Genomic DNA, 129,530 nt, shown 5'->3' on the forward strand with positions numbered 1-129,530 from the left:
TCGCTGGCCTGGGAGCCGCCCACACTCACTGCCTCCGCTGCTCCTTCTAGACTCCCTTCCCCCTCACCTAGCACCTCGGATCCAGACCCGCAGCCTCGGGGGTCTGAGCCTCAGGGCCCCAGGCCCTTCTTGGTCCAGAGGGGCTGCCTGCCAGCGAAGTCGGGGAGAGGGAGTATCAGAGGTGCCTGGGTGAGCACCGGGTGCAGACGGACTCCTCCCTGCCCCACCGGGGACAGCGGCCCTGCCTCTTCCTGACGGTCAGGGTCACCACCCCCTCCAGGGGGAAGCTCTTGCAGCCCAGGCAGCAGCCCTGGTTCGGTGGGACACAGCTGTGCTCTCTGCCAAGTAGGGTGTCTAGGTCCACGAGGCCAAGGTCCTGGGCGCCGGAATCACAGGTTCCCCATGTGGGTCACTGGGAGGAAGGCGGGGCGGGAGGGTTGTGTGGAGTGAGGACCAGTCCACACAGAGGTGACCACGACTGGGAAGAAGCCCCTGCGAAGGGGACAGGGCACACTGAAGCCAGGGCCTCTTCCCTTTGCAGCCAGAACCCTCGTCACAACAGGTGTCTTCCACTGGGGAACTGTCTGCCACTGTCACTCCTCTCTGCTGCTAACCTGGCGGCGGGAACTTCATCAAGGGGGAGAGTAAAAGCGTGGTCTTAGGTGTGACCTTCAGCACTCACGATGCAGGTTGCTTACAGCCCCAAACCTCCATAGCACCCGGTGGTCACAAAACTGCTCTGTCAATATTTACTCAGTCAATTAAAAGGTGAGACGGGGGAGGGGGGCTATAGTTTACAGTAAGCACTTAGCATGCACAAGGTCCTAGGTTCAATCCCCAGTACCTCCGTTTAAAATAAACAAATCAACCTAACTACTTGTTCCCAAAAGAGAAAAACACACAGGCCCCAAAAAGGGTGAAACAAAACCAAAGGGAGCAATTTATACTAGGAATCTGCATGCTTTCCCAGAATTGACTAGCCCAGGGCTCTGGTCCAGAGTCTGGCCAAGTGCTCGGTGATGTGAGCCACAAAGGCTCATGGGAGGCGGGGTGAGGTGGGGCTACCTGCATCTCCCAGCTCTCTGTCCCTAAAGGGAGTTAAGCCGATCAGGTACCCACTCCAGCAGGTCACTTCTGGCTCCTGAGACTTCTTCTCCTGGGGCTGTGTGATGTTCGGGATCTTTCACATCTTTAAAAAAAAATTACTCTTAAAAACTGCCAAAATATAAACCCTAATGAGTACTGCCTTTTAAAATCAACCTGGAAAATAAAACCCGAATTCCAATTTTGCTTCAATTCAAAACATATTCTGAACAATGGCAACGCCTTTGGAGTCAACTTACAAGTTTGGATCTGAGTTTTTTGGGCAAGAAAAAAAAAAGCCAACATTGATTAACTATCATTGAAGATTTTTTTTTTTAAGCACCACAAATTTCGAGAAGTTCCAGACACTCCCAGCCAGGGCAGTATTAAAAAACATATGTATGTCTGCCCAGGGTGATGACTCTGAAGGAGATAACACGGCTTAAATGTAGGTGCGAGAATATGAGTAAAACTCAGCTGTGCTGTTATTCACTAGGGACCATCACAGTTACCACAAAAGTTGTATTTTATTTACACAACTTCTTACAAAGGAGCTTTTACACGCTTTAGGTAGGCTCAACGTTGAAACTGCTTTTCTTCCTGCGAAACAACTGACAAATTTTCACATTCTTGGTCCTTTCACAATTTAGTGACACTAAATCACTTTTTAGAAAATTAAGAAGCAATTTAAGCTAATGATTAGCATCTAAAAGTCAGTGAAAGTGTGAAATACCTGTAAGTAAACGCACAAAACACGAGTGCAAGGGCACCAGAGCGTGCCCCGCTGGAGAACTGCGCACGTTCTCTGTGGCCGTTTTACTCTGTGTTTGCACTGTGCTCGGCCCGACGTGGCCGCCACCAAAAATCAGACACTTCAGCGGCTGGAAATCCTGCTGTTTCGATCTGATTTTTTTCCCCCAAAGAATACAAAAGCAGTCTATGAAATGTAAAATAAACAGGAGTACTCGGGCAGGCACGTGGCGGGCCGGCTGCAGCGCGCTGGCACTTTCCCATCTCTCTCTGTGCATGGAGTGCTTCACCGAGCCACTCGGGAAGAATTTATTTTCTTGATATCAACTTGGCTCAGAATCAACGTCCCATTTTTGAATCTTCCAACCTGTCCAATCCGTCCACTTGACAAAATACTGGGAGCTGACTTCTTCTTTTTGGATTTCCTACATTTAAGTGCGAGAAAGGTGTATAATTAAGCTTATAAAGAAGGATTTCAGCACCACCATCCAGGCCACCAAGGTCTGCTCCTGCACACTCCTGGTCCTCTCCCGCGCATGGCCGCCTGCCCCACCGCGGCCCCGCTGGCCTTCCCTGAAATGTGCCAACTGCCTTCCTGCCTCAGGGCCTTTGCACTGGTTTCTTCTACGTTGAATATTATGGTACCAGATCTCTTCTGCAGGCTGTCAAAGAGAATCTTTACTCTTTACTCACTTCTCAACTCAGATGTCCCCTCCTTAGAACGACATGCCAGCCCACCCAGTGATTTTTCTCTCACAATGCCTTGATTTCAACCTCTTCACAAAACATGCCACTACCTGAACCCCCTTCTATATCTGTCTGTGTGTTTTGGTGTTTCCCTCACTGCAACCTAAGCTCCCCCAGGGCAGAAGGGAGCCTCAGTGTGATCACACCCCCTCAATGTGATCATGGCTGAACCCCCAACACCTAAGACACCTGTGTGCCCGGCACACAGCGGGCCCCCCACAGACATACACAGCCAGACCAAATGAGCGCACTCCGCCCCACGCACGCTCGCAAGCGGTCCAAGAAAAAGGTTAAGACTAAGGGAGTTGATTCTGAAGCAGTAATTCGAGGACAGAGAAGAAGGTGCTTGAACAAAAGCTAAGAAACAGGCAAAGAGCCGCAGAATCAATGTCCCATTATTCAAATGATGGTGCCCGACCTCACGTGGGACGTCAGAGCCCCACACTGTGCTGTCCCAGCAGCAGGCTCTCCCAGGAGGGGACAGAAGTCACATCATTGGAAAATCGATCTGACTTCTCCTCTAGTCACCGCGCGCCTCTGGTCTTTGACAATGGGCGACTGGAGGAGGTTCCCGACTCAGTCCTCAGGGAGTTGTCTGACGTCGGGCAATTTGCAAAAGCCCATCTTCCCTTCCAGGGCTTGATTAGGACACAGGCTGATGCCACACACAGTCAAGGCCTTACTTTCAGGGCCCGTCGACAGGCCTGTCCCAATCATCCCATCCCGGTACCTGACAGGATCACTCACCCGTCGTCTCGCCCTTTCCTCTTCTTTTTCTTGAAAATATCTGTCTCCCGGGCCTGATTTCAGAATTAAAGAAAACATACGTGTCAGTAATGGATAATGGAGACTAGGAAAAAAGGCAAGAGGGGTGACCAAAAGCCACAGAGATACCATTTATTTTCAGCATTTTTTTGAGGAGGCATGTTAAACACAGCAGACTCAAAGTTTCATCCTAAAACCCTTCCAGGAATGTGAAAGGCAATTCGGAGAAAACGGACAGTAGAAATGTCAAATCTTCCATTTTAGGTGAAAGGAAGACTACAAAATCTACTGGCCTTGTGGTTTTTCATAAACCCTTGAGTCCTGTACAACGTAAAAAGCCAAAAAATGACCAAATACAAGAAAAAGATCAGAGCAGCTCCCAGCAGCTGAACAGGAGTTTGCTATTTCAAAGCAAAACTTTCATGTAAATAAGCCAGACTAGGTGGCTGGTATTACGAAATTGACTTAAAGAGGTGGAGAGCATGGTCATTTAACTTCCGATTTGCTGTTGTCTACACTGCTTTCCAAGCACCAGGAATTCCGCTGTGGCAAACTGCAACCAGCTTTCTGCTCTGGTTAAACAGAGTACAGGAAAGGCCACCACACCCACCATTCTCTTTTCTTCTTCCTTTGCTGCCTTTTTTTCTTTGATCTGTTCCTGCAAAACCTTGTAATTCACGTAACTGTTTTTGGGAGGCTGAAATGAAAAAGGACACGTATTATCACTTTGTTATTTTGCGGAAACTCCCGGCGCCCCCTGCCCCGCCTTGCCCGGGGCTCCCCGCTGTCCTGCACCGTGTCTTGCAGGAGGCAGGAGCCCTCACCTTAGCGCCCAGCATGATGGCGCGTTCCTGCTCCAGGACTCTCTCCTTGCCTTTTCCGTAACCCGTGATCCCAAGCCGGTGCACTTCCAAACGAGCCTGCAGACACAAAGCAGAGTCACACCGGGGGCCTTCTGAAAGCTCCACAGAGGAAGTCCAGCCCCAGGAGAACTGCACGCCAAGCACTCTGATGTGTCCTCATGACCTGCAGCGTCTACGACTCGCAAGCATTCTGCCGTGGGCGGTTTCAGAGCTTTGCGGAGGTTTCCTATAAAGTTCCTTAACCTCACAACACCGTCCTCCCAAGCTTGTGGACCATGTGGCCAGCTGAAGCAAAGACTTATCTCTGCACAAATGAGTAACGAAACTAGGATTACATGCAGAGCTCTGGAGTACTTTAGGATGCACCTAAGACAAGCTATTATTCGTAAAGGCAATAATTAGAAGCACCTCTGCTGACACACCTACTCACACTTGGAGACCCGTTTCCACAGCAGCTTCAAACACAGATCTAAGTTCCTTCTTTAAAATGTTATTGTAGGGGGAGGGTATAGCTCAACTGGCAGAGCGCGTGCTTAGCATGCACAAGGTCCTGGGTTCAATCCCCAGTGGCCTCCTCCAAATAGAAAAAAATAAATAAACCTAATTACCTCCCCTTCATCGAACAGACAAACAAAAACAAAACAAAAAACCCCACAATATTGTAGAAGAGAAAACATCGCCAACACCCACTGCTGGCAGTTGAGTTACTTCCTTTTTTCGCACACGTTTTTAAGACCTAGTTACAACCACAGCACACACACACCCCTGCTTTTCTTATTTACATCATATCACAGACGCTGTGGTCACAAACTGGCGTGTTGTAAATGACTGCACAATATTCAATCAGGTAAGCATAGTGTGATTTGCTTAACCATTTCCCCGACCGCTGGACATGTGAACATACTCATTTTTGGCATTATAAAGCTGAAAAAAATTAATAATTTCAAAACACATACCTTTTCTAAGTTAAATTCTTGTATATCCACATCTTTCTCAAGGATACTAGTTTTGGTCTGAAAAGAAAAAAAATTCTTATTAAGGTCATCTGTTTCTGTTCCTACATCAATACAGGAACCAATAGAGTAATTATGTTTTTAAAAGCCTTCAAACTGGCCCAGATGCCTAAACACCAAACAATAATACGTGCTCATCACTCAAAACCCTGGGTAACAGCTAACGGAAGAAAAATAGAGAAGATAAATTCAAGGTTTTAAAGCTTAAGAAAGGACTGATAAGAAACTAAGAAAAAAGAAAAGCCAGTTAAGAGAAAGACCACTGTCTGTGTCTCATGCACTGTGTGTGGAAAATTCTGTCTGGTGGGGGATTTAGAAAAGGCTAACTATCTCAGCAGGGATTTTAGAGGGTAAAAAATCGTATTTAAATAATTCTTCCTCTTTTCTTCCCTCCCATCCAGCCATTAGAATAATGGCTAACAAACTCTTGAGCTGAAAATTTTTCAGGAACATCAGGTTTCTACAAACGGTGGCGTTTGGGTTTATAATTTCCAATAGAAAATAATGAAACTGCAAAAGTCTTCAAAATATGTGACTTTTTACATCAATATATCCCCCGGCTGTGGTTAGCAACACACAGATTTAACCAGAAGTTTGGGACGTGAAGGAAAACTGTACTGTTAAATCCGGCCGAGGACAGCGGTCACTCAGCAGCAGCCCCCAAATCTGGACGACAGGAAGCGGGCGGTCCGGCTGTGCAGGGTCCCACAAGCAGCCCCGGCCTCCGGCTCCGCAGGGCGGGGGCTGGGGGGGGGCGCGCCCTGCAGTCTGCTGCCCCGGGCTCCTCTCCACACGGGAGCTCACGCTGGCTTCCCGCGTCGCTGAGTCGTGGGTGTGTGGCTCAGCCACTGACTGTCCCCTAGACGACGGCTTCGGTCTCCAGGAGGAGCCTGCACTACCCTCTCGGGGCGGGGCTGCTGCGATGAAACGGGTCAGGCGCAACAGGTCGACGCGGGACACTGGGGGGAACAGAGGCCAGGGTTCAGAGGCTGACTGTCCTGATACCGAAGGAGTGTAAAGCAAACCAACAGGCCACCCTCCCCGATGCTAAAACTGTTGGTTGATTCATTCTTCACTGAGAATGACTTTAACCCAGAGGCTATGCTCCAAGAAGGAGAAAACAGGCTAACAATCTCAGAAGAAGGGACAGACCCTCAGAGTTCCTCCTGAAGATTCACTGAGGTCAAGAGGACTGTCGCCCTGTAAAATGCCCTGACTGTCAGCACCTTTGCTGTCCACCTCAAGGCAGACTCACGGTCTTTAAGACACCCACCTGCTGCGACTCCCTCTGTCTGGCAAAGCAGTAAAGCTGTTCTTTTCTTTGCTCCCAAAACTCTGTCTCCGACTCTCAATTTGGCTATCAGGGCACAGAGGCCAGTTTTTTGGCAACATTACTTTATCGAGATCCCTGGCTTTTGTTATGCTTGTGATTTTCTTCAGACAACCACGAATTACACAGAATCAAACGCCTTCATTAAGACACAGAGCTTCAGCGAAAAATGAAAAATTAAAAAAAAAAAAAAGACATGGGGGACACTGTGTGAAGTACTTCCATATACCTACCCTAGAAAGTCTTATTTCCTTGTTCATGACCGGAAAAAATTCTACTCTATTTTGAAGTTAGGGTATTTTTCCCAATGGCAGGCGCATGGACTGACTGCACCTGATAAACAGTAGTATCACTTTTGCAGAACAAACAGATTAAGTCTTAATGATGTCAGGATCATATCCAAATCCTCCAATACAAATTCTGTATTTAAAAAACTATATGCCTTTCACAGATCTCCAAAATCCCATGGTAACACCGACTTCCTTTTCTAAATATTTAAAAAGTTCTTCCTCTCTTTTCTTCCCTCTCACCCATCCAGTGAAGTAATGGTAATTAAGCTCCTCTGAGTGGAAATTCTTTAGGTCTCTTGCAATACTGGTGATATCAGATGCCCTAGGCAAACCTGTAGCTAGAATATCGACCAGCATGAAAAATAACAATCTAAAGAGGACTTACACACTGCAATTCCGGGCCAACTGGGTGAGGCCCAAAGCCCTGGGTCCTGGGGACAAACTGGCACATGGAGGGGAGGCACGTGGCCTCTGACATCCTGACCGTCCCGGCACGGGCCCCACAGAACAGCCAGTCCTTGCTCACAGGCCTCCGCTCAGCCTGGCTATGGGGACGCCCGGGCTGAGGGGCTGTGGAGCCCCCGGGGGCACCTGGTTGTGTTCCCAAGCCCCGTGAGAACATTTCAGCAGAACTGTGTTAGCTCTGCAGCTGTTGATGTGGTTCTGAGAAAGGCCCTGGGTTCTGATCTGAAACCATGCCCCCGGGGTGACCAGACGTGATGGCTAACAGGAATTCCTGAGCTCGTCCTGCAGGGCAACGACAGGGGACCGGCTTGTCAGAGCCCCTCTGCTGGCTCGGGACCTGCCTTCCCTGATGCAGCTCGCTCTAAGTTTTCTTGTTTTTCTTTCTCTTTTCCTCACTTTAACTTCATCCCTGCCCAGCGTCCTGCAGCCCAACTGTTTCACAGGAACTGGGAGCCAGCTCCTGCCCAGTGCAGCCTGCTCACGCAGGCTGGGATCAGCAACCCCAAAACTGGACCCGCACAGGCAGCCAATGAATGGCCTGCAGGGGTCTGAGGGCTGGAACACCTCCCTCAGACCACGCTCTGTGCCTCCACTTGTGAACCTGCAGAAGCCTGTATCCCAGATGTGCCTGCGCAGAACACCGATGGCCTCACCTAGTCCCCCACCTCCGATCAGCTCTCCCCATGCCTAAGACCACCCTGAGCATCCCAGAAAGACCCCAACCTCCTTGCCTTCAGGGAGGCGGATCTGGGACTTGTTCCCCCATCTCCTCGCTCGGCTGCCTTGTGAATAAACTTTCTCCGCTGTAAACCGCGGCGTCTTGGCGTCTGGCTTGCCGAGCATGGAGCAAGCAACCTGGTCTAGCAACAGAGCCTCCTTTACGATCAAAGCAAACACCTGGGAAAAACTCCTTGCTAGTTATTTCATGATCCTGAGTCTATTAGCAAACCCGACTGCTACCTAACTTAATTTCTATTTTTAGCTTTATTTTTCTTTTTATTGAAAAATAGTCAGTTTACAATGTTGTGTTAGTTTCTGGTATACAACATAATGTTTCAGTTAGACATATATATATATTCCCCATACTTTTTTCACTATAGTTTATTACAAGGTATTGAATGTAGTCCCCTGTGCTGTACAGTAGGACCTTGTTGTTTATTTTATATATAGTGGTGTGTATCTGTTAATCCCAAACTCCCAATTTATCCCTCCATCCCACCCCTTCCCCTCCGGCAACATGTTTGTTTTCTCTGTCTGTGAGTCTGCTTCTGTTAACAAGTATTTTTAGCCCTAAAACCACTTCAGTACGTTACTCATAATGCATCCCCTGATTTAGAAACAATCGGTGGCCCCCTGTCTTCTTCCCCCGTCCTCGCTGGGGCAGCAGGCACTACTGCCTACAGGCCACGCGGGGTCCTCCTCTACTTCCAGGCACACAGAACTGGGCTTTGCTGCCCACCTGAAGTCAGGCACGGCCACGTGACTCTGGCCGAAGAAATATGAGCAGAGGGAAGTATGGCCCTTGCACGTGGGACCTTTAGGAGCCACTCATCAAGCCCCCTCCTTCCCCAAAGCAACTAAGAACCTTCCAAATGGTGGAGCCCTTATCACCCCGGGTCCCTAGATCAGGCTGGTGTGGACCACAGCATCCTGCCCCCGCCAATCCCGACCAACACGTCACATGAAGGGGAAGAGAGTTAACTTGCCTTTAAACCACTGAGGTACAGGGACCACTTGTTATCAAACCGCCGAATCACCCACCATGAAGCCTGACTGTCCCATACATCAGAGAGAGAAATGTCTGGGGATTTTGAGAGCTTGCCTGTTAGGCAACAAGGAAGAAAGCAAGCTACAAAAAGAAGGAACAGCTGGGGAGAAAGGTGTGGGGTGAGGGGGACGCAGGCGGCCAGTCCACAGGCTCACGCAGTGAACTTTGGGACGCGCTGACTTGCTGACCAGAAGTATTTTCTCCTGTGCTGATTAGAGTTTTGATAAGATTTTTATTCTATTAGTTACACCGTCCAGTCTTAGTCTAATTAGAGAGAAGCTAAGTAAATAAACACCCTCTTTTGAAAATGCCAGCACTTCTAGGAATAGAAAGAAATTTTTTCATGTCTTATCCAACTAGACTCCTGTCTCCTGAATACTTATCTGACACTGGATCTACTGAAGAGCAGAGGGTGCAGGATAATTAAAGGGCAACGCCGAAGCCTGGAGGATTTCAGGGCAGCCCTGGGGAGCGATTTGGATCCTGCGGAGACTATGAAGGCAGTGAGAACCTGGGGCAATAACCCGGAACAATGTCTTTGTGTTGGGGAAGGTTCCCGCGCAGTGCACTTGCCACTCCAAGGGCAAAGAGGCGACCTAGCCTACGCTCCCTCTTGCTAGTGCAGACGTAAGGCGCACAGCTTTGCAGCCAGAAAGCCTGGGGTCTGCACCCGAGTTCCAGCACTTACTCCACAACCACAATCCTTTATCTGGAATCCTGAGAAAATCCAGAAGCGTCTACATTTTGGAAAGGTAATACTGGGAATATACGGAATATACTGAGTAACGTGTACCACTTCCAGCTGGGTCCAAGACCACAAGCCGTAATTAAGCACGCTCCTGTTTCTGCAGCAACACCTATGAATATTCACATCAAATGCAACCAACAAAAATAACTCCGAAGCCTCCTATCAGTTCAGGTCAGGTTTTGCTGCCAAATAAATTGGCACCAAACTTAAAAAACTAGCTAACTTGTGCTTTCCAAAGCTCTGGGGCTTTGGAATTCCAGGTATGGGACAGCGGGGTGACTGTTTAAATGCAGGCAAATAGTTGAACCTCTCTAGGCATCAATCTTTGCAAATTGAAGACGGCACAGGCACTGTGAGGATTCAATAAGACACGGAATTCATTAATGAATGGAAATAATCACTTTTAGAACACAGGAAGCACCCAGGAGATACCGGTGAAGATTTATTTAGCAATTCGTTATCTGCTCAGAAGCAGTCAGTCTACGTGGCCCCTCTGACCTATGGTACGCTATTCTGGGATTTCTACTCTGCCCTCCTCATCTCTTCTCTATGTAGGCCACAGAAGAAGCTAAGGTTCACGAGGTGGACCATCGCTCACAGTGGACAAATCACACTGACAAGACATACTCTAACGGCCAAATAATACTTAGATCATTTTAACCTGCACTGGACTCTCTTAAGAGCACAGGAATTTTCTTCCTCGTGGGCAGCCCTGCACTCATTCAAGAGTGGGTTCCTCCACTCAGTCCTCAAATCACAAGTCTGGGCCGCTCCACTTTGAACCCGGACCCCTGCAGTAAACTCCTCACTCAGCTCACCTCTGATCCACTTCGTGCCCTTGCTTACAATTCTAAGGTGGCGTCCCATGAACTTTCAACTGAAGTCCAAAGGCCCCGCCTATTGTCCCCAGAAGCTGGTGGGGGCTGGCCTCCTCTCCCGGCAGCTGTCACCAGTCTCCCCTCTGCCCTCCGCCCACCGGCCTCCCAGCTCCTCCAACACCTCGGGCCTCTCGGGGCCTCCGGGCACCTGCAGTGCGCTCCTCCCTGCCAGCACGACTCCTCTCCCTCCTTTGACAGAGCGCTACCCAAAGTCACCTCCCCGAGACTTCCCAACCACTGGCTCTGAAGGAGACTCTCCCTGTTTCTCTCTTTCCTTCAGGGCGTTTTTAACTATACTAGTAATTTAGCCAGGCTCTGCCTGACTCCACTAATGAAGGGTGCTGGGCCCACTGACGTCCTTCAAAGTCCACCGACCTCCATTCCTGGACTCTCAGACGTCTGCCTGCGATCCCTCAGCAGATACAGTGCATTCTCTACTGGGCGCGCTTGCCCTAACAAACTAATACCCTAGGCCATGCCTGATCTCACAGTAGCTCGGGCTGGCTCCTTTCAGCCCACCTTTCCACCTTCACAGTCATAAACCCCACCACCCCTTCACGGGCCCTAAACTTCTTACCTCATCTACAACCAGTCAGACTTGCCCACAAGGCGATCAGGCACCTTGTGACCCCACCTTATAAAACACAACAACCAGCCCTTGGGGCTCACACAGGCACCCCTTGCCTGTGTGGCCCCCTGGGGTCTATGGCAGCGTACCCCGAATAAACTCCTTTTCTACTCTCATATTTTATCTCTGGTAAATTCTTTTACCAACCTGACCATGCGTCACCATGTCCCCATTCAGGCCACCTCTCTGTGTCCCACAACAGACGACACACTCTGTGAGGACTGTATCTTGTTTACTGTGGGATCTTGTGGGTCTGGCAAATAGTAGGCACCCAATTATTCATGGGATAAACGAGTAAGTGGCCTCTTACCTACTATTTCTTGTCAAACTACTTACTTCTCTGGTCACAGCTTTACAAATGGGACCTGAGCAGGAAGTTCACGTATAGGTTAGATATTTGTAACGGGTAAAATATTATATAAATGGTGGCCAAGTCCCCAGATAAGTCCATTCAACAGGATTCTGGGCACCGACTTCGGAGCAGCGTGGAGGGTTTCCCCACACATCCAGCAGGCAATGTTCCCACACCAGCTGGGTGTTCCATGATTCAATTCTGACACCGTCCACAGAGACCGCATCAGATTCCACAGGTTAGGGGCTCAGTCCTGCAATACTTCAGGGGTGAAGCAAGCCCTGGCTGTTACCTGTTGTGCTTCTGACCGACCGCCTACAGACTGGAAGCGCCCATGACCCCCTCCTTGGGTTCAACAAATTTGCCAGAGTGGCTCACAGAACTCAAGAAACCCGTTTACTTCCTAGATCACCAGTTTATGATAAAAGGACGAGACTGGGATACAGCCAGACGGAAGACAGGCAGAGGGCGAGGTGTGTGGGCAGGGGCGGGGGGCTTCCACGCCCCATCCGCGCGCCACTCTCCCGGCAGCCGCACGCACTCACCAGCCTGGAAGCTCCCAAAGAGCAGGAAACTAACCAACCAATGGTCTCCCCGCTGCTAAAGCTCTTAGCTGATTCATTCTGACCTAAAAGTGTTGCAGCTTGTTTTTCTCTTTTCTCTGACAAACCCCCGTCTCTGCTTCACTTGCTCGACTATTTTTGTGCTAAACAGCCCCCAACCTTCCCATGACGCTCTCCCCTCCCTGTACATTATTTACCCAGAATAGTTTAGCCTTTAACCCAGAAGCTGTGCTCCAGGAAGGTGGTCACGGGCTGACAGCCTCCGAAGAATGAACAGACCCTCCAGAGTTTCTCCAGGACACCAGGTGGATTCATCAAGATTACGAATACAGCGCCCCAGAAAAACATCTTGATTATTGTAGCCTTTCTGCTGCGTCTGGTTTTCCTATAAAACCCTAGGATGCCAACTCCAAGATGGGTTCACCATCTCTGAGGCACTAGTCTGCTGTGACTCCCCTTTGCTGGCAAAGCAGTAAAGATGACCTTTCTTAATTCTCCCAAAACTCTGCCTCCGAGTCTCAATTTGGCTCTCGGGGTAGAAGCTGGTTTTTCAACAACACTCCCCAAACCAAACCCTGTCCTTTAAGGGTTTCAGAGGTTTCAGGACACAGGCATGATTGGTAAAATCACTGGCCACTGGTGATTGGTTTAACCTCTGGCCCTTTCCCCTCCCTAGAGGTCAGGGGGTAGGACCGTGAGTTCCAACCCTCTAATCACAAGGGTGGCTCTCCTTGTACCGGCCCTCATTGAAGGATGCTTTCCAAGTTCCTCCACTAACACAACACCTTTACCGTGCTCCTCTCTTTTGCAAGCCCAAGGGTTTTAGAAGCTCAGTGCCAGAAACAGAGACAAAGACCAAATATCTATTTCTTATTCTAAATCACCATATCACACCCCCGGAAATCTGTCTCAATACACAATGCAGTTTAATCATTATTTGCGGCACAAGCCTAAATTCTGGGAAAAGAAGGTCATTTACTCAGTACCTCTTGTGTTCTCAAGAATACTTCGAAGATGACCGACCAGCTGATTCCAGGATCCATCAATGGAGACTATCACTATTTTATCACAGATTTCTTGCTGATTCTGCGTCTGTTTGAAATGTCCTATGATGACTTGTAAGCTCGCAGAGAGCAGAGGCCACAGCATGTATATTTCCCCATGTCACACAGAGTCTTCGCACAGCACTGTATGTGGGGCCAACTGGCACCCTTCAGAGTCCAACGACCCCTACTCTTGGGCTTGCAGATGTCTGCCTGCGATCCCTGAACAGATAAAGTACATTCCTTTCTGGGCGTGTTCACCCTAACAAATTAATACCCTAGGCCGTGCCTGATCTCACGATAGCTCGGGCTGGTTTGTTTCAACTCACATCTCCACCTTATCACAGTCATACATCCCTCCACCCCTTCACGGACCCTAAACCTCTTACCTCACCTACAACCAAGCAAAGACTTGTGTACAAGCCGATCAGGCACCCTGTGACCCCACCTTATAGAAGACCCCCAACAACTGGCCTGTGGGGCTCACACGGGCACCTCTCGTCTGGTGGCCTGCTGTTGCCTATGGCAGCGTCATCTAATGAACTCCTTTACTGTTCTCCTCGTCCATCTCTGCTAAATTCATTTACCACCCATGTCACCATGTCACCAGCCCACATGTGTCCCACAACACTAAGTGACCTAGTTACTCCCCGCTGATTAGTCTTTGTCCAGCATACCTGCCATTAATAACTAGCTTTATATTAATTTGTAGTTACTTACATGTTGCAATGTCAACATTCTAAAGTCTCTTTATGGGCGAATGGGTTTTTATTGTGTCTGCATTCTGTCTCCTTAGCCAGATACATTAACGTTTTCAAAAGACACATCTGAAGAGGGGAAGAGGGGGTATAGCTCAGGGGTAGAGCGCGTGCTTAGCATGCACAAGGTCCTGGGTTCAATCAACAGTCCCTCCATTAAAAAATTATAATTTTAAATAAATAAATAAACCTAATTGCCTCCTCCCTCCCTCGGCCAAAAGACACACTGTAAAAAGGAGAAAAGGGCAGAATGCCTAGGACAGCTAATAACTTTCGCTAAGGTGAGAAGTCCAGACTGGAGAAAGAGCTGAGGGTCCTGAGAAAAGCCAACTACAACAGAAAAGGGGGCCTTTGGAGCAGGAAGAAAAGGAATTCAACAGCCTGCTGCGCGTGTTCTGTTATTAAGGGGCGGGGAGACGTGGACTCACTCAATGCCAACTGTTTTGTCCTTTCTACTAGGAAGAAGATGCTCCATTCTAGAAAGAGGGGCACGAGCGAGTCTAAGAGGAACCTGAAGACAGAGACCTTTGAGGAAACAAGGGAGGGTGCCGAGATGCTCCATGTCAGTTCGGTTCTCCCGATGCAGAACTGTGCTGCACAGCAGTGCTTTCCAACTTTCCTCAGCACGGCCCACGCAGAAAACAGGGACATCTGTCTAGCTCGCTGTGGCTCACCACGGTAACACCAGTCCCCGCAAGCTCCCTAGCCGGCCAGCTTGCGGGCTCTGGCTACAAGGGCCGAGGAAATCCAGGTCTGCTGTAACAGCTCCCAGTGCTCAGTATTTGCAGTACTGTAAGAGCTGGAAATCTGATCTAGAATCCTAAAATAAAGGTAGATAAAAGATGCTGGAGAGCTTGACAGGAAGTGCTACTTAATTTCTAGAAAAGATGTGGTAAACACTGGGCACTAGCCTGGGTTCACCTGCTCATAAAGAACCTGCAAGCCTGTCTTTGTGGTGGGTTGAACTGTGGACTCCAAAAAGATATGTCCGTGCTCTCATCCCAGGAATCTGTGAATGTGATCTTACTTGGAAAAAGTGTCCTTTAAGTGTAAGTAAGTGGAGGATCTCATGATGAGACCCATCTGAGGTTTGGGGTGGCCCTAAATCCAGGGACAGGTATCCTTGAAAGAGAAAGGTGGGAGATGTGAGACTCAGACACAGAGGGGACAAGGCCATGCAAAGACAGAGGAAGAGTTCAGACTTATGCAGCCACCAGAAGCTGGGAGAAGCAAGGAGGAATTCTTCCCTTTCAGAGGGGAGCATGGCCCAGCCAACACCACGGTTTTGGACTTCTGGCCTTCAGAACCGGAAAAGAAAAACTTACTGTACAGGAGCCCAGGGAACTAATACAATCTACTTTTCTTTTTACGAGATAAAAACTTTATAGGGCATGGGGAATTCAACAGAGATGCAGTGTCTGGGTTTTTGCAGTGAATTTGACAAAAACTTGTGAAAAAAGCCTGAATGAGCCTCCACCCTCTCTCGTGGACGGAATTCTAGTGAGACTTACAAGGTCAGTCTGAGATTGCTGCTCGGCAAAATCAAGCTGCTTTCCATCAGAATGGAAAGCACTTTTTGCCTGCTTTGTTCCACACTATATCCCAGTGTCTAGAACAGTGGCAGGAAGTAGCTGAATGATGGGGTTTTCTTGCTCTGAGCGTGAAAAGGTTAACTCCGCAGGCCTGGGTTGATCAAACCCCACACACACACCCCAGAAGGTCTTGTTTCCATGACTGGCCCTTGGCTGGCTCCTGGGAACTGAGCGCTTAGAACGCAGCCCGGTCAGAGTGTTTCTGCACAGCTAAGGCCTCAGCTACGCTCCACCAAGTGTGTCCAGATTGTTTATACTAATGGTGGGGGGGCTGGATTTATGGTGAACACCTGTTTTTCCTCTGGGATCTAGCGCTCAAGTGACTAAGGTCAGTCTGCGTGCTTACAGGAGGGACTCTCAGTCAAAACTCGGACATACAGGCTGGAGCGAGCTTCCCTGGCTGGTAACACTTCGCCGGTGCCGCATACATCACTGCTGGGGAAATTAGGCACATCCCATGTCCCTCTACTGGGAGGGGACAGCTGGCTCCTCTCAGACACTGTCCCATGCACCTCTTCCCTTTGAGGATGGATTTTACTCCGTATCCTGTGGCTGTAATGAATCGTCACGGTAGATATTCACCTGATACCACAATATCAGGGTTTATACACCGATTTCTTACCTTTGGGTTCTCATCTTGATCTGGCTTCTGTTTTCTTTTTTTATTTCTGCTGTGAAATTCCACCACTTCTACTTGCCCCTCGTTGTTCTTCAGGGGCGAGGGAGCTACCACAGCCCGAGAGGCTCCAGGTCCTGGAGGCACACCACCGGGGGTCACGGCGGGAGCACACTGCAGCTCTTCCCTGAGCTCCTGGAAGAAGCTGGAAGCGCTCCTCCTTTGGCCTCTCACCGCGGGTCCAGGTGGCAGAGCTGGCTCTGCAGCCGAGGCCACCAGGGCCCCCACGTCACTCTTCTTATTTTCTCTTTTCTTCCGGACCCTACTCTGTTTGGCCTCATCTTCTGTCTCTCCTGGGTGTTCAAACACAAAAAGGAAAAACAAGTATTTTGCATTTTGGGTATCAAGGATGTCAAATCACAGGAATGCATGTGTACCTAATGTCCCAGCCATAAACACCCAGAAATACACACAGAGGGAAAAAAAAAAACATTTTTTTTCTTCAAATATGGGTGTATTTGCACAATGTGTAGAATTCAAAATGCATCTTTTCCCGGGTAACGATATTTATATCTTGGACTCTTAGCACAATTACTTTAGTCCTCACCTTGGTCCTACTAAAAGTATCATCATGGCAATATCCCAGGAACTGGGAATCCGGACACTGCAGCCAGTGTTTCTTTTGAACACTTCCTAGGGTTACAGGAAGGTACCACAGTCTTCCTATTTCCTTTCAGTTATGAATTAAGATGAACCTAAGACAAGTGGCTTAATTTGAATGTCTTTATTTTCTACTAAATCTCTGTCCCTCTCTTTAGCTGTTCAAACTCTGACCAGTCACCTGAGAAGGTTCTGAAGACAAGAATTCTAGGCTTCATCACTCAGTGTGAATATCACAGAGCTTTCTAAATATTAGCTGATCATTTCTGTTTGCTTCTATTTGCTTAGTCTTTTATTCAATAAATACGTACAACAGTCGACTGAACTTTGACATTAGGGATACAAAAGGAGTAGATACAGCCCATGCCCTCAGAGGTCCCGGCATAATTTCCAGCCTGTGCTGACATAAACTCTATTGAGGATTTTGTAGGATAGCCCCTTCCTTTAGGACTTTTTGACATGAGAGACTAAGTCTCTGTCTTCCAATATTCCCAAAGACACAGAGATGCTCTGTCCACAGTACAAGTCAATACAAGTGCAGGGAATGCAGCTAGACAGTCTGGGGCTTTGAACCCACACACTGTAAATTACTAGCTGAGTGAACTCCAGCAAGTTTTTTAACCTCTAGTGCATATTTTTACAGTAATGGGATTTGTCTTGTAATAATGGTATTAATGACCATCTATTTCATAGAACTGTTGTGAACACTGAATGAGTACATGAAAAGCATGCATTATATGATAAATTCTCAATTTTTTTTTGCCTACTACTTTTATTCTTCAATAAGCTTAGAATTTTGTGCAGTTGTCTCCAAAATAAACTAGCAACATCATGCTACAAATTTAAGAAATATGTTTGGCCTTTAAAGGCACTAATGCCTACTGACATCTTTGGTGCATGAACAAGGGATGTCACTTTCCTGAAGCAAGTTCATCAGAGTGCGTAGGGCTGCCTCCCTACTGAAGTGCCAGGTGGCTGCCAATTTTATTGGGGGAGAGGGACAGGAGGATTAGGTTTTTTTTTTTTAAGGAAGGTACTGGGAACCCAGGACCTCATGCATGCTAAGCATGCACTCTACCACTGAGACATACCACCCCCGCCATCAATACTTAAGGGTAAGCTTTCTTAATTCTCCTCTTCCCCAATCAAGATAAAGGGCGTAAGGCATATTAAGTTGGTCAACCTATGGATAAAAGGTCGTGGAAAGCTTCATGTAAAAACGTTCTCTGGAGTCCTTGGCAGGGGACACACTGAAGGATGAGGCCCCAACGAGACAAGGTGGCCCCAATGCCACAGGGTCGGATGGGTCTGGGGACTGGCGTGGGGAAAGGGAACTTTTCAAAGGTTCGGAATGAGTGAAAAGGGGTTGCTGTACCTTTCGAGAGCCCGAGGCCCCGCGTACACCTCCCCATTAAGTCTGAAAGCCTTGGTGCTTCTGACAAGGAAGCAGGCTGGTTCCCACATTCAGGGACGAGTTAGGAGGTTTGATTCATGAAGAGAAACATAACAGAGTCCAGTCGTGGGGAAGAGAGAAGGGTGATCTCAGACGGGAGTGTGTGCCGGACCCAGTGTCGGAACCAGGTCGGACGAGCGGAGGGGTGCTCGACGTTCAAGAACCTTTAGCCTGAGGGCGGAGGCCGGCCCAGTTCGGGGCGCACGGCGGACCCTCGGTTCCTCACGTCTGCTCTGCACGTGGGCGCCGAGGCCCTGCACTCACCAAAGTCGTAGAGGTTCTGGAGCAGATCGTCCAGAAGGGTCTGAGAAGCGGGCAGCGCGGAGGAGGCGGGCCCCGGCTCCTGCGCCATCGTGGGGCCGGCCGCGAGCCCGGCGGGACGGCGGCCGCGCGGCGCCCCGCTTCCGGGTTCCGACGGGCCGCGCGTGCGCCGCAGGTCCCCGCGCGGCTTCCGTCCCGGGCAAGATGGCGGCGCCCGAGGTCCGGCGGAGCGGCCGCAGAGGGTGCTGCCGCCCTAGGCGAGGTCGGGCCGCCCCGCGCGGAAGAACCGCCCCCAGCAGCAGCACCACCGCCACCGCTTAGCGAAGAATGCCAGGCCACGCCCGGGGCCGTAGCCGCAGCATGGATTCTTCCAGTTCATCCAACTCTTGTTTTTCCGTCGGCTCCACCAGTCCCGGCTCCGTCGTGCTCCTCTACTCGGTAGGCGCCCAGGGGAGCGAGGCCCGCGAGAGAGGACCCCCTTCTCCCGGTCCCGGCTTCCTTCAAGCTACGACCCCTGGCCCGACAGAGTGGGTCCCGAGGCCCCCCAGGAGGGGTTGGGTGGTTGACTTGGTTTCCAAGGCAACGGTGTATCTCCGTGTGCGTGAATGAATGTCTGGATGCTTTTAGAAGTTTCCACTGATGACGGTTTCCCCGCTTCCTTTCGGCTCGTCCCTTCCCTTTCCCACCACCAGACCCTGGGCCTTTAGAAAGCCCCTGACGTTGAAATGAGAAGGGAGAGTGGGGCTCTCCGTCTTTAGCGACGGCGAGTCGGGCTACGTTTTGGGCAAACCTGAGAACCTGCGGGTCTGAATCAGCCTGAAATAATCCAGTGGCTCTCCACCCCGCTCTTTTGCCCCCGTGATAATCCCGGGAGAGAGTGTATTTGGCTTGTATGTGAGCATAGAGTTTTTAAGACGTTATGTTTTTCATCTAGGAAGATTTGGGACTTCTGGAAATTTTTATTGTACGTTTTGTCTTTCATCCACCGTTGTACTTTTTTCCACAAGTCATTTTGGAAGACAACCAATGCCACCCAGCCTCTACAATTTGCCCTTTCAACCCACACCCCAATCCGCTCTCCGGGTTTTAATTGGTCTTTTTTGCCGACGGAATACTAGTTACAATTTTCCTGAAGAAATTATGAAGTGGAAGTCTTGTAGCTCTCAGGGTTGCACAACCCTGAGGCAGCAGACTTTTTTTAAACCACTAAATTAATTTTTATCTACCTTAGGAGGAAATAAGAGAATGCATGTTACCATGGCCTGGCTTAAATATAATGTCAATTTATGGAGGAAGATCGTAACACGGAAACACGAAAGAACGAGATAAACCAAAAACCCAGTTTCAAAAGAGTGTATATATGTATATATGGCCACCTTCGAATGGGGAAAGTAGTATTCTTTGAAACATGGAAACTTCTGTTCCTTTGCTGTCAAGAGCTGTGGGCTTCTAATTGCTAACTGTCCACTTCCCTGTGGTTTATCACTTGAACCTTTTTCTTCATTGACCTCGCACATATAGTGGTGAAATATTTCAACCTCATTTTCTGCCTACTACTCCAGAGCAGGAATGTAGGGAAGAGGATTACCGGGTAGCTCTGACTCCCCATCAGTAGCTTTTTCAGCCCTAAATGGGTTTGTGAATTGACTGACATCTTCCACATGTGTATTAAAAAAAAAGAGTTGATTTTGTATTTTTCCATTCACCAACGCTAAGGCTGGTCAGCTTTTTCACGTGGAAGACTAAAGCAATTGCATGTAAGCAGTGACCCTTGCTAGTCTTTTTTTTTTTTTTTTTTTTGAGATTTTTTGGGGGTTAGGTAATTTGGTTTATTTATTTACTTATGGAGGTGGTCCTGAGGATTGAACCCTAGACACCACGCATGCTAGGCATCTGTTCTGCCACTTGAGCTACACCCTCCCCCCAACCCTCACTACCCTGTGAAAGTAAAGCAATCTTTACTTTCCTGTGAACCTGTACTTTTTCTGACTGTTTCAGTCCTTATTTATTTCCTCTGCAACACTCTTGATTGTGCAATACTCTGATCTAATATTAGAGTTATTTGAGATATTTAAGGTACTGCTGATTGCAGAAAAACTGCAGCAGTGGGAACTTTAAGTGTCCTAGTCAGTATTCTCAATGTCTGAGATACAGAAGTTAAAAAGCCCAACCCTGGCCTTTAAGGATTTGGAAGGAAGTCTTGAAAATAAACAAATAATGACAATTAAGTAAGAGCCTTGGTGGAAGCCCGCGCAGCATCTTGTGAGAGTGCTAAGGTGGAGCACCTGGCCTCTTTGGAGCCTTGGGAAAGGCTTCTTAGAGAATGTGACACCTGAGCTAAGTTTTTGAGGAATAAATGGGAGGTAGGGGGGAGGAAGGCAGTCCTGGGCATCCACATAAGGAAACCACATGTTTGGGGCATGTTTGGGGGACCAAGTCAGGGGAGGGTGGAATAAGGGAACACGAGAAGTGAAACTAAAGGAAGTAGGCAGAATATGTTTCCTAAAGGAATTTCACACGTATGTTTAAGGATAAAATCTCAACTTTACCGGGCACCATTTGAGGATGATCAAATTTGTATTTTGGAAAGTCTAAGAAGACTTTCTAGGTTTTGGGCATGATTGTGTGGATAACCTCCTTTGCTTGAGTAGGGTCTGTAGAAAGGGAATCTGGTTGGCGAAGGAATCTGATAGCAGAAGCATGGAGCTCAGTTAGGACACTTGTTCCAGGGAAGGAGTGGAAGCCTGAAGTCAGACAGTGGCCGTGAGTCTGGGGAGAAGGGAGGCGGCCGAGTTTATGTCATGATCAGGACAGCTGAGTGTGGTGACTAAGATAGAGGCCACAGTCTGAAGTTGACTCCTGGTTTCTGTGATTTGGCAGTTGGGTGAACCATGATGCCTTTCACTGATAAGACAGAGGAAAAGGAGCAGGTTTAGTCCGGGTAATACAGTAATTTTAGTCTGGGATGTGTTGAGCTTGAGCTGTGAGAGGCATCATGAATGATTTTTTAACTTGTAGACTATCATGTTATGGACCAGCGACATCACAAAGTGTCGGGGAAACATCCAAGTAGAGTTACAAATATGGTACCAGAGCAAGAGAGGAAGGACTGCCCTAAATATGTAGATGTGGCAGCCATCAACAGGTAGGTTGTATCCGAAGCCATAGGTGTGCTGGAAATCTTTCAGTGAGACCACAGATGAAGACTGGGGCTGGATAATCACCGGGGTACCCATTACCCAAACTACGGCTTCCTGTTAGAGTCAAAATGGAAATTCTAGACTCTTTACAGCGTCCTGCAAGACTCTGTAATTGAGCAAGTGCTCCCCCTTTCGTTTCCAGCTCTTGCTCGCTGGGCTTCAGCCACGCTGGCCTTCTGTTTCTCAGACAGTGAGCATGCTTCCTCTTCAGGGAGCTTGTAGTCCCCCCCATGGGGCAGGCTGTGTCTTCCCAGACTTTGCACTGCTGGCTTTTTTAAATCATTGGGTTCTCAGCTCAGTTATCAGCTCCTCTGAGCGGCCTTTCGCAACCACTCGATCTAGAGCAGCTCTCCAATCACTCTTCCCCACAAGTTACTCTCTTTTCCTCAGATTCTCTTTCCAGTGCTGGGCTCCAGCAGTCTTATACTGGTGCTCAAAGCTGACCATTAAATTTTTATGAAGTTTGCAAGCCTATTGTTAAAACACAGCTGTTATTAAAAATTAATTATTAATGATTAAAGATTAAGTTATACAAACAGGCAACTAGATAAATTCTGGTGAAAGTAACAAATATTCAAAACAGCACTTCCTAATTATTTTTTTTACTAAATTTTACTGTTTTCTACACCCTTCGTGTTATTTATGTCTGTCACACTGTCAGGTGGAAATCCTCTAGAACAGTGGCTACTTAAAGCTCTCCCCGACTCCATGGTCGGTGAGGTCATACTGGCAGCTTGAAGTCTGCCAGGGTGGGAGTATGTATACCACAGAAACTGGCAAATGCTGTAGGTCAGAGCTCTCCCATAGGCAGACATTTACCAGCGTGCTCTTGGCAGGATCCCTAAGTGAACTTACCTGGTTTGTGTGTTTGTCTGTCTTTCCTTGAGGGAACATAAGCTCCCTCAGCACACGTTCCTGGTCCACCTCGTCCATGCTGCATGCTTAGCCTGTAGACCAGTGCCTGGTACGTCAGGGGCTCTCAGTAACTGTCTGTTGAATGAGTGCGTCCACCAGAGCAGTTGAAAGGGAGGCTGCAGGAGAGGCCTGTGTAACTAGCAATAAGAAGAGGCCTGCTGTGCAAAGTCAGACAGGGAGAACAAGCAGCGGGGGAAGAGCTCTTCCCTGAATCTTCTTCCTGGGACTTCTCTTTGTATTGTGCCTGGGTGAGTAGCCGTGTACATACATTTACTTTATGCTGGTGAATACTCCAGCATGGCATAGGAAATGCCACTTACGAGCAGTAACACTCCACCCTGGCTGCGTGCAGGCATCACTTAGAGTACTTCCCGTAACACTTCTGATACCAGGTACCACTCACAGACCAAATTAATTAAGAATCTTTAGAGGGGGCCTGGGCATCAGTTTTTTTTTAAACAGTGCAACCTAGGTTAAAACCCACTGGATTAGACGTTGGGTTAGACCAGACTGGGCGAAGTTTGAGCTCTCGCCTGTGCGTGTTGGAGAGCTGTTATCAGCAGGGCTGTGCAAGTGGCTTCCTTCTGTCGTTTATTTTTCCTTCTACAAACAATGATGAGTACAAAATGAAAACACAAAAATGTGTGAGACACCTTACCGACCCAGGCAAGAAGCTCACAGTTTTGTAGGGGAGACACCAAATGCAAGTTTAATGATGTATTCTAGATGAAAATGTATTGAGGGTTCCCTAAAGACTCACAGGAGATGGCCAGTTCCCTCTGGTTCAGGGGAGGCCCTGGAAAGGGTCCACGGGGGAGTGAACAGCAGCTGTGGTTGATGGCTAAGTGTTTTCCAGGGCAGCCGTGGGGAAGGGCCATTTGTAAGTGCCCTGTCTCAGTAACTGGTACCACTGTGCCCCTGGTCCCTCGCACATATCCCCACCCGCACCACAGTGCCAAGTGTATAAGGTGCTCAGATGTTTGATAATGCAAGCTGTTCTTAGAGGTGACTTGAGCAAAGATGTGGGAGCCGTGCAATGCCATGGCTTGTTTGGGGAACTGCAGGCCTCCACAGAGCTGAGCCATACGCTAAGAAGTGTGCGCTCGATCCTACAGTTAACAGAGGACCGTGGAAGGGCGGACGATGATCGTGTCTGGCAGGCTTTTCAAACTTTATGTACCTGCTGCTCTCCCTTACAGGTTCTTGTTCCTAGGAGTTCCTCTCCCCTCCCTTTCTTCTTTTCTCCCCTTCCTCTCTTTCTCTCCCCACCACAGCCCTCCACACAGCCTCCCCAACTGGTTCTCATCCTTTTCTCTTCCCACAAATCGGAAGCCTCTAACAGCTCTTTTGTCCCTAAAATTACATCACTTATAATGGCAGTTTGTGGCATTCTGCCAAGTATATTCTGAGCCTGTATATCTTATGCTGTCACTTTATTATTGAGAAATGTGGAATTCAAGGTTCTTCAGCCTTAAAAGCAAGAGTATGTGATATGTTACAATGACTGCAGTTTTACACCAGAATTGCAACAGTTTGAAGATTTTTTCCCAGTATATTTATGTGTGTGGGAATAAAAAGGTTCATGTTTGCAGATTTCCCATGTTTTACATGTTACCCTTTTAAACTCTTCGTAAGTGCTCTTTGCTTCTGTTTCTGTTCTCATTTGCCTAATGGTCTCAGTTTAACATCCTGTATTTTATTACCTTAACGTTCATTCATTCAGTTATTGATCAATTATGCTATATTCCAAACACAGCTAGATGTTGGAAATACAAAGAGGACATGAACTGTCCTATCCCCAAGGTAACTGCATTTTGGTAGGGAGACAGGCATGCAAACGATTTCGTGTTACAGGATACACATGGTAACGGTGGACATAGAAGGTCAAGAAATCCTAATGAGGAAGGCAGAGTAATTCCATCCAGGGACTCGGAGCGCTTTCACAGAAGAGTAATGCCTAAGCAAGGACGCTAGAGGGACAGAAGGGCTTCCAGGCAGAGACAGACATGTGCAAAGGCCCAGTGGACTGTGTTGGGGAAACGCAGATCACTGTCTGTGGAGTGGACCGTGAGTGTGGTGGGAAGGAAAGGCCAGGTCATAGAGGTTCTCACAGGACGCCGGAAGTCACTGAAGTCTTATTCTTAAGCAGAGAACAATTTGGTCAGAATTGTTTTGGAAAGAGCACGTGGTGGCATGGAAGACTGATTCAGAGGGGCAAAGCATAGGCAAGGAGACCGGTGACAGGCTGCTGTGACAAAGAGCAGAGGCTGGATGTGTGCATGGGGAGTAGGCGGGGTGGACTCTTAGCTGCCGTGTTAGCAGTCTTGAATCGATTGGATGTGCAGGGTGAGGGCTAGAAGTCTAGAATGATGTAAATAAATAGGGATGTAGATGGCATGGAGGTTACGGGTTGAGATTTCAGGAAAATAATCAGGTTGTAGGATTGTGCAGCGGGGAAGTGAGTTCAGTTTTGGAAGGGGCCAAATGGGAGAAGAGAACAGGGCAAGAGATTCAGAAGCGTATCTATTTGAAACCAGTTGAGTAGGTGAGCGTGGGTTAAAAACAAAGTAGGAAACTGTCAGATAGTTGTAGGCGGGGAGAGGAGGCATGCCTGACAATGATGTCACACTGCGGGAGGCCTGGGAGGATGAGGACCAGAAAGAGGCGGAGTTAATGATTAAATTTGAAAAAAATAGTAGTGTTTGTTCTGCTTTGTTATAATATCAATGAATGAAAAATAGTCCAAACGTCCAACATGAAAAATAATATCGTGGTGGAAACTTAAATAACACGGATGAACATCGGGTGAAGAAAGCCAGCTGGCAAATCAGAATGTACCAGTGGTGGGGGAGGGGACATGGCCACGGGCAGAGAAAAAGACAGTCCCTGACATGGGCTCTGGCTCACTGGGTGACAGGTGGTTTTAATTTTGTTCTTTGTGCTTTACTGCATCTTCTGAACTTTTATAATGAACATGTATCACTTTGGTAATTCAAAAAAAAATATATTAAGAAATTAGGGAACATACAGGTGATTGTATGCAGCCCCTAAAATATTTTAAAACAATATTAAATATAGGGAAGTACTCATAATACAGTTGAAAAAGCAAGATAAACTATATTTGGTATGGTCCATGTTTTAAATTTTAAAATATGTATTTTTATATCTATGAAGCAGAGAAAATAAGGAAGCTAGTAAGTGTTAAGAGGAGTTAATCCTGGGGTGTAAAATTGTGGGCAGTTTATCTTTGCTTGTACGTTTCCACGTTTCCAGATCTTCCATAACTGACACGCTGGGTCCTATAGATAGGGTGGTGGCTGCAACAGGGTCTGTGAAACGAGAAGTCTTGAGCTTGAGCCATGTCTCTGCCCTTTGCGAGCCGCGGGACCTTGGCTGAGTCATTTCACTTCTCTGCCTGGGTTTCCCCAGTGTGAAACAGGGTAGCGAGGACAACTACCTCATTGGCTTGTTGTGAGGATTGTCCTTTTAAGAAGTAACAATTCAGAGGTCATTGGTAGCCTGATGACTAGCAGTGCCAGGGTCTGGCTGGGTAGAAGCTGAGGGCTGAAAGGAGACGAGAAAGTAATAGGGCAAACGCAGACTGCTCCTGGTGGCTTACACGGGAGCCCTTCTGTTCGAGTTGGCAGCCGCGTACTTTTATGTGATTTGACGTAATTTTGAGTTTCTAGTATATGCTTTGGTTTAATTTTTCAAGCTAAGCAAAAGAGGCAGAAGAAACAAGTTTATCAGTATGATTGAGGAGACTGTAAAATTGGTTGGGTTACCCTAGAGCTTAATGTCGCGCTTCTGCTGTCTCTGTTAACTCTCCCAAAGCAGCCCTGGATTTATGAAGATAACAATCAGAAACATAATAATCAAATATTATGATAATTCAGTATCAATTCACTGATCCTAATAAGAGCTACATTTCTTTTTCTTACTGTGTGAAAATCTAACATCCGAACACTGCGCCTGTTCATGTCATAGAATAACAATTTTGGCCCAGATGAAAACCTTACCAGTGTAATCCCTGATCTGTCCTAACTTATTTTACAGTGTGTGCATGACTTTCTTTCCTTTGTCTTATCCACAGAAGGAGCTCAAAAAGTGGGATGAGTTTGAAGATATTTTGGAGGAGAGGAGGCATGTCAGTGACTTGAAATTTGCAATGAAATGCTACACGCCTCTCGTCTATAAGGGGATTACTCCCTGCAAGCCGAGTGATATTAAACGTAGTGTTCTCAATTCTGAAGAGGTTCGTTATGTCATTAAACAGGTAAGTGGCTCCCTCTTCATTTGTTCAATGTCAGCAAGTTCTTTGTCTTCTTGATTCTGTGAACTTGTTCTGCCATTTTTAATGTATCTTGTTAGATTTTGCTGTATGTGCACATTCATCAAATGTTTACTGTTCCCGTAATGTGTGTCAGCCTCTTTGCTAGACATTGTGTCTCACAGTGAGCGAGCTGAACCGAGCTCTTGACCTCTGAAGTATATAGTCTAATAGAGAATGGCAGGTGTGCAGTTACGGTGAAACCTGATACAAGACGTGCTAGTGGGAGGCCAGGGTACAAGGGGCACTAATTAGTTACAAGGGTGACTGTTTTGTCAGAGAAGTGCTTTTTAAAATAAGGCCTGAAAGATGTGTAGGGCTGTTCCAGGGGAAGTGGGTGAAGAGTGTTCCCAGCAGAGCAAATAACTTCTTCCCTGCGGTTTTCAAACCTCAGTGCACGTTAAAATTATTCAAGGAGCTTTTCAGAATCCCTGTGCCTGGGTCTCACCCTCATACCAATTCAATCAGAGCGTCAGGGGGAGGAGCCAGGGATCAGGAGTTTTTTTAAAAGCCCAGGAAGTTCCAAAGTATAGCTTGGGAAGCACCAGCTCATTTTAAGGAGTCAAGAGCATGTATGTTCATGGTACTGAAGGTGGTTCAGTGGGACCAGACTGCAGAGAGCAAAGAAGGGTTGATGACAAGAACTGAGACCGGAGGGTCGGCAGGGGCCGCATTGTGAAGGGCTCTGTGAACCACGTAAAGGAGGGAGTTCATCCTCCGTGCAGTGCAGAGCCACTGAAAGGTTCCAGTTGGAGTGTGGTGTGATCAGTTTATGTTTTAGAAGCGCCGTTCTGCTGGAAGTGGGGCAGGAAACCTGTGTCTGACACTCTTGCAGTAAGTCCCTTTGTGGGATCATAGCTGCCAGGACCCGTAAGTGGTTACAGCAACAGAAATAGATGTAAGAAATAACCAGTTGGGGGAATGAAGCGAACGGGAGAGAGAGTCAAGGCTGGTAGAGCCAGTCACTGAGATAGGGACTGGGACGAGGGCTTGGGGAGAAGCTGGGTTCTGTTTTGGACATCATCATTTGAAGTCATCAACATAGAATTGTTTGCTGGGCATAATCAGAGCTTCCTTTCCTGATGGCGGGCTCTCCGTGTCGCATGGTCCGGCTGCTCCCAGGCCGTGAGGGTTACCTGTGGAGATTCTGCTGCTTTGACTTTTACCTGGAGATCAGGTTCATGGCCTTGAGGAAATTCTTTATTGTCTTTATTATTTGCTGTCTGTTTGCTTCTGATTCAGAATATGACCTATGCTCTTAACCCTTCTGTTTTGATCTCCCTTAGAGAAACTATTTGTCTTCTCTCTCGGGCCTATTGCGTAAGTGAACCTTCCTTATCAGTAAGGAGCTAAAGACGGTGGTCCTCAGTCCTGGCTCCTTGTTCGAATCACCTGGAGAACTTTTCAAAACGTTGACTGTTGTTATTGTTATTATTATTATGACAATGTAAACGCTGTAAAGGCGAGAATTTTTACCTGCTTATATTCCTGGTGCACATAGTATGTATTCAATAAATAGTTCTTGAATTAATGAATGAAAAAAGATACTTTGGTCCTGTCCACGGAGATTCTGATTTAATTGGTCTGCATTAGGACCCAGGCAGTTCTCTCTCTCTTTCTTTTTTTTTCCTAAGTTCCCCAGGTAATTCTAATGCACTCCCAGGTTAAGTATGACTGACTTAAGCCGGTGTTTTTCAAACTTAGCTGTGCTGCTGAGGAAAATTAAACAATCTAGGCAGATTGGAATTGTTATGAATTCTTGATTATACAACACAATCGGGCCCTGTGTGTGACCCAGTAATCCTTTGTTTCCCTGCTGAACGCTCTCCTTTTCTCCAGGACAGCAGTTTTAGTTGCCCCATTCTCCTTGAACCTCCTCCCCTTTCTCTCAACAGATGGCTTTCCGTCCTGCTCCACGGAGCAAATTCAAACCATCATGTGAGAGCTCTCTCAGCCTCCGGTGGTCAGGCCCCTAACTTACCTGCATCCACTAGCCCTCATTTTCTTCTGCCCTCCTGTTAAAGTGGAAGAGGGATCCTCTTCTGTCCTGGCTTAATCCCACCCTGCTCCTTTGCCCTGAGTTCCGCCTCCTTCCTCCTCCTCAGGGACTTGGCTCCATTGTCCGTCCCCTCAGAGGTCTCGGCGTCTTCCTCTCCACTGGCTCTCTGCCCTCGGCATTTAACACACTTACTTCTCTTCCAGCTTAAGTAGACGTGGACCACATTCCTTCCGTACTTACCACCCATCTCTTCCTTTCCCGCTTGTACTCTGCCCTTTGAAGAAGATGGCTGTGTTCTCTGTTCTCTAAGTAGGCTTGTCACCCTACTTTCTCACCCTCCGTGGACCACTCAGCTCGCCGGAATCGGATTTCCAACCCGCTGGAACAGTGCTTCCCAAGGTTGTGAACGACTTCCTTCCTTCCGGCTGAGTCGCCCTCGTTCAGACCCTGGACAGCTTGGGGCTCTCTCTCTCCTTTCTTTCCGTGACCCCGCGCGCCCGCTGACCCACCGCACCTTTCTGATTATTCCTCAGTTGTCTCAATGGGCTTCTCCTCCTCAGCCTGTCTCTTTAGATGCTGCCGCTCCTCAAGGTTTTGTTCCAGCCCCGTCCTCCGCTCACTCACTGGGCAGTTTTGTTTATTGCCAGGATTTTAAGTACCTTCCTTATGCTGATAACTCTGCCTTATAATATTATTCTATAATAATGATGTATTATTATAAATTAATAATCGGTAATAATGTAGTAAATAATACAGATGATTAGTATCCATGGCTTCAGCCCAGGTCTCTTCTGAGTTTCACACGTATATTTTTTATATGTCTACCTGCATATCCACTTGGAAATTCCAAAAGCACCTCATTTTCAGGATGTCGAGGTCCACCTCTTTAATCCTTCCACCCCAGCCTGTACCGTGTGCACCCCCCCACCCAGATTTCCGTGTCTCCAGGAATGCTCCCCCATAGAATCCGGATCCCATCTTCAGCTTCTTGCTTCCCTTTCATGCGCCGTCCGTCACCCAGAGTGCTCATCTGTTCTCCTAAAATAGCTCTGGTCTGTTTCTTTCCATCTCTGCTGCCACTTCTCTGACTCAGGCTGTCTTTATCTCACAGAATGGGACAGCAGCCATCCAAGTGGCCCAGGAAAGATATGATTACTTCTGCATTTAAGACACCACTCAGGTTTGTAATGTGGAGACTAGACTGAAGGGGGACCAGATCGGGGACAAGGAGTTAGAACACCGTTGCTTATCTGAGGTTTCCAGGAGGATGGGTCGGCGGGGACACACATATCTGCTGGACAAATGAGAAGCCCAGTTGCACAGAATAAGCGGTCAGGTCATTCTCCGCCTCCCTGCTTTCCTTCAGCGCCTTGGAGAAGGCCTGGCTTCTGATCAGAGCCCCCTTCTCACCGGTGTTCTTCGTCTGTCCCGTTCCCTCCAGGCCCCAGGGGTCTCGTCTTTCCTGCTCCTCCACTTTCGCCCCCGGCTCACGTTGGCACAGACACTTCCTACCTGGAGGAAGGTCCCCTCTTGGCCGCATTTCTTTCTTTGTAACACCCCCCTTCTCTCTTCCCCTCTTGATCCCGGCTCCTCAGAGGCCTAGGCTGCCCTCTTCACATCCCAGTTTCAGAAGACTGCTGAAGCCCACCCAGTCAGGGTCCCTGTGGCCCTGCAAGCGAGCCAGTCCCAAGGAGCCTTGATCAGCCATTGCTGTGTCACTGCTGCTGGACACACTCCTTCTTCAGGCTCCCTCTTACCTTGACGTCTGTGGCGTCGCACGCACACTTCTCCTCCGCAGCTTCCTGTCGGTCTCTGTTACAGGTTCCTCCATCTGCCGTGTGAGTGTTTCTCACGACGGACTCTGCAGCCTTTTCATCTTCCTCTCTGCGCTCCCCTGGCCGCTGTGTCTGGTCTCATCGTTCCCATTTTCATCTCCACGGCGATGACACCCAAACAGTGTGTCTCACCGTGGCCAGATTGTTGGGGTTCAGACTTTCACCTCCAACAGTCCTGCTCCTTGCTGGACATCTGTTTTATGTGTCTCACAAACACGTGAACATCAGTGTATCTGCCTTCTCAGCCCCCACACTGTACCGCCTTCTGTCCCTGGTCTGAATTCCCTGTCTCAGAGGATGGCCCCACCAGCCATTGTCTCCTAAAACAAAACTGAGCATCACTCAGCCCTTTCCCTTCTCTTCAGCACCTGTGACTCCCTTTGTTTGGGTCTTTTCCATCTCTGGCCTGAACTTTTTTTCCCCCAAATAATAAATAATGTTTTTTTTAATTGAAGTATAGTTGATTTACAATATTGTGTTAGTTTCAGGTGTACAGCACAGTGATTATACATACATACATAGACACGTGTATATATACATATATATATGTTTGTGCAAAGTGGTCATACATACATGTCTATCTATATCCTTTTTTTTCTATTCTTTTCCATTATAGGTTCTTAGAATAAATAATGTTTTGTTTGAATTCTCCAATTTCCCTACAAGGTATATGTATTACTTTTATTTTTTTATTACTTTTATAATCAGGGGAAAAAATCAATTTTTTAAAAAATTGAAGTATAATTAATTTACAATGTTGTGTTAGTTTTTGGTGCACAGCACAGTGATTCTGTTTATTATTCTATATATGTGTGTGTCTGTGTATGTGTATGATTTTAAAGGTAGTTCCCTGTATTGTACAGTAGGACTTTGTTTGGCCTGAACTATTTTGATAGTTTTCAAATAGCAGCCCCTTTCCTAGCCCTGTTTCCTGAATCCGGCCTCCCACCAGTCCCTTGACTCCTCTGTTTTCCCTTTGTCTGCTCCTGCCCTGTCTTCCTACCTCGTCTTTGTTTAGATTATCTGCGTGACTGTCTCACCAGCATCCTTAGTTCTCTTGCCCCCTAGTCTGCCTTCCAGACAGCCCAGAGGAAAAAGCCCAGGATCTGTGCCAGGGCGCCTCTGTGTTCTCATCTCCAGGGTCCCGACAGCTCCTGGGAGGACTGGCAGAGGTGTGCAGACCGGTGGTCTCCAGGCTCGGGGTCCCTCCTTACATCAGTCCCTTCCCTTCCCCTCAGCTCTGCCAGACCTTCATGCTGCCTAAGCTCTTACTAGACTCTACCCTTCTTGCCACTAGCAAAGCATCATTTATTTTCCAATGGGATAATGAAAAATATTAGAAATTATCTTCCTCAAATTCCCGTTCCGTATCTTCAGATGTACCTGTATCTACACCCATCTCCACGTGTGCTTTTTCGTCCAGGCTCAGGGAGGAGGTGTCTGTTCTGTTGGTCAAGACGAATCACACGGCTGTGACTTGACGCCAGCCACCCTTCCCAGCCTCTCCTGAGACCTCTGGCAGGAAACCTCTCCCTGTCTCTGTCACCAGCCTTTCTTTCTCTGGCTTCTTCTTCCCTTTAGTCTATAAACAGGTCCAAGGCCACTGAACTGCACACTTGAAAATTGTTAAAATGGTAGATTTTATTTTATGCATATTTATCTTAATTTTAAAAAAACAAGACGATGATAAAAAGACAAAAAACAGGCCCAAGGCTTCTCCAACTCGGAAAAGCATTTTTGCTTTTACTGTTGTATCCTCCCTCTTCTCAGACTGCTCAGGTATCCGTTCTACAGCTGTGGCCTTTACCTCCGCGTCTCCTGTTCCTTCCATCTTCAGTCTGTTTATATTCGAATGGGCCTTCTTCTGACCGTATCACTGACTTTTCTTGCGACATCGCTGTTTCAGATGACCTCTGAGTGAGGTAAGGGAGCACAGGTGAAGAGGAAGTTCTTAATCCTAGTCCCATACTCTGGGGCCTGTGGAAGGGACCCTCAAAAGATAAGATGCGGAGTTAGGAGAGTACAGTCATGCAGCCTGTGTGAAGGAGCCAAATGCCACTGAATTGTTTACTTTGAAGTGTCAGTTTTCATGTTATTAGAAAAGAGAAGATACTTCTTCACTACCTGTAATTGGGGAGGTTGGGGCTGCAGTGTCCATCCTCATCGCAAAGCAGAGGTCCCTCCTTTGGGGAGGAGTGTTGTTTGTCACTCGATGCCACTCTTTCTCAGGGTGCTTGTGTGGGGGAAGTTACAAGGGCCAAATTAGGCTTCCTTGCGGACAGAAGCCGTGCCTTGTTCACCTCCAGGCGCTGGGCGGTCCCGGCACGCAGCCCGCACCCTGTTCTCTGTGCAGAGAGACATGCCATGTGAATAAAGACCGTTCCGTTGTGAGATCACTGATTTGATAGCTGGGGGATTTCTGTACCAGCGTCTTGTATATTTGTTGGCGTCTGAATGGCTATTTCAGGAGAACCTTGTATTTTTACCTTGTATGTTACCGTGCGATAGCACTGAGCAAGCAGGCGAAGTGCTGGAAGAACCCAGTGACAGGGAGCCCTGAATACATACCCTCGGACCCTAGGTTGTGAGCAGCAACTTACTTTGGGGAATTTGGATGTTAATGTACCAGCACATCACATGGGAAGGTGAGGTGGTTTCTTTCGTTTCAGCTGCCATCCAGGAAAGCAAATTCTCTTTGAATTTCTAGTCTTTCAACTTGTCTAAATAGGATCATTGACCCACTTTTGTTATTTTTGAAAATAAATCATACCAATTTAAATTTAGAAAGATCATTTTTGAGCTACATAATTTGGAACTGGTTATACTGGCTCGGGTAGAAAGAATCCTGACTTCTTTTTTTCAGACATTTATCCCTGCTCTCCCTCTTCCTTTTAGCTTTCCAGGGAATCCCTTCAGTCTGTCGACGTCCTCCGAGAGGAAGCCTGTGAGATCTTGGATGAAATGAGCCACAAACTGCGTCTGGGAGCCATTCGGTTTTTCGCCTTTGCCCTGAGCAAAATATTTAAACAAATTTTCTCGAAAGTGTGCGTAAATGAGGAAGGTATTCAGAAAGTGAGTATTGCTCGTCAAAAAACAACGGCTTCTTCAGTCCCTCCCAGTTCAGTCAACGCACTTTGCCCTGGGGGAGCAGCCCTCACCGTCAGGCGCGGCTGGCCCCTCTGTGCAGGGTTTTCTGTCACCCTCAGACCCGCAGACTTCCGCCGAACTCGCTTCGTCAGTTATTTACAGACTGTATAGACTTCACAGACTAGCTGATGTCAGATGTCACAGAGTTACAGAAGCAACACAGAGTTTCTGCATATGCTTCCCTGAGATTCCCCTACGTTTTCTTTTTCCTCTCCTCACACATCTTTTGGGAGTGTTTTTAAACAAGGACATTCTCTTATGGCGTAACTGTCAGAATAAGCAACTTAACACTGCTCCAGTGCTGGTGATACAGATCTCTCTCACGTCTCACCGGGGGCCCAGCTGTGGCTGGTGCAGCAGAAGAAAACCCTGCACTGTGCGTTCGTTCAGCATCCCTCTCTCTCCAGACCCTCTTAATCTAGAACAATTCCTTAGTCTTGGCTTGTGTCTCCTGATACGACTTTTGAAGAAAACAGACCAGTTATTTTCCAGTGCCCACTGATTGGCATTTGAGGGATGTTTTCTCAGTTAGGCTCAGGGTGTGTCCTTCTCTGTGCGTCAGACCAGGAGCACGTGGCATCTGTCTGTCCGTTCGGTGACGGTGCTGTTCGCCAGGTGTCTCCGCTGTAGAGTTCCTCTCTGTCCCTTTGTGATGAATAAGGACCTGGGAAGAGGGGCTTTAGGAATGCTCAGTGTCTTGTTTTTCATCCAACCTTCTCCCACTAGTTTTTACACCCACTGGTGATTTTCGCTTGAAGCCGTTATCACTCTAACGATTGCCAAGTGGTGATTTTTCTTATTCCATCCCTCCTGTCATCTAATAGTTTACTTTTTTCTGAAAGGAGGCGCTTTCCCTATGGAGGTTATTTTTATTCATTTATGGTTTTTATACCTTTTTCCTCTTCGTAGGAAGCTCTTTCCTTCATTGGCCTTCTTCCTCCTGCTTTTTAATGCTTTGGGGTTTTTTTGGTTTTTTTTTTTTATTTTTGGGGGGTGGGGAAGTAATTAGGTTTGTTTGTTAATTTATTTATTTAATGTTTTTTGATGGAGGTGCGGAGAACTGAACCCAGGACCTTGGGCTTGCTAGGCCCACAGCCTACCACTGGGCCATACCCTCCCCTCTCACTGCTTTGTGTCCAGTCAGCCATTTACTTTACTCGCAAGGCCACCTTCTTTGTCCTCCTGTGATTGGATCGCTGACCCCCTGTCTGGATCCCTGTCAGAGAATGTGTGGCACCGTGCTGAGGCCAGGGAGTGTTGCTGGCCATGTCTTCGCGGGTCACAGACTGTTGCCTCAGTTGGTTACCTATTTAGATTTCAGAAAAACAGAGCACATCGATACAGGGAGTACTCGTGAGGCTGAGAGCCTGAGGAACGCATTGGGAAGCTCAGACGCATCTTCCCAGCTCCGTGGCGCCCGCTGCCCGGCAGTCAGTCCAGGGCATCAACAGCGAAATAGTGCACCTTTCATTCGTCCTCACAATTCCTAGTTTCTCTCTCCAGAAGTTTCATTCTCTCTTCCTACAAACAGCCAGTCCAGGGCAGCGGTTAACAGTTGACCTTTTAACTCAGACTGACTTGAGATCCATGCCCAGCTCCACCATTTATTAGAGACATGCCCTTGTCACAGACGAGGGAGCTAAGGCCTCGGCCTAACGTACAGATACGTGGCATTAAACAGCACTTGTGAGATGTTTAACGGGGCTCAGTGATCATGGCCATTATTACTGTGGCCTGTAGAACGGATGGTTTTGCTGTCCTTGCACAGTGGGAGACTGTTAAACTAGAACTCTGAAATAAGTTCTGCGTACGGGTTGGGGGAGCAGACACATTAGTGTTCCCTCTACCTGTACACATGCTTCTGTTTTCTGATGTAAGACACAATGTTAATAATATGAAAGCTGAAGTTGCTCGATGTGTGATGTCTGTTTTAAAGCTGCAGCGAGCCATCCAGGAGCACCCCGTGGTTCTGCTGCCCAGTCATCGAAGTTACATTGACTTTCTGATGCTGTCTTTCCTTTTATACAACTATGACTTACCGGTGCCGGTCATAGCAGCGGGAATGGGTATGCATTTGTTTTCTTTCCTTTTTTTGTTTTTTTTTTTTTAATTATAAAAATCAAAGTGTTCACTGGAATGATTTTAACAATACCAGGTATTGGAAGAAAGTGATGAAAATGGCCTCCCCCTTCTTCCTTGCCATAGCAGCGATTAGTAGTTTGGGTTAAGTCCCCCCGTAACGTGCCTTACCGTGCACGCCCAGACACAGGCGAGCGTGGATGCACAGAGGTGTTTGGTTTAGGCTGAAAGATGAGATTATTCGACCTATACATATTGCTTGTTTTTTTTTAACTTGATAGAATGTTGGTGGCTATCTATAGATAGTAAATAATAAATAGATAATAAATAGACCTAACATTCTTTTTACGTATTTTTTAATTGCAGTAAAATACACAAACATAAAATTTATCATCTTAACCATTTTAAGTGCACAATTCAGTGGCATTTCCATCTGTGTAGACTGTGAGGAAGTTATTTGAAAGTTAGGGAAAATGGGAAGGGGGACTGTTTGAAGCTGACGGCGGAGCTGTGGGGGTGCCCAAGGCTGCCCCCCAGTGGGCACCTGCCCACAGAGCCCCTTCTCTTCCATAATTCCGTTCGATGTCTCTTCTCAAGATCAGGGGTGTCTCACAGACGTGAAATCAGTCTTAATAGAATTTGAGTTGAGATATTCATGGAAAGTTTCAAGATCTGCAAATAAATGTTAACCGTTCTTTCCTGCGTAGACTTCCTGGGGATGAAGATGGTGGGCGAGCTGCTGCGGATGTCGGGCGCCTTTTTCATGCGGCGCACGTTTGGTGGCAACAAACTCTACTGGGCTGTGTTCTCCGAATATGTAAAAACTATGTTACGGGTAAATGCAAATAATTACCAAGTACTTTCAAACTGTATTTTCTTTCCATTGAAGTTTGCTCTGAGATCTTGTTCAAATCCTTGACTTCTGGACGGACGGCCTCGCTGTTTTCCCTCCCCCTCCAGGAATGTGCGTCCCCTCAGCAGTCTGTTGACTCTGTGTGGCTCTCTTGTTTAAGTTCCCCCGGGAGCAGTGTTTGGGCAGAGGGCTGGGAGGGGGCTCGGGAAGAGGAATCAAAAGAAGCGATTCTCACTCTGAGAGTAGGCAACGGGTTTTGTGTTTTGTTTTGTCTGTTTGTGTTTTCTCTTTGAAGAATGGTTATGCTCCTGTTGAATTTTTCCTCGAAGGGACAAGAAGCCGCTCCGCCAAGACACTGACCCCTAAATTCGGTAGGTGCCCCACGGGCTGAAGGGAAACTGCAAACCCAGAGGCTCCGAGTGTGGTGTCATCCTAGCTGCTAAGTAGAACTTGACACCCTTTTCTGTAAGACACGCTTTTCCTTCTAAGCGTAACTGTTTACTTAAGTTTATGGGTTTGGTATATAACGTGCGTGTTTAGGATCTTCCCATTTATGTGCCCTTGTTTGCCCTACTTCTCAATATATGTGAAAACCCATTTCTCTCTCTGTTTGCAGGCCTTCTGAATATTGTGATGGAACCGTTTTTTAAAAGAGAAGTTTTTGATACCTACCTGGTCCCAATCAGCATCAGTTACGATAGGATACTGGAAGAAACTCTGTATGCGTACGAGCTTCTTGGGGTTCCTAAGCCAAAGGAATCCACAGCTGTACGTAAAGGAGAGCCAAACTTGATTTTATTGAAATTTAGAGAAGATGCTAGCTTATACATCAACTGATGTAAGAATTCATTCCTCTTTTCTCTTCCCTTGTTGCGATGCTGTCAGGGGTTGTTGAAAGCCAGGAGGATTCTCTCTGAAAAGTTTGGAAACATCCACGTATACTTTGGAGACCCTGTGTCACTTCGCTCGCTGGCGGCTGGCAGGATGGGCCGGAGCCCATACAACTTGGTTCCCAGGTGCAAGGCCCGTGTTTTCCTAACTGACAGAGAACCAGGGAAAAGTCTAAACTGGGATTCTTGAATTGACCACTTCTAGAACTGAGCCTGGTTATGTGAGCTCAGAGAAGGAGAAAGCTTCGATTAAATAATGTTGGCCAAAAAGGCAGCTAGCCGTGGGAATGTATGGGTCCGACATGCAGAGTCAGACGGTGCTCAGACAAACAGAACAGAACACAGAGCCCCTGGCCTGCCCTCAAAGTCATAAGTGCTGTTTTTGATTCCCTTTCCCAAGCTAATTCCCCAGTACCCTGCCACTTAAAAGCAAGGAGAAGAAAGTCCTTGTTAACAGGCACGTGTGGGATGGCTGAACACTGACAGTGGGCCAGCCAGAGTATGTCCTAAGTGCTATTTTTGATCCTAGAAAGGACTGTGTAATCATATTGAATGGGAGTGAGTCCTCTTCTCAGGCAGGTTATAGTTTTATGGTCGAGGAACTGTGTTAGGTTCTTTCAGGATGCAGGTACAGATACACATTTCTAATGTTTTTTTTCATTTAGAGAAAGACCTGGGGAGGTAAGGGAGACAGACCATCTTGCCCGGCTAGGCATCGCATGACCGCAGCATCATTCATAGCCATCTGGAGCGCCAGTGGTCCCATGGCAGTCTGCTGCCTCCCTCCCGGCTTTGTTAGCTAGCAGAGCAGGTGTTGCCTTTAGCTGCCACAGGCTCTCACTCTGTAGATCACAAATTGGGTTGACCAGTTGCTACCTGTCACGGGAATCCTCGCTGGCTAACACTTTCACATTAAGCCACCTTATTATCTGGCTGTTATTAGATCATATGTATATCCCTGCTCCAGCCAGCTCTGTGTAGGCCCCTGACATCGTCCAGCTCAATGTTCTGTGACCCGTGCCTGAGGAATGCGTCAGGCGAGGACCGTGGCAGGACTTGGCTGGTGCCCTGAAGCTTCTCGGAAGGACAGTGTAGCCGTCAGGGAACTGAGCAGCCTGTCCAGGACGGACACGAGCAGTTGTCACACGGAAGATAGCATCACAACCCGATATGTGTGCTCTGCAGGACACACAGTCAAAGTGCTGTGGATTCCAAGCAGACAGAGTCCTTCCGTCTCCTGGGAGAGGCGTTGGTTTTCACAGAAGAAGTGATATATCCCATTTACCAAGCAGTAAAAGTTGTTTTAGGGGGTTTTTTGTTTTGTTTTGTTTTGGGGTTTTTTTGGCCCAGAACCAGAAATGATAGAACCCTGCTACCCTGCATATTTTTAATCACCTCTTGAGCATCCTAGAGATGAATGGACCGATCCTCTAGTAAAATGAAGGCGCATCCTTGCATTGTGACCCGGGAGAGCGCAGTCGGCAGAGCATATGAGCCTCCCCCATCCCTCTCTCCACTCGCGTGTCGGAGTAGCAGGGCTGTAATCTGTTGCCCATATCCTTCCTTTTAGATATATTCCTCAGAAGCAGTCTGAGGACATGCACGCCTTTGTCACTGAAGTTGCCTACAAAATACAGCTTCTGCAAATTCAAAACCTGGTTCTGAACGCGTGGTCGCTCATCGTTGCCGTCCTGCTGCAGAACCGACCATCCATGGACTTCGACACCCTGGTGGAGAAGACTTTATGGCTGAGAGGCTTAGCCCAGGCCTTCGGGGGCTTCCTCACCTGGCCTGGTAGGTACCGAGGACGTATGTGATGAGAGCATCTGCTGTTTTTATTTTTCAGTTTGGAAAACTTGTCGCCTCTGAAGAACCTATGTAGGACTTTGAGCAGAGCGTTGCTCAGAGAAGGAAAACCTAGTCTGTTTTTATCACAATAGGACATTGAACACAACGTGTTTATCAGTTGAGAATAATTGTTTATATGTCACTTCCCCCTGGGAGGCTCTGAATAAACAGAGGACTGGAGTGGCCTCCCCTTGGTACCTGGCAGAGTGGAGAATAAATAATGAATCTTTTTGTACCCCACATGGTCTTCCCTCTACACCCACCTCTTTTTACCACCTCATATTGCAAGCCATTTGCCTCACTGGATGATAAGGATTTAAGGGCTGGGCTTTAGAATGGTGTACAATCCTCTGATAATAACAGCTTTGTAAAACCTCATTGGAGTTGTGAATACTACGCCGGGAGTTTGGGATGTACGTGACAACAGTTAGCTTAAGTTGTCTTCCATCTCTGGTTTATAATTGCAGAGACTGTAGTTGGAAAGGCAGTCTTTCTAAGACTGGGTTATTATTTATAGTCACGTGCCTCCTGTCCACTCATTAGCCTATACTGAGGCCCTCAGCTGTGCCGGGACCTGCCCGGGACACAAAGATGAACAAGATGCAGCCCCTGCTCTGGAGGTCCCACTGGTCTGCGGGGGGTAGAGGTGGAGGGGGACGTGGAAACTTGCAGAGAGGGTTCATTTGAAGTAAAGACAGAGAGCTGTGGACAGACCGCAGAGGGTTCCTGAGGCTGCTGTGTGGGAAGGTGCCTGTGTGCAGGGGAGCTTTCATGGAAGCGACTTCGGAGTCGATCTTAACGGGAAAATGGAAGCTCTGTAGGAGACAGCTGGAGAGGAGGCTGCTGCTGGAGGGATTAGGAGCTGTGAGGTGGTGCGACAGCACCAGACAGCCCTCGCCCTGCCAGTGGTTGTTGGCTGTGGGTGAGGGAGCGATGGAAGACAGAGACGCGGGCAGCGGCAGGGTCGTGGGGGCCTGCTGCCCTGGGGAGCCGGGCTGCAGTCTAGGTCACGGGGAGCAGTCGCAGATTTTCAGCAGGGACGCGTGATGGATTGGCCTGTAGAAAGCAGCCTGCTGTCCGTTTAAGAGGTGGACCACAGCGGGGAGAGACTGGAGGCAGGGAGACGAGCTGGAATGAAGCTGGGCCAGGCAGTGGCAGAGGAAGAATCACTAACAGGAGTGCCCGTCAGCTGAGCATGGTCACCAACAGGGACATTAGATGAATCAGACATCTGTTTCCAGTGTTGAAATGGTCCGACAGGATGCAAAGGCAGAAAGTCACAAAAGAGGAATAGGCAAAGGATGGACTCATAACCATTTGTCCCAGGAACGTATGAACCTATAGGCGCCTGTCTTTCGAAGGTGTTTTGCTTTTTCAAGATGGGATAAATATGTGGCCAGTCCAGAGTTAAAAGTGTCTGCACAGCCACTAGACAACTCCAGTTAGAGTGACTCAGTCCCATGGGTGCTGTATCGTGATTAAACACAGTTCCTAATCTGGAAGGTGTTGTATGTATTCAGTTCCTTTTTTCTTTTTTCCCCGGATTATCCCATATTCCTAAGCATTCTCACATCCAGGCCTTTTTATGGTATACATATTATACTATATGTGAAGTAAACCCTACTGTGTCACATACATAGTATCACCATACACACCATCATGACCTCGAGCAGGCTGAGACAGGCAGGTTAGTCCAGGGCGAGCGCGATGAGTCCCGAAGGAGGCCCACACATCCCCCGCCCCTCCCTGGAGCACGTGCAGAACCTGTCACCCAGCTGGCCCCGTGTGCCTGCTTTGCATACCATCAACCAGCTCTTTGGCTCAGGGTAACGGTAAAATGATTTCCCTTGCCAAGAATGTTTGTTAAATCTCACCATCTCTTTATTGTGCCTCTGTAATTCTAACTCCTCGGCCATCTCCAGGCCAGTGTGGTGTCAGGTGATGACTTACCGGGAGCCGTCAGGGGCCCACTGCTGCAGTCACCTGTGGTGTAGGAGCACCAGGAAGTCTCCCCCCGTCCCTCTGTGCTCAGGGAGACCTGGTGCTGAGTGTGCCTCTTTGGGCTGCCCTTTGGTTTACCTGCAAAGTTGCAAAGCGATACACTTGCCATCTTGGAATTGGTCTCAGCAAGTGTGTGTGTGTGTGTGTGTGTGTGTGTGTGTGTGTAGCATGCCTTCTTGCTTAGTATTGTTAGATTCGCATAGATGTGATTTTTTTGTCATGTGACTTGCTGTTACAAAACTGTGGATGCCCTTGGTTCCTGAGGAAGCATTGGCTTTCAGAGTGGGAACGGGTGTGCATTTCAGGATGGCCGACAGATTTGGGGTGGATAAGAAAAGGATGCTTGTTACATGTCCGTACAGAGAGTCAATTCATGAACTAGCACTTTTAAAATATCCTTCACGTGTGACATTATTACCTCAGTTGGCGGAGCCTAAAACCAGTAGCCGGCACTTGAAGATAAACGTGTCAGGTCACTCGCGTTGAGGCCCGCTGGGCCCCAGTCCCCCGGCGGTGGCCCACCCGGGTCTTTGCCGTCGGCCCGATCGTGCTGTCTGTATGTGTAGATAGTGAAGCTGCTGAGGACGTCATCCAGTCCAGCCTCCTCCTGCACTCCAACATCGTCAGTCTCGCCACGGACCGGGTGGCTCTGAAGGTGGACGCCGGGGACTCGGACGTGGTGGATGGACTCGTCTTCCAGCACATCACCCTCCTCATGTGTTCGGCGTACAGGAACCAGCTGCTCAACACTTTTGTCCGCCCTTCCTTCGTGGCCTTGGCGTTGCAGATGACACCTGGGTTCAGGAAAGGTAACTCTCGGGAATATGGTCCTGAATTTTGGAAGAGAGCTGGCCGTTCAGTTCCGTAGAGGGGGCAGCGTTTGAAGCCTGACAGCGCAGCCCACCCACCAGCAAGGGATGGGGCCTGCCCTCAGAAGCAGTTAGGTTTTTTTCCCCCTAAATACATGGCTGTCCGCTTAGAATTTAGGAATTGAAAGGGACCTAAGACATCGTCTCATCTAAGCTTCTCCCTTTATTAGTACAGAAGATACAGCCTAGAGACTCCTGCTTCCCCCGGGAGGGTCGGGGCTGGAGCTCAGTCCTTCCCGGTCCGATGCTCTTCGCACTGGGACAGCGCCTGCCTCCGACAGCAGCAGGCAGGGAGGGCGGCCAGCCCAGCGGGACGCCAGGGCTCAGACACAGGAGCTCTCTGGTTGCAGTGAGCAGACCAGTCTTCTCAGGAAGCTGTAGTCAAGGCCGGGGGTTTTCTACCCGGCTGTCCTTAGAATTATTGGAGGCCCACCCCAGAGGTTTCTGATGCAGTCGGCCTGGGGTTTGGGCCAGAAATTGGCGTTTCTGTTTTTGTTACTCGAAGCTCTGTAGGTAACGCTAAGAAGCCCGAGCTAAGAAGCACTGGGCTCAGCCACCAACCTTTAGCCTCGGAAGGAACCTCCAGGGTCCTGCGTTCGTGCTCTCATTTTGTGAATGAGGAAGCGGGCCCAGAGAGGTCCGCCAGCCTGGGTCAGGGCACGGAAAACTCGATTGTTGACCGTGGTTCTGTCTGAGGCGTCTCACCCTGAGAGTTGTCCACAGCCCAGGGGCGTGTGTGTGGTCTTCGGGAGCACGGTGGACACCCTGCAACTGCAGGCAGTCATTTGTGCCCACGTGTAGGTATGTCTTCCTACTGAGAAGACTCATAGCATCCATCAGAAAGATGGAGGGCTCTCTAGCTGATGGGCGGGTAGACCCACATGTCCGAGGGCTAAGCCAGTACTTTCCGTTACTGAGAGCCCGTGTGTTCCAGCGCTGTGGGTGTGCTAAAGACGTCAGCAGGTGAGCATGGAAGGGACTGACACTCTGTTCCTTCCCTTCCCTGCTGGGGATTGGTTATAGCTTCCTCTGGGGGCCTCAATTCTTGCCTCTGGTATATAAATAATATGCCTTTAAAATACTACGTTTTGGAGTACCATGGACTTCTTGGTACTACCTAAACGTTGCAAAAGCAATGTTGTAATTGTACGTAATGAATTTATTTCCAGAGGATGTCTACAGTTGCTTTCGCTTCCTGTGCAGTGTTTTTTCAGATGAGTTCATCTTCCTTCCAGGAAATGCACTAAAGGTAAATCCTTACTGCCGAAGCAGGTGTGTTTGCGGTGTGAGTTCCGGAAATGTTAGGCTTGGCTTCACAGTGTCTCCCCTTCCTTCAGGGCTACATGCAGCAGAACTAAAGAGAAACGTGGGCACTCACAGTTCAGCAGTTGTTTTAATTCTCTGTCAAATTTAGTCAGTAATTTAGGGATTATTCAACCACACCTTTGAACCAGTAGTGCAAATGTTGTAAACCAACTCTATTTTGTTAAAAATTTACCAGCCAGTACGCTTTTTCCAACACAACCTTTTGGAGTGAGCAGGGCCTTCTGCTTTGAGGTTAGAGAACAGAGGCCTTGCCTGGTCGTGTAGGCCGCTGGTGAAGGACTGGGCTCCCGGAGCTGGACTGCTGGCTTGGGGTGAGGGGCAGTGCCAGGACCAACAGCAGGGGGCTGGGTTTCTGTCCGTCATGCCGAGGGCACAGGTTCTGTTTGGTAGGAAGTAAGGATGGCGGTTTTTAAGCACAGCGTGATTCTCAGGGTGTTTCCGACTTGCTGCGCGCACTTCTGCTTACACATGAGGAGTGTGGCCGTGCAAAGATCGTGATCACCGAGGCTCATCAGCTTTTTGTGTGTTTGCTGTATTCAAGGTTCAACATTTTCTAACAACCAGAACCATCTGGGAAGGGTTGTGGAATCAGCTGGTGCTTTTCTCGTCCCAGGTGCACAGAATGGGGCCCCGCGGCAGATCGTTGACCTGAATTAGTGGACACATTCTGTCTTCTCCCCTCCCCTTCCAGGACTTCGAAGAAGGCTGTTATCTGCTTTGTAAAAGTGAGGCCATACAAGTGACGACAAGGGACATCCTCGTTACAGAAAAAGGAAACACCGTGTTAGAATTTTTAGTAGGACTCTTTAAACCTTTTGTGGAATCTTACCAGGTGTGTGAGTTTTTCTCAAGTTCGCCTTCATCCTCCCATGTCTGGCATACCTGAGACTTTCCCAGTCTGTACTTATCACTGGTCTGAAGGGCCAGTGTCTTCCCCAGGTGAATGGCAGAACTAGAGAGATTAACAGGATGAGTGAGCTCGCCTCTCAGGTGAGACCTTGCTCCCTCACAGTGGACCTTGGTCCATTTCAGCCCGAGAGGATAACAGCTTCCTGATGCCACAAGCAGTTACACCCCAGCAGTGTCCCACTGTGTCTGTGGCTTTTGTTCGTAGCATGTAGCAGGGCGTGTGATCCATAGTAGGCCCCTAATAAACGAAGGATTTGAGTGATAAAGTCAGTTATTATTCATATTACTAAATGCTAAGGTTGGAAAGGAAGGAAAAAGTTCAAGGATCTGAAATAGTTTGAGCTCAAAGGAGTGGTTACAGAGAGGGGATGGTATTTGTGCCCAGCGGGAATTGTGCCGCGATTCAGGGGGACTCAGGGCACATGAGAGGGGAGCGAGCCTTGAGGGGGCCCTATGCACCTTCATCAAGAAGAGGACCCTGTGGCTCTCAGCTGTGTGTGATGGTTAGAGGCACCCGGGACCACCTTCCCGGCAGAGGATGCTGTGGTCAGGGAGAGAACCCCGCGTCAGCCTCCAGGCGTGAAGTCTGACCCCAGGGACTGGATGAGTGCTCCTTCTGCCTCTAAGCACCTGTCTGCAGTACAGATCGTCAAGAATTTGGGGGCCTAGCATGTTACTGGGTGTTTTTAGAGAAGAAAAAGTTACAAAACATCTGGCCCCTCTCTTCCTAGGCAGCATCAGGTATAATGAGACAAGACTAATTTACTTAACTTGCAATCCCTTAAAGTGGGAAATTATATTTTAATAAATGTCAATGTTATTTCAAACTCTTTTTTTTTTCCTAATTCTACAAAGTGATGTAAGCTCAAGAAAGACCTAAAACTCGGGCAGGTTTTCTGTACCCACACCTTTGGCGAGGGTGGCCCATCTTCTGCTCTAATGTGATGTATCTGTCATTCGGATAAGAGGGGGCAGTGAGAGGTTATTGACTGTCCTGTCGTATTTGGCCGCGCCTCTCACTTTCTCTTCCTCTCACCCTCCCTCCTAAAATCAGATAATTTGCAAATACCTCTTGAACGAAGAAGAAGACCACTTCACTGAGAAGCAGTACTTGGTGAGAGTTAGAAAGTTCACGAGCCAGCTTCTCGATCAAGGTCAGTCGCGGCTCCGTGGGCGGTTTCTTAGCGGAGGAGGAGGAGCCGCTCAGGAACGCTCCCTCTCCCTCTCCCTCTGCCCCAGGTGCCTCGCAGTGTTACGATGTGTTATCTTCCGACGTACAGAAGAATGCCTTGGCCACTTTCGTGAGGCTGGGCGTGGTGGAGAAGAGGAAGGTGTAAGTACCCGCACGGCCCGGCGGCTGCTCGAGGGGCCGCCGCGGCTGGTAGCGGTGCGCGCGGGACCCAGGGAGGGGCTGACGGGGGATCCGCAGTGATCTAGCGAACACACGTGTGCGCCACCTGTCCGTGTCCCGACGAGCTGAGTCACCATGCACATTTCATGTGGTTATGAATAGAAATGTGGAAGCAAAGAAAGAAGGTGCTTCAGGCCAGCATTTTGGCTTTGACCTAATATTGAAATTCATAGATTAATTGTAAGAAACGTCTCGGGGCACGCAGTGTGCATGCGTGTGTATTCTTTCATGTATATACACACACCTCTCAGCTATTTACAACTGGCCTTGAGGAAGACTATTTCAGAGTCGTCCTCTGTATAAAAACGCTACAGCTGTCTTTTCCTCCTAGCTTATACAATAAGAAAGCTTGTTACTTTTTCTCCTAGAAATAATGACTATGTATTTAATGTGAATGAGCCTGCTACAACAAGGTTAGAAGAAATGCTTGGTAAGTACAATTTAATAAAATATAGTGGGTTTTTACATTGTATTTATCAACACACCAGAAAGGATGGCACCAAATAATTTATCAACAGCAGAAGAGTTTTAATATACACAGAGAACTATTTCTATCATCTATAATTTTCTCAGGGAAACTAAGGAGAAAATTAACAGGGAAAACACAACAAGCATAAGACAGGCAGTAGTAAATACAGCATAAAGTATCAGCCAGCACGGCTAATCCGGGTCCAGGGTCTCGGCCCTTTATATCTAGTCGCGGTGAACATCAAGAGAACACCTCTCGTCTTAGTCCTTGGGTTCACTCAGTCCCTGTCCACTCTCAGTTCTCTTCTTTCCCAGGTACGGGGCTGGGTCAGTGTCCACATCAGATAGACTTTCTGAACTCAGAATTGGGGGCTGGTAGCACACCCTTGGGTGTTAATCCAACCCACTCTCTTCCCTAGATCCTATCAGCTGATAAAGAAATGGTCCAGCCCCAAAAGACAGGGCCATGTGTGTATGGTATACAGTAAGAGTCAAGACCGCGGGTATAAACAGATACAGGAGGTCAGGGGAGGTAGAGAACCCTTCCTGTAAGAGTGATGGGGTGACTTTAGAAGGGGAGGGCGCCAGCATTTGAGAAGAACAGTTGCCTGCTGAGCACATGCAGTAAGCGCTAACTCACCGAGTGGCGTCTCTGCGGCTTTGCGCCTTGGCCTAACCCAGCGCATCGTGAAGGCTGCAGAGACGAGCTGTAGACAGACGTCTGTTGGGACCAGGGGAAAACCAGCTCAGGTCAAAGGAGAATCACTGAAGAAAAAGGACAGAAGGGCAAAGGTAAAGCTGACACGGAAGGTGAAACACTAATTTCTTATTGAAGAAAATACATAGATTGAAATCCCAGTCTCCTGTTTATTCTGAGCTCTCAGAATATGTCACCTGGAAACTGGATTTTGAATTTGGTAAGAGAGTCATGAGGCTGAAACAAACCCCCGAACCCTCACTCTGAGGACGATGGCGTTGACTTCTTAACCTCGGAAGGCAAATACACGGGCGTGAACGTACTCAAACATACTGGGCTTGAAGTTCAGAAAACATGACTGGGTTTGACTCCCGGCTCCGCCCCTGGCTGGGGGGCGCTGGCCCTGCCTGTCTCCCCTTTGAGACACTGCTGCTCCTGCGAAGGAGGCTGGTGTCTCCACTGGTGGTTTGTCAGCCTGTAGAACTCTGCGTAGGTGTCCGGGTTTCTCTTTGGCCAGTGCCTAAACAGCTGTACCAGGAAGGGCAGCCTCAGTGTCACCTCAAGAGCCGTCTCTCTCTCCCTCTCTTTTTACCTTAGGTTGTAAGACACCAGTAGGAAAACCAGTAACTGCAAAGCTTTAACGATTGCCAAACAGTTAGGGGAAAACTGGTCACACAGTCACCGTCACGCAAGGACGCATGTTACAACAAACCGGAACAGAAGGAGGAGCCCACCTCCTCGTACGTCATGAGGCTTCAAGCACGGGGGCCCTGGAGAGGAAGAAATGATCAGTTCAAGCAACCAGTGACGTCTTCTCCACCCTGTTTAGAAAGGCATTTGTATCTAGCTCTGTGTGTGTTGTAAAATAAACAGCTTTTTGGAAACACGTTTGGAAAAACAAAGCCCAGCTCCTAGTTGACTAGCACTTTCCAGCTGATTACATGCATGAAACGTTCACGTTGACGTCTGAATTAAAGAGCAGCATCTCTGAAGGCTCCTGCTGTCAGAACTCCCGGAAGGGGTGTAGCTTACGTTTCTCGTGGCTTTTTTTAATTGAAGCTGCCTCACGTTTGATAGATGTATGATAGCACAGCAGCTAGCTTACGTTACATTTCTCCACCCAAGGGCCTTAATCGGTGTAACTGAATTAGAGAAAGTTCGTGCAACCAAGCGAAGTGAGGAGGGAGATAGGTCATGAAAAAGCTCAGCAGTTCAAGGGAGGGAGAGTTTGCAATAAGATGGGTGAACAGCCAGCACCTTGACAGCTCGCCACCTCTGACAGTGACATTCAAGCCGAGAATTAAGAAGAGCCAGCCCTCGAAGTGTGGGGGTTGAGGTGACAGAGGAGAGGACAGAGGGTGGAGCGTGCAGAGAGAACAGTGATCAAAATGTCCTGGGGCTGGTTCTCAAGGACCTGAAAGACCAGCGTGGCTGAGACGCGTCATGGCAAGTGAAATTAGAAGGAAAGGCAGGTGTATTCGTCTGCTTGGGCCGCAATAATGAAATACCACAGAGCGGGCAGTGTAACCAAATTTGTTCTCTCACAGTGCTGGAGGCTGGGAGTCCAAGATCAACGTGCCAACGAGGTAGATTTCATTCCGAAGCCCCTTGTGGGCTTGTACGAGGCCACCATCTTGCCACACACTGATTACCTCTTTTTTGTGCACGTGGAGAGCGCTCCATCTCTCTCTGGTCTCTTCCTGTAAGGACCCTAATCCTACCAGACTAGGGCCCCACCCCGTTACCCCAACTAGCCCTAAGTACTTCCCAAAGGCTGCACCTCCAGATACAGCCACACTGGGGCTTAGGTCTTCCATATCTGAATTTGGGGGCCACAATTCAATCCATAGCAGCACGGCTCAACACGTACTGTGGCTTACAGACCTTTGTAAAACATTTGAATTAGAGTATGAGTGCCACGGGAAGTGCTGACATTTCTCAACATGTGGTTGTAGGACTTCTTGGGTCCAAGTTCCCGAATGTGCGTTTGTTCCCCAGAGGCCAGGCTGTTCCCGCTGCGCGCTCAGGTTGGAGAGCCACTGCACTAGTCCGCACGCCGCCGGCGGACGGGCCCTCCGTGTGGCTGTGCTTGTCTGGGAAGCCAGAGAGGATGCACCCAGAGCCGGTGGAGGTTGACCCAGAGCTGAGGAGTCAGGTGAACGGTTCCTGCCCGAGGACTGGATGGCATACCGGCTAAACAGGGCGCTAGGCTGCTGCCCCCGGGAGAGGCGGGGCGAGTCCCGAGCAACGGGGAGGCAGGGACCGTGGCCAGTGCTTGCTGGGTGGGTGCGCCTTGGGAGGAATCCCCCAACACCCAGGTGGGGCACTTGTCGTCTCATGCTCTGCGCATGTGTCGGGGATGGAGCAAGGCAGCTTCTGTTTACTTCCAGGCCTGCGGTAACACTTTTCAGGTTTGAGGACAGACACTTTGGAGCTTGGGGTGCAAGTGGCTGTAGGCTTGTCTCCTGGCCAGCCCTGACATGAGAGCCAGGCAGGGAGGCAGATGGAGGGACAGGGAAATGGGTGCAGCCCAAACCAATGAGGCCTCGCAGCAGAGGCGCTGTGGGAGGGGGCGGGGCTTTCCCCTCAGTCTCCCCGAGCCCTCCCACGTCACACAGGTATCCAGAGCGCACATCCTGCCTGACATGCGCCCCCATCCAAACCCAAGCTAATGTAGCAGCTAAGAACGCAGGGTCTGGAGCCCGACTGGGCATGCAATCCAGCTCTACCGTCCACTAGCCTTGTGTTCATGTGTGATTTGCTTAAACTCTCAAAGCCTCAGTTTCCTTATCCATAAAATGGGGATGATGATCATACCTCCTGGGTTGTGAGAAATATAAATGCCAGTAAAATGTTTGAAAGTCTTTGGCAATAAGTGTCACCTGTCATTACTACTTCTGCTGACGGGGACAAACCTGACTCGACCTCTCAGAGAAAACAAGCTTGGATGCTGCTTCCAGAGTGGCCAGTCCAGCCGCGGGTGCTTGCATCCCTGACCGACAACCTTAAGAGCTGGCCTCCGCCCAGCTGTTAAGCCCGTCTCTCTCTCTCTCTCTCACAGACACCTGCCGTCTTCCACGGTCAGCTGAGCTTTTCCCAGCAACTCTTCTTCCTCCCATCAATAGGATGGAATCATTCACTGTGGGGTGGAAAACAGATTTTGATGCCTTCTTTGACTTTGTTCATAGCCTTACTCTTTTTTTTCCAGATGAAAATTGTCAACTCTGACAGTATGAATCTCCCAGCAGTGGATTCAAACACATCACTTTTCTAGAGCCCACTCTGGGCTGGTTGCTCTCCAGGCCTGCTGTAAGCTGTCAGCCTGGAGCTTCCCTTCACTGTCATCTTGACAATTCCCTCACTGTCCTGTGTGGGATCCTCTTCTTGCTTGGATCCCATGTCTTTGTTTGTTTGTTCATTTTGGTGAAGCCCATCTTACAGGGGTGTGAGGGGTTAATGTTTTAGACCTCGCCTGTTTAAAAGTGTCTTTGTCCACTCGGAGAGTTGTCTGACGGTTTAGCTGTATAGAACTCCAGGTTAGAAACCATTTCCCTTCAGAATTTTGAAAAGCATTTCTTCATTATCTTCCGTTTTCTAAAGTTGATTAGAATCATTCTGATTCCTGAACATAAACTCTTTGCTTTCTCAGAAAGGCTTTAGAATCACTTTTCTGAAGTTTATGAAGTTTCAGGTGTCTGTGGCTTCAACAAATTTAGTATTTTACTGCTTAGGAGGTCGGAAGTCTGAAAGGAACCTCAGTGGGCAGAAATCAGGGCACAGGCCTTCTGGAGACTCCGCTGGGTGTATTTTTATTTTGCCTTTTCCAGCCTCTGGAGGCCACTCAGGTCCCGTGGCTCCTGGTTCCCCTCAAAGCCACGGTGTTGTGCTGAGTCCTTCTCACGCTGCCTCTTCCTCATTCTCCTTCTGGCTCCCTCTTCCACTTTTTTCTTACTTGAGGTATAAATAACATACACATCCTTACTAAAAATTATTCATTGTGAAGTTCAAATGGAACGGTGTTGTACTTTATCTGGTAGGCCTGTCTGTCACAGCGGGCCACCGGCATCACTGGGGGAAGCAAGGGGAGGGGACAGGTAGGTGGGGGAGGACTCAGGACACAGCCTGGAAGATGAGCTGAGAACCCAGAAATAAGCAATGGGGTCCCAGGTGAGGGTGAGGGCGGCAGGCGGGGCAGGGCTGGGTGCGCCGGCATGGAGAACACAGCCCTGGGGCGAGCCCGAGGGACACCTTCATAGTCACAACAAAACTGGACATTCTTAACACCCTCAGTGAGATAAAAGATCCTCTGTAAAGGAGATAGTCAGACAAAAAGACTCAATTGAAGGTTGGGAGATGAAGACATTTCTCACAAATTAGGGCCAAAATAAAAAGATGAAAACAGGAAAATAATACTCTTTTCCTTCTGAGGGTCTAATTATCTGCATTCCAGATGCCTTTGATGCTCTTTTTAGGTTTCCTTTGTGTCTTAGTCTGAATGTTTTCTTTCTTTCTTTCCTTCCTTTTCTTTTCTTTCCTTTTCTTTTCCTTCCTTTTTTCTTTCCTTTCCTTTTTCTTTCTTTTCTTTCCTTCCGATTCTTTTCTTTTCTTTCCTCCCAGAAGCAAGTTTACTTAGAGCGCTACACATTCCACAGGCAGACTTCAGTCCACCTCAGAAGTCGCGTATGACCTGGATGTTTACATTTAACCTCTCCTCTGGGTCATTAATGCCAGGTCTGCCTGACTCTTAAATCAATCTACTGAATTCTCAGTTTCCATTGTTGAATTTTACAGCTTGTGTTCCCCATTTCATTATTTTGTTTGTTCACTTTTTAGTTTCCTGTTCCCTGAGAAATTCTCAAAATTCGCCATTATTCCTGTGAACATATGAAAGTCTGTGCCCGACAACTCTTTTTATCTGGGTCTCCTGTTAGTCTGTTTCTATTGTCTATTGTTTCTCTTGGGTTTTCATCAAATGGTCTCTTTTCCTCAAAGATTTCAGTATTTTTATTTGAGTGCTGAACACTGTACATAAAAGAAAAAGAAACAAGCAAACAAACAAAACTAGGCTATCTGAGGCCTAGGAGAGTTTTCCCATCCTCAGTGAAAGTTTTTGTATTTGTCCCGGCAGACCACTGGAGAACTCAGCAACCTCAAGTCCCCTTCATCCAATTAGGGTAAATTTAAGATGGGTCCACCTTTAGCTTCAGTTCCCTTGATGGCCTCTTTTTTTCTGGTTGCCTTTACACATAGGGAACAGATTTTAAGGATTTCAACCCAAAGCTTGGAAGGGATTTTACCAGGGTCACCCCTCCTGGCACACCCTGAAGTCCAATTTTCGCCCCCCTACACTTGTGAATCTGCTGACAGCCTGTTTCAACTTCTCAGCCACTTCTTGGGACGCAGCAGGCGGCCAGGGAAAAATACTTTCGGGCGCTGGGCCCACCTCGCTGGGTTTCCTTCTGGATTTCTGCCCCATGGTCTTTCACTCCCTTGTGAGCACTAAGACGCGGCATGCTCCCGCACCGGCTCTCCGGCCCCAGCTGAGCATTCTGCGATTCAGCCTGCTCTTGCCACTGACGTCCTGACTTGGCGGAGACCCCGAAGTCCAAGGCGCTCAGACCCCCAGGACCGCCTGCACTTCAGATGAGCTGCGAGTCCTGGGTGTCCCCACGTGACTCTCACGTCTGCCATCTGGCTGTAAACTTGGGGTGTCCCAGGCCCCCCCGCCCCAAGATTTGATAATTGAACAACTCACAGAGCTCAGGAAAGTGCTTTATTTACAATTACAGTTTTATTATAAAAGATGCAACTCAGGAACAGCCAAATGGAAGACACACATAGAGCAAGGTCTGGAGAGGGACAGAGGGACACAGAGCCGCTGTCCCTGTGGGGTCCGATGCGTTGCCTCCCAGCACCTCCTTGTGTTCACCACCCAGGAAGCTCCACGCACCACCCGCTGAGTTTTACCCAGGTTTCATCACATGAGCACTGCTGACCTCAATCTCCAGCTTCCCCCACCTCCCCAGAGGATGAAAGTTCCAGTCCTCTGACCATGCAGTTGGTTTTTCTGGTGACCAGTCCCCATCCTGAAGCTCTCTAGGGTCCCCGCTAAGAGTAACCTTAGTAACATAACAAAGACACTCCTGTCACTCAGGAAACTCCAAAGGTTGTGACGCTTTGCACCAGGAACCAGGGAGAAACACCAGAAAGATATTTTTACTATTCTACAGCCTTCTAATGTATTCTTTGCATATACATTTTTTATACAGTAGTTCCAATTGTTCAGGGAAGGATTGGTTAGAAATACCTAGTCCATTATAACTGGAAGCAACATTTTCTTAAGAGTCAAATAATAATTAGTTTTAAAAAAACAAGCAAGAGAAAGGAGAGAACCAGGGCATAGAAGGCTGGAATAATACCGAGTGAATAAAGCAGTAGGTAAAAAGGAAGTAAAGATGAAGAGAGAAATGATTCTTTAAAAGGAGAACACGGCGATGGAAGGAAGGTATATTTGAGGTAAAGATTAAAACTTTCAAGTTTTTTTTTTTAGTTCTGCATCTTACAGACTTGACTTTCCACTTCCCTGATGTCCCGTCCTCCCCACTTCCACCCCCTAGATCAGACCTGTCCAGAATTTTCTGGAATGATGGAAATGTTCCATATCCGCATAGCCCAGCATGGTAGCCACTAGCTCTCTGTGGCTACTTAGCACTTGAGGTGTGGCCAGTGTCACTGAGGAACTGAAGTTTTATTTTAATTGATAATGAATTTAAACAGCCATGTGTGGTTAAGTGACGACCATATTGGACAGTCCAACCTTCTGTTTCATTTCTTGGAGAAAGATTAGAATCATTGCTCCACTCAAATTCCCCCAGCCCCCTTCCCCACTTAACCCAGCATTGCTAGGACAGAGGTACACACATCACCACCTGGAGAGATGAAAATGTGCCACAGTTTTATTGGGCTGTTGCTAATCTGAGTAGATGTGCTCTTCAAAAAGTTAAAGCTAAAATTTACGCATCTCAGTGGATGTAGTTTATTTCCAGAAAAACTGGAAGAAAAAAAAACAGTGGAAACTGTGGGGAGGGAGTGATTCATTAGAATCAGGCAGTATATTAAAAGACGTTGCAACCAAATAGAATTAATTCATGGAGTGTTGGTGTGGTTCGGTATTAGGAAATCTATCTTAAAAACTTAGCAAATTCATATGATAAAGGAGAAAAATCAGCTTGATAGGTGCTGAGATTCATTTGGTAATTCAACATGCATTCCTGACCTAAAAAGATAAAAACCATAACTCTTGTGGGGAGGGTACAGCTCAAGTGGTAGGGCACATGCTTAGCATGCTTGAGGTCCTGGGTTCAATCCCCAGTACCTCCTCTTAAAAAAATAAATAAAACCGAATTACCTCCCCCTGCCAATTAGAAGTTTTTTTATAATGATACAATAAAAAATAAATTTTTAAACATTTTTAGGGAGGGTATATAGCTCAACTGGTAGAGTGCATGCTTTGCATGCACAAGGTCCTGGGTTCAATTCCCAATACCTCCTCTAAAAAAAAAAAAAAAAAAAAAAAAAGAAGGAAACTAAATTAGCTCCCCTCCCTGCCAAAATAAATAAATAAATAAATAATATTAAAAAAATGTTTTTAAACCACAACTCTTAGTTAGCTGGAACAGATCATCACTTCCTTAATGCAATGACCAAAAGCCAACATTAGGCTTCAAAGAAAAAATAGGAAAAACATTTCCACTAGATAAATATCTAACATAATTCCTAATTCCTTGATACTAATATCAAGCAAAAAATATGATTTGACATAGTTTTGGATGTTCAACTTAATACAGACTATTAAGAGAATTACATAAGATGTATAAAAACGTAAGAGGCAAAATTATCTTTATTTGGGTGATATGATTATACACTTGAAAGCTCTAAAAAACCCCAGAAAATTATTAAAATTCATAAAATAATTAAATAAGGCATTGGTTACAATGTCTGTAATTAAAAATCAGCACACTCCTACATATAGTCAGAAGCCATAGTGGAAGTTAAGAGATTGTTCACAACAGCAATAACCGATGAAGTACCTGCGAATAAACTCACCAGGAAATGTACGAGGTCTCCCTGCAGAAAACTGGGAACTGCTACTGAAATATGAGAGAACACTTACAAAAGTAAATAGGAAGATTCAAAATTATAAAGATGTTGATTCTCCCCAAATTAACCTATATTCGATCTGATGCCACTCGAAACGTCAACTCTCTTGGGGGATGGTAGGAATGTCACAAAATTATTCAAAATGCAACTTGAATAATAAATATGTAAGAATACTCAGGAAAATCTGAAATAGCAGAAGAAGGAGACGAGTCCTACCAGTTATTAAATTAGTAATCTACAATTAAGACAACTTGATAATGGCACAGAAATAGAAATATCAGTTAAATAGAACACAGAGCCTTAAAATGTACCCAGACACACATCTAGTATAAATGTAATATATTAGTAAAATGGTAATTCAAGTCAGTGGGGGAAAAGAAGGATAATTCAAGGTTACTGCAACAACTTGCTAATTATTGGTGGGAAAATGGGATTCTCATATTCTTCTTTAAAAGAAGTTACAAGAGGAGAGAGTATAGCTCAGTGGTAGAGCACGTGCCTGGCATGCATGAGGTCCTGGCTTCAATCCCCAGTACCTCCACCTAAAGATAAATAAATAAACCTAACTTCCTCCCCTCCCCAAATAATAAAAAATAAAACAAATTACAGATGGAGTACAAATATTAAAATGTAATAAAGTACTAGAAGAAAAAAAATGTTTTTGGAGTCTGAAATGGGTAAGGAGTTTCTAAGAAAAATACTCAGATATCTGTCCTCGTAACAGATTAACATTTACTGTCCTACAAAAAATAAATGAATAAACAGATAAAGAAAATGAATGACACACTGGGCGGGGGGAAGTATAACATTACTACATACGAAGAATTAATTTCCCAGATATACTATAAACTCCTACGAAATCATAATACAAAGATCATCTAAGAAAAGAATGGCCAAGGACATAATAGGTAGCCTAATTAAAAAAAAAAAAAGAAATACAGAGTTGCTCAACCTCACTCATAAAAATTGCAAACAAAACTAGATATCTTCACAGATGAGTAAAAGTGAATAAATTTTATCCCTAGTAAGAATAATTTTATTATTAAAAAGTGAGTGAATAAATGTTGAGAAGCATTTGGGGAAACAGGTATTCTCCTATGCCCCTGGGCAGAAGGGAAAATGGTGCAGCCTGGCTGGTGAGCAATGTGACAACGTTTCCCTAAGCAATTTCTAGAAACGTGTCCTAGAGATAAGTCACATATATATGAACAAAGACACCTGCAAAGATACAGGCACTGGGAACTTTTTTCAGGATTTCTGGTAATCACTAAAAGCGGAAGACAACAAAGTAACTGGAAAATGCCCACTCCTGACACAGCCATATGTTGTGACTTGACGACTATGTGATTACAGGAGAAAACCAAGCCAGCGACAAACAGCTGCAGGGACTGATGTGAGTGAGGAGAGTTTGAAAAATAATGAATTGGCAATACTTCAATAAATCCAAGATACTCAACAGTACGTATGGTATGATCCAATTTTGGGGAGGGGAGGAATGTACAAGAAACTTACCAGTGGTCACCTCTACTGAGGGGGGCGGTCACAGGGGCTCAGGTGGGATGGCTTTGACTTTTTGCTTCATAGCCTCTGCATGACTGAAGCTTTCTCTTAAGGATGAGTTAAACATGGCTGTCCTTTCCTCTAACCTTTACCCGTCTGCAAATGGCCCCGTGACAGTGACATTTCTTCACAAAACCATCTGTTGCGGTGTTACAGCTCAGCTGTGATATCAACCTGGATCCGGGCAAGAGACTAAGCGGCACTCAGAGAGTTGGAGAACTCAGGTTTATTACACTAGCAAGCCCAGAGGAGTCTCTGGACCCCGTCTGTAGGGTTACACAGGCCTTTATAGGCTGCCAGTTTACACTTTGCAACATCATATGCAAATAAAGTATAACAAAAGTTGACCAACTAGGAACAAGCTTTGTAGAAATAGACCAATCAGGAGGGAAAAAATAACCAATCAGGAGTGAGGGAGAAGGACCAATCAGGAGTGAGAGAAATAACCAATCAGGAGTGAAGGAAATAACCAATCAGAAGTGAGTTCAAGGAACCAATAGAATTTTAGGGGTAAGTAAGCAGTTTCAGAGGCAAAAAGTGAGATAGAGCTTCTGGGCCAGGTAACTGGATGGTGCTGGCGGGAGAGTAGTGGCCCTGCTTAGGGGTCCTTTTTATGGGGCTTCCCGCCTCACATCTACCAGGAGCAGGTCTCCACCAGTGCCTCCATGTCTCTGCTCACGCTCCCTGTCCCACCTTCCTAGCACATCTAACTTGCACATCTAGCCTCCGTCCAGGACCAGCTCCAAGACCAACAATTTCACAAAGACGTTCAGAACTCCTCAAAATAACACCATCTGTCCCTGCTCAGCACCCCCCACAGCACTCAAACTGCAACACACACGTTTTTGGGGTTTTGCTTTTTGCAGAGTTTACAATTATTCAATTATTTAAATTTTGTTTAATTTGCAACACATTGTTTTGCCTTTAATTTGTTAATTTACTTTTCCTAAGTTTTTAGTCTCTTTTTTTCTCCAATCTTTAGGCATATTAAGAGAGAGCATGCTTAACTTTATTTTGTCCTCCCCACCCCACCTTTTAGTTAATGTGAGAAATGGCATTTGATAAACACTGTTTAATCAATTTTATGTGACAGTTCCCTCAATATCCACATATTACTTTTTTTCTAAGAAGAAATCCCCTGTTATTTATGGTCCTAGTTCCTAGGTCATATGGCCACATGGTATTTTCTTCATTTAAAGATGATATAAAACCCACTTTTTAGAGTAAATTCACATTTTGTGTACCTGGAATTTCCCATACGGGGCAATCCTAAAAAGTTGTGATCTGACTTAATTCACAATTCTGACAGTAGCAGAACACTTATCTAAAATACAGTTTCATACTTATCCTCATATAGAAAAACAAAAAACCAACATAATCTCTGAAAACAATTCAGTAGCATGAACGTAAGAATATTAAATCCTGATTAAAGAAGAGAAATAGATATAATGCTGTAATACCAATCAGTTTTATCCAGTGTAAGAAAAAATTTAAGCTTTATTTTGGTAAAACATCTCAGATTCCCTCAGATCACAGCATGTCAATAAGCAAAATGTACACAAACTGAATTTACACTATGTGTCAAGTCCCGAATTCCCAGTCTTATGTAAGCATATTGCAAAATACAAGTGCCAATGACTTAACTATAGGTAGTATTTTAAACAAAAATAAGTGAGTTTTCAGCACTTAAGTGAAATGAGGCTTTAATCAAAAAAGACTTAATTCCACAGGGTGTATTTTTTCAGAACAGCAATTAATTCAGTCAAGTCTGTGATTCCACGTTCAAGTGACAGTGTTATGTTGGAAGCAACTGAGAAAAGGCAATCAACGTGTAAGTGGTGGAATACAGTATGTACTATATTTGGGGACGATCTCTAACCGCATCCAACTTTCAGACCTTGTGTTGGAGTCTAATGAAACACAAAGCTAGAGAGAAGAACTCTGACCCCACTTGGAGGAATGCAGCGAAATTGCTCTGTCTGGGCACAGACATACTTCGTAACTTTGAAGGTCTAATCCACTCCCCACACTAACTGATTCACCCAGAGCATACTTCTTCAGCCACAACTTTAAGGAACACGCAGCCTTTGACAGAAGAGAATTCTGTACTTCCAGTTTTAAAGCAGACAGTTCTACGAAGAGGCAACCATTTAAGCATCCGAGTACACACACTGAGGTTTTTACAACTTCATGCCTTAAGAGAAGTTTTGATTTCAGAAGTATTTCAGGCGCCCCACATCAAATATTTACACACTACGGGTTTCATACAATATAATTATAGAAACTGTAAGTGGCACAAAATAATCACAAAATTTTCAAATTCAAGTTTCCAGCGATCCTTAAAAAAAAAAAAAAGACAGATTATAACTGTTTTGTCCAACTGAGATATCCAGGTTTGGTTATTATCTAGAAAACGCTAAAGCTGTGTGAAAAAAAAAATCAAAGAGAATCTGTAACTTTGATCATTTCAACCTTTTAAATATGCACACCGAGAAAGAAAAGAAAAGGTTCGTCTGGCATATGAGTAATGAAGTCAAGGAGCTTTTATAACCCTAAGCTGCAAATGGAAGCTGTTTTAGGTTTTACACAATTTCCACAGTCTTAATACCCGTGTTTATATTCAGATAAAAGAAGTGACCTTTTGAAGTCATCCGGCATCAGAAATACCACTTATGGACAAGAGCCACAACTAGAAGCCTGGGGAAAGGCGGGTCTCCAAGTATGAGGAATGCTATATAATCAATTTACAATAAAAGTTACAGTTTAGAAACCTTGGGAAGCTCAAATTTCTTTAGTTATTTTTGTTTTACTAAACAATACGAAGTAAGCATTATACTTATTTTGAAACACAAATTAAAAACAAAACAAAACAAAACAAAAAACAAGAAAAAGGCAGCATGGAGCATGTCAGTAGGAATCACCAAAGGTTTTTCTTTTCCCCTCTTTGTGCACACTGTCTCACTTTTCTGTTCTCCACTTGGCTGCCAAAAAGAAAAGAAAAGAAAAGAAAAGAAAAGAAAAGAAAAGAAAAGAAAAGAAAAGAAAAGAAAAGAAAAGAAAAACAAATCTCAAAAAAAAAAAAAATTAAAAAGAAAACAAATCTCTGCTCAAAGCAGTCATACTTGAGAACATGACAGGGTTTGCACATGATTTTTCCTAACTTCCCGCCCACCCAGGCCCTGAAATCTAAATAAACATGTCAGTGAAGACTTTTCTCCCATTTGCAAGACGTCTGAGCCGCTATATGTGACCCACAATGAAAGTGGGCGAGGACAGCTAACATCACTGGCTGCTGCCAGGTTCCCGGATGTGTCCTGTTTGCTATGTTTATTTCTTTAAGACGATAAAGACAAAAGCTCCAGCTGGAACTTCAGACTCAGAAATCTGTAAAAAAAAAAAAAAAACAAAACAAAACAAAAAAAAAACATACTTATCATAGTCCTTAAGATTTCCCAGTAAATGCTCTGAAATCAAGTACTATAAGGCTGCTAATCAGCAGCTGAAACTAATTAGCCATTTAAATTACACCGGCAACATGGGCCGAACCGTCTGACAGCTTCCTCTTGTATTCAACCAGAATCCGAGTATTCGAGTCCACACGCCAGCTACACCAACTAGAAGGCATTCTTCTGATCAAAATTTACCCTAAAATCAATTTTCTCAACTCCTTTCTTTTCTCCAAATCGTTCAATCACATTTTAAGGTGCAGAAGTATGTGAAACAGCGTGCTTTACTGTGCTCTTTAAGAAACCTAACATCTTAGTGAACTGGGAAACTTTCACAGCATATTTAAACTCTAGGCATGTATAGATATTGTTTATCTGTGCTGCATAATATATACTGTGAGAAAGTGTGTTTTGACTCAAAGGGTAAGCTGAAATGCTACAGTGTGGCAATATACTCGTTAGAGAGTTAGCATCGCTGAAAAGGAAAGCATATATTTTAATAATTCCAATGTTTTTTGTTACATGGGCTTAATTTAACATTTTTTCCTTCCCCCTTTTGACTTTGCATTTCTATATGAGAAAGCATCTTTTACTTTGAGGCTGTGTTTGAGACTACAAAGAATATGCTAGTACACCTTAATATAAATATAAATAATATATAAGCAATATGTAGACACGTAAACAGGTCCAGACATCAGACCACCGACGTTGTGCTTTCTGGATTCACACGGATCAGTCTGGAGGCGTTTCTCAGGTCCTGGAGCTGCTTGGCAGGTTTCCCCACACCTTCTTCAAACCTCTTCTCCACCACAGGGAGGACCGTTTCATACAGAAAGGATGCATTCTGTCTGATAAAGGCCTTCTTCTCTGGATCTTGCTCACACCGAAGACTGTAATCCACGTGCTGGACAGCGACCAAAATGATCTCCACCAGGCTCTCCAAGAGCACCATGTGCAGCTCCGGGAAATACAGCTTCAGTGCCTCTTCCAGGAAGCCCATGGTCTGTTTCGTGAAAGCAACCACCGTGTAACTCAGATTCACCCAGCAGTCATCCCCGGTGTACTGCTCAAAGGTACTCACCCCGCAACTCTTCATCTCCTCTTTGAGCTTCCCCAGGGCCTCCGGAGTCATCAGGTTCATCCTCCTCCACATCTCCTCGGAGTTGCGATGCTTGGTGGCTTCGATGATGATTTCTTTGTAACTGTGCAAGGCCCCTTGGATGTCTTTCACCAGAAGGGCGTGGATGATGAAGGTGAGGTCCAGTCCGATGTCACCCAGTTGCTGACAGTGCTCCTTCGCCACTTTGACACACTCGGCTGCTGTGGAGAGGCTCTCCTTACTGTCAAACACCTGTTTGCTAAAAGCATCCACAAACATGCCCATGGCTGACCTCGCCCAGACCACAAAGGCAGAGTAGCAGCCACTGTCAGTGCCTGCAAAGTCTGTCTCAAATTCCCTTGCCGTCTCAAGAAGGCTGGTGAAGAAAACATGGCACAGCTTATGGATGTAGAGTAAAGTGGCGCCTTCAATGCGAAGCTGGCGGATGGCCGTGTGCACCGCCGCTGCTCTGTTTCTCAAAAACAGCTCACAAGCCTTCGTGCACTGGCCCAGCCGGATGAGCTGGGAGACAGCCCTCCGGGTAGCCTTGGGACCACCTCTCAGGGACCGATCCGGGGAGAGTTCAAAAACCAGCACCTCGGTGAGCTGGCGGACCCGCTCATCCACCTTGGCCCGCAGTTCTTTTACCGGAGGCGGACTGGGCTTATCTTCTAGGTAATGGTTCAATTTATCCAGCAGGTCCACGGCCCCTTCGAAGTCCCTCTGGGCGATACAAACGTCCAGGTCTTCAGGCAACTCCTGGATCCATTCCATCGAGAGGTCTACCTTCTCTTCTTCTACCTCTGGAGCAGCTGGTTCGTCGTCGTCCTCATCCTCAAATGGGTTGCTGGCCTTGGATGTCACCTGCGGTGGCCCTCGAGGGGCCGCTGCCTCCTCCTGCTCCCTGCGTCTTTTTTCACTGAGGGCCCTCTTGGTTTCCTCCAGCACTTCCAGCCACTCTCGTTTGATTTTTGCGTTTTCTGCCTGAAAAATGCGACTCTCGGGAAACATGAGCAGCTTGAACATGTCCTTCATGGGCGGGTTGTCCTTGACATTGACCACGGCCAAACCATCCAGGGGATAGAGGGCGTTGTAGCGATACATGCCCCGCCGCTGGGGCAGCCAGGTGGCCACCAGCAAACAGTCGTTCATGAGAAAGCCGTGCACCCGCTGCAGCTGGGCCATGTGGTCCGCCTCGTACTCCACCAGGTCCCCGTTGTATACCAGGTACTGTCCCGGCGTCTCCAGCAGGTGCCTGCAGCCTTCCACCTTCTCGAGCAGGGTGGTGAGAGTGCGTTGCTTTCCCTCCTCGCCTGGACCGGAACTGTCGCGGGAGGCGCCCCCAGGGCTGGGGAAAAAGCCAGCCTGGCCCCGGAGGTGGTCGCGGCCCCCGGCGCCACCTCCCCCCTCCTCCCCTCCGGAGGCGGCGGCGGCCCCCGCGGCGGCGGCGGCGGCGGCCGGCAGCAGGGTTAGAGGGATGCTCTCCAGGCTGCTCTTCTGCTCGGTCAGCAGGTGGCTGAGCTGATACATCTCGCTCTCCAGGTAGGAGATCTCGCGGGCCGTCTCTATGAACTGCCGGTAGTTCTGGTAGACGTTGCGCTTCAGGTTCTGCGCCGTCTCCTCCGCCAGAGCCTGGATGCGCTGCCGGTGCTCCTGCAGGTCCCGGTCCCCGTCCGACTGTTGCGAGAGCTGTTTCACGTACAGCCGCGGATCGAAGCCTCCCGACTCCAGCTGTCGCCTCAGGCGGCTCGCCGCGCTATCTGACATCGCCATCACCATTTCCGTCCGGCTCTCACGCAGTCGCTGTCACTATTGCCGCCCCCGGTACCGCTGCTGTCGAGGCCCACCCGTGCCGGCCCGAGCTCCAGGGCTCAGGAAGCAGGATGGAAGGGAGACGAGTACGCCTGCGCCCAGGTCTGAGCCTCAGACACTGCGCCTGCGCAAGGGGCCGAGTGCAGACAGTGCGGCTGCGCGGGAACGCCAGCCGCCTAGAGCGCATGCGTCGAGAGCTATCGCGGAAACGAGTGCAGGGCGAGGCAGAGAGACGTGAGTAGTGCGCATGGGCCGAGCGTGACGTAGGTGTTTGACGTTACCCGCGAAGCGTAGAGACGGTTACTAGCTTCCAGAAAACTTCCTCAGGCTCAGACGCTGAGAACCCAAGTTTCGAGCCCGCTTGGACGTGTCGGGCTGAGTTCTATATTTTAAACCCCAGAATCTTGAGTTCGGCGTTCGGGGAAAGGCTCATTCTTGTCGAGCCAGTTTTCCTAGAGTCTCGCGAGACCGGCGGGCTGACCCGAGAGTAGCCCGAGAGCCGGTATCGCCTAGGAGTTCGACCCGGCCCTGTGAGGCTCGGGGACCTGGAGTCGCGGCCGCGTCCGGCAGCGAGCCTGGCTGCGATGGATGAGGACCTGGTGTTGGCGCTGCAGCTTCAGGAGGAGTGGGACCTGCAGGTCTCGAGGCACGACCAGGCCCGGGAGCCGCTGTCGCTGGTGGACGCGTCCTGGGAGTTGGTGGACCCCACCCCGGATTTGCGGGCCCTGTTTGTGCAGTTCAACGATCGTTTCTTCTGGGGCAAGCTGGAGGCCGTCGAGGTGAAGTGGAGCATGCGAATGACGCTGTGAGTCCCGAGCGCCGCTGGGGAAGGAGGCGGCCGGCGGCCCTTCCGCAGCCCCGGCCCCGGGGGCGTTAAGCTGCCTGGTTTGGGGGCAGGCAGCTCCTCTCGGTGTATCTCTCCCTCCCCACCCTTCTCTCTCCCTCTCAGACAACTTGAAGAAAGCCGTGTGGCCCACCCCGCGACGGTTTGACTTATATAAGGGACAAAATGGGAGAAAAGGATGTTTCTTTGAATCTTCACCCCTTCACTAGGAGATAAATTAATACATTTCTGATTTGTCTGACGGTAGTACTTTAGGACCCAGGAGGGGGAAATAGCTAGCGTCTGCCCATAAGAAAGAACGCGGACACGCGGTGAATCCTTCCAAGGAAGCCTGCCGTTCTGGTCTCTGCTCATTAGGCTGTCACGACCTAGCAGTGAGCTCTCGCGTTAGAGTAGGGAAAGGGTTGATGTTTTCCTATTTCTGGGCCCAAGGGATCATCATCAGGGATGCCTCCGAAAGGATCCCTTTCCGACCGCCAAGCTTGAGAACCACAGACTGATGATAGCTGGTAGGAGGAGAGGGAGCAGCAGAATAGGATAATCTTTAAGCAGCTGCAGCCTGGCTCGGGTAAGGGAAGCCACCACTGTTCACGTGTCTGTCTCCCTAAGTGGGGTGAAACGCAAGCATCTCCTAACAGAGAGGGTGAACTTTCGAGAAAGCCATCTGCCATTGCGTCCTCTCAGTCTGAACTGCCCAGGAATGTATACAGATCTCTCTCTTTCCTGTTTCCCTTTTGTATATGTTTGGTAAATGACAGTTTTGTGCTGGTTGTTTTCCAGGTGTGCTGGGATATGCAGCTATGAAGGGAGAGGTGGCATGTGTTCCATCCGACTCAGCGAACCCCTCTTAAAGTTGAGACCAAGAAAGGATCTCGTTGAGGTACTCTCTGCATAACCCTGATTAGCTCAGTCATTTAAATGCTTACAAATTTAGACTGCTGTCAATTACCCTGTACATGTAAAAAAAATTTTTCAGTTTTCAGTCATTGCAAACTTTTATTGTGGGGCAAATAATAATGGTTACCTAATATTTTTATAGTGTTTCAAAGCTAGAATCTTTCAGGTATATTATCAGATTTGATCTTTACAACAGTTCTGTTCAATGTTTGTTATAAACGAGGAAATTAAGGTTCAGGTAGGTTGAGTCACGGATTTAGAAGCAGAGGAAAACTTAGGCTCCAATTGGGACACGTGAATTTTGATTCTCTGTTCAGCCACCAAGGTGCCCTCCTAGGACATTGAGCTGAGCTGGCAGAACAAACCAGCATGAGGGCACACTTCAGATCTAGAGCTGATGGTCACTCCTGCTAGCAAAAACTCTTGAGACTGCATCTAGTTGAGTCTAGTATATGCCTGTAAGTACCCAAGATGCACCCAGTGTGACTTGTATTGCCCCAGTTGTATCACTTGAAATGTATGGACAAAAGAACATAGGTGACAGAGGTTGGATGGGAAGTAAGTTAAAACATGCTTAGAAATACGAAGGATGCTGTTTTTAAGGATAATAAAAGGTAATGGATTCCACAACAGTGTGAATGTACTTAGCGCTACTGAACTGTACACTGAAAAACAGTTAAGATGGTAAATTTTGGAGGAGTAGGTATAGCTCAGTGGCAGAGTGCATCCTTAGCATGCATGAAGTCCTGGGTTCAATCCCTGGTATCTCCATTGGGAAAAAAAGAGGAAAAAAAAAAGATGGTAAATTTTATATTACATATTTTTTACCACAACTTAAAAGGAAATAGCTACTAGATGTAAACTGTTACACCAGAAATACTTAATTAATAAAGAAGAAAGGAAAAAAGGAACAGAGCCCAGATAAAATAAAGGTAGACATAAACACAATATCAGTTATTATAGTAAATGTAAATGGACTAAACCCTCCAGTTAAAGACATGCCAAAACTTAACAACAGAAAGCTGCTGGGGCTACATTAATGTTAGACTAAAGATTTTAAGGGAAGAGGTTTTCCTAGAAAAAAAGGGGGACATTTTATGATGATAAAACATCTATTAAATAAAAACACATAAAATCCTAAAAGTAATAACATAGCTTTAAAGGACATGAAGCATAAATTAGCAGAAGCAAAAAAGAGAAATAATCAATCCACAGTCGTAGTCGCAAATACTAACGCAACTCTCTTGGTAACTCAATGAATAAGCAGAAAAAAAAAATAGACAAAACAAGTTGAACATGATTAACCAAAGCAACCCTACTAGGAGCCCTAATTGGAATAGTAGTTGCTTAATGAATGTTTACTGTGTAAGTGATTAAATAAACATGAACCATGTTTTAAAGCAGCTACCTAATTTATAATGTATAGGATTCAGAGTAGGAAAAGACTAACTTAACTAACTCAATTCCTTCTTGAGGAGTTCAGGAAGGATTTCAGAGATGTAGATTTGATGACTGCTAACATCACCCCCCCCCCCCAGCACTCACTGAGCGCCTGCCGTGTCCTGGACTAAGCTAGTTACTCTCCTGTGTGCCGTTACCCCAGCCCTGCGAATTAGGACAGCTCCACTGTAAGGACAGCCAGCCAGCCGTAACTTGTCCAGGGTCTCGTGTATAATGAATAGCAGCTCCTTGGTTTAGGCTCTAGCTTCCCTGGCTCTAAAGCTGCACCGCTTGGCCTCATCACTGCTGCCTTAGAGCTATTACTTCCACGAATGGAAACATGGAGGCAAGCCCGACAAGACAGATGGAATTCTGACAGGTAGTTAGCAGCGGGGCCGCTCCCGGCAGAAGGAATGGGAGGGCCGGGAACAAAAGGGAGGCCGCTAACCCTCTGGCATATTTAGGAGCAGAGGCAGTGGCTTTGGGCCAGATACAGAACAGCAGTGGGAAATAGAGGTGTTTGGGCACCGTTGTGTCGGGCCTTGCTTGAATCTAGCCCAAATGTGGAGGATGGTAAGACACATAAAAACAGAGATGTTCAGTAGGCTACCTGGCACCGTTTTCAGGATGTGTTTAAATTGAACCAAACATCAGGAAGGTAAATTGCTTCTCTTTTATAATAGTTATTTATCATTATTTAAGAATGTTGAGAAACATCTGAAACATAGAATGGCCTTCGAATTTGAGTCTCGTAGAGTGACATTTACTTGAAAAGATAAAGTTCATTTTTATTTATTTTTTTTAACATTTTTTATTGATTTATAATCATTTTACAATGTCGTGTCAAATTCCAGTGTTCAGCACAATTTTTCAGTTATTCATGGACATATACACACTCATTGTCACATTTTTTTCTCTGTGAGTTATCATAACATTTTGTGTATATTTCCCTGTGCTATACAGTGTAGTCTGTTCTACCATTTTGAAATCCCAGTCTATCCCTTCCCACCCTCCACCCCCCTGGTAACCACAAGTCTGTATTCTCTGTCTGTGAGTCTATTTCTGTCCTTTATTTATGCTTTGTTTTTGTTTGTTTGTTTGTTTTTGTTTTTGTTTTTTAGATTCCACATATGAGCGATCTCATATGGTATTTTTCTTTGTCTTTCTGGCTTACTTCACTTAGAATGACATTCTCCAGGAGCATCCATGTTGCTGCAAATGGCATTATGTTGTCGGTTTTTATGTCTGAGTAGTATTCCATTGTATAAATATACCACATCTTCTTTATCCAGTCACCTGTTGATGGACATTTAGGCTGTTTCCATGTTTTGGCTATTGTAAATAGTGCTGCTATGAACATTGGGGTGCAGGTGTCATCCTGAAGTAGATTTCCTTCCGGATATAAGCCCAGGAGTGGGATTCCTGGGTCATATGGTAAGTCTATTCCTAGTCATTTGAGTAGTCTCCATACTGTTTTCCACAGTGGCTGCACCAAACTGCATTCCCACCAGCAGTGTAGGAGGGTTCCCCTTTCTCCACAGCCTCTCCAGCATTTGTCATTTGTGGATTTTTGAATGACGGCCATTCTGACTGGTGTGAGGTGATACCTCATTGTAGTTTTGATTTGCATTTCTCTGATAATTAGTGATATTGAGCATTTTTTCATGTGCTTTTTGATCGATAAAGTTCATTTTTAGAGATGGAGTTGATTACTCTAAAAGGGAAGTCTTCAAAATGACCGAGTTAAAATGTTTGGTTCCATTTTTTTGTTCAGCATAATTTCATAAGCCTGTAGTTCATTATTGCCAGTTTAGTTCTTCCGATGGAAATTCTTTTTTAAAAAAATTATGGAGGATTATGAAAAAGGTATGATCTTTGAAGACCTTTATGATTTTCATTTTTTGGTTTGTTTGTTTGTTTATTTTGGCGGGGGGGAGGTAACTAGGTTTATTTATTTATTTTTAGAGTCGGGACTGGGGATTGAACCCAGGACCTCGTGCGTGCTAAGCAGGCACTCAACCATTTGAGCTATACCCTCCCCCCATAATATTCGTTTCTTAAAAAAATGTATTAATATTTTTTAGAACTAATTATGAAAAAGCAGCCTTAAATGCTTTTGTTAACTTTGTACCTAAACTAACGCTTCCTTGGTATGGAACGAGCAGTCGGTTTTATCATTTGTGTTAAAAGTTTACGTGATTCAGAAATCCCCAATGTACAGAAAGCTCGGCCCAGAGAAATTTCCGTCTCCCGCAGCCCTCTGTCCTCACCTGTCTGCCTGCTAAAGGACACTGTCATCACCGGTATTTTTTCTTTCATTGCTCTGTTTTGCCCATGTTTACAGCCACTCTTAGCCCCTCTCCGCCACAGAGCACACGTCTTACAAATACCATAGACACTCTACTTTGCCTTTTTCATTAAAAGAACGCTCTCTGTAGCTTTCTCCTGATATTTCGTAGAGATGGTTTTTATTCTTTTTTATGGCTGCATAGAATTCCATTATGCGGATGTGCCGTTGCTCACTTAACCAGGCGCCTGCTGCCAAGCACTGCTGCCAGTCTCGCCATTGTGGGCAGTGCCACAGTGAAAACCCCGTGTACATGCAACCGTTCCCATTAGTGTAGTAAACTGCTGGGTCCCGGGATAAGCGTGGTTGGAGTTTTGGCTAAGTGTTACCAGATTCTCCTCCACAGGGACTGTGCCGTTCTATGCCCCTCCCAGTGACAGACGGGCACGCTTCCTTTCCTGTAGCTTTACTAACGGTCAGACCTTAGGGATTTTACCCATCTTGATAAGCAAAAGGTGATACACCAGTGTAGTGTTAATTTGCATTTCTGTTCTTAGAAATGAAGTTGAACATTTTTTCCTAAGTTTATGTGTCTATGGGTCCTTTATGTTTCATTTTCTGTGAACTGTCCGTGACCTTTGTGCATTTTAAAACTGGATTGTTGGTCATTTTCCTGTTGACTGTAGGAGCCCTTTATATTTGAGGAATTAATAGCTGTGGGATAGTTGCACATACATTTTTCTGAGTTGGCCTTTGCACTTGACTCAGGGAATTTCTTTCCTGTACAGAATTTTAAAGTTTTTCTGTGGGTGAATTCATTGACCTTTTCTGAATTTTTATTAATAGTAAAAAAGGCTTTCCTAGAAGAGGTTGTTCTTTATTTTTTTTGCCATTTTATTTTATTTTATTTAGGAAGAGGTGGTTCTTGACCTGGGTTCTACAGAGCTTTGGATATTATATGCAGTTTTGTGAACATGTGCTTATATAAATTTTTCTAGAAAGACAGTTCATGACTTTGATCCATTCCTGAAAGGAGCCTGTGATCTAAAGAAGGTTAAGACCCGGGTAGAGTAAGAAAACGCATTTTTATTTTCAAAAGCGTCCTAACAAATTAATTTGTTTTCTGTTTCAGACCCTCTTGCATGAAATGATACATGCCTATTTATTTGTCACTAATAATGACAAAGACCGGGAGGGACACGGTCCAGAGTTCTGTAAACACATGCATCGCATCAATCGCCTGACTGGAGCCAACATAACGGTAGGGAATGCCACACACGGGTGTGACATTTCGTTATTTATTTGGGGTTTTCTGGGACTTAATTAATAGTTGAGAACTGGGTAGAAACAGAGGCTGTCTCTGAGGATTTTGCACAGCAAGCGAGAGGCCCAGAGCAGCGGACTGGCTTGTCCGGGACCACCCGTAGGAGGCAGCAAGAGCCAGCGATGCCCCTGAGACCTCTGACCACGTCCAGGGTGACACGTTGTCCGTGGTCACCCCCAGCCTCCACAAGCTCCCTCCTGGACCGTACCAGTTACCTGTTAATTTCCTCTCAGGGCCCACACTCTGCCTTCACCCATCCTGTGTTCTGCTCCCGTGTCACGTGTCCCTCCCTTCATCAGAGCCTCTGACTCCTATGTCCGCATGTCACAGTGGAGGTGACAGCACCTGCCATCAGTAAAGCAGTAGGAGCCAGGCCCTGGCGTCCACGTGCCAGCCCACTGGGCGTGCACTGTAGGGCTACTTCGTCCCCCACGGCTCCGTTCCCTGGTGGGTGAAATGAGGATGGAAACCATCCCAACTCTTGCATCCTCGTGAGGATGAAAGGAGAAAATGCATGCAGAACATTTGAGCACAGTTTAAGTACTAATGAAACGTTCATTGTTTTTTTGTTATTACTGATTCATTTTATCAAATAGCCTGCCTGTTCCTTTACTCCTCACTTCCCACAGCTCCCCTGCCCGCGGCTGTGTTTCTGCCTAAACTTTTCACCTCCTGCCTTCTGCATACGTCCCCTCCCTAAAATATGCCGCCTCTTCTACTTTTTCTCAAAATGCTCCTCGTCCTTCCAGTGGGATTATAACTTCTCCCTCCCTGGAACCTCTCAGCAGACACGTAACTTGTCAGAGTATTCCGTCCCACGCCTCTGAACAGAAGGGGGCTCCATCCGCTCTGTATGCATCTGTGTGAGACGCACAGTGAAGGTCCCCTGCAGGGGCTTAGCAAGAGTGAACTGCATCCAGCAAGAGACTGTCCCTACGGAGATTCAATTCTTTGGTCTGTTTGGGTATTTCCTTCTTTTAAAAGGCAGGAAAGGCCAGTGTGGTGGAAAATGAAAAGTGCTCACCCCCGCTTACTTGTAGCTGTCAAGTCTTACTTTTCTAAGGAGCTCATTTAATTATCAGATAGAGTTACTTCAACATCAGCAGAGTGGCTCGCATTAAACACCGTCACATAAAATCCAGATTGGCAAGAGACTATGGAGTTGCCAGGATAAAAGGCTTTTAATTTCTTCACTAGCATGTACACTTGAAGCGAAGTCCTAGTGTACTTCCTGTTGTTCGGCCAGAAGAGGAAGTACTCTTTTATCTTGGATGTCTGTGTGTTTTTGTTGAGGTTTTACCGCCTGGACACCCCTTGCTGGTACAGGTCACATCCTGTTACAGCGGGACGCCACAGGGCGCCCGGCTTCACGGTGTGGGACAGTTAGTGACCACGCTGTTCACAAGCCACATCCCCAGACTGCAGGAATTGCAGGCGTTGGAAGCGAAACAGATCCAGTTTGCTGTCTTTGTTGCCACTGAATTGCTAAGTGAGACGTTCTCAATGAGAGAGAAGGCAGGGTCTTCCACACCTCCTCACCCCCGGACCTCTGTCCTCCGCGCTCCCCTGCACCTAATATAACTTGCGTTGTCTGTGGGCTTGCTGAATTACAGAATTTGTTCCCTTATGATGGAAAGTTAGTGAGTATAAATCTGTTTATCCACAGAGTTATAGAAAGCGTAGCATTCTTTCCCACAAGGGGAATTTATTAGAGTTGAATGCCTTGATTTAAAACAAAGAAAATCTCTACTTCAATAAAAATGTATTTTAAAAAATTGACACAACATTGTAAACTGACTATACGTCAACAGAAATATATATTAAGGAAAAAAAAAGAGAATCTCATGTACCGATGCCCTTATCTTACACAGTAGTCCTGTTCCACTGAGAGGTCAGAGGGGCACCCGCGTCACTCAGGAGCCTCAGTTTCCCGGTGGTGCCCCGGCCCCCGCGCCGCCTGGGCAGGAGGGCTGGCCTTCCCTTCAGTCAGAGCCCTCGTCTGCCCGTCTTCTGCTTACGTTCTAAGTGAGATCCATCTGGAGGGTGAAACCTAAAGAATCCTGTTTAAGGACTGACGCACATTTACTGCGGATTTTCTTTGACTCAGTGAGTGAAGCTCTTGGCTCCCTCAGTCGGCGGACACTCCTGAGCGCCTTCACTGGGCCACCTGGAACAGCCCCGAGGGACGCAAGGGTGCGAACCCTCGGCCCCTGGAGTGCTCTTCGCCCGGGAGCGGAAATGAGAGCCCAGCAGGCTCACCACGAGGCAGAGCGTGCGGCCAGGAGACAGCCCGTCAGCCCTCCTTCCGGGCCCCCTGGGGAGGTGCCAGCTCAGCAGCGGGACAGTTCTTAGTATCGGAGCTTTCTTGTCTTTATCCTAATTTTGGATCATTTAAAAATCTGGCTTCTAAAATGTGTAGCATTTACAGAGGCTTTTTGTTTTAATTTTTTTGTCTTCTAATCTCAAATTTTGCACTGCACAGTTTAGGAAGTACTAAATTAACTGCCCATTAAAATGAACTTTTGAACAGAAGCTAAGTATAGTTGCTGTCTTTCCCCAAACATCATAATAACTTCAGAGGGCTCCAGGAAAGGGAGAGTTTTAAAAATAGAAAAAAAAAAGGCTGCTTATATATTTTCTTAAAATCAGTCGTTGACTTGCCTGCTTGACGCTGAAACGTCGTCTCACCCCAGGTGTACCACACTTTCCACGACGAGGTGGACGAGTACCGGCGACACTGGTGGCGCTGCGACGGGCCGTGCCAGCACCGGGGGCCCTACTACGGCTTCGTCAGGCGCGCCACCAACAGGGCGCCGTCCGCCCATGACTACTGGTGGGCCGAGCACCAGCAGACCTGCGGGGGCGCGTTCGTGAAGATCAAGGAGCCGGAGAACTACTCCAGAAAAGGCCAAGGGAGAGCACGGCTCAGCAGGCAGCCAGCCCCCACGGCGGAGGAAAGAGGTCAGGTGGCTCGCGTTCCCCCGGCCTGAGTCGGGCTTCAGGGTTGTTTGTGGTGGACGGGTTTTCAGGCGTGGGCTTAAGCAAACACATCCCATTGTCCGTGAAATGGTGGTAGAAAAATACACTTTATACAGACGTGAGTAAAAGAAGCAACAGTTTCCACTGCTCACATTTGAGGGCAAAGTCCCCTTCCCTATCCTGAGTCATTAGGAAACAGAAGGCAAAAAGATTGTCAAAATAAAAACAGTAATTCAAGTAACAATGCCCGGAACGTCAGTCCGCGCTACACCCCTTCCTATCGGTTGGAGTCCATCCAGCTGACTTCTGTACGTATGTATCTGCCCTGGGAGAAGCTTGGGGAAAGGACGTGACATGAATATGCCAGCACTTCATCTTCCTGTGAAGTTCAGAGCTGCTGCCATTTGCAGAGGTACCCAGGTGGCTGAAGTCAATGCTTCCTCCCTGGGGAAGCGGGGTCCTGGGTGTGAGGGGCCTGCGAGCATCAGCTGTAGTTCTCAGGTCTGAAACACCCAGTACGTTGAGAAGCTATAGAAGGATTTATGTGGGGAGGTTACATCCTCAGTTTTGTGAGTTGGAGGGAAGAATGCAGTGTCAGATTTTTCCCTTCTGGAACTGAACTGAATACTAAGCAGTTTTCAAGGTCAAGTCACTTTGCTGGTGGTCTTTGCACGGTAGCACTCCTCATCTAAACGTGAGAGGAGGGTTTCTGTCCTTTGTGTTCTCAGTACCAGAGCTCCCTGACTACTGGAGACGGCCCTTCTCCCATTAATAGATTATTATTACAGGGGTCTAAGGTAGATAAAAGAGTACTTCTTTGTTTTGAAAAAACTGTCTGGTAGCTTAATATTTGCTACAGTATTCATTTTGAGTCAGGGAAAAATATTTGTTTCTTTTGCAGATAAACCCAACAGAGGTGAGAGACAGCTGTTCATCCCTTTTAGTGGAAAAGGCTATGTTTTAGGAGAAACGAGCAACTTGCCTTCATCTGGGAAATTTGTCACCTCACATGCTGTTAATAAAACCCAAGATCTTTTACATCAGGACCATTCTGCACATGCTCTAAGACCTAATTCTAAAATTGAGGTGAAATCTGAACAGAATGGTTCAAGTGAAAAAACTTCTCTGGTTGCCCCTGTTCTCAGTACCAGTCACCAAACTGTTGTAAGCAACTACTTCCCTAGAGTGTCAGCTGCCAGCCAGAAGGCTTCCCGAAGTGCGCGCGGGTCTCCAGCAGAAGGCGCAACAGCCCGTGACATCGCGAAGAACCCGGCCCCTTCCGGCGCTCAGAGAAGGGTTGCGTCTCCTACGAAAGCCCTAAGAAAGTCTTTACAAGCCATGGAGGCGACACCTGTGACTGCACCCCGGGGTGCAAGCAGGCCTGGAGATAAATTCCCAAGTAAACGGCCCAGGCTAGAAGACAAGACTGTTTTTGACAACTTTTTTATCAAGAAAGAGCAAATACAGAGCGGTGGTAACGACGCACAGTGCCGCCCACACCCGCCAGCTGCAGCGCCGAGCCCCGGCGGCGCGGGGCTCAGCAGACTGGTCCCCTGCCCCGTGTGTCAGAGTGCCGTTCCGGAGGCTCAGATTAACGAGCACTTGGACTGGTGCCTTGAAGGCGACAGCATCAAAGGCAGAAGCTCAACAAATCTTTGAAAACCGAATTGGGTCTCAACGTGCCACCTGAATTACCTCACGAGCACAGTGTCCGCCGCTCAGGGGTTTCCGGTTAATACCGAGATTTGCAGGTTGTAATGGTTCACCAGTACTGAGTATCTGTTTTACATACACATAAATGAGATGGTAATTTAAAATGTTTTATGTCTGAAGGTGCTGTAATTCACTCTTGCCTTGTGTATACTGTGGCCCAGAGTTTGTTCTGGATGTATACATGTCTAGTTTTCAGATACTTTTAAATACTTTGAAAAGCAAAGGAGAACAAATCTATTAATCTTTTTCTCTATTTTCCTTAAAATACTCAGGAATCCTGTCAGGTATTTGGTTAAATTGAATCTTTTTTAATATTAAAACTTATTCCCAGAAGTGATGTTAATATTCATAGTGTCAGACATACCGACCAAAAATACAGTCTAAAGTATATAATTGTTTTAGGGTACTCAAGCTTTTGGAGTTTTTTTCAAAATCTTAACCGAAAATACATTTCCTATATTATAAAGATTTTTATGTGTCTGTTAGGCTAAAAGGTGGCAATAGATTTTAAGTTAAAGTAGATAAATATGGGGAGGAGGGTGTAGCTCAGTGGCAGAGCACATGCTTTAGCATGCACGAGGTCCTGGGTTCAATCCCCAGTACCTCCAGTAAATAAATAAACCTAATTGCCTTTCACCCCCCCAAAAAATTTTAAAAATAATAAAGTAGATAAATATAGTAAAATAAATTTCTTTCAGAATATTATAGTAATTCTGTAGGCCAGAGTTTAGCTGTTTTCTCAATTTAGCAAAATGAGTGGTTTTGTGCAAGTGGAACATTATCTGGATGCAGTATTACGAACTTTAAGCCATAGTTGAAACCACTTAGGAATACCATGTGTGCATTTTAAAAAGTGTTTCTTTTAAAAATCATTATTTTCCACGTGACAGCAAAAGGACAAAGATGGTTTGATCACTTGACTTTCTGTCTCATGGCTGTACCACCAGCGTGTGGGCATATTTCCAAGGCCTTAGCTTACAGATTTCCTTTTTCCTCAACTTTACTGCAGAATGACGTGTCCACACATGCCCCGCAGCCGGGTGTTCCTGGGGCCCACCACTGGGTGGAGGTAGAGGGTGTTTCGGTTACTTCTCAGGCAATACGCGCAGCCCCCCCCCCCCCCCCCCGAGTAACCCGTTTTCATCTGTCACCACAGGTTCGCCTAGCTTGGCTTTGAAGTTCATAAAGTAGCAGCTTCCTTGCTCTGGGTAGCGGGAGTTCGTTGTTTCCATTGCTGTGTAGTATTTGTACGAATATGCCAAGTCTGCTTGTCATCCCAGTACTAATGGACACGGGAATTACCTCCAGTTGGAGGCTGGCTGTTGTGAATAATGCTGCTGAGAACATCCGGACTCATTCCTGTTGGGCGCACACCCAGGACCAGAAGGCCGCGCCCCCCGCGTCCTGACGTTTAGCTTCGGTGAACAGCGCCGGCCTGCACGCGCACCAGGACAGCCTCGCTTGTTCCACAGCCTTAACACTGGCACCAGTCCTTTCCATGTTAGCCTGCCTGGTTGTTCGTTCACAAATTTTGATACTTCTTAAGCATGAAGTTGGACCATAGTATTTAATAAATGTTTACAGATAAATGACTTAAAATGTGTATTATGTTGAATATATGCATATATACTTTCATAGAAGATCATTTTCTCTGATTCAGTTTAACAAACTGTGCAGTTAAACATTTGTTGGTGCCCAAACCATGCAGGGTTCCAAGGCTATGCGGTAAGACAGCCCGTGACCTCACGGAGCTTTGCAGCCTGGCTGGGGAGCGGGCCGAACGCGGATTCCGGGCAGTATGGTACGTGCTGTGACAGGTTTCTCCCGGTCACTGGGGGAACTTAAAGGACAAGCAACACAGCCTGGGGCTTCAGGTGATGGAGGAGAAAATCCTACATCTGAGCTGAGTCTTACAGGGCGAGTCAGCTGAGCCTGGGGGAGGCAGAGAGAAGGGGCCTTGCAAAGAGAAGGAACACAAAAAAAGACATGGACACAGACCAGCGCATTCTGCTGGGAGAAGTCGGCTGTTCCAGATGAACAGAGTGTGCAAAGCTTGGGGGAAACAGCAGGAGAAAGACACAGACACGTCAGACCTAGAACCTGAGGGCCGGGACCCTCTGCTGTGTCCCCTCCCCTTGATGTCCGGTTTGGGTGGTCCCTGGTAACACCTATCAGGCCGGGGCACTGCAGTGGGGGCTAGAGAGCTTTGTAAGGCAGCCAGGAACATGTGAGAAGTGTTCCGCTGGATTCTCTGGGGACGACAGATGGGAGGAAGAAGGGCTGTGGCAGGGATGGAGAGAAGGGGTGGGTTTGAGAAGTATTTAGGGGGTAAAATCAAGATCTGGTCAGTTTTCAGGGATGATGGAAATACTGTAGCTGGCAAGGAAATTGGAGTTAATTTTAAAATTGGAATTAAATAAGCATTCCCTTCAATCTATAAGAATTCTGTTACACCGAAACCTGAGTCATTTACATTGTAAAAAGGATTCTGTTCTAGTGGCTTCAGTTTTTCCCTTTAAAGAGAATTTCATATCCTAATAACAGCTGGCAGTTTTGGGTCAATCTTTAAATGCCCATTTTGGGGAGACGGGGTAGAAAAAGGGGATAGACTTTATTTCTAAGATTATACAATTATCTAGCAAATACAACTTTCAATTGATAAAGCTTCGTTTTGCTTTTGTAGATTATAAATGCGTGCCCTACCTGGAAGTTCTAAGATGGGTGGCAAAATACAACGAAAGCTTCCATACCGTCCTGAGCTGAGACTGTGGTTTGTTGTTTTGGTTTTTCCCCAAACCTTACAGGACCTTTAAGGAAACAAGAAGGTCAGAGCGCAGCCGCTGGAGGACAAAGCTAAGCTCTTCGCAGTCCGTTAGTCCTCGCCGAGGACGATGCTTTCCTGTTGCTCATTTGAGTTTTGTCCTCGAGGCTGTGGTAGCCTTTTTAGCGACCTGTATTTGTGTTGACTCGCAGCACATCCACCAGATGAAGTGAAACTCGAAGACGACAATTATTACAGTTCAGTCACCCTGGGAGTTGAAGTGAATGGATGCTCTGTGGAGCTGAGCTCCGGCTCTTTTAGTTTCTCACATTCCACTAGAAAGTCTCATGTTACATGTTTACATGCTTCAGCATCACATCATTTGAAACGAAAAGTAAAAGACCTGAGCTTCTTAAGTGACTCAGGGATCGTGCCATTAGTAAAGTTTATGATGTTGTCTGCTGTATTCAGATACAAGCTGGTGTTGAACCTACCGAAAGATCTACCCCCGTTCACTGAACACCAGGTGGCGCTCTTGGTCAGTGAAATTTCTCTGAAAAACTGAAGGCAAAGCAAACCCACAAAGGTCAGAGAGAAACTTGCCAACAGCAGGAACAGTAATTGCCAGCTCTGAGTCGCCCGTCTCACCTACCTGTGGTCCCGGGAGAGGCCGCAGCAGGCCAGGAGCGTGTGCTTGTTTACACAAACAAGGACTAACCCACGGGCCACACCGTCATCTCCCTTTCCCTCTGAACACCAACATGACACTCGGTCTTCTGGAAGAAACCAGTGCCTACATATGGCCAAGCCGGGTACACGCCGGCAGGGATTCTCCCAGACAAGGCGAGCCCTGTGCCTGTCTACTGTTTCTAAACGCACAGCACTCTTCCTTTGCAGAAGTCCAGCGCTCACCATCTCGCTCTGCATCACCCTCCTAGCACACAGGGTTCTCTCCCTACATTGTTCCTGGTGTTGAGTGAGTGAAACGACCAGGCATTTCTCAAGTTCCATGCTACCTGCTTCCGCAAAGGCATCTTAACGAACTCTGACTTCTCCCTATTTCTCTGAAGAATCAAAATCTGTGTATTTTCAAGACAGGATATTCTTCAGACCCAAATCATTCCAGGTTATAAGCATTCCTTGCAAACTAAATATATGAGAACCTCCATCTACATTTAAGAAACTGGGAGGAGGTAAATGTATTTTTTACAGGATTCCTCACAGGATTCTTGTGTGTATCTGTATACATTTAAAATAATAAATATAAACGTGTGCATATACGCACACACAGACATAAATGGCCAGTAACGTTTATAAGGTAAATGCAGCCAGGCTTAACTTTTTCAGTTGTGTGGTTAACACCAGATCCTCCAACAGCCACATCCAGGGCGAGGGTGGGGTCTGGCGTCCCACCGCGCTGAGGGTCATGCATCTTGTTCCTTGGAGACCACTCCCACCGCTGTATTTCGTCACGTAAGCACACGACAGTGTGTGTGTGTGTGTCCATCCTGCTTGCTAACTGTGTGGCTCTTTTGTACTCTTGGCTGCTTTCCTGCTTTCTTTTAATGACCTTCATTGTATTTTCAGTGGAGTCTATTCTTCTTGGGGTACCTTATAATTTAAACTTGGTATGAGCTAGTTGTGTCATTTGCAACGTCTTTGCTGATTTACACCAGCTTTTGTTTCATTTTTTCCTTTGCTCCATTTCTGGTCTGGGACTTTGAATTTCTCATTTCAGGTGTTAACTTTTACTCCTGCAATGTCCTGTTTAAGAATGTTGAATTCGCACGGGATACTGTTACAGTTTCCTTCTGCCTCAGGGTCAAGGAATTTTCATCAGCTGTCTGTAATTCTTGTTTTCTTCTTACAGTAGTGTAAGAGATGTTTTCTCCCCTTTTCTGCTCATCTTGAAAGGTATTCCTTTCCTTGACTTGCAAGAACAGTTGGTTCCGTGCAGGCAGGGATGGGGACTTCACACTGGAGTGCCCTCTTCCGCTGGGCCAGAGAAACGCAGCAGTCCACAGACGTGGCGCTGTTCTTTGTGAGGTGGGAAGGGTTGGAGTCTTGTTTGAGTCCATCATTTTTTTTTAAAGACCCTTGCTTCCTTCTTTCACTTTCCCAGCAGGCCTCCGGGAGACATCTCCCCTCTCCGGACCCGGTCCCTTGCCCAAACAGCCTCCTTCGGTCTCCTCTACCGGCGACAAGGAATTGTTCCGTGAGCTTCCACAGAGGAAAAAAAGCAGGTTACGGACAGAGAATTAGGAACAGGAATGGCCTCAGGTTTCCCAGCATTCACACCGGGACCAGAACCAGTGAGGCCATGCCTTCAAAATCCAGAAGGATGCTGATTTCCAAGCTGTTTCTCTGCCCAGCAAGGTACCAGGGGAAGGGAAAACAGAGACACTGGTCTCAGAAAATCTACCCCCCAGCAGGTGCTTTCCCCAGAAGTGCTGGCGGACGGATGGCGCCACCAGACTGAGGGGGTAGATGAGGACAGAGGAGGCACCTGCAGAACGACAGGGGCGGATGGAGGGTGGCTGCTCCAGGCGCCGCAGGTTAGACGCCACAGGGAAAGAACGAAAAGTCAAGGCATTAAGGGAAAAAGGAAGCTGTGGAAGAAAAGTCATCGTGGTTTATTCTATGTCTCAGCTTTGAACAGCAGTCTAGCCACGAACCTGATCTAAGTTACAACACAGTTACGCAGGAGGTGGGGTGCGGACGTGTGCTTGTTTGTAGGTGTGTGGTGGGGACGGGGGGCGGGAGAGCCGCGGGCGCTGGCCTTCCGCGCGGGGATGCCGAACACTGAGGAATCACGATGTAGCCACATAGCTGCGTTGTTTGGAACCAGTCGGGCACGTACTTTTAAGAATCACTTAAAAGAGTTAAAATCTTTCCTCGGGGGAAGGCCATGCAGGGCTTACAGAACAAGCTGATTTAGCCACATGTGCGTGTGTAACTTGGACTTCAAAAAGTGCAGAGATACTTGACAGAGCACCACAGCCACGCGGCAGTCAAGCCAAAGGCCTACTCTCCTGACGCCTCGCCCGGCAGCCCTCCGCGGGAACCCGTGTGACGCTGCGCTCACCCTGCGCGACTCACCGCTCGCCCAGCAGAGCCCGAGCTGCCTGCGGACGGTCGGCGCCTCCCCCGTCTTACGAGCTGGCTGGCGCGCCAGCGCTTTCTACTTAGAAAACCCTTCCCAGCTCCGGAGGCCACGCCCTTCGCGCAGGACCCGGTCCACGGCCCATCCTGGGCCTGTGCCGGGCCCTGCCGGGTTCGGGTGGGGTTTATTCGCCGGCGACCAGGGAGACCCTGTGAGGACCGACGGCAAGATCTGGGGAAGGCACGCCTCACGCGCGGATGTCCCAGCACCTGTCCCTGAAGCCGTGGAGACGGGGTGTTCGCTTCTGACTGCTTATAAACTAACTGAAGAAGATCCGTGTACACGGACGTTAAGAATCTGGGATAGTTATAAATATGTATTTATATGTAAATGTAGAAAACAGCAGTCCGCAGTCAAGATGCAGCTCTCACTCATCCTCGGACCCTGGGCACCTGGGGAGTAATCTACACTCTGTTTCGGTCACACACGACTCTGAGTTTGGGGCTACTATGCTTATTTTCAGGCAAAAAGGGCTCCAAAGGTCACATAATGAAGTGGCTGAGCCGGAACTAACCAGATCTGTCAAGCCCACCTGTGCCCTTTAACTACACTACCAAATGGACTCACTCGCCCTCTCCTTTCATCCACCCAGCTATACTTCAGCACGATCTCCCAACGGCCCGAGATAGACTGGAAAAGAACAAAAACCCATACAGAAAATACTTTAAACACGAGATAAACAAACACGTACACTGTCCTCACGCTGTCAGAACGCCTACAGTTCAGTCTGAGAGCACACCAATTAAACCTGCCTGCGTGCACACGCAGGACACCGGGGACAAGAAGAGATAACCCTAATGCCCTTCCTTTCTGCGGCAGAGGGTGACACGGAACAGATACGCTCAACAGTGTGAGGTTTGGAGCAGTGTTTAAAATCCTAGTAAAAGCGAAAAGAATCCAAATGTCGAGGATCCAGACTCAAAGCTCGCGGGTCCCACAGGGTCCAGCTACCCCCCCCAGATGTTTCGAAAACTGTCTGACTCCCGTGTTTATTTACCATTTTCTCTCTCTCCTTTGTTATCATTTATAAAAAGTAATTCCAAACATTATGCACTCAGCCAGAGGCGCGTGACAGAAAAGCACATTATCTGATGGAAGCACCTGTTAAGAAAGTCAGTGTATGATAAAGGATTAAGAAACGAACAAAAAGACAGCTGGAAATAACCACCATAATATTTTTCAAGAACATTTTATACATCTTTTTAATTAGGTTAGCTTTACAAGCAACTTGAGAGCTCTTTCATAATGAAACACCGCTTTTCAAATTACATGACTTCATAGTCTATCTGTATATAAATTCCGAACTTCTCTGCCTGCTGTTGATAAAGGTCTGGGTTTTACAGCTGGTTAATGTGTTGAATAAAAACAGCATTAGAAGCTCTACCTTCAACCAGATTAAACACATATAGGCCACAAATAGTTTTAAATTTTGCTTTATATAGAGTCCTGCTTGGTGACAAGTTAACGGTCCCACTAGCATGAAATAAACAGACTTTAAACGGACAGTAAAGAAACGGCTCTCCTGATTCCTGGATCCTTTCACAACCACCTCCAAGAAATTATATAAACTTTTCCCAAAAAATATGACAGTTAAGACCTGTCCGGCAAGCACAACCCACAGAGAGCAGAATCTGACACTTCGCACGACTGCAGATACACGTGTGAATGACACAGGGGCTCCCAGATCAAAAGGCTGGTGCTGTGACAATCAAACAAACCTCTCATCAACACCACACAGCTTCTACTAGACCTAAAAGTAACAGCTTTTGAGCTGTGGTCCAACAGGGTGCCCCGCACCGAGACCAGACGGCAAAGAGCCTGTGCTCCCGGGGAGGGGCGGGGGCGGCCGGGGTGGAGAGGCACTTACTGTAGAAACGTTACGTGGTACCACCGGGAACGAGATGACGTGGAACAGAACTGAACGTGGGCAAGGAAAACAAGTCAGCTGTAGCTTCCTCCTGCAGGTTTCTCCTAGGCGAGATCACAGCACTGAATGGTTTACTCCCAAAGTCCACACTGTCAGCTCATCCAACAACTGGTTTTCATGTTTTACATGAACAATAGCAATCTTTTAATAAAGATTACTGAGCTTTCCATAGAAAAGGTCTCTAATTGAATACAAACTATACGGATGCTAAAACTGTCATAAACTGAAACATACAGAAAGATTCCTGTACACTCACATTATTTTGGCAAAGGAGATCAAGGACAGAGACAGAAAGCCGAAGTGGGCAAGGTCTCACACCCTAATTCATGCAAACTGTGGGGACCACCCTTCGGGCTTTCCCAAAGAACCCAGGAGACGGACGTGGGAGGCACTCGTCCCAGTTCAAATGTTAAGTAACAGGAGTCTTAGAGGCCTGGTGGGATTCTTCTAATAGTCCCTCTTGCTCTGAAAAGTAATAAAGAAGACTCCTAAAAACATAAAAATTAAATCTTCCGGTTTGTCGCTTCTGGTTTTTTCAAGGGAAACATACAACTCTCAGGACTGATAAGGAGACCAGCATCGCGCGTGGGGGGCGGCGGCCCGAGGAGGCCCCGACGCCACGTGTGCGGTGACGCAGTCCGGCCGCGACACACGCACCATCTCCCCACCTCCGGGACGGGGTTCCGACCTGCACGTCAGACGGGTGAGGAGGAAGGGAACGAAACAGCACAACTGAAAGGATGACCACCTTGACGGGAAGCACAGGGAAGAGGCTCAGGAGCGAGGGCAGGATCGTCTAGTCTACAGGATCTGCCTGAAAGCGAAAGCAAGCCCTTTCTCTTGGGAACTTGACGCTGAGGACAACCTCAAGTTCACTGAGTGCCAGCCACTTTAGTTGTTGTTTTTTAATGTAACTTAAAAGATAAAACCTTTTTACTGTGCATTTTTCCTTATAAAACATGAACTGAAAGTTATTGGTAGTAAATGGTGATGGTTTTACTGTTACGTTTCATGATTAACAATGTCCAAAACGGCAGCAGCAATTTCTAAGAGTTCAGATTAGTGCAGGACGGGCTACAAAACAGTCTGATTTTTCAGTTGCTGATTAAAGTGCTCCTTTTCTTATTTTAAGTAAAAAGGAAATTAAAGGAATCATCAGTCACTGGCAACAATCATTAGAAGAGGTCTTTTAGGGCAAAATTTAATAGTATGAAGAGGTTTACAAAAATAGATCGATGCTATTTTGGGGAATAATACTGTAATTTTTTTTCTCAATTCAGTTTTGATAAATTGTACCTGATCATACAAAAATTACTTCAAATTCAAACTTGACTATATAAAAAAGGGAGAGATGACGTGAACTCAGCTAGATGACAGATCTGGCAAAATATAAGAATGAAAAAACTCTACCCAGGGCACTTATGTCGCGTCCAGATGTAAATACCACTGTCAGCTGATAACTTATATCCGCCCATAAGCAGTCCCAGGTGTGGAGGCCGTCATGCAGTACAGGCCCACACAGTCAAAATCTTCATTTTGATGCGATACAAAAAAGTTGTTTCTGTTTCCTTATGAAAATGTCCACTGGTGGGCTGTTCTCCTTTATCCCGTTTACTGGTGCTCACGAGTTCACAGCGGCGACACCTGCTGTAGGTGAGGTGGGGCATCGCTGGCTCGAAGGCTTTACAAGACATCTTTACTGAGTGAATCTGAAGGTTTATCGAGCTCAACCCTCACACCTTTTTCACCTGCAAGGTTAAAAAAAAAATCTTTCATTTATTAAGCACCAGAGAGCCTCTGTTACTGCCTCTCACTGAGTTCCCACAGTCTGCACAGTGTTTCAATTCTGCAAACACATATCATGTGAGAATGATCACACTTGAACTATCTAAAAGCCGCCTTCAGCATCGTTTTATGACGAATGCACAGGCTCTGAGCTAGTAAATCTTCAAAGGGAAAAACTGTTCTCTACACAGAGACGATGATTCTGTTTCCTTTTTAGTTTGAAAGCCATTCACATTGCTATTAAACAGCAGTATGTTCGGTGTCACTGGGAGCACACTACTAGGCTTCTGCAAAAAATGACTTTAAAAATACACAGAAAATGAACGAATGGCCAATTTTTATAGTTTTCTAAAAGGTCGCTGTGGGATTATCAGTGGCTCTTGAAAATACAGCAAGTTAATCAGTAATGTGAACACTGAGCAGATTTGTGGCGTTAACAAGGCAGGGTTAAAAAAAAAAGGTAAGTGGCCCATCTGCTAGGAAACCGAGAGCCACCGCCCTGGGGGGCAGCCCCTCCCGCCCACCGCCCCTGTGCGTCCCGCGCACGGCCACGTGTCACGTGGGAGCCCTGGCGGGTTCTACAGGGCGTGTGCGTCTAGAAAGGAAAAGCCACCGCCTCTCCCCTCGGGAGAACGACGGGGAGCCAGGTGGCCGCTCCTAGGACCTCAGCAGTCTGCGACTGAGAAGGATAACCGCACAGCAACTCAGCCTGGGCTGGAATCATTCTCTCAGACTCCTTTGCCTCAAACTTTCCTCACGTTTGGACAATTCTGTTGGTTAAAAGATAACAATGAAGACGACTCGGGAGACGTCGTCTCTTAAATAAGGGAAATAAGAATTGGACCAAAACAAGGAGCGAGCCTTCCTGGCTCGGGCAGGCGCCGCCTCCTGCCAGCGCGCCCTGGCCCCGGTGTTTACCTGTTAGGTATTTTACTTTAGCTCGCGCTCTCTCATCTGCATCAAAATACCAAACAGTTATTGCGTACCTAAAAGAAAATTTAGAATAGGGTAAGAATGATCACACTGGGAAAAAGAGGGTATGGTGTTGCAAAGGTCTACTGAAACTGGTAATGCCAAAAGGACGGCCGACCGGACGAGCGCCGCACCCGTAACCCACTTACCCCGCGGCCCCCGCCGGGAGCAGGGCGGAGACCCAGCCCGCTCACACTCCTGCCCCAGAGCCGGCGCGCCTTTATGACTCTCTGAATGTCTCCTTAACCTACTTGATCACCTGTTTTCAGCCCACAGCAGATCAGAAACAGACAATAAGGAGGGAAAAGAGTAGCTGTGACGGAAAAGGCAAACTGTCAGCAGCGTAAGTTCTAAGAGAGACTCAGGAGGCCTTGGGCCAGGGGTCCGGCAGAGACAGGCAGGGCTGAGCGTCTCAGCACTTCCGGGGGCGTCGCCCTACTTACAGCAGCAAGAAATCACTGGATATTTACAATCCTATAAACTGGAGCCATCAAGAAAGTTAATTTTTGCCAAGAGTGGGGTTTTTTTTCTTTTTGGATTTTTATCAAAACAATTATACTACGTTTTGCTTCATTTTTCTGAAAATTTCACTCACTTGGAATATCTCATTCCACAAATGAATGAAGACTCTCTGGCTCGTCAAACACCACAAAGCACTCAGGTATACCTTTTGGTACCGATAATGTGGAAGATGTACACACACCACTGGAAGTGACACCCGTTCCGGTGATCAGCTCCTTGGCAGGAAGAGCAGTGAGTGACAGCATCTTACAGACTCTGGCCACTGCTCGCTGGGGGCAGAACAACCCTGATCAAAAGAAGAGCTGGCAAATGGGCCAGAACTAAACCCGGCAGCACAGCCGAGGGAAAGGTCGAAGGCAGAGTCTGGACAACGGGGGAAACGGAGGCCCGCAGCTCGCTCAGCTTTCCAGAGCTCCAGCGCGGCGACCCTCAGACGGCCGCTCCTATTTTCTCAGGTGGCCTTGGTTACGGGGAAGGTGCAGGGATAAACACCTTCAAGCCTCTTCCGCCCTTGCCCCAAACTGAGTTACTCAGTGATCAGAGTTCTAACATCTGGATCGAGTCCTGCCTAGAAAACAGCTGTAACTGCCCCACAGATGTAACTACCCCACGGATCTGCTGGGACAAGCCCCCTCCCCATACCCAGCTCCGTGCTAGGACCTGCCCGGCCTCAGCCCCGCCAGCACCGTGGTTCTCCGTGCTTGTGGTCACTCCAGGCCCAGCTGAGCCCTCTCCTCATGGCGACAGCAGACCCACTGCTAATTTAACCCTACTCTCTCCCTCCAAACTCTTGCAGCACACCGCAGTCATTTGACATTTACTTGCTACCTAAACATGTCTGTCGGCTCTTCATCTGGAAGGGCGACACCAGAGCATACTCAAGATCCCATAGAAAGGAAGGTGTACGAAGCAGGGTCTAGGTCAGCAGTGGGGGCACAGGTGGGGCCCCGGGACGGCACAGCACGTGCTGGGACGGTATCCCCCACCCTTTCCCCCCAGGTGCCACGCACAGCTTCCCCTGACCTCTGGCCACACACTGCTCAGCGTGCTACTCACTATATGAATTCAGGGCGAGGAAGCAAGAAAACAGGGGAAGGTGGTGACGACAGAGTCTTCAGAATGTGGGCCTCATCACAGGCTGGCCCACCTCTAACATTACCAAGAGCCAGCTCCTCTCTCCGGGAACCTAAGGGCATCTCGCCAGCTCTAAGCAACTGCACGCCAGTAACTCACCACCATAATGTCCAAAGTCCTTCTATAACGAAAAACAGGGACTTAAAAAACAGCACTTTCTTTTCCCTATAAATTTTTTTTTTATAATGGGGTCTGTGACATCCTCCATTATAACAGTCTTAACGTTTTATTTGGGTCATGGTAAATGGTTAAAAAAATTTTTTAAGAATACATTAAATATAACTGGTTTATATTTGAACTTTGTAGAAAAAGTATAAAGTAGAAAATGTAGAAAAGAATATACAATAAGCCTACCAGAGGCTCACTGTGAGAGCTGAAGGCTGATTTTTCCAACGCTACCTCACACACGGCAACCTTTTCTCTACTTTTCTTTCTTCTTCTACTCTTCTTTTCTCTCCACTTCTACTCTCTGGTTGCCTCTTATTTTCCTCCATCCCCCCTGTCTCCCCAGCCTGCCCAGCCATCTTCTAAACACCTGCCCTTTCCCTCCTCTGTCTAATCCTCAGCCCCCTGGTGAAGACTCTCACCAGGTCCTAGAATGGACAGCAGTTAAGAGATAGAAAACAAGGAGACAGAACTGGAAAGACGGGAGGGCCTGGGCCTCCGTGTCTTCCCCCCAGACACGGAGCGGCTGTGCAAGGAAAGCCACAAACACTCAGCACTAACGGTGAGTAAACCTTATAAAATTATTCAAATTAAAATAGTTAACGACCAAAGCCTTATGATACTGTAACTGAAAACAGGAAGATACTCGTTAGAAAGCTTCCAAGTTTATCCTGTCCCCTCCAAGCCTACTATACTTTTAGCCAGTTTTTTCTTTCACTTTATTTTTTAACACCTTCGTTGTGGTCTGGTTCCTGTACAGTAAACTACACATACTTCAGATGTACAATTTGATGAATTTTGATGGATGTCTACACCCATGAAACCACCACCACAATCACGTAGCTAACATTTCCATCACTCCCCAAGAGGTGCAATTTTTGAATTCCCAATTTTTTCTTAAAAAGAACCCCACCTTGTAGCGTATGCTGGCTGTACTTCATGGGGGTTGCGACGGTCAGACCAGAAAAACAGCAGTCTATCGAATTTGGGTTCAATGTCAGCAAACTGGGCTTTGCCTTCTGGAAAAATTCGAAGTATACCTCCACTTACCTAGGAAAAGAGCCAAATATGTAAGTACATGTGACCAAGAATGCTATACAGCTGAACTGGGGTGAGGGGGACAGAGGCCCATTTCAGTCATGCAGAATTCTTAACTGCATTACCCACAAATGTATCTCAGTGAACAAGGTGCACGAGCGAGCGGAGACTTCAATACATACACTGATGCAAAGAAAAGGGTGTTTCTCGTTTTAGGGATTTTTGTAAATACTTGATGAAATGGACGAATATTATCTGAATTCAAAAGTCTTCAAAATGACACCTGAAAGTCTTAATCACTGGTAACCTACTCTTAAAAATACATCCATTTCAAGTCGTCCTGGCAACATTACTGCAAATGGTTACGTATGTCAAAGAGATAGTCCATCGTGTTTTAAAGCTCAACAGGTAATATTAAGAGCGGTCACAAGTCTAATGCCTCTTGTTTACGGATTCCATCGACCAGCAGGAAGTGTCACTGCTTCTCAGTCATCCCCGCCACTGTGGTCATCGTCAGACGGGGCCTGGCACCCGGGTGACTGCTGCGACCACCTGCTTCCACGAATGGGCTCCGTGCAGGAGAGATCGGTGCTGCGCAGCCCAGCACACGCCCTCCTCCATCTGCGGTCAGACAGACTCACCTACCCAGTCCACCACTGAGTGCTTCCTGCTCTGGGCACTGGGCGCAGAGAGGGCTGATGCAGACAGATGACCTTGTGGTGACCATAATCTGGCCAGGAGTAAAGGAAGACAAACCCGCCCCAGAGAAGCCCTTTACCCTCGAAAAACTAAACTTCTCAAGAGGTAGATGTGAAATTTAAAGGAGTGTTGACACCCGACCCAGACACCACGGAGGCCGGGCAGACCCTCGACCCGACCGCAGTGAGGGAAGCTGGCTCGTCCTCCTGAGGGAAACGCGGGCGACCTGGTACCGGGCCCGCCTTCCTCAGGGTCCGGCGGTGCCCTGAGTGACTCCCCGGCACTCAGGCAAACATCTAAAGAACCTCTAGACTGACCGGGAACACGTCCTCTTTTCTTTCTCCTGCCCTCCTGCCTTTGACGGGAGTCCCTGGGAACAGCACAGGTGATCGGCTGAAAACGTTTCAAAAGAGAGAGTTGAAGCTTCCAATCTTCCTCTGGGAAACGTTTGCTGACCTCTGAATGCGGTGGCCCTCCCACGTGCTCCCACACGTCCAGCTGTCACTGTCAACCCCCTGATCTGTCCCCTCCACTTGAGCCCAAGCTGTATGAGGGACATTTCTATTGCTGCTGTCTCCAGCACCCAGAGCAACGTCTGTGCCCTGCTCACATTCAGTGCAATCTTGCAGTGGAAGTTCCCAGTTCTACATGTAAAAATACTGAAGACTTTTTTCTGCTCATGTACTAATTTTAAAACATTGTCTATTAATGACATTGGCTAGGTCATATCAAAATTAAAAGGTGATTAGCCTAGAAAGGACCTAACAAAAGATCCACAAAATACAGAAGTTAGGAGTTGCACAAACATTATTTCTAGCTTTCTAGACATTCACAAAATCTGGGGAAAAAATTTTAAGTATTTTAAGTTTTAACCAAAGTTACACCAATCTGTTTTGTGCGTTGAGCTCAGGATGAATTACCAAATTGCTTTCTTTACTTCACTGTGAAAGCTATTGTCAGAAAGGCATGCTTGTCGACATGAATGCCTCAAAATCTACTTAGCAGTGAAACTTCCTCCATTTTGAACCTGAAGTAGAACAGAGGAAGTTCTTTAAATCAATATGGTATAGAAAAATGACTGGAGCACTGAGAGCATCTCCTACACTTTAGGATATGCTTTTAGGACAGGACTAGGTCTCTGCAGGTTTAAGACTTGGCGATCGCCACCTGTGAGTGTATGTGTGGGTTGTGGGCAGAGGTGTTTTAAAGGTTATTTGATTTTAAAAAATCACCCTGGCTACACAAGTGTGTTCACTCTGAAAATTCACTACGATATACACTGTGTGCACTTTTCTACTTGAGTATTTTGCTTTAATCAAGTAAATTTTAAAAGATTTTTTTAAAAAAATCAACCAAAAATTAGCTTCTACAACTTCCAATGCAGTAATACATGACATACTTCTCAAGTTTTAAGTCATTTAAACTTAATTGAAACTTGGGCTAATATTAAGGGAATATATATTTAAAATAAGAGAGAGTAAATGTATTACATACTCTAATTGGTTTATAGGATTTGTCGGTATTTACTTCTAGTTTTTCCATCATCAGGGAAAGAAGGAACTCTGCCTCCGACATTCAGTCCAACAACCCCCTGGCAGACGGAACCTCTGCTCAACAGCATAAACAGTAAAACGCAGGCGTAAGCAGCAAATAATTCTTAGCAATCATTCAGACATAATCTCCTTCAAAAGCCATGATAAACATTCTCAGAAGTGTTTTAATGAAAGCTATTAAAAGGAATATAGTTTAATAAAAGACACTTGGTAAAAGTTAAATTTGGGGTGAATGCTTCCCTAATCTGAAAATAAGGGAACCCACTGTTTGAGATGTGTTAGTATCTGCTCCCCTCACAAAGATCCACTCCTGAAACTGAAACACAGCCAAGGAGACAGCTGTAACTGTTACATGTGTTAAAGACAGGCCCACCTATGAGGAGTAGGAATCTTAGTACCAGTGAGAACAAAAACCACTGTGAGAAAAAAAAAAAAAAAAGCTGCTCCGCTCTGCTGCGTACCTTGGCATCCCAGTCTTTATTAAGATAATATATACACGTCACACATCTTCCGTCTCCATTTGGATTATCGACATGACGTACATAACCCGTTCCATTGCCTGGATAACAAGCAACCATAGCCTGTAGAAAGAAGAAGAAGAAGGATTTTTAAAGTTCCTGTATGAATAAAAAAGGGAAATCAGCTTAGGACAAAGATCTCAGATTTTTGGCTACCCTGATGTACGCTTGAATTCTTCTAATAAAAATCGTGTTTTGTAGATTACAAGAGGTAAAGATCTTCCATGTTGACATTTATAAAGAACACAGGGCAGGCTGGTGACTCCCCCAACACAGTGATGGGAAAAGCCAACATCAAAGCACCCGAGCAGCACTGCTGTGAACACGCGGCCGTCACAAGCCGGTGCCCCTGCCTGAAAGCCCGAAGGTCAGAAAACCTGCGGGACCCTCTTTGTGATCTTTATTCATATTGATAAGCAAGATCAGGTGGGTTTTATCCTGCTCCACGGGAGACGCCCACCCGCCCTGAGCTCACCACACAACACCTGCACTGACGTGGACAGTCGCACACCCACTCCGACACCATCTCTGAGTGGTACCAATTTGGATAGTCGTAATTTAAAAGGTCAACTCCAAATATTAACTCACTTAATGTCAGTGATTTAAAAAAAAAAAAGGCTAAATGATACATTAGTATGTGACAAACCCCTCTTCAAGTCAGAGAGAAAGTTATTTTTCCACTGAGATTATGTAACAAGATATAGTTCAGAAGACTGCTGGGTGCTAAAGCATGAAGGTGTAAGACCCAAAACAAAAAGCACCAAGTAACTTACATGTCCCAGAAATGTAGTCCATTATAATTTATAACTGAAATTAGTAAGAATGATTTTTCTAAAAAACCTCAGCAATTATGAAGGAAACAAAAGCAAAGATGCTCAAGGTTATCAGACCTTCTTGAAATCCTTTGTTTCTCCAATTTCTCCATGTATTAGACTTAATGAACTAACATTGATGAATTAGTACAAAGTTAACAAACTAAATTAAATCATTACTTGAGATAAATGGCAAATGCTAATTTTAAAAATTCATATTCAACTGATTAGTGAATAAGTAATTCTGTTCCATCTCTGAGAAACTAGGAAGCATTTTAAACCTGAATGCTTGAAAAAAAAAATAACATTTTCATAAATACCCCGGACCTACCGCTCTTTATCAAAAACAGAATTTTTGATGAAGATTACATATGTCTCTCTTTTTCCTGCTTACAGACATTAAATTCCTCCTCTTGGGACTTGAAGTTGGTAATAACACGGAGAATGACATGGATTTAGTGGATTTAATAGTGCCCAATAAAAGATAAACCTAAAGAGTTTCCTTGTCATTAGCTGCTAAGGAAAGGTGTGTGCAGCAGACCTTGAACAGTAACTATGAAAAGGCACTTAACAATTTAACAGGGCAATTAATTCATTTATGATTAACTGAGACAATCACAGTGAATTACATGATCACTTCTTATCCACGAAAAAGAATGGAGAAAATAAAAACCAATCTGAACTCTTCCCTAAAGTGATCTCATCTCAAAAAATTTCATTCAGACCTCTCTCCAAACTACCTGGTAGTCTCAGCGTTTCTCCTGTAAGGATGAAGGGGAAAATCTTTCTTTGTTTGTCTTCTCCATCCCATCCCATCCCATCCCATCCCATCCCATCCTCCAAATAGCTCTTAAGCACCTACTTTCTGTATAAAAGGCCCTGGGGCTAAAATGATGAACAAAAGAGACAAAGCCTGCTGCTTTCATTTATTCTGGAGCCCAGCACAATAGATATATAATGTGATGTTAGAATGTGATACTTTTTTTTTAACTGAAGTATAGTCAGTTTACCATGTGTCAATTTCTGGCATACAGCATCAAGTTTCAGTCGCTATTTTCATCAACTATGAAAAACAATTAAGTTGAAGGACAGAGAAAGTGACAGGATGATACCTGAACAGAGGTCAGGGAAGAGCTGACGTCTGAGCAGACTTACTAAATGAAGGCAGCGGCGGGTCGTGCAGATGCACGCGGGGGAGCACATCTTGGAGAGGGGCTGCGAGGAGGGAGAAAGGGCGGGCAGCTGGAGGGGAGCGGAAAGGGCAGAGTGGTCCAGAGGGCCCTGCCAGCCGCAGTAAGGACCCTGGATGTGGCCGTGAAAGCGACAGGAAATCAGTGGAGAACACATCTGAGTGATGTTCGAAGAAGGTCAGTTTTATCGTGTGAATAAAAAATACCAACTGCAGTAACCTCCATACCACCCACTACCCAACGCTTCTTGGATGTTTACCATTTGCCGAGCACTATTCTAAGGAATTTACGTGCAGTAACTTATCTGATACAACCGTACGAGGTAAACAGAATCATCGTCCTCATCTTCATTTAACCATTAAGGACACTGAGGCCAGAAAGGTTGATCAGCGTCCTCCATGTCACATGACAGCGGAACCAGGCACGAATGCAGGCAGTCTAGTTTCGGAATCCATGTAATTAATCACCGTAAGATGCTGAGGGGTCGGGGTGGAGAGTGAAAAAAGAAGACTGCTTGTTGGCTTCTGCAGTTTCTAGGAGAAACACAAAAAGAGGCTGACTGGGATGGCAAAGTGGATGTATTTTGAGGGCAGAAAACCAGCATGATCTGCCAAGGAGCTGGAAGTGCAGAGGAAGAAGAACCAAGGCCACGCGGAGGTCTTCAGCATAACCGCATGAATGGGATTAACCGTTTACTAAAATAAAACTAGTAGGTGAAAGGCTGGTTTTAACAACATGCGGAGAGAAGGAAAGGAGCTGCTCAGCAATGGTCATGATCAGCCAGACACCTCAGAACAGAACAAAACTGAAGCCAGCAGGACTGGGCCTCAACACGGGACATGTCACAGTCAGTCACTCTGAATTGCTTTCCTTAGAGCCCAGGGCTACACGGAGGTACCTCGGGGGGGGGGGGGGGGGTGCAGCGAGAGCCAGCCTTCAACCAGGGCCAGAATTTATGTTTTCTTTATTTAAGTTCCAAGCGAGACTTTCTGAAAAAATCAAAGATGCAGTAAAAGTTTTAAACAGTTGTATTAAAATTTAGAATCTCTGATACGGCTCAAACACCTCCATCTAAACGTGTGACCTGAGGCGGCCACGGCCACTTCAGCTTTGTCTGGTGTTCCCTGGGTCCCATTAGCTCTGCCCTGGTGACAAGGACTCTGCTGAATGAAGAGAAAGGAAGGAAGGGGAGAGGGGATCAGGGCTCAGGGTGGCCCACATTTAATCTGCCAGCTCAGCCTGTCAACACCAGCTCTCGGAAAGGCAGCACTGCACTATGACAAGTGTAAACAGGGTGAAATGAAAAACATCAGTGCGACCCAGCAAACGAGAAAGGCTACCAGTAGTCAGAGCTAAGTGCCCGTGATTATAACACAAAAGCGCTTCATAAACGGGAAGGAAGTCAGGCGATCCCGCTCTGACTGGGGTAAGAGTCCCAGAACACAGACCAGCCCCTCCGCTCCCGAAACTGGAGACTCCCAGGGAAGAAGGCAGAACCCAAGCACACCCAGAAAAAGCAGATCATCATGGAAAATCTGAGATCAGAAAGAGCCAAACTCCTGGAAGCTTTGCTGAAGGACAAATTTTGTAGGAAACCTGTTAAGATTTGGAAGGGGTATAAATTCACTCAAACAACTGTGTGGCCTCATAACGACGCAGGGAAACTGCATGCTGCAGTTCACGCACGTCCCGAAACTAGGCCCCGTCTGGACTTCAGAACACATAAACACGTGTTTCCATTAAGTCTCATGAAATCTGGCAGCTATTATGTTTAAAATGAGTACTCGTATTTAAACAAACTTATCCTTCGCTCTCAGCTGGATTATCAAAATTTAAAGTCCCTTAAATGTAACAAAGCTTTCCCAGTTGTGAAATAGTATTCATGCTTTATGTCTTAATTAGTTAATTTTGTTTTCCTGGTATATTTTATAAATACTTGTGTAACAGAGACTCTGAGGTTGCTGTTCTTGTTTTGTTTGTTTGTTTTTAATCAATGTAAGACTCATTCACAATACCTTTAATAAATTCAGTTTATTTTCTCTTAATTTCTTGGTAAAGTAACTAATAACAACTCATTCTACACCTGGTTTTTCCTGCTTGAGCACCTATTAGTCTAGGAGTCAGTATCAGGATCAAAAATACTTACGGAATATCTTCCACATCACACTACAAAAAGGGCCAGTCTAGTATCTGCCTAAAAGAACTCAACTGAAAAGAAAGGAAAAACCAGGCACACACAAATCAACTGATAAACTGAGCAGTACAAACCATAAGCAGAAAAAGAATCCTGAGAAACGGAACTATTCATGTGGGACCAAGTCATGTGGACAAGGCTCTGAGCCACACACGACCTCAGCTTATATTTAAAGGACAGACGTGATCTGGAAAGGCTGATAAAAAGCAAACAGTATGAGCCTGACAAATACAGGGATCAGTTAAGTGACAGTGCTCTGTCGCCTAAGTACTTAAGTAGGTGAAGTTGACTTGGTAGAAACAGGACAAGATTTTGGAAATTCAGCAGAGTAAGAAGGACATGAAAGGTAAGCAAGAGTGAGCCGCTGTGACCCTTGGGTGGGGACAGCCCCAACCAGAGCGTTCAAGGAGTCAACTTCCCCATTCTAGGACTTACAGGAAAGATCGTTGTAAGATAAAGCAAACTACCACGGTCTGAGTATTTGTGCTCCCCCTAAATTCATTTGTTGACATCCTGACCCCCAAAGATGATGGTACTAGGAGGTAGGGCTTTAGGAAGTGCTGAGGTCAAGACGGGGGAGCCCTCACAAATGGGGTTAGTGCTTTTCTAAGAGGCTCTGGAGGGATCCCTGCCCCTGGCACCATGGAAGGATGCAGCCAGAAGGCGCTGGCTATGAACCAGGAAAGGGGCCCTCACCGGATGGTAGCCAGCATGGCTGCCTTGATCTTGGGACTTTCCAGGCCTCCAGGACTGTGAGCAACACATGTCTGCTGTTTATAAAGCAGCCCAAATGGACTGAGACACATCTATAAAGGATAAAACTGGTCCAAGAGATTTACAGAAAGGCACTGAAGTCTATCAAGAAAAGCTAAAATATCTCTATCTCTAGAGATCTGTAGGGACTGAGTGACACTCCCAGCTGCCCTCCTGTCCTCCCCGAGGAGGCGCAGACATGGCTACACATTGCTGTAAGGGCTGGGCTGGGGGACAGAGGAAGGGTCTGGACCCCCGCCTGAGAACGAAATGGTGCCACGGCCTACTGATGCAACTGTGAAGTAGGTTCCTGATGTGCCATCTCCTGGAGATGCCAACGTCAAATACTTCAGGTTCCCACTGGGAAGAGCCTCTTTAACCACGAGCAGGACAATTAAATACTATTTTTTCCTTTTTGATACGAAAATATACGTGATTGAGGATGTTCTTAAGATAAGGAACACCATAAATTTGTTTTTCACGCTGAGAATGAAAGGAAGGAAGAGGTTTGTGATCCCTCTTTGGAATCTGAAGACATTTATTTCTGGCGTTGGAAGGCTTGTATTCAATCTGAAGTTGAACCAGGAAACTTTTTTTTTCTTATTTTTCCTTTTTGAACTGAATTATTTCAAAACACTGATTCAAGGCTAAGAGAACTAAAATTTTATGGGCGACCAAAGAACTATTTTTACCCTAAATGAGAGGAAAAGCTTTACTTATCTGAAAATGTAGTCCATTAAAATATAGTACCTCAGGGCCCACAGCACTCTGCCCTTTGTAGATACTGCCAGTTAACATCTAGTAAGCATTTACCGCAAAGCCAGGTAACGGTTACCCCATTTAGTCTTCACAACAAATTTATAAGGTAGGTACAATGAACCTCTCCCTTTTGGGGTCGGGGGGTAGCTCAGTGGTAGAGCGTGTGCTCAGCATGTGCGAGGTCCTGCGTTCAATCTCCAGTACCTCCATTAAGAAAAAACCCTCTTCCATTTTAGAGATTAGGAAACTGAACTTTAAAGAGAATTAAAAACTTGCCAAAGGTCACAGAGACTAAGCAGCAGAGATGGGGTATGACTGAGGCAGTCTAGGAGGAAAATCACCTCCATCTGCCTTCCTCCTCAGTTCCTGGCACAAGGCTTGTGTCTAGTCTGAACTGGAGTTCAGGTGAAGCTGCTCATGGGCTTCTGAGCGACTCCCCATTGCTAGAGCCCCCCAGATATGCGCATAAAGCTCACTTCTCCCAGGTGCAGTGTCCTGCAGCCTCTCCCAAAGCACATGCCCTCACCACGACCACTGCCTCTGGGATTTACATAAATCTAGCTCAAATATGTGGGAGTATCAGTCATCAAAAGAACTACACTACACAGGGAACTAAAGTCAGTATCTGGTAATAACCTTTAATGAAAAAATATGAAAACGAGTATGTATGTATGTATATGCATGACTGGGACACTGGGCTGTACACCAGAAATTGACACATTGCAACTGACTATACTTCAATAAAAAGAAAAAAATTTTTTTAAAAAGAACCAGACTAAGAGCAAGTTGGTATTTATTATAAGAATAACTTAATTTTTTAAATAGCAGATTTCAATTACACCTGCTTAGGTAGTCTCATTTCCTAAAAGATACAATTTAAAAATTTACAAAAAGTTATGAATTTTGTTCACTGCATTAATGAGCTAAATATTAAACAGGAAAATGGGGAAGGATAATCTATGTGCATTTAAAATTTCACATCCCTTGACTTATTTGCCAAACTTATGGTATAAATAATATATGTCACCATAAATAAACTCAGACCTTATGTTTCGGGAGGTAAATTTTTCAAATCCATACCATGGCAAAAATGAAACAAGCACAGAAAGAAAGGCCAACAGCCATCAGAGCGAGGGCAGTTTCTCTCTAGATAAGCCTCTATCTAGCCCACACAGGGCAACAAGGCCCATTCAGAAGACCAGTGCTGGACAAAACGTATTCAGCTAATTCCAAGTAGAAAGAGAATGTTCAAGGAGGTACTGAGACAGTATTACGACAGATCAGGGCAAACTTTATGGAAGAAGTAGTAGCTAAGCTCAGCTTAAAAGAAATACGTAGGGGGAAGGTATAGCTCAAGGGGTAGAGCGCATGGTTCGCATGCATGAGGTCCTGGGTTCAATCCCCAGCACCTCCTCTAAAAATAAATAAATAAACCTAAATACCTCCCCCAACACACCAATAAATAAATACAAGTAAAAAAAAGAAATACGTAACTTGGAAAAGGCGACATTTTACATGTAGTGAATGATATAAGGGAAGTTTTAAACATGAGAAAACACAGAACATACGTGGTGACGAGGGTTATTCAGATTTGCTAAATAAAGCACAGAGCTCACATGAAGGGGGAAGAAAACTGAAAAGGTAAGAGGGGCCAGACTGTGGACAAACTTCAAGGCCTTCATAAAGAGCAGACCCTTGTTCTATAGGTAGAGGGAAGCCACCATTTTTGGGCAGAGGATCTTGATCAGAACTTGATCAGAACTATGCTTCACAAACACAAGTAGAATGTAGGACTGATCTGGGAAAGGGGGCAGGGAAAAAAAAAGAAGCGACACTGAGAAGACCAGTCAGAACACAAGTGCAAAGACCAAGAAAAGAAACGATAGCCTGACACAGAGAAAGAGCTCTGAGAAAAGTGGGGGGAGAGGGAGCGGCTACATGGGATGGGGAGGGGTGATGAACGTGAGAGACGTGAAAGGACTTGTAAGTGCCTTCACAGAAGGGCAAGGGATAGAGGAGAATCAGAGATGGTTTAAGAGGGTTTGTTAAGAGGGGCTGAGATTAAGGGAACACTAATGGAAGTAGGGAACATGGGTTTGGGAGAGACGAGTTCAGTTCTGGACATACTGAGTCTGCCATGCTGGGAGGCCATCCAGGTGGAGGTGTCAAAAAGACAGTTGGAAATGAGAGTCTGGAACTCCAAAAAGAGGTCTTGGCTGCAGAGCAGATTAGGAGGCATCTTCACAGGGGATAGCTGAGTCACGTGGCTGCCAGAGAAGAGAGTGCCACAGAGGAGTGGAGGGAGGACAGAAGAGAACACAGGCCAGACTCCCAGGGAAGACGCTGTTGAGAGTTAAGAACTCATTAAGCTTTGCTACTTTCCTGATCACGAGAAAACGGTTAAATACCTGGTCAAAAGTTGACCGACTGTAAATGACTACTGACTCACTTCTTATTTTTTTTTTTTACTAATTTTTTTGACTAACTGTCAATGATAAACACACCACACATCAGGACATATGAGGCTATGCAGGTTGTTTCCTTAAAATGTTGTTAAGGCCTTTTTGCTATTGTAAACAATATTGTGATAAGTGACAGTTCTGGAGCTCTGTCATGGTATACATCCTCAACACCTCCCTGAAATCAAGTTTCTAGAAGCAAAATTATAAATAGGCTTGAAAAATGTTTTATTGCCAAAACGTCCTCCAGAGTCCTCTGTACTCCCACCAGCTTTGCACAGGGACACACGTCTTCCATTTGCCCACCCTGGCTATTTAATCTTTTTAAGATAGGTAAAAACTTACATCATTAATGTTTTAATGACATCCCAGTTTCTGAGAGTAACATTTTTTGTATTTTTACCAGCCATTTCATTCTTCTCTTGTCAACTGATTACTCGCATCCTTTATCCACTTTCCTACTGGGCTGCTCATCTTTCCTCTGATTTTTAATAGCTCTTCAGCTGTTACTCTTGCATCACATGACACGTCCATTAATTTCAACATTTTTACCATGCGCCTAGAGAACTTTTTAATACAAGGTAGTCATTATTTGTGTAGGAAGGCAGAGTATGAGCATACTAATTATTAATATAAATCAAAGTTTTGAAAAGTCCAAGAGACTCTTCTGCCCATATTCACAGGAATGTTGAAAAATCCAGGAAAGAGAAGAAAGATAATAAATCACACTGTTCCAAATTACTCCTCAAATGGCCCAAGAATGATGGCCTGTTTAACACCAGACACACGACTTTCCTTATTGGGCCCTAATTGCAGCCCAAGAGAAGAAAACTTCACCATACATTTAAAACTCAACTTGCTTAAAGGCAATGTCCCTCTAGGCGGTGTCATCTAGACAGACAGGACGCTGCCTCACTGCTCTCCACGTCCCTGTCAGCGAGGCGCTGACGAAGCTCTGCTTTACAAACAGGACTGGGCCTGGGGAAGCGGTCTGTACTTGAGGGGCCTCACGCGGCGGTCAGAGCAGACCTGTGATTTGCTGGGCGGGGCTACAAATGCCCCGCTCTGCACAACTCCTCCTCGGGTTCTGTATTTGCACCACTCACCCCCAACACCCCAAAGAGGAGCAGGACAGAGCCCCCTCCCTCCGCAAGGAGGCTGAGACCCCGGGCAGGCCTCAGCGTGGTCTCACCCAGGAAGCAACACGATTTCATTCCAGCCCAGGCAAGGACATGCACTGGAAGACAGTCTCAGACAGCCATGGCAAACTTGTTTCACTTTGAATGTAACTCCCTGGCAGACTCTGCAATTTCATAATAAAATTAAAAAAAAAAACAAAAAAAAAACAAAACAAAAACCAGAAGAAACGAACAAAACCCCCAGCTGCTTCACATGACAAACATTTACTTCAGCACCCTGAGGCCCACTGAGCGGGCGCTGCACCCGGCCTGGGGGCCCAGAGATGGGAGTTCAACACCTGCTTCAGTTCCAGAGTCTGGAAGAGAGATGTGATTTAAACTATGTACATTTTTGCATCATAGAGAGTGTTTACTTGCTTTAACGGACTGGACGGCATGGATTAGAGGTTCCTGATAGGCATCCTGGATCGGTTAACATTTGCAAACCCACTACCGGATTCAGACAGTCATTGGTTAATGTTGAAAGCTGCTAATCAAAAACATCTCCAGTGAGATTAAGTCCAGGATCCTTATCTTTCTTCAAATCCAGAGAGTTTGGTAATCAGCATAACAGATACTAGAAATGACCTTAGTACTAGAAGAGTGGTGTGCAAGCTGTGTGGTTTGGCAAGACCTCACACAGGGACCACTGCTCTGACTGAGCATGTACATGGGAGTCTGGTGACCCCAGTGGCCTATAATATTTGGGACTGTACCCTAGGCCTTAAGATTCCTGCTGGCTCCACAACTGGTTCCCTATAAGGGACTTCTGTTGTCTGATCCCACCTAGGTTAAAAAGAATTCTAAAACCAGATTAGCACCTCTGCCTGAAATAAACCTTTCATAAATGGTACTTGTGACAGAGTTTCTACAGGGAGAGTAGGGACTTCATCCAGCTTAGAAAAGTCTCTGAGACTATTTTTGTGCTTGCTTGCTAATAAATTTCTGTGTGTGTGGCAGAACGCAGTCTGAGTGCTGCTTTCATTGCAGCATGCCATCTGGAAGGCAGGCATGGGGGGCTAGATCTACAGCACTCACTTATCTGTAGCTGCAAATGTGAGCAGTACCTCTCAAAAAGAACCGGACACCCACACAACTGAATTGGCTCAGGTGGGTCACAACAGACAGAGAGCCACACACAGGCATCCAGGACAGTGTAATACACACAACAGAGTCTTCTCATACAAGGTACCCACACAGCAAAGATGGCTAATGCTCTCATGGGAACAGGCTACCAGAAAGGACCTTACGGAGAAAGTGACAAATGAGCAGAATCTCGAAGGATTAAAACAGAAGTTTTCCAGAGCAGGGGATTCTGAGTAGATGGAACAGAATGTTTGGAAAAAGCAAGAAGAAATGTGGCTCCCTGAGAGAACTGCAAGCGGCAGGCCTCCGGGAAGCTGCAGTGTGGACCAGCAGGGGGGTGAGGCAGGAAGACAGGCGGGCGGTCGGAAAGGCTCTCCTGGACTTGCTCAGGAGTCTGTTGTACAATCAGGTGAAGCCAAATGTGTTCAGTAAGAATCACCTAAAATATGACTCCCAACCCCTCTACTTGAAATCATGATTTAGTAGGTACGGGATACGGCCTGGGATCTCAATTCTCAACAAGCAATCCATAGGATCCCGATCAGCAAAGGGCCGAATTTTGAGTGACAGGAGCAAAATGATGACTTTGCGGACAGCAGTCAGGCTACCTGTAGAGGATGGACTGGACGACTTGGGATTAGAGGTGACTGACATACAGATGACAGGTGAGGGCCTGGGTGAAGGGGAGTGGGGCTAAAGGACAGGTAAGCTAAAGCAAAATGAAGGCCGTGAAACAGACAGGATTTGGTGGTGGTGAGACAGGAGGAAGATTTAAAACAAACAAATAAAAAAAAACCTTAAAAATATCATTCACTGAACAAATATTTTTCTGAGCACTTACTGTATTTCCACCCAGTTCTAGATCCTGTGGTACAGTAATGAACAAAGAGGTGACTGCCTTCAGGGAACATACACTCTTAGTAGGAGGAGAAAGGACAAATAAAATAACTCAGTCAACACAGAGTATAATAAATAGTATGTCAGAAAAACACTGTGAAAAGACGACACAGGAATGCGGACTACAATGCTGGGGTGCAATTATCAATGGGGTGCTCAGGCAGACCGCTCTGAGCGTATCTGAAAGAGACAAGGAAGTGACCGCTCCAGGCACAGCGCGCCTGGCCTGTCTGAGGAAAAGGAGGGTCCCAGGGGCTGAGAGGAGAGACCGAAGCCGGGGACAGTGGAAGAGACCAGAGAGGTACAGGGCTGGGGCACAGCCACACAGGGCTCGTGAAGACTAAGGAGGAGGGGAGGTCCCCGGACGGTGCTGAGCAGTCTGGCCGCCAGAGAGAACACAGCGGGAAACCTACTGCCCACCGCTTGCTTCTGGAAGTCCGGTGCTAGCGACGCCCCCGCTCATTTACGTGCCATCGTCTACGGCTGTTTTCCGGCGACAACAGCAGCGCTGAGTAGCTACGACACTGTTTGGTCAACAAAGACTAAAAATTTTTACCATCTGGCCCTTTGCAGTTAAGTTTGCCAACCCCTTATGTGGAAAACAGACTGAAGGCTGGCAGGCGTGAAGGGCAGATGAGTCAGGAGGCTCCTGCGATCAATCAGGGGAAGCACAACAAGGGCCTGGATGACCATGTAGAGAAGGGTGTGGACGCTTATTCTCCTGTGATGGCAGGAGAAGGAGGATTTGCAGAAGGACTGGAAGTGGGTAAGAGAGAGCGCAGGACCCTAGGTTTTGGCTTGAGAAGCTGGAAACATCCCCATAAACAGATGAGGACAACAGGAGGCACAGGACCTGAGAGAGCAGGAATTCCGTTCTGACTGAGTTCAGTTAGGATACGTGTGAGGTACGGTGCTCGGAAGACAGTCCCTGATCCGAAAGAACTTGCATTCCAGCCGAGCAGAAAGGAAAACGAATCATCTCCACACAACCAACAACTAAAATGACCGGACTAGGCGCTAGTGTTATTCCATCGGCGGGAAGCCGGGGTCAGAGACAGCTTCTTGATAAATAAATAGGTCCTGAAGGAGGAATATGACTTAGCCAGGCAAAGGAGGAGAGGGAGAATGTTCCAGTAAAAGAAAAAGTCACCTCAGCCATAAGAAAGAATAAAACAATGCCATTTGCAGCAACACGTATAGAGAGATCACCATTCTAAGTGAAGCCAGAAAGAGAAAGAAAAATACCACATATCACCCATATGTAGAATCTAAAAAACAAGAGGACACTAATGAACTCATCTACAAAACAGAAAGAGACTTGCAGACACAGTAAACAATCCTAGGATTACTGGGGGGAAGGGCACAGGAAAGGATAAATTTGGGAGTTTGAGATCTACAAATGTTAGCCACTATATATAAAAATAGATTTTAAAAATTTCTTCTGTATAGCACAGGGAACTACAGTCACTATCTTGCAATAATCTTTAATGAAAAAGAATATGAAAATGAATATATGTATGTATATGCACGACTGGGACACTGTGCTGCACACCAGAAATGGACACATTGTAAATGACTGTACTTTAATAAAAAAGAAAAAGAATAAGTCACAAGTGAAGACAAGCAACAGCACCGGGTGTGTGCCGTGTACAAACTGCAGACAAAGGGAGCCCAGAGTGCTAGGCAAGGGGTGTGAGAGATGAGGCTGGACATGTCCAAGCCTCCTTCCTGAAAGGCCCGCGTTCCTTGATAACTAACTTGGGTAACAGGGAGCCACTGAAGAGTTTGGAGCAAGGAAGTAACACAATCCCTCTGAGTTTTTATTCACTTGAGTAGGTGGTTGAGTGGCACCAAAGTATAAAGTAATGAGTCTGCTTTTCTTACTGGAGCTGCTCAATAACCAGCTATTTCCCCTTTGGGGTTACTCTACAAAGGAGTAAATGTTCGGTCTTTGTTTTTAACTGAACTCTCTTGATGCAGAATCAATGCAGTAATAACAACAAAAAGCTGAGTTTTTAAAAAAAATCTCCAAAACAAACAGGCTCAAATCCAGTACTTAAAAGTTTAAACGCAGCCCCAGACTTAATGCTTGGAGAGATACTTAATGGTCACTAAAATCTTATTTCAATTTTAAGACTTAATAGACATAGAGTCAGCACTCTTTCTTAGTTTGTAAGACTGGTCATAAAAATACATAAATCAGAACCTTAAGAAATCACTAACTCCAAAAATGAGCTGATTTTTTTTTCATTAATAATAGCACAACTCTTTGTAGGCAGAGAACCAAACACTTCTGAACAGCCTCTGTGGTGTGACCGACAGAGTCAAGTCAGAGCCTTTGTGGGAGGACCAGGTTATTGGTAGAGGACTCCAGGTAACAGAACTTGGATATAGCACGTCTCCCTCCTGTCCTGCACCAACTCCGTGAGTTATACAGGAAAGCAAGTATCTCCATTTTACAAATAAACCCATCTGGGCCTTCTCTGAAGGGCTCAAGTATTGCATCTGCCTCTCCACATGCTGCATGGGGGTGTAATCAACGTAGGAGCCAGATCTGGTCTTAGGAGATAATGATGGCCCGGTTCAAGTAACATTAACCTCTATTCTGCTTTTATCGCCTTGAGTTAGTTTAATGTTCTTTGCTTTTCTCATCATCCTTAGGAAGGCTGCTTAGTTTAATGTTTTTTGCTTTTCTCATCATCCTTAGGAAGGCTGCTTAATTATTTATAAATCACCATACCTAGACACCCTGGTGATATTTATTTTCTGAGTTTCCCCAATGAGATTTTGGATTCCTCCAGGGCATGAACCAGGTCTTAACTAATTTGTGCCAAATATCTGTTAAATAAGTCAATTAATGAATGAGGGGGATGGGGAGAATAGCATAAACAATTTTAATATAATTTAAAATAGAAGTTGAGGGGAAGGTTATAGCTCAGTGGTAGAGCATGTGCTTAGCATGCATGAGGTCCTGGTTCAATCCCCAGTCCCTCAATTAAAATAGATAAATAAACAAACCTAATCACCTCCTCCACGCCTCACCAAATAAATAAATTAATTAATTAAATTACATAGAAGTTGAGCTTTACCACCTATGCTAAAGGCTGACAGAAGTACTGTTAGGTTATGAGAAATAAATCTGAAGTTCTACAACTTTCTGCTTGCACGGGATGACAGAAATAACACACACACTTAGAGTTATTGCAAAACTAAACCTACAGACTGGTTTTCATTCAGTACCGTGTGACATTATTTTGGCCCTAGGCATAGATAATTTTGAGGAAGTTCAAGTGTACCTAATGCATGGTTTACAGAATACAAGGATTTCCATAACAACTATCAAGAAGTCAAGTTCTCCAAATCCTCATACCAAGTGACTTTCAGGCATAACGCCAGTAACCACGGACCAACATCCAGTATTCCTCTGAAACCCCGGCCCCCACCGCCCTCCAGAACCAGCATCTGGGCCACTCTGCTCCTTCTCCCCGATGCTTCAGAGCACCTATTTCTTTGACCTACTGTGTTCTGCTGGCCCAGGCTTAATCTTTACATCACAAAGTTTAATGAATGCTCTTAGTAACTGACCACCCTGCTCATCTAATGAACACTACTACTCATAAGTTTACTGTATGTAGAATTTCACCAATTATTATTCAGTATTATGTCTAAGTGTGATCCTGATTAAACAGGAGGTTTTGTTGTGGTTCTGGAGGGTGATGGGGCGCTGTAACTCTAGCCAAAGTGACTGAGGGGGGCTGTAAGATGAAAGCAGAGGATCACCGCTACAAGGATAAGGTTAATGTGAAGAGAGGCTTACAAGAAGTCTTAAGGTGAGCCTCTACTTTTGTATTTAATTTGAGAGAACTTTAAGTAAATTAATTATGAAACGTTAATTCTCACGTATTTGGTTGATAAGAAGGTGAGATGTGAGCTGGACAAATTAACATTGCTTCTCACTGAATCGAGGCCTCTGCCTGCATGGAAGGAGATTCTGTTCTGTCTTTAGCCTCTAGCTAATCTATGTTTTAATCAGTGGTCTTTTTGGGGGAGAGGGGATGTAGAAATGACATATTTTAAAAGGCTCTGTGGAGGACTGTATTGCAACAATGCAAAGCTCTTCCTCTCCCAAACAACATGCAAACCAAACCATACTGGCCAAAGTTACCTATTAGAATTTAAAACGTACAGCAGAAGCATGAGTACAGTTTATTTCATTCTCAAATGTTATTTCCCATCTTTCTACAATTCTTCCTTATACTTGACTTCAGCGACATTCATTTCTATCCAACGTTAGCCACTCAGCTACCTGACCACAAATTCTGACCATTATCAATGATTAAGTCACAGAAATAAAGGAATGTATCAGTGGAACTTTTCTGAATAGGAAAAGTTTAGATAAATACACACAGCAGGAAAACAGCCCGCATTTACTGAGGTATTGCTCTGTGTCAGTCACTGTGCCGAGAACTTCAGTCATTCTTTTATTTCATTCTCACCACCCCTGGGAGGCAGAGTGAAATACAAAATGGGGGTTAGGCAGTTCAGTGGAATAAATAAATAAAAACCTAGACCTTGATGTTCTGGTTGGTCATAAACTCAAACCAGCCACTGAGCTGATAAAAAGGGACTGCAACACTCAGCTACATCGAACAGTTCTACCCGATTCCGTAATACTCAGGCCGTATCTGAAGCCTGGATCCATTTCTGATGATACATTAGAGGAAGGATACCGACAAGCTGGAGTTAAGTATTAAAAAAAAAAAAAAAAAGGTCAAAATGGTGGAGACAACGTGTAGCAAGGAACAGCGGCAGAAGTGAGCAGGTGCTGCGTGGAAAAGTCACATTCCAGGTGGATTGTAATCTCCAGAGTGCAGGGACCAAGTCAGATAAAAATGTTAAAAATAGCACCACATCCTAAACAGTACTTTCCAGTTTGCAAGACAGCCTTCACCCTCCCAAAAGGACACGTGGAAGAAAGGCAGAACAGAGACTAAGAAGAGCAGCTCTGAAGCCACAGGGCCCGCACCCGACCTCCACCCCTGCCCCTCACTCGCTGGGTCACTTCTCTGTGCCGGACTGCCCTTGTCTGTAAAGTGCAAATAACAGTAACAGACCTCCACGGCAAATAAACTAGTACACAAAAAGTGCTTAAAACCCGGCCTGGCACACAGATAGTGTGAACAGCGGCAGGTGTGCGGCACTGGAGAAGCCCCAGGCCCTCAGAGCTGTTTCCTCATTTGAAAAATGAGAGTTATCATGAGCTGCCTTACAAGGATGTGAATTACATAAGACAACAAGGGAAAGTGTTCTGTAAATCTCAGTTCCTTTCTCCTTCCATAAACATCTGCATCATAATCTCTACAAGAGCCTACTATGCGCCGGGCACCATGCTAAGCATAATCTTTATCACCCCATTTAATGCTTGAAACAACTGTAGAGAACGCTGACGTCCTCACCTTCCGCACAAGGACAGCTACCTTCCCGAGGCCGCGGAGCTCAGTGGCCAGCCAGACAGGGAACAGGCTCGTTGGACCCCACAGCCCAGCTCTGAAGCTCCGTATGACATGGGTCCTCACACACACCCCTACAGTTGTGCACCTTGGCCGCTAACAGTGTGCCTGGTGAGACCTCACATGCATCAGATATTCAGTAGATGGTTCTTTAATCAAATAAGCTAAGGATAGCTGCCGTCCGCTGGGTACCACTATTTTGCAGAAAGAGGCATGTGGACTGAGGCAGAAAAGCCCCTGTCCCTGCTCCACCTGAACCCAGTGCTGGGAGACCTCGGACCCCATCATCTGGGCCAGCTCTCTCTCTCTACAACAGGGAACCTGGACAGCACAACCTTCCAGTCTAGCTCAAGGACTCTATATCCCTCCTGGTGGCACTTCTGATAGAGATGGAAAATAAAAATAAAAAATCTAGAATTTTAAAACCAGAAGAGACCTCAAAGTTCTGGCCCAAACCCTTTTCAGTTACAGACCCATCTAACTGGAGACCTGAAGGACAAAACTCTGGGGCTTCCAACTTCCAATTCTACATTGCTTCCTTTATAATGACACCGAGAAAACATTTCAAACAGACAGGATTAATAGAAACATAACCGGCATCACAAGACCCCCAAATAGTGGATGCCGAAAGTAAACAGCACCTGGTAACTTTCATTGCTCTAAAAACTCAAACTCCATTAGTCACTACCAAACACCAGGTTTTCCTGCTTACAGTAAGAATTTCAAATGAGGACACATTAGGATCTTCTCTTTTAGTTCTGTGAATACCCAATTCTGATAAATAAACAGGCTGACCTCAATAAATTACTCTGATAACAAAAGCCTTACAGAAGCTCTACTAGTTTTGTTTTGTTTTTTGAAAAGAATAATTTACAGAAATACTGGATAAGATTCTGAAACTATTTTCACAAAGGTCAAACTAAGATCAACAAAAAAAATTTTCATAATCTCTAGGGACACACTAAAATACAACTAATTCAACTAGAATTTTACATATTCAAGTATGGTAAAAAAAAAAAACTTTAGGAAAAAAGAAAGAGTTCTGGAGCTAAATATAAAAAGCCCCTTCTAAGATTAAAATGTAAAGCACAAAATATTTTAAAAGGGAAAAAATAAGAATAAAAAAAGCAATTTCCACTATAATACTTAAATGTTATTTAAGTCATATTAACAATTATTTATTAAGCATATTATATAGAACAAATGGTGGCCCAGGTCTGACTCACTATGCTCTTAACCACTATAATTCCCTAACTATAATAGACAAAATGTAAAAACTACAATGAAAAAAAAAAAAAAACCACAGATAAAATGTTATGGTGGGACAGGTGAGATAAAGCAACATACAGTGTAATAGTTAAGTATATTAAGGTTTGGAGCCGGCCAGCCTGGAGTCACATCTCAGCTCCACTTACTAGCTGTATGTGGTGATACCCACAGCACAGCCATCCCTCAGGATCTGCAGAGGATTTGTTCTTCAAATACCCAAACCCACAGATGCTCAAGTCCCTTACATAAAACGGTGCAGTATTTGCATATAACCTATGCACATCCTCCATATACTTTAAATCATCTCTAGATTACTACAATTCCTAATGCAATGTAAAGACTGTATAAATACAGCTGACCCTTGAACAACACAGGGGTTAGGGGCACCAACATTCGCGCCGTCAAAATTCAAGTATAACTTAGAGCCGACCCTCTGTACCTGAGGTCCCTCCAGATCCACATCCACGGATTCAACCAAGAGCCACCGTGAGCACTGCACTATTTACTGTTGTGAAAAACCCGTGTTTACGTGGACCCATTCAGTTCAAACCTGTGTTGTTCAAGGGTCAACTGTAATTGCCAGCACTGCAGCAAATTCAAGCTCTGGTTCTTGGAACTTTCTGAATGTTCTTCCCCCAAATGTTTTCAATCTGTGGTTGGCTGACTCGGCGGATCCCACATATATGGAGGACTGACCGTATGCATCTCAAAAGGCTACTGTGAGCATTCAAAATAAAATGCCTATAAAGGGCTAGCACTGCACCGGGTACCCAGTCAAAGCACCCAATAAACGTCAGTTACCATCATCATTCCTAGTACAGTCCTCACACAGTCACAGGAGGATTCCGTCCCTGCCCATGTGTGAGCCCAGCATCCATTCCCCGCTGTTTCTGCTCAAGCAGCCTCATTTCCCTGGAGGATGTCATCTGTCATCCTCAGTCCCTCCAGGGTGGGCACGTGGCTCAAGCCTGACCAGACGCTGGTTCAGAAACGAGCACATGGCCCACACCTATCAGCCTGCGGGACTCAACTCCAGGATTTCTGTTGGAGCCTCTGGTAAACAGAAGCTCCCTTTCTATGTACAGCTGACCTGTGAACAACTGAGGGGGGCAGTGCTTAAGGGTGACAACCCTCCACACAGTCAAAAATCCAAGTACAGCTTACAGTCTTCCCTGCATATAAACGGTTCCTCCACGTCCGCGATAGGGGAACTGCGGATTCAACCAGCCTCGGATCCTGTTGTGCTGCAGTGTTTTCTTTGAAAACAATCCCTGTATAAGTGGACCCAGGCAGTGCAAAACCACAGTGTGCAAGGGTCAACTGGAGAGGGCAGAGAATTGAGAGTTTACAAGGAAATAACTAACACAGAAGGAAAGAGCTGAGAGATCAGGTTCTGATGGTATTGTTTGAGACCTTGGTTCCAACTGTGCCAGAGGGTCGATCGTTACACCCATTTCTGGGAACCAATGAATTTCTTTTTTGGTTTGCTTAAGCCCATTTGAGAGAGTTTTCATTTTGTTTTTGTCATTTACTTCTGAGAAGATCTAACACACCCAGTATCACTCACCTCCCAGAACACAGGAGAGCTCAGCAGTGAAGGGCGTGGCTGTGGAATCAGAGACCTGGTTCCCAACCCTGGTCCTAGCGCTCAGGAGCTGTGCGACTACGGGCAGTCTGTGTGAGCCTGCTTCCTCATCTGGAAGGGCTGCTGTGCGGATAAACGTGATAAAGCATGTAAACTGCCTGACAATGAGTAAATATTCAGTTAGTAGAAGCTGTTATTTTATCACTGACTCCTAAATTGATTTTTATACCTAACCTCCCTTGAGCTCCAGTCTGTATTTCTGGCCATCTCCACTTAGACAGTCCCTCTCCACCCTCAACTCCGACATTTCCACATCTCATCTTATCCCGCCCCCACACTTCCCAAGACACCCTCTGCCCCTCCCCAAAAACCCCACTGGAGATCAATTCCTCCCTGACTGATGAAAGTGTATTCTAAGCATTCTCTACAACCAGAATCACAGGAGTCACTATCCTAGACTGAGCCTTCTTCCCCGTTATAACCAATCGATCACTAAGTTCTGGTAAATCTCTGTGGCCTGACCAGAAAGAATGTTCTCTTCTGGGTGGGTAAGAACAAGGGCAGGTCTCCTCCCAGTCCAGGAGGGGTGACCTTTTCACTGGCTTCCAAGAAGATTGCCAATCCTTTTACTCCCTCCTTCTCGTATTTCTCCTTGTGGCTTCACTTCTTTCCATAACCAGGATAGATTTATTTTTGTTAGTCCTTTAATTTTGGGCCCTAACTTCATCCTACAATCTAAGCAACTGAGACTAATCTCATCTTTGCAGCAACTACACCCAAGCTGCTCGGCATCACTGGAAACCATTGTAACCGTGCAGACTGACACCACTACGAGTTGTCTCTGACTGCAGCTGGACGTTCAGCCAACGGCCTGGCAATTTCTACCCCCAGCCAACCTGTCTGCATTTCTCAAAATGGCTATTCCAAACCTCCGTCACCCACCTCGCTCAGCCATTACTTCAGCTCCAACTTTTTAATTCAACAGATGGAGGTGCTTCCTATTTATCTGAGCTCATTAAGGCAAACAGGTGAAACTTCTTCCACGTCTTACGCCCAGACTTCTTAATGTATCTACATCTATAAACCTCATCACCTCATCCCCCTCAGTCAGAATGGCTGGCGTGTACAAGATACACGATATGGTGATGGAATAGACAAAAGAGGCTTTCTTTCCATTATGAAGGGAAAATCCTGCCTCCTCTAGTGCTTCTGGTATCTTAATACACATATAGATCACCTGGGAATCTTATTAAAAGTCCATAATCTATTCAGAAGGTCTGGAGTGGGGCATGAGGTTCGGCGCATCTTCCGACAAACCAATGCTGTTGGCTGGAGCAACGTTTGGAAAAGCAGGGTCTAGATTCTATCCTGTCTCATCTCCTCAGGGACCTTTTACTCTAAGTCAACACCTTTATCTCCCGTATCTTAAGCATCTGCCTCTCTCCCGGGTGCTCCCGCAACTCGGCACTTAACATACCTGCCTCTTCTACTTGAGAACAAGCCCTTCTTCCTTCCTTTCCCAGCTACCATCCAATTGTCTCCGCGGCTTGGCTCCACAGGCTAAGTTCTATGAAGAGCAGGTTATGTCAATGGTTCCCAAACTTCCTTGGTTCACGGAGTAAGTGAACTAGTGTCTCAGTAATTTTTTCATGGCATCTCTAGGCCAAAAGAAATAGCTATTGGTTCTCTTTACCACGTAGCGCAGGTCAAACCGCTTAGCGAGTATTTAAGTCCTACTAATTTAGCACCTGTCGGACACTGCATAATTTTTCCAACCTTGGAACTGGCCTCATTTCCTGTTTCACGTTGATTTTCAGGCAGTGCTTACTACTTTTTTTGTCAAAGCAAGCCCTGAAAACCCAGCTGCACAAAGGTATGAAGCCCCCAAAGGAAAACAATGATCAAGTGGAATGTCCAAGAGATGTTTTCCTGTATTTCTCTTGAAATTTAAAAATATTCTCTGGCACTCCTATGAGTTTCCTACAGTGCCCTGGGGTGCCTCAATGCATAGTCTGAGAACTGTGGGTCTAGGTGGTACTCAGAATAGCAGCATTCCCGCTGCCTGGGAGATAGCTGGAAACGTGGAATCCTGGGACTCGCCCTAGACTCACTGATTCAGAATCTCCACTTTAACAAGGTCTCCAAGTGACTCAAACACCATGAAAGTTTGAGAAGGCTGGTCTAGAGTCTGCCTCCCTCTCAATCATTCGTACTCAACTCAATGCTTTCTGACTTTTGCTCTTGTAACTGCAATGAAATTACTACCAGCAAAGTTCCAAATGATGCCCTCTCACCTTTTTAATAAAAGCAAGACATGTCTTTCAGTGCCAATCCTAAGTAACCCTCTCTGTTGTGTTTAATACTGTCGATCTTCTTGCATCTCTATTCTTCCAAGGTTTCTAAAACACCAGTGTCTTCTGGTTTTCTTCCTTTTCTTTCAATAATGCTTTCCTCCGATCCCCTTTCTCCACCAAAGAAGAGTTTTGCTTCCCCCAAGGCTTCTATAATTAGCACTAACTACTGCTACTCAGAGTTCTTTCCCCAGGGGACTGCAGCAACTCCTAAGGCTTCAGCCACCATCTATGTGCTGAGCACCGCAGTCCAGAAGGCTCCCTGCCGTCTCAGACCTGTAAAACCAATTTCCACTTGTATGTACACAGGCATATGAAACTCAACATTTCCCAAACAATTTATGGCCTGTCTTCCCTGCTTCCAAGTGGATCTTCCTTCATCAAATGGCATCGTGTTCATCTTACCTAGAGAAGCTTCAAAATCACCCTTGACCCATCCTTATCCGTTTCCCTTGCCCCACACAATCAACCAGATCACATATTCCTTGCCATATGTCTCCAACCTGTCTGAATCTCTCCATCGCCTCTATCTTAAAAGAGGTCCTTATCTTTTGCTTGGATTCCTGTTGGCAGCCTCCCAACTCTCTCGCTGCCTCCAGGACTGCCGTGCTCTGCTTCAAACCATTCTCCATTCTCCACTTGAGAAAGTTCGCTTTCTAAAATCAAAATCTGATGTCACTGCCTTCCTCTAAATCCTTCAGTCTCCAATGCCAAGCAGTGCTTTTCAAACTGGCAGAAAAATTTGCACTCACAGATCTAAGAAGCTCATTATAAACATTTCTTGCAAGGCTGTTTTACCTTAAACAGTCATTTGAATCTCACACTGTATTCCATGGGAAACCACTTATGCTGTGGCAGTGTCAGGTAGTTACAACAGAGACCACACGGTCCACAAAACCTAAAATATTTACTATCTGGCCCACTGGCAAAAAGTCTGCTGACCCCTGCATTACACTGTGAGCACTAGTAAGGCTCGGGCTGTGCTCCACTTGTCTTTATATCCCTAGCACAGGTCTAAAGAAAGTCCTAAAAAATACTAACTTGAGGAATTAGAATGTTGTTACAAATATCTTCAGGGGCTAAACAGGGGATGTGTCCACAAAGTTGATACAGAATGCCCCCAACCCCTAAGGAAGATATCCAGGGCCAAAGAGAGATGTTCCCTCATCACCCAGTGAGCTCTGAAAGGCCGAGATGAGACGGGGGAGCTGAATACCACCACACAGAGGCGAAAGCAGGTTCTGAGGGAACTGCTAACAAGTCCATTAGACGTAAGGCTGTTTTCCCAAAGAACTTCTGTGTACCTCTGTACCACTCACACCTGAGTCCGGAAGCAGCTAAGAGGGGGTCAGGAACGACCATTCAGAACAACCGCTGTAAGGATTCATAGTTCGGGAAACTTTATAATCGCCTCATATTTTTCTTCTCCAAATGATGAGAAGCAAAACACTTAAAACCAAAATATTTTTAGGTAAGAGGAAGAAAGTGGAGTGCCAGGAAGACAGTTCTACCTTATAGTCAATATTTTTAAGAAAGTTATTATTTCAAAAATTCTGTATGAGGTGGTAATTTGGAAGGAATAGGAGTGGAGGAGAGAAGATTTAAAAGAATACACAGTGCCTCCTCTAAGATCTAAACCAACAAAAGAACCATGAGATGCCCTAACAAAGCATGGCATGTCCTAGGGACAGGAGGCAGTTACATTTGCTAAAATAAAGATGTATGAGGAACAGAGAGAAATCAAGCTAACTTGAGGCCACAAATGCTAGGCTCAGGAATTCAGACTCGATTTTTCAAGCTACCGAATGCCTGAAATCATGTAAGCCAGCGCTGATAACAATCTGAGTATCATTTAGGACAGGAGTCAGCAAATTCTGGCCTGTGGGCCACAGCGAGCCCATCATCTGTTTTTGTAAATAAAGGTTGAGTGTAACCCAGCCACGCTCACCCTTTTACATGCCGTCTATGGCTGCTTTCCTGTTACAACAGCAGAGCTGAGACCATACCGCCCACTAAGCCCACAACATTTACTATTCTTCTGGCCTTGTGGGGAAAATCTGCTGGTCCCCCACTTTAGGAAGATGAATGTAAAGATGAATGTAAAGGGCATTAGTGAGGACAAGGAGATGACATTCATGGCTACTGGGGAAAAGCACACCAAAAAAGGTGATGAGGGTCTAAACTGGAGCTGTGAGAGCTAAAAGCCGAGGAAGGGTGCGTGAGCCTCAGTGTAGGTGAGAACAGAACCCACCCTGAGGGAGACAGACAGACAGACAGGCTGAAACAAGAGCGTGAATCAATCCGATGCAAAGACACATGACTGGGAGGATGTCAAGGACATGGATTAAAAAACTGAAAACACGATAAAGAGCAAGTTTCAGAGGGAACATGACACAGGATGAAAACTTTAGTGCCAATAAGACGTACAGAAAGTACACCTTAGTGTGAGAAGAAAATCCAACTAGAGAACCAGAATTAAGAATCAACAGCTCAGTGACGGTATCTGAAGGGACAAGACTGGATGCGATCAAGCAGGTGAGACAAGCTAGAAGTGACAGCGAGCAGTGGATCCCATTTACTCAGTAACCAGTGCGTCAGCCCTGAGGCTGGACACTTCACGTTGTCACTAATCCTCCCAGTAATCCCGAAGTTGGAGGAATTATCCCTATTTTACAGATTAGAAGCCTGAGTTTGGAAAGGACTCAGGTTGAAATCTGAGGTCACACAGCTGATGTGCAGCAGGGGCAGAAATGAACCCAGGTCCACTTGCTGTCAGAGCCAGTGGCTGATCTCCATACTACATGCAGGGAGAAGAATTCTGACCCCAAACAGGGACACACCTACGTCCCGTGAGAAGAAAGGAGGTCAGCAGGGAAGGAATGGTTGGAGAGACTACAGAAGCCAGAGCAGTGCAGTTTCATGTCCGCCACAGAAGAAGGAAAGGAAGAGGGAACGGGGAACGACAACAGGAGGGAATTCTGGTAACATACTACCTGCCAGCAGCCAGAACGCGCTCACACGTCAGCTCATCCGGTCCTCTGCACTGCGTGACACAAGTGCTACTGGCAGCCCGTGAACAAACGTGAAAACAAGCCAGGCAACTTGCTAGCATCACAAGTGGCCACTGGCAGAGCCAGATTTAGGGTCCAGGCATTCTGACTCTGAATCCTCCACTCAAAACCAATACAACATACAACTTCCCATCAAGGGCTACAGGGTGGCTAAGGAGAAAAAAGGCAGGAGAGAGAAAGGAACAGGTCATCTTTACAACAGGGCCATAGTAACTTTCGAAAGGTTAGTTTTGGAACAGTGCTTGGAAGCACATGTCATGTTATAAGCAGGTTAAGGAGTAAGTAAGTGATGATGAAGTGAAGGCAGACGGTATCACCTACCTGTAGAAGCCCTGGGAAGAAAGATGAGACTATTAACTTACGGGATTGATACAATCAAGAAAATGCTAATCAGCTGCTTTAGTTAATATACACTCTTCTTTGCCAACTTACTGGTTGTTAAGAGGAATGTAGAACAGCTAATAAATGTTCCTTGGGTATGAGATATCAGATGTCACATTTTTTATATCCCTTATCAATTAAGAATACGCCCTGCACCAACTTTCATTCAGACCCCAATATGAAAATCTCTGTGACGTTTTAAGAAGCTGTCTGGCTTTCACCATGGATTTGAAATCTCTGATTCAGAAGACCTATAGTGAGCCCCTGACAGTAACGTGATTCTGATGCAAAACTTATACACTTAAAGGAACCATACTGCCCTCTGTATGTATTTGAAAATGATATCTTAGTAAGTGTTTAAAGATTAATATGAACTTTACTACTTGACCAATATCTTTTATGATAGATTTACATGAAAAAAAAACTAACATGCTCAAAGAATTGCATACTATATTTGTATACTATCAAAAGAATGTTCCTTTAAGTGAGCAGTTGGTATCTTTCTTGTGTATGAGTTTGTCTATGCTGAAATTAAACAACATTCCACTAGTGCATTTCTGAAATTATTTCAGTAAGGAAAGAGAAAGATTCGTTTGATAAATATTTGGCTTATCCCCAATGTTATAAAATTAAGAAATTTCTGTATTATGCATAGAGCAGGATCAAGTAGGAGACCTGAAAATAAATGCAATACTCCACAGAACATGCATAAATAGAAACATACTTCACATGTCTTACTCAGCGGGCCAAGCTATTTTCAAATAAGCTTTATTTTCTTTGTAAACAACTAAAATAATTTTATGCAGGGTCAACATAAAAAGTCACTTCCTTTATCATGTAAGTAGAGTAGTTCACATCTTAATGGTTTCATGTTTCAGCTGTTAAAAATGATTAGTTTTAGGGGGAAAGTGTGGCACCTACAAGCAATTTCTTAAACCAAGGACAACATGAGCTTCTCAAAGTGCATTTTCCACTATGAACACGATTATTATTATTATGAGTCAAGTTCAACAGTGCAGAAACCAAAGTAATTCTGCAAAATAATAGCCACAAGATATTAAGAGTGAAAAAGACATACAGCATGACTGAAAAAACAGCCAGCCCCCAGATGCCCCCCATTATTTTAGAGAGGGGAGAATTAATTCCTCAGATTTTGCTGTAAAACCTATTAACTTACAGACTACCTGGCAAATAAAAGAAATACTAACTAATACCAACAAGTTACAAAACAGTCTAATCTATGTTTATGCCAATAAAAGCTATAAAATAAGTATAAACTCATTTGTGTGAGATTTGATCCAACAGCTTTTAGGTACTAGAGCACCTGTGGGCAGGGCTAGCTCTTAAGATTAATTAACATCCAAGGGTTTCATTTTTTCAAATGCACCTTGAGTAATTAAATTAATGATTAATAAAATATTTATTGCCATTTGGCTTCATTCTGCTAAGGGTGAGGGCATGGGGAAGGAGAGATCCTTTGACGGAGGTGTCCCTCAGACTGAGCTATTTCATTACCCGCGATGTAACACAACTTCTGAAATTCAGCTCAAGGTGCCCTTATGAACTGACCCACTTCCTTTTTCACATTGCCAAGGCTATATGCCAGCTGCTTAACCAAAAGTAGATTCGTTTTAATTAAAAAGAAGGTTCTGGTAGCCCACTGAAACCAAGTCAAGAATTCTGAATCTAAAGCTGAACTTTGCACAGGGACCTATACGCAATATCCTGATATACTCTTAAATGAAAAAAGAATATGAAAACGAATATATGTATATATATGCATGACTGGGACACTGTGTTGCACACCAGAAACTGACACATTGTAACTGATTGTATTTCAATAAAAACAAAGAAAAAAACTCAGTGAAAAAACTCCAATAAAAATTTAGAAAATTATGACTAAAAAAATTAAAAATTAAAAAATAAAGCTCAACTTTAACAAGTGATGCCAATGTTAACCAACACAACCAACAGGGCAAAGATTGAGAGTTGAGGCCTAATAATTCGAAAAGGCATCGCTGAGAGCTAAGAACAGGACCGCCTTTTTAAAAGCTTCTTACAGTAATCACTCACTCAACATTTCTTCTGCTAATCAGGTCAACATTATGCCCATTGTAGAGATGAAGAGACCAGAGAGGTGCTGGGTGACTTGTTCAAGGAGCTAAGGCAGCCGGACGACCAGAATCTGGAGCAGCGCTAGCAGGTCCTAGTCCCGCTCCTGGCTTCCGTCCACAGTCCCCCTCTTCCCCTGAGGATGTCCTTCCCTAGACAACTCTAAGATAAAGAAGCACCTGCAAAAATCTTGAAGTATACATTAAAGGAAAACCTCCCAGTTATCAGGCAACACCAGAGCAGAACTCCAGAAAACTAGCAATATGAACAAACTGTTCTTACGTATTTTAAAGACACTTTCTACCAAAACCAAAAAGGATCCCTATCAAGAGATCCTTCGAGTCTAACAAGTATAGGAACTATTTTTAATATAAACAACATCAATCAGTATGAATTCTAGTTTCATTCTGGTGAGTGAGGGAACCCCCCCCCCGCATCCCCAACCTACCCCAGGTGCTCTATTACTAAGGTTTTTATATTTTCTTTTTAATTCAGATTCATCTTACAGAAATGCCAGTTACAAACAAGAAAAGAAAAAAAATTTTTTTAAAGCGAAAAAATTTGAACAGATGCAGTGGGAGCAGGAAACAAGGCAGTGCTGGGATAGAGGGAGGAAAGAAAGAATCACCAATCTGATAGTCATAAAGGCTCTTGGTCTCCTATGGCAAAACTGTACATCCAGAATTCTCAAGCAAGGACTAAGCTAGCAGATGGCCTTGGAGAGGTGTGCCCTCTGGGAAGACGGTCTCATTAAGGCCAGGGTTTCCATCCTGGCACCTACCAGTTAATTTTGTTTTGCTTGATAGCCATATTGTACAAGGCAAACATCTCTAAGAAGTCTGTACCTACAAGACACTAGCTTTAAGTTATAACGTATATCCTTTACCTGCGTCTCCATGACTGAAACTGACTGTTATCAAGGGAGGAAACTCAAAGCGCAGTTCCTCGGACACGGGGCAAAAATAGCAACTGAATAAACACAGAAATCTCACTCCACCATAATCGGACATGAAATGCTTAAAAATGCTTCTTGTCTTGTCTTGTTCTTTAGAACTCTTCTTGTAACAGGGATTCATACTGTAGGGTCTATGGTAGGCTTTAGTACAAACAAACCTTTGCATGTGTGTTCATTTTTAGAGCGAGAAAGTCCTTTGGCTTCCATAAGATTCCTAGAGGGGCCCAGACACAAAACAAAGTCATGAACCACTAACTTGTATCATTACTTTGAAAATAAACTTATAAGCTATTGTTTAATGTAGTAAATATTAAATCTCAGAGTACTTTCTTTCAACTAAAAAACTACTCAGAGAATGAAAACACATTTTAAATACCAAAATTAAGCAGTTGGGGGAGGGTATAGTGGTAGCATGTGCTTGGCATGCACGAGGTCCTGGGTTCAATCCTCAGTACCTCCCTTAAATAAATAAATAAAAACCTAATTACCCCCCCAAAATAAACAAAAAAAATGTTTAATACAATAAAAAAATTTTTTTTATTAAGCAAAATTGGGAAGTTCTTTCTAAGCATAAAAATGTTTGAATGCATTTCAGGACCAAATTCAAATAACCTTTATGCCGTCCAATTTCTGTCATTTACAGAACCAGTGCCCTATTTAGACACAATTAAATCAACAGTCTTCCCAAAGTTGATGAAATACTTGAATGTCGTTAAAGCCAAAGGTTTTCTGGTCATAAAAAAATATTTCTCATGCCAGCTTTTGCTAAACGTAACTCTCTTAAACCTCCTTTAAGAGTTATTTGAAATTTTGAATAACTTACCAGATATTAAAACCAAATCAAAACTATGATCGTAATAGAAATTTAAAATCTTGCTCTTGAAAATTTTTACTCTGCACATGCATCACATGGTATCGACGCTGAGCACCATGCCAGCTTGTTAGCCACAAGCTTGTTTCTTCTAGGTCACGGAGAAGAGTCTGTAAGAGGTCACTTTCAACATAATGTCTGTTCTGTAGCTTTGTTTTGAAGTGACACATGCTCCCTGGGGATTCTCACTGGTGGGGGTGAGGGAGGTTAAGATACCCGGGCCTTCTTCCCTTGGGATTCACGGATGTGCCGGGTTTCCACCGCAATCTATCCCCCATCAACTGACTCTCGGCCGAGGCAACTGCTAAAATGTCATTTCACTTTCAGGCCTTTCTCCCAGTTTTAAGTTGGAGTTAAAAATAGTTTACGCCAGTTAGCCTGGGTTATTTTTAGCTGGAAAATAGGGACCTGAAATAGCAGAGTAAGAGCTGGAGACAGAGCTGACCACAGTGGGATGAAAACCCTCAGAGACCTTCAGAAAGTCTTACTGTAGTTTCAGAAAATGGATGGAAAGAGGGAAGCAGAGGTGAGGTACTCGGCAGGCTGGCTGAGGCAACTCAGTGTTAACACACGAGTAATACGTAACAGAGAGGACAACGGACGGCGCTCTGCCTCAGACAGAACTGTATAAAGCAGCTCCCCCGCCCTTTAACCTGCTGGAGAAGACACTTCAGAAATAAAAGATATATAAAGTTTTTGAGAAAAGTGAGGTCAACAGAGGTTCAGAGTTCAGGGAGATACTGGGAAATGGGACTTTAGCTAGATCCTAAGGGACGTGTGAGATTTGAACTGTGGGAGTCATAAACCAGTCAAAGAATTCAGTCATGTGGGGAGGAGTGGGAAGGGGGGCAGCGAGGAAGAGAACAGCCTGGCTGTGTTTCAAAGAGGAGTGGGAAGACATGTGGGCCTAAGCAGCTGGCCAGCATTAACTGCTTAAGAATCAACCTGTATCCACCCCCCTTTTTTAAGTACAGTCAATTACAATGTGTCAATTTCCACTGTACAGCACAATGTCCCAGTCATGCATATACATACATATATTCATTTTCATATTTTTTCATTAAAGGTTATTACAAGATATTGAACATTGGTCCCTGCACTATACAGAAGAAACTTTTTTTAAAAAATCTATTTTTATATATAGTGGCTAACATTTGTAAATTTCAAACTCCCAAATTTATCTCTTCCCACCTGCTTTCCCCAGTAACCATAAGATTGTTTACTAAGTCTGCAAGTCTGTTTCTGTTTTGTATATGAGTTCCTAGTGTCCTTTTTTTTTTTTAGATTCCACATATGAGTGTATGAGTGATATCATATGGTATTTTTCTTTCTCTTTCTGGCTTTCACTTAGAATGATGATCTCTAGGTCCATCCACGTTGCTGCAAATGGCATTATTCAAACTGTATCCTTTAAATAAATCTCAGGAAAAAAGTTTTAACTGAAATAGAGTTGATTTACAATATTATATTAGTTTCAGGTGTACAGCATAGTCCCGGTAAATTTATATAAGATGGATAAAGGTGGTACATAAAGAGTGAGTTAAGGACAGTAACACTACTTTGTGACACTCCCCGTATAAAGTGACTCAAATCTCCATGAGGGCAATGCAGTGGAAATTCAATTGTAACACCGAGTGCCAGAGGCAAGAAGCTGAGTGAGTGCCCGAGGCAAGAGGCTGAGTACACCAGCATGAGTAAGACAGGGGCTCTAACCTCAAGTGGCTTGCGCTCAGCAGAGGAAACCCACCACTGCAGAAAGTGTTCAGTCGGCAGTTAAGAAGAGCCACAGCAACACAGGATGGGGTGTAATCCTTCTTGGAGGGACTAGGGGGAAGGAGTTAGAGAAAGAGCCAGGGAAATGCATGGAGGTTAAAAAACAAACAAACAAACAAAAAACAAACACAGGTGAAAGGAACCTGCAAGCGGGCTCCAGCGGCTGGAGTAGAAAGTACACGACAGAAATGAAATCGTCTTTGAAAAAAGTTTACGGGGCGCACCAAGAATTGAGGCGGGGAGGTGAGAGTGAGTGGGACAAATATTTTCAAGCAGCAGAATAACAGGATCTGTGTTTTAGAAAGATAACATGAGAGGCAATGGATAGAATGGGCTGGAAAGATACAAAAAGGAAAAAATCAGCTTTCCTAATCATCCAGGACAGAGATGAAAGATGAGTTTCAACACTAAAGTATAAATGGGAATGAGGAACAAACACAGGAAATAATTTTTTAGTGCATGAAATTTACATACTGATAAAGGAAAGACTGTTCCTCTAAAAACATCACGCTCTTTTCCAACATGGAGACTTTCGACGGGCTTTACTGAAACGCACTCACCCGTCAGAGGTCTCAGTCTAAGCAAGTGCTTCTTCAAGGGAACATTTTCTGGCTTGCAGACCAGGTGAGGGCTCCTCCTCCCACTGCCGCCTGTACTTCTCACAGATACCCATCACACACAGAAGTGAGGTTCAATGCTGTCTCCCCTCAGACAAGAAAACGCAGAAGGGCAAAGAGCATTACCCTGACTCGGGCACTGCGGGACCCTTGGCGCCCAGCACGGATCCTGGCGGGTACTGGCACTCTGCAAACAGTTGTTGAAAAAATACGTGGGTTTCGCAGATGGGTTCAATTTTAAACCTGTTCCCTTCAGTCTTAATCACGCTGAGTTTGCTGTACCTGTAGGACAGTGGGGTGGAGGTGTCCATTCGTCCTCTACAGATGCCAGGGTCAGAGACAGACCACGAGTCTTTAACAAATCCTCACAGCTGAAGTCGTGGTTGCTCCTCTCCGCTGTTAGCGCAGTTACAGCTACTATTAAATGGACAATGGTTATCTGCTGAGCATTTCCCATGTATCACCTCAACCATCTCCGAACAAAACTCACTGAATTACACACCAGTATTAATTCCTGTTATACTGATGAGAAAGCTGATGCTGAAATTGTTAGAAAACCTGCCTAAAATCAGACAGTAATTAAGTAGCAAAACAAGGGTCTGAGCACCCTTGCAAACTAACTTAATTAAGAACCTGTGTTTCCTTCTACATAAGATCACCCAGGGAGAAAAAGGTATAGACTAGAGCAAAACCACAGACCATGAAGAACAGTGGCACCTGAGGGGCAGGCACTGTAAAGAAAGAAGCAGTTCAAGAAACAGGATTCACACCCTTGTGTAATCCCTTTCCCCTGAGTGTGAAATGGGTCCAGTGACTTGCTCCTAACCAAAGGAAAACAGTACAGGTGATGGATGTCACCTCTGTGGTTAGGTTACAAAAGCGGGGAGGCGGGTATAGCTCAGTGGCAGAGCGCGTGCCTAGCATGCACGAGGTCCTGGGTTCAATCCCCAGTACCCCATTAAAAATAAACAAACAAACCTAATTACCTCCCCTCTGCGACTCCGGTCTCGCGAGCAGATTCTTTGCTGCCTTCTTGGCTTGCAAACTCTGATGAAGTAAGCTGCGGTGCTGGAGAGGACCTCGTGACAAGGAACTGAGGTCCTCAGTTCAACAACCGATGAGAAACTGAATGCTGCCAACAGCCACTGAGAGACCTGGAAGCAGATCTCTCCCTGGTGAGCCTCCAGAGGACACCACTGACCCTGCCTGCAGCCCCGTGAGGGACAGTGACGCAGATGGTGCAGCCAGGCTGTGCCCAGACTCCTGATGGACAGACGCTGTGAAAGGCTACGCGCGTGCTGCTTTAAGTCACTATGTTCTGTGGTGGTTTGTTACCAGCAACAGATAACTAATACAAGTGACAAGAAAAAGCCTCTGGATTTACAGATGTTTCAGACCGCACATCAGATGTCACGGATGTTTCAGGTTCTCCCCGCATGTGTCTGCTGACAGGACTGAGCAGAAAGCCAAGGACTGAGCTTCAAGAAAAAATTAGTGAAGTCAAGAAAAGGAAAACTCTGAAAAATATAATGAGAAAAAAATTACTGGAAGGCTCATATCCAGGCCAGAGAGTGATTAAAGATTTAGAGGTGGGGTGTTAACAGTGCCAGTGAAGCCGCACGGAGACCTGGTCTAAGAGGGAAAATAATCACTACATTTTCTCATTAAAAAGTAATTTTCAGGGCATGTATCCCAGAGGAGTAGTGCTAATAGAAGTCAGAGGAAGATAATAACAAAGTAAAAAATGCCTAGAAATGGAATAGAGGATAATTACTGACAAAACCATAGACTCAGATGTACACCAGAATCTAATTCAACGCTGTAAATCAACTATACTTCAATAAAAATAAAACTATAGACTCAGAATTTCTAGCTGCCATTTACAGATGGCAGTTGAGGACCAATATTAACGAGAGAAAAATCAGAGGCATAGCCAGTCTTTTAATACTCCAACCTCCTGATCCCACCTTTTCAACCACCTCGCCAGACCTGACATTTCAAATGTAGGTTTTATTACACAAAAAAAATCAGCCTTAAATTGAAGTTGTTGAATGAAGTTAAGATTATAAGGTTCCTCAGTTCCGTAGCTCACATTTGACTTTTCAGGTCTTAATTTTTAAAAACCATTTCATACACGATATTCTAATGTTAACCCACACTTTTGTGACCCTCCGTTACCCTGGAGTTAAAAGCAAGGCGTTCTATGCTTAAAAGCCCTGGATTCTATACTCTGATTGTAGCACCATCAGTTCCCATTTGTAGGTGGTACTGTCACTTCGAACTCCAGTGGCAGGTTCCACATCAGGGGGATGAGGGCTGTATTTGCCTGATAGCTTTTCAGCCCATCAGACGCAGTCCCTAAGATGTCATCAGCCTTCCCCTTCTTTACACTTTCAGAAGCTGCCACAACAGTTGTTTGCATCTCTGTGTCAGTGGAATGATTTTTGCTGTTATGGTCATTCTACCTCTTCTCAGTTTTTTGACAGTTTTAGTTTCAGCAGCAAGTTTAAATGAAGATGTTCTATTTCTGACTTTATTTCGACATTTAATCTAAATTTCATGTGCTTGTCTCTCACGTTGAACCACTTTATTTTTCTCCAGTGTTTCCCTAATTTCAGAATCCGTGTCCTGCTTTTCACACGGATTTGTATCTGCAAGACATCTTAAGTGGGCAGCTCACGTAAGAAAGCACAGATGTACTTGCTGACAGCACCCAAAGTGCTGCAGGACTCCCGCGGGCAGCCCTGGAGAGGGAGCTGGTGAGAGCAGACCCTGCATCGGGCCGAAAAGAGCCTTTGGGGAAGAAAGGAGGGGCTATGAGGTCCACAGCAGCAGCAACCAGCATCGCCAGCTGGAAGGAATGTGGGAAAACAGAGCGCAGAACTTTTCTCTTCTGGCTCTGGCGGTGAAATAAGTGTCAACAACCTACTATAAATGGACACGGAAAACGTGGGGCAAGAGAAGAAAAGCAGAAGAGTTGAGGCAAGATAAAACAATGATTTCCTTCCCAGATGCTCAAGCCAAAAACCAGGGGTTATCCTTGATGCCTTTCTTCCCTGCACACCTCACCTCTAATCCATCAATCTCACTACCTCACTTTCAAAACAGCTCCAGAATCCAACTCCTTCCCACCACATCTGCAGCTGCTGCTGAACATAAACCACCACTGCCCAGAGCCCAGGCGGCTGTGAGAATATCCCGCCCGATACTCCGGCCTTATCCTCGCCCCTCCCGCCTCCGTCCACACTGCAGCCAGAGACCTTGTAGGACACACTCCCCAGGGCCTCCTGTATCACCTCGGATGGGACCCAGGGCTCCTGCCACGGCTAACAGGCAAAATCCCATGTGAACTGACTTCATTTCCTACCCCACGTCTTCACTGATGGGCATCTCCTGGCACGACCCCTCCCTCACTCTGCTAAGACCACAGGGACCTTCTCCTGGCTGTTTTCGGAACGCACCCAGCATGCTCCACATCAGGGCCGTTCTATTTGCTATTTAATACCTTTACGTGGAATGTTCTTCTTCCACATGGCCATGTAACCCAAGCCCTCACTTCATTCAAGTCTCTATGTAAATACCCCATTATTTTATCAACCGTATCTAAAAGGTGACCCCCTGGTCACACTGTCCTTACCGTATTTACTGTCTTAATATTTATGTCAAGCCTTACTTATACACTTGTTTATGCATTTCACGTATCATGCACTTACGTATACATTTGTTTACTGTCTCTCCCCAGCCCTCACCTACCTCAAGTGGAATTTAAGCTCCATGCGCAATGAGGGCTTTTCTCATTTCTGTTGTGCAGGTACTCCTAGCTAGCATGGTGCCTGTGTATGGAAAGCACTCATTTCGTATTCGCCAAATGCACAAATGAATGAAAAGATAATCAAGACAGGACTCAGCAAATATAAGGCGGAACCAAGAATACATGTATTTTGCTTCGGTAAAGACATGGGATTTGGTAACTTACGGTGAAAAAGAATATGAAAACGAATGTACGTATGTTCCCATATGACTGAACTATTGTGCTGTACGCCAGAAATTGACATAACATTATAAATTGACTATACTTCAACAAAAATACATATGTTTTTAAAAGAAAGAAATGAGATTTGGGACACTGATTAAGGAAAATGAGAATTCCAAATTCAGGAAGATTTTACAGTGATTTCAATGAGCAAACAAACAGAAGCTACAGATAATATCCAAGCTCTTCAGAAATAAAACAGTGACTCGTTTCTGAAAAAATGTGGTAACAAAGTACAAAACATTCCAATAAAGGTGGCAGGACAGTTCATGTTTTGGACTAAGAAATACAGGTGGGAAATAAGCTATGGTAAGGGAAGACTTTCGTTAACCTATCAGGTTTTTAATTTGCTTCCCTGTTTCGTTCTGTTGTTGTTGTTGTTTTTTAAGAGCAAAACGGTTTTAGCTAGAACAGAAAGAGTCAAAGACAAGCTGTAAATACAGCTCAATAAAGGATCTGAATGCCATCCTGCAGTCACAAACAACATTTCAGGTGCATAGTAGAAAACGAGGCAGCTTTTGAAGCAGTACTAAAATGCATCTATGAACTCTGGCCAAGAAAGGGACAAATGAAAGGGAGACTGAAACATTTGGTGTTGCTTTAAAGGCCTAAAGCGAAAAATTAAATAAAAACAACTAAGCTGATAACATCAATCCAGAGGCATGCCAGAAAGGCACAGGCTTCAGAAAACACGCTAGAAGGTGAACAAAGACAAATTTCATGCCATAGAGGGGAAAAAAAAGGGAAAGGGAAACAGAGAATGAACATGTAAATCAGAACCACAGAGCAGAAAGACAGTTCCAACTAAGGAAACAAGAGGGCCGGCCTGCTTCAAGGAAAACAGCTTTAATGGCAGAGGAGGAAAAAAAAAAAGGAGGTGAATAAAGAACATCTAAGGAAATTAGGGAGGAATCCGCTAAAGGAGGAAAAGAACTGGAATGTCAGATAAGCCACACTGCAGGATGACAGGAGTAAAAGGGAGAAGGAAAGAAAGTCATAAATGTTCAAACATATTCTCAAAAATGGCACAAAATATACCAAAATTAGTTAAGTGGGAACATGTAATTTTTATAGGAGATGCAGCATCAAGCTGTAGGTATGAGAATAAAGTGAATCAAATGTCAGTCAGTTCTGTCACTAACCAGCTCTATGGCTGTGAACAAGTGACTGAAGCTCCCTGGAACTTATTTCCTGTTTCAAAAAAGTGTGTCTGTGTGTGTGCGTGCGTGCGTGTACGTACATTCGTGTGTACGTATGTGTGTACAGGGGTGAAGTGGTTAGGTCAAAAACAGGTGACTGTTCTAAGACTTTTCCCCTCCAGCTTATTAGAAGATTTCCCCTCTAATAAGAAAAAAAGAAAGAAAAAGGAAAAAAAAAAAAAAGTCCGGAACTCTTAAAGAAAAGAATCAGAAAAACAAAAAAAAATTTTAAATAAGAAGAGGCAGTTAATGATAGTTTTGCAAGGCGCTTTACAATTTAAAAAGTGCTTTTAAATGCAGGATTTTATGTACTCCTCACAGGCAGAAAAGGCAGGTATCCCTTAACACCATTTCCCAAGTGGAGTAACTCAGATAGATTAAGTAACTGGCTCAAGGATAAAAGCAGCAGGTCCAGCTCCAACTCAGATGTCACTGCAGCGCCAAGTCCACTATCCCATGTTCAGATGCTGTGACTCCCGTGTGACTAAGGTTTTGCAAGATATTTTTGCAGCTTATTTAGATAGCAGGTAAGGGAAGCACTATAAACATTAAAAACAAACAAACCTTTGACTTTAAAATAGAATTCCTTTAAAATTAAGGGCGTTACCCAATATGTAACCTACATGTAAGTTAATTCACTATACAAAACGTTTTCCTACAAAGTTGAACTTAGTTCAGCCCCAACCTATTAAAACGACTCTTTCAGTCCTTATGCATCTCTTCCAAAGTAGCAAAGTGCTATGCAAAAATGTTATTACTGCAGCTAAAGTATTTTCAGCTTTTCTGAATACAGAATAACTGACTTTGACCTTGAACTGATACAGCTATTAAAACATTAAATAAACTGCTTGAATGAGTATATCCTGGGTGACAAGAGTTTAGAGAAAGCAGCAGAAGTACATAGAGAAGGAAGTTTTGTTTGTTTTTCTTAAAGTTTTTTTTTGGGGGGGGATTAGATTTACTTATTTTGTAACGGAGGTACTGGGGACTGAACCCAGGAGCTCACGCATGCTAAGCACGTGCTCTACCACTGAGCTATAGCCTCCCTGCCTTGTTTGGTTTTGTTTGTAATGTCTAAGAGGACTGTCACCACTTTCTGTGGTCGTGATAATAAAACAACAGGTTTTTCCTCATCCGATTCTTTGCTCTAAAAGCCATAATCAGCCAGAGTTGCCCAATTAACTACAGGACCGGTAAAAAAAAATCTTAGGAATATAATCTGCTGCTTATAGTCTTATCACTCCTTTTCTTTCCTTTTTTTTTTGTTTTTAATG

General features: G+C 45.8%; 5 protein-coding genes across 7 annotated transcripts in view; 2 read left to right on the forward strand and 3 right to left on the reverse strand.

Moving 5' to 3' along the window:
• Window positions 1-1,591: 1,591 nt before the first annotated feature.
• On the reverse strand, window positions 1,592-18,766 carry C8H1orf131 (chromosome 8 C1orf131 homolog). Its single transcript, XM_010995419.3, has 7 exons — window positions 18,630-18,766; window positions 16,259-16,605; window positions 5,165-5,221; window positions 4,170-4,265; window positions 3,956-4,042; window positions 3,328-3,380; window positions 1,592-2,258 (listed from the first exon to the last, which is right to left on the reverse strand). Exons 1-7 carry the CDS (start codon window positions 18,715-18,717, stop codon window positions 2,120-2,122), a joined length of 867 nt encoding a protein of 288 aa, XP_010993721.1. The 5' UTR covers window positions 18,718-18,766; the 3' UTR covers window positions 1,592-2,119.
• Window positions 18,767-18,808: 42 nt separating this feature from the next.
• On the forward strand, window positions 18,809-48,305 carry GNPAT (glyceronephosphate O-acyltransferase). Its single transcript, XM_010995420.3, has 16 exons — window positions 18,809-19,064; window positions 26,835-27,017; window positions 33,801-33,977; window positions 35,989-36,118; window positions 36,839-36,966; window positions 37,280-37,355; window positions 37,601-37,752; window positions 37,870-38,000; window positions 39,445-39,668; window positions 42,290-42,532; window positions 43,762-43,841; window positions 44,610-44,750; window positions 45,882-45,981; window positions 46,067-46,160; window positions 46,607-46,668; window positions 48,001-48,305. Exons 1-16 carry the CDS (start codon window positions 18,954-18,956, stop codon window positions 48,042-48,044), a joined length of 2,076 nt encoding a protein of 691 aa, XP_010993722.2. The 5' UTR covers window positions 18,809-18,953; the 3' UTR covers window positions 48,045-48,305.
• A 9,029-nt stretch (window positions 48,306-57,334) lies between these two features.
• Window positions 57,335-63,583, reverse strand: EXOC8 (exocyst complex component 8). The gene has a single exon (XM_010995421.3). The coding sequence runs from the start codon at window positions 63,445-63,447 to the stop codon at window positions 61,264-61,266; it is 2,184 nt and encodes a 727-aa protein (XP_010993723.2). The 5' UTR covers window positions 63,448-63,583; the 3' UTR covers window positions 57,335-61,263.
• Window position 63,584: 1 nt separating this feature from the next.
• SPRTN (SprT-like N-terminal domain) lies at window positions 63,585-76,563 on the forward strand. The gene is made up of 5 exons (XM_010995422.3): window positions 63,585-64,285; window positions 65,105-65,204; window positions 70,081-70,209; window positions 72,966-73,233; window positions 74,153-76,563. The coding sequence occupies exons 1-5, from the start codon at window positions 64,065-64,067 to the stop codon at window positions 74,908-74,910; spliced, it is 1,476 nt and encodes a 491-aa protein (XP_010993724.1). The 5' UTR covers window positions 63,585-64,064; the 3' UTR covers window positions 74,911-76,563.
• Window positions 76,564-82,072: 5,509 nt separating this feature from the next.
• The window catches only part of EGLN1 (egl-9 family hypoxia inducible factor 1), a 53,134-nt gene continuing 5,676 nt past the window's right edge, over window positions 82,073-129,530 (reverse strand). Inside the window, exons 2-5 of one of the 3 annotated variants that reach the window (XM_010995423.3) lie at window positions 91,145-91,264; window positions 88,307-88,443; window positions 85,519-85,586; window positions 82,073-84,563 (exon numbers count right to left, since the gene is read on the reverse strand). In XM_010995423.3, coding sequence (XP_010993725.3) covers window positions 84,499-84,563; window positions 85,519-85,586; window positions 88,307-88,443; window positions 91,145-91,264 — 390 coding nt within the window. In that variant the 3' untranslated portion in view covers window positions 82,073-84,498. The other 2 variants (XM_064487868.1, XM_064487869.1) reach the window with 2 other exon arrangements.

The sequence above is a fragment of the Camelus dromedarius genome, chromosome 8 (genome assembly GCF_036321535.1).
Source record: "Camelus dromedarius isolate mCamDro1 chromosome 8, mCamDro1.pat, whole genome shotgun sequence".
Classification (NCBI taxonomy): Eukaryota; Metazoa; Chordata; class Mammalia; order Artiodactyla; family Camelidae; genus Camelus; species Camelus dromedarius.

Coding starts and splice junctions, on each gene's coding strand:
- C8H1orf131 (XM_010995419.3), bottom strand. CDS start 18,717: ATGGCGCAGGAGCCGGGGCCCGCCTCCTCCGCGCTGCCCGCTTCTCAG. Junction 16,606..18,629: donor CCAGAACCTCTACGACTTTG/GTGAGTGCAGGG, acceptor TTGAACACCCAG/GAGAGACAGAAGATGAGGCC. Junction 4,266..5,164: donor AAGAATTTAACTTAGAAAAG/GTATGTGTTTTG, acceptor TTGTGTCTGCAG/GCTCGTTTGGAAGTGCACCG.
- GNPAT (XM_010995420.3), top strand. CDS start 18,954: ATGCCAGGCCACGCCCGGGGCCGTAGCCGCAGCATGGATTCTTCCAGT. Junction 44,751..45,881: donor CTTTTGTGGAATCTTACCAG/GTGTGTGAGTTT, acceptor TCCTAAAATCAG/ATAATTTGCAAATACCTCTT. Junction 45,982..46,066: donor GAGCCAGCTTCTCGATCAAG/GTCAGTCGCGGC, acceptor CCTCTGCCCCAG/GTGCCTCGCAGTGTTACGAT.
- EXOC8 (XM_010995421.3), bottom strand. CDS start 63,447: ATGGTGATGGCGATGTCAGATAGCGCGGCGAGCCGCCTGAGGCGACAG.
- SPRTN (XM_010995422.3), top strand. CDS start 64,065: ATGGATGAGGACCTGGTGTTGGCGCTGCAGCTTCAGGAGGAGTGGGAC. Junction 64,286..65,104: donor TGGAGCATGCGAATGACGCT/GTGAGTCCCGAG, acceptor GTTGTTTTCCAG/GTGTGCTGGGATATGCAGCT. Junction 70,210..72,965: donor TGACTGGAGCCAACATAACG/GTAGGGAATGCC, acceptor GTCTCACCCCAG/GTGTACCACACTTTCCACGA.